Source organism: Protopterus annectens, chromosome 8.part0 (assembly GCF_019279795.1).
Source record: "Protopterus annectens isolate FY-2018-M chromosome 8.part0, PAN1.0, whole genome shotgun sequence".
In the NCBI taxonomy this organism is placed as follows: domain Eukaryota; kingdom Metazoa; phylum Chordata; order Ceratodontiformes; family Protopteridae; genus Protopterus; species Protopterus annectens.
Window position 1 is genome coordinate 1,731,942,936 of NC_056741.1, and position 144,179 is coordinate 1,732,087,114.

The following is a 144,179-nucleotide window of genomic DNA, read 5'->3' on the forward strand; positions in this document are numbered from 1 at the left end:
GCATCTGTTTCCTTGTTTTGTCACCTTCCATGAGATTTATTAACTCCTACACTAAGTGTACACCTTTCTGAGTGAACAGGCAACACAAGCATAACTCACACCTTCTTCTTCCTCATTTTAGTTTTCCTACTGATTTTCTTGCAACCATAAATATCAAGGGGGGCTCATAAAGGTAACCACATGGTGTACTGTAATCTTTCTGAGCGACTAGAAAGCACAACACATGTGTTTGGGATGTTCTTGAATACAGATTATGCACTTTTAGTGTACACTTACTGTAGGCACTAATTCCTTTTTCTTTCTCATAATTCTGTAAAATTTCTTCTTATTTTTGTAATGTTTTTATTTCTCTCCACTTCTAAACATATTTTTCATACCTCTGCTTATATACTATCTATCACTGTGCTCAATCTTTATAAAGTCATCTCATTGTCATATGATCTTTATATATTATTTCTTTAGCTCTTATCATTTCCTCTTCCTTTTTTTAAATACTGTAGTTCATCTCTGTATCCTTTTCCCTGTTTTATTATTTCTACTTTCTCTGTTATTTCTTTCATGTATTTTGAATAAAGTACATCAGCAATTTCAGTCTTAGTAGTTCCCCTGTTATATGTCCACTCTCTATTCTTTTCTACTTTTAAATCTCCACATTCTATCAATTATCTTAACATCTTAATACTTTGTGTTATTTTTTCCTTTTTGTTTCCTCGGGTTACAGTTAAAATCCCCTACAATTGCTATTGACATATTCACTAACACATTGGGACGGATTCTGTAAAGTTCGTCGAATCTGGCTTTTACACCAATATCACTGGAAAAGTTGGGGATAACAATGTAATATGTAAATATGCTTCTGTGAACTTAGAATATCTCAGCAGATAACAGAGTTTCTCATAATAAAGGTTCACTGTATATCAGTCACAGCTACTTTGTAAGACATGAAAAATCTCTGACAAAGCATAATGTACATTAACATAGTTATGGAAAGAATATCACAATCTAAGCAGCCTGACATTTGTAAATACATATCTACAACAGAATCTCCCCAGTAACCATACAGACAACTATGGAATATTTACATAACTCCATTATTATAAAAATATGCTAGCTATCACTTAGGGATTCTGATGGACTCCATAAAAAATCTAATAAAAATTAATAAAGGTAAATGGCAACGGAAAAATGAAAATATGAGGGACAGTCAGAGGGGCATGGGCATTTTTTTTTTTTTTGCATGAATAAGCCCTTTTTTAAAAAATAATAAGGAAAGGCGAAGATAGGGAAAGAGAAGAAGAAGACCATCCCGGCAGGTATACCCATTGAATAAATAGCACAACAGAAGACAGACAATGTTTGGAAATAAACAGTAAGGACAGGTAAGTTACACAGATGACACACACTGCAAAACATGGCAATGGAAAATTGTCAAACAGGGTAAGGACACATACCAGCCATAGTGAAATGCAAAAAAAAAAAAAAATACATACCTATGCACTATCATGTTATAACATGTTGCAAACTGCATGACAGTCATACCTGGATGTGTATGATCAATGATAGATGTGTGTTGTATGGTAACAAATAGGGATCACAGTACTCATTGAATAAATAAACCAATATCCATGTAGTCTGTCAGCAGAGTAAGCCAAGGAACTTCACAGATGAGCAAATGCAAATCTTGGAATGCCAGATAATACCAGTAGAGGACAGAAAGGAACCTCGAATTATGGATGTAAAAGGAAAACAACCAAGCACAGTGCCATACAGAAGTACTGGAGTAAAGCAGCTGCTATCTACACAAGTAGATGTACACAACCCAAAAAGATGTGTAATGGGAAGCATATGTCGCACACATATGCTATGTCAAAGGTAACACACAGCTGTAGGTGTATATGTATGACTTTCAGTGGCCTAACAGGAGATTAGATGATAGCAATGTTAATACACAAACACAGACCAGTGATATGTAATAATAACATATAGTCACAAATCTAATAGTATTGCTAAATAAAAAATATCAGGTTGTGCCCATAAATTTCAACAATGTACACTGGTTAATATGTAATACACAACTATAACAAGAGCAAGGATGTATTGCAAGTACTAGCCAGTGACTTGTGTGCAGATGTCCAACATCTGTATAATAGCCATTGAGTTGGCACACATTAACATTGTAACCAAATTAATACATGAAAATGGATAAGAATTCCAACAAAGGTGAACATATCTACAACACGTGCCTAAAAGGTGGTAGGGAGGTGGACAACATAGGCTCATATCAAGGAAGACATGGCATCCAATCTCCATTGGAAAATGATAAAGCAGAACAACAAAGTAAGGTCACTTATTGTAAACGTATGTGTACATCACGTAGGATGGCACTGAATACAACCCAAAATATGTTGAAGCAAATGGCCAGTATATGTCACATGGGCAAATTGCATTGCTGATGCCTGAAAAAATGGGTATGTGTAAATTTCACACACACAGCATTGTGCAATCATATAACAGCAAGAGGCATAGGCAAGCAAGCTAAGAACTGGTATCACATACACATACACATATACTGTTATGCTAATCTAAACCTACATGTGGAATAAACAACTGAATTTATATGTCACTGACCACGGTCATTACTGACCAGAGGACAGTCTTGTGAGCAACATTACAGCACATTAGCATGACGTCAGTGATTGCTCACATTTCAAAGGTACAATAGTATTTCCTTATGGATCAGAATATGTGCAGAAATATGTACATAAATCAATGAATATGTACACCATTTGCCAAAAGGTATGAATTTACGTGAATAACAAATGGAGCTGGAAATGTAACATAGACCAAAGATGGCATACTGTACTGTTATTAAATAAATGAATGATACATTGGTGGGTCTCTGCTTTCAGCAAAGGAGAACTGCCTATATGTATGAGATACATTTATATGACCCAACATGGCATCTATATTGCCAGCATATGACACACCCAATGCCATTATGTCAGTGGGACAGCATGATAACTGTCATCCAAAACACAGAGGGAAAGACATGTCCTTCTGTTGCACATTTATGATATGGAAAAAAAAAAATTATACCGATACCACTGTGGTACTGGTGAACTATGGGCAACATGTTGTTTGTGAGTTTCTGTCAGTAACACACATGTTTGCAGTGGAATTGTTGTGGCAATTGCTGCATGTTAACTGCTGAAACTCATGGAGAGATGAATGTTGAAGGAAAGTTTAGTGTGGTAATATGTCTCATGCACACACTGAAACATAATTGTAAATGCCACATGATATCTGCATTGTATGTTTGGACCTGTGGTTACTTATCATGGGAAATTTGTCAGCTACATGGTCATTTGTGTAAATGAAGTTTCAGAGTTCTCATCTTGGTCATCTGGGCTTCAGTAATGTGAGATTTTGTTCTTGCAGAGTACACCACTTTCAGATGGCTCACAGATGTAGGGGCAACAATTTCTCCAAGCTGAAGAACAGGATTATAGTAGATGCTCTGTACCACCATGGACAGAGACTCCTTGGATGGCAGTAAATATGGTGTGGAGGAAAGAAGTCTGGACCGACCTCATCAACATGATTAATGCTGTGGGAGGTCACAAGAGATCCCTTGAGGTCTGTTGCCAACAGTGCTCTGACATGATCCTCCATGCAGCCAACAAGGTACACCAGTGTGAGAGGTTGAGGGATGCCTCTGGTGGTGGCCCACATTGACACCCCTGATGAGATCACACAGTTTCTTTCATTACTGCATATGGAGAGTGGGGAGTGCCACCTATGCGGGGGTGGTATAGAAGCAGGTGTTCCAGGCCACACATGTATGTGTTACTTTGCATAATATTGATGCATATAGAGTGGTTCATAATTTCATAGGAGTTTACTAGGCTAATGGCCCTAGGGCCCTTACACACCTAGCCATGTTATACCTGGGTTCCCTAATTGACCTTGATTAGATGGTCATTATTTGCAAGCCAAGTCTATGATCAGCATCGACTGTCCCTGTCCATGAGAGACATAGGTGCCACCCCCAGGATGAATTTATGGTCTCCTATCCAATTGTCTAGGTTGGACATGGATAGATTCATTGAGGAGCTCTGCTTCATGTGAACAGGGAGTTTATTCCAGAGTAGAGGCAATCTCTGGGAGATATATATCTATTTCTCCAGCATGTTCTGTTAATGTCACAGGCTAGGCTGAGATCCATGGACCAAATGACTCTAGTCCCATTTGATTTGTGGACATACAGCATCAGGGTCAGAGACTGCTCTATAGGCCATGCCCAAGGTGCCTCTCAGCATCCTGTAGGATACAAAGCACAGTGACAGAGCTTTCAGTCTTTTCATGTAGGTCATGTTTTGGAGGCCCTGAATTTTCTTGGTGAGAAACTTCTGTGGTGTCTCCAGTTGCTGCAGGTGTTTGGTGAGGTACATGCAAAAGCAAGGATTGTACTCTATTAGTGGTCTGATGAGAGTCAAGTACAGAGGAGTTATAACATCATTATTCTTGGACTTGATGCCCTTACTTATGAGATGCACAATGTAGAAGAAGGCTTTCCTTACCACTGTGGGCACATGATGATTGAAGTTTAGATTGCTATTAACTTGTGTTACCAAATCTCACACCACTGGGTTTGAGCTTAGGGGGTGCTGTCAGTATTGTAATTTGTGGGGACTTCCTCTTTGCCAAAAGTGATAATAATGCACTTTTTTGCATATAGTTTTAGTCCAAGGCTTTGGCACCAATCATTTGTCGGTGTTAGCCCTTTTTGTTATATGTTAACATCATATGGAGACTCAATGACTGCACCCAGTTTGCAATCATCAGTGAACTTGGTAAGCTACAGGCCACCTACTTCCACCAGGACTTCTGAGAAATACATTCCAAACAGTAGAGGGCCCAGAACAGATCTTTGTGGTATGCCACTGGTAACTGGTCTACTGGTCAAGGTGGAATCCCCATAAATTCATAGCTAATTACAGGGCTAGCTTTCTTTATAGACCATTCTAAGACTAAACAATTTTCTTCCCACTGGTGAGAATCAAAGAGTGTACCTTGTGTCTGTAAGTTAAACACCTTAACCATTACATCAAGCCCCAATTAAGATGAATGCATCAGTACATATTGCTGTTGCATGCATATTCATGTATTGCCATATTTTTGTGAGGCAGCAGAATTGCATCATGCACATGGGTCCACACAAGGTGATGATGATCAGCATAAGTGTATTGTATAACAGGAATCAATCAGATGAGGTTAGAAAAGGTTGGGAAGAGATACTGGATAAGCAGTTGTCAAGGAAACAATGGGAGGACATGTGCATGACTCCCAAGTATGAAACAAAGTTTAGAAGATTTAGGAGGTAACTGGAAACATATGTTATAGGAATGGAATGAGTTGGCAGATTGTAAAAATTACCTAAAGAGTACTGTGTGAGGAATATTGGGTGAGCAAATGGGTATAACTGAGGAAATTATTTTTCTGAGCCGGGATACAAGATCTACATTATCTGGACATATTAAGGCCTTGTTAAGTTTAATTCCGTTGGCTACCAAAAAAAAGCAATTACTAGAAAATGGAAATTAAAGCCTAAACCAACTGTATTTAAAGTATTAACTATTGTGACACAGATAAAACAACTAAAAGTGGGACCTTTAGAAAATGGTACAAGCAAATTACATAGAAATAAATGAAAATTGTGGGAACAATGCATACAGAATAATGTTTAGGTAAAGGAGTGGCATATAAGGGAGGCCAGGAATTTATCAATACAAATAATATTGTATTGATATAATTATACAAAATAATATGTGATGCAAATAATGTTTGCAGCTGGGGCTGTGTTAATATGGTTTCTTTTCTAAAAATATATGTTGTCCTTCAGTGATAATTCAATAAAGGTGTCAAAAAAATGACAACTCTAGAATAACATAATTACAACTTGTGAGTGTGCAGGAATGTCAAAATGCCTTAAGAAATACCGAAATTTGGTATTCCAAGTATGTGTGTGTGTGTGTGTCTGCTCTGCATAATATTTAGGTTATGGAGAGGGTTAAAATTAGCATCTGTTGTTACTGTTGGAGATACGGTTAGGGCTAATCCCTAATGTCAGCCCAAATTATACCAATGCTAACCATATCACCAGCATTGGCACTATGTAGACAGCTTGCTTTCAACTTATACTGTATTGTGATATCTTTGTCTGGTGTTCTATATCATTTTTTCCCACATTTTCTGACCAAGATAATTGAATTCAGATAGTTGGCAGACATTCATAGGTTCATAGGTGAGTACTAGGCTAATGGCCCTAGAACCAACACAAGCCTAATGCAAGAATATTCCCAGTCGTCCTATTGCTGGACGTTAGTTTCCTGTGCCCCTATCGAGCAAGGCTGTCGAAGTGATCAGATTGCTTCTTTTTGAATCACAATGTAATGAAAAACCTTCAATGAAGCTCACCTTGGTGATCACAATTCCTCAAAAGAATTGAAAGTAGAAGTAGGACAAGATACTCTGTAGCACCCATGGTAATTCCTCTGTGCCAGGCATTTGTTGAGGTGAGTTTGCTAAAATCTTTTTGCTTCCTTGTGATACAGTGATGTCCAACAGGACAAACTGTTACATATGCATATGTGCCATAAGCATTGCAGGTTTGCTACCAGACAAAGCACATTATGGAGGGTCAAGCAGCTTTACAAGGGCAAAGAGATATACATTTTTAAAGGTAGCCAAGAGATTGATAAATATAACTACAGAGATAAGTCATTAGCAGCTTGTGTTATTAACTCTTTGTACTGAATCAATAACTACATTGAAATAGCATGTTGATTCTTAGCATCCTGCTGAAAAAAAAGAAAGAAAACTGTACATTCAGCCTACCAAGACAGTTTGTTGAGGAACCTAAGTAAGGAATCACACCTGTAGTAGCCATGAAACAGTGATAACACTCACAATGAGATGTAGTCCTAGTCTTTGTTGGAGAAGGGGTGGGGAATCTACCCTCTACATTCCTTCCCACCACATTTTAGCTATTACTCCAAAGCTGCACTTGCTGTGGCACACTTTGTATCAGAGTACAAATGTAATAACTCAGGAACATACTTAAATAAGCTGGGAGCTGTAATAAGCATACCTAAGAACTTCAGGCATACTTATCTCTGTGAAAGTGTTATCTGTTTGTGGCTTCTCATCACATAGTCCTTTACATTGCCTGACATTTTTTTCTTCATGATTGCACAAAATCTGTTTCAACAACTGCATCTGTGAACTTCTTTTACACCAATTAATTATTCCTTTCATTAAGGTGCACTTTTAAGTTAGTGTACATCAATTCTGATTCAAATGATCCAATTATGTTAAATTTAAAATTAGGTAAATGATTATCAGATTGTATTTCTTTTTATTCCCTGTGAAGAACTGTGTCTAACAGCAGTGATTTGAGGTAAAATATTGTGTGTGTGTGTGTGTGTGTGTGTGTGTGTGTGTGTGTGTGTGTGTGTGTGTGTGTGTGTGTGTGTTTGTGTGTGTGCGCACATGCGCGCGCGCATCTTTCCATATATTTACATGTGAGTGTCTGCATATGTGTGTGTGTGTGTATATGTATCTGTGCATATGTTATGTGTGTGTATCTGTGCATATGTTGTGTGTGTGCGTGTGTGTGTGTGTGTGTATGTGCGTCTGTGTGGGGGGTTGTGCGTTTTTGTGTGGGGGAGGGTGTCTGTGTGTATTTTCCCATATACATGTCTGTGTAGCTAAATATGTGCGCGTCTGAGTGTATCAGCTGGGAAGAGTAGAAATGATGCCAAGAGAGCAGGAAAAGATTCTCATCAGTCTCACCTGTACTGAATTACTAGGAGCTGAGTGAGAGGGCAGTGTCAGCAGCAAACAGACTGATGTGATGTATCTACAGGGGATAGATTGCATACCTAGAGAGGTAATGCTTCCACTCTACATGTATTGGTTAGATCTAATCTGGAGTAATTTGTGCAGCTCTGGAGACCATGCAAGGAAAGGGTCAGTAAGCAGCTGTAAGCAATCCAGACGTAAGCTAATAGAAAAACCATGAGATGGTGGGGAAGGAATAAAACCAGAAGGTTAAGGAGTCGGAGCTCCTCTTACCTGATATCAGAAGATATTATGAGGATATAGTACTAGTGAACAAGACTGTTGAGAATATATTATGAGGTCATTCTGAATGGGAAGGGCAGAAGGGCATGAGATGTTACAGACTATAGACTGCATGGTCTAATTATACCCTAGAACTCTGAAAGCTCTGCTTGATATTGAGAGTGGAAGATCATTTCAATATACTATCAATGGCTGGTGGGGATCATACCTCTTAACTGTCCAGATTTTCGTAGAATGTCCAGATTTTTGGCTCATATTTTTGGTCTGTTCCTCATAATATTTGTGGTTTTCTGGCATATCACTGGGATGATCTGAGGATTGAAGTTACTAAATAGTAAAATACATTTGAGTTTCAGACTTTAAATTCTTCTAAGTATGCTAAATCAAATCATGTTACTCTAGCAACTTTCTAGGTTTATAAGAGTAATATTTAAGATTTGTTCCAATTTTTGGGCCTTTGTCCCCCCAGTTTGTTGGGCCTTGTCAAGATTTCTTGCACTATGTGGTTGAGTGGTATGATGGGGAAGAAACTCACAGAGACACTTAAGAGGGCATGGGTCAGATGGAAAAAGTGTTATGGTGGTGTTTGGGATGGAGTGAAGGTGACATGCTAAAGTACTAAAACAGCAGACTAATTAGGCTTATTCTGTCCTTCTACTAGTAAGCAAATGTAATGTGATGCATTATACCTTTAATAGCACACTGCTGCTACTGAAAATGCATGCCCCTTACAGCAGCTTTTAGAGCAATACCCAAAATCGTGACACTGAAAGATTGCTGGCATTTTGCCAATGCAGTTTAGTCCGGAAAAAGAGTAGAAAAGGTGAGTGATGCATTTTCCTCATTGTTCTCCAAATTCATGCAATGTTTGAGTTGATATGTATTACAAGGGGTAGGGGCTTGACCCCTGGGAAAAAAGTTATTGCATTTTACTTTCTTGGGAGTGTCATTCTTTTGATTGGCAATCCCTCAAGGTTTCAGTTGTTTTGGGTTCAAATAATTATGTGTCGATTAAACAAGATGCAGTTACTTTGTAGACCAAAAAGCTGTACTCTGACCCTGCATTTTAAATTATAGGCTTCATTGACTAATCACTTAACAGCCAACCTTAGAAATGTGTACTATGCTGAAATGTTCAGCCAATCAATGTAAGCACCAGGCATTTCATTTTGCTCCTATTTCCCAGAACACCGGCATCTTCACTAAAAATAAATAACTATGTGCAACCATGATATGCAGGTATACATGAGTAATCCTCAAAAGCACCACTCACCATCATAGGTAAAGCAGACTTGGTTCATAGGATGATACTAGGCCATTGGACAAAGGCCCTTATAAGCCTAGCTAAGAATTTCACCCATGTTCCCACAAAGTCAGCAACTGTTTCCCCTTTCCAGTAGTAACACAGATTGGATCCCAGTGGTGTATTTTCTGTTTTCCATCCAGTCATCCAGGTTTCTGTTAAAAAGGGCTAGTGAGGTACTCTGCTTGACATGGAGAGGGAGTCTATTCCACAGATGGGGGAGTCTTTTGGACATAAATCTATCCCACCATGTTCTATTAATGTCATAGAACTGGTTGAGGCCTTTGGTGTGGGTTGCATGAGTGGAGTCTGATTTATGAATATGCAGCAACTCCATCAAGACTGGGTCTGAAATTCTTAAACAGAAAGGGATTAGTACTGACTAATGACTACAAACATAGCTATTCAGTGGAAACTGAATACCTCTTTCAAGATCAGCATTTAATGCATAAAAGTCCAAAATAAATGCAATTATTAACAGAGTACACAAATAAAAACTTGCAAAACCACTTCAATAAAACAATGAACACTAGTGATAAGCTGTTTTGTGCCTTTTGGTTTCAGATTTCATAAGTACTGAAAACATGAAAGCATTTATAACCTGTGTTCATTGCATTATTAAAAATGTATTGTTGTTTTTACAAGATTTTATTTGCATATATGGTTTAATAAATGCACTTACTTTGGCGATTTAAGTTGCACTTTTTATCACTATAAACAAAGCAAACTGATTCACCTACTTTAAACTCGTGTAGCCTGACTACACTTCACAACTGAGCAGTTCATGAACAATTAAAGCCCTCTGCTCAATTGCCTTTTAACTATACTCAGGGATCCATTTGCCTTTGACTGAAATGAAAGGTCTGAAAATTATGGTGTCTCAGTGGAAGATTTTTTTAGAACCAGTCACAGACAATATAATGCCTCACATGCTGAAGAACACTGCTGTTGCATTACAATAATGCAGAGTCCATTGATCTGCCTTCAAAAAAGTGAAGAGATCAGATGACCAGTGTGTTTGATGTACTCCTACAATAAATTTAAGTTTGAATCTATGCAGTAACTCATACTCCATCACTGACTTTTCACCCAACTTTTCTTTTACTATTAAACAGCATGGGAATTCAGCAATTATGTTAACTTTTACTGTTGCTGCTACTAGATACATCATTTATTTATTTTTTTAATATTAAATTAAAATGTTACAATGGATTTGCTGCCCTGAAAAATTGCCTAAGGTATTTTTTTTCAAAACTTATTTTACTGTAGAAGATCCAAACTGAAAGAATTTTCCAAATTCAGGTATAAACAGTGGTTTAAAAGAAGGGAAATCAGTGCTGTTGCTATATAGCACAGTATAATTAAAATGCCACTTTTCTTAAGCTGCTGGCTGTTACATATTCCCATTGTATAGCAAGGATTCTAAGTAATTTATTCTTCATTTACATGTACCTGGGGAACATTTAGGTTCTATAATAATGTAATTAGCAGGTGTTATGAGACTTATACAATAGCTGTATAACAATGTCATTACCTGGACAACATATGCTCTAGGCTAACATATTTTTTTTCATATATGAAATTAATAGCACTTGGTTGCAACTTGTCTTCTATACATAGCACAGTAAAGTATCTCAGATAACAAAAGTACCTTTCAATATGTAACTGAAAGATATGATTCTGAGATATTCCCTAATGGATTTCCTAAATCATCGCTGGAAGTCTACACAGCTTTCTTCAATGCCCATTGGTTTTATGTTCAGGACAGTGTTTATCCACTTCTGATTTAATAAAGATGCTAAAGAAAAATATTTTTATAAGATGCTGTAGAGAATTGTGAACCAGGAAATAGCAAAATAACATACTCATATTAGTTCTTCCAACCTCATTAGGGGATGATTGTGTGCCCCATATCACTTACTATTTAGTAAGTATTGAATACCTATTTCAAGACTGCCATTTAATGCATATGCAGAATTGTTTCACATATGATTTTAACGAAGACAACGTCACTTATTCTTAATACTGATAGCACAAACTGTCTAACACTACTTATATTTGACTACATTCACAATGAAGCACATAAATGAAAATAAACTTTAGGATTCATGAGCAACTGTGTAGGCTGTGCACAAAGCCTACACAATGTTTACATGCTAGTGCAATGAGCAGCGGTGCTAATCACTTATGTATGCTGTTCATCATGCTTACACAAATTCAAGCAAGTTTTCATGGACAGCAACAGTGTTGGTGGTCAGAAAAATATGTTGAGCAGCATGGGAATGCACAGTAACTACACAAGCCTGCCTATGGGCAAACTTGTTAAATGTGCTTGTATGGACGATGCAAAGAGCTACAAAAGGCAAATAATGCATGCTGTACTAGGCAGAGCAAGTGTAATGAGTGCAATGTGCACATAAATGAAACATATTAAGACTGTACTAAGTAAGAGGGGTTGAGAAATGACAAGAGCAAACACAATAGATGGGTTACCAGACAAGGAACGTATACTAAGGACAGTATGCACAGAAAGCAGAGATGCATACAGAAATATGTAAGAGGGGAGGATAAATGTTCAAATTTCAGTAGTTAAGTGATGTGAAGGTGTTTATGTCACAAAAACAAATTTGTAATAATAAAATGGTGCAATGCACGTGACATAATTATTAATGGTGGTCACACTACCTGAGCAAATATAGGTAAATAAAAGCATACATGATATAATAGGATATGACAGTTACACAAATTCATATTGTAACTGAAGGGGATTACATAACATATGTATGTCATTGGCTTGCTGAGTTGACTGAGATGACAGTTCACAGAAAAAGTGCATACCATATGGGGTATTTACATAGCATGTATTTGGTCAATATAACATGTTGGAAAATAGGAATGGCTCAGAAGCCACATCTCTTTTTGCAAGAATCAAACCCATTCCATCAATCTCAGTGCTGACCTGTGTATTAACTGTGTTTGTGGACAGTGTGAAAAGGGATGAGGGATTAATCTGATGATGTAAATGCTCCTCCGTGAACACAAAAGTTGACTGCTGTGAGATGCTAACCTCATACCTATCTAGCTATGCAACTTAGAGGACAAAGAACTTAACATGAGCACTACTGCAGGTCTGACTTTAATAGTGCGAGAGTGTACTTTATAGAGGATGACATCAGTGTGGTGTTGCAGAGAAGATGATGTTGGCACAAGGGTCTGACATTGATGTAGACTCATCCTACAGTATAAAGGTAATTCCAGGCTACAATTTTATTGAGACCAGCAGTAGTTAAGGTCATATTTACGCAACTACAGACACACACACACACACACACACACACACACACACACACACACACACACACATGCACACACGCGCACACACACACACACACACACACACACACACACACACACACACACACACACACACACACACACACACACACTTTGACTGTTGTGAGATTAGAATACCTTACCTATCCATTGATACAATCTAAATGGCATAGCACTTAACACAGGTGCCACCATAGAAGTCTGACTTGTACACTGTGAGAGTGCAGTATAGATAGTATTAGCTTCTCATTCTGTAAAAGAGAAGATTTCGTGATGTTGAATGCACTGGAGTAAGTGCAATGTTATAATCAAAAACACATGCATACTTACTGCTGACTTATGTTAGCTATACTGTCATTAATGTATGCTGCAGAAATGACAGTGGCATGTACCGACCTGTCTTGTGTAGATGAGACACACAAACACACACACACACACACACACACACACACACACACACACACACACTTGTGAAACACAGGATGGACAATGGATCATTCATGGATCATCAGGTTATGATGACGGTAAGTAAATCTTGATGAATGTAATTGATATTAACTATTGTATGTGCTCATGCTTGGAAAATGTGGACTGTCAATATCAAGCGATATTTAATGCTCCAATACAGGAGGGATAAAAGTGATCATTTCTCTGTGTCACAGCTGTATGTGGCTGTATATCATTTGTAAGTTCCAGTGCTGCAGTACAGACCCAACTGTCCAGAATGAAGTGGTCAGTTAAGTACACAGATCACTGCATTTCACATGAGTACATCGAACAATTTCCAGGGGCTGGGAGGCTGGGATAGTGGTTAAGGTGTTTACCTTATAAACACAAGGTGCAGGGCTTGATTCGCACATGGGATAATTGGCTAGGCTTAAAATGGTCCACAAGGGCAGTTAGCCTAGTACTAACCTATGAGCCATGTATTTAATGAAATAATATGATCCATTACCGATATTTATTTCTGTCTTCCTAAAGTGCCATGCAGAGAACTGTATTTGTGTGGATGTTGGCAAAGTGTTAGGGCATGCTTGAGTATACTTTGAGTTGTTGAACTCAGACTGTAAAGTAGCAGTGTTTAGTGGTGTTCAATGGTGCTTTCTTCCAAACTTTGCATAAATATGAATCACAGAAATATCGTGATTCCTATTATATGTACAAGAAATCTGTTTTATCTTAACATGTTGCTTAGATGTGCTCCCATGTTGTCTTATACCTTTCAATGTTAGCTCAAAAGCTGAATTCAGAACTGAAGTGTTGTGCTTTTGCTTCCCCGTTTGTGTGATGGTACACTGTGAGTAAACAGGCTTACTGCTTAAGGAAAATGTGAACAATTTACATCTGGTTTAACTTCTACAGTGTAAACATGCTTAGCAATGATACATGTGTGTCAGCACCCTGACATTACTTAGTGGAGACACTCCACCTGTCAGTACAGCTTTCTCTACAGCACAAGGTGTAAATGTTCACCAACCTAAACTAAACAGCAGAGATGAAGAAGGGTTCAACTCCAGTATATGAATCACTTTCCAAAGCGAGTCAGACTGTGATTATAATAATAACATTTTATCATGACTTTAAGAATACCTAGGAATTACTATTAAAATATGCTGTTTAGCCAAACTGCATGAGTAATAGTTACTGAAATAATTTTGTATGCCTAGTATGTATGGGACATGCTTCATGGGAAGTCACAAGTTTATTTTTGCATATGATGTTCTTCCTTTACTGCATATTCTGGTAGCACAGCATGTTTAAGCACCTTTGCCCAAAGAAAACTGGTGGGAACAGGATATGAACAGCCATTCACCATCACTTGGCATCGCTGTGCAATGCCAGAGTCCATGCAAATGCTGAGGACAGAAAGTGAAGGCTTTCTTTTGGGTGATTACTGTGTGTTGTGTGTGATTCTATTTTTTGACCAGATTAAAGTTGTGAAAATGAGGTTGATGGGGAAGTGGCGAAATGGGGGTGGTAAGCAGAGGGGAGGATATGGGGGAAAGAATACAGGAATTGCAGGAAGGTAAGGGGAGAGAACCATAGCCAACCATGTCTTCACAACATAAATATAGAAGTAAAGCCAGATTTGCTGAATTTCAAATGTCACCACACCAAGGGTAGGTGACAATAACAGAATGATGTTATACAGCCAATTGTATCAAATCAAGTGTGTGAACAAGGCACACAAGTGAAGTGGAAAGTTATGTATTGGTGGTTATTTTTTTGTTGATCAGGTGCCCATTTTTTACTTTTTTTTACTTTCAAAGAGAGGAATATTGTGGAAAGCACTTAGGAATGTGTGGGTCAGGTAGGAAGCAAACCATTTGGCACCACAGGACCCGGAAGCAGGTACACAAAGGCTTTCAAAATAAGCAGTAGAAGAAATCAATCAGCTGCTAGGTCTCTAATAAGATCCTTTAATATGACAAGGCAAAGTTAAAATCACATTCTCTTCCAAGCGCTTTCACTCGACCACTTGCGAGCTTTTTCAAGGCAAAAAACATGAACTGGAAGTTCATTCACATTAAATACTTCCACAGTCATCACATGACTTCCTGTGGATCTTTCCCAAAAGGAAAATCACCATATAAGGCAAATTCTAAAATACATTCTTATTGTCATTAAAAAATGATTCATTTTGTAAAAATGTCTTGGCAACTGGATAATCATGTTAAACATAACATTAAATCAAAATGTTACAATGTACCAAGAAAATTCTGCAGAGTGTTTTTGTAATCACAAATAATTGCAGTAACCCTTTTGAACATCGGGGGTAAAATCAAGATTCCAAATTAAAATCTAGGGCTACTTAGTAGCATTATAAAAACATTTCTTTTCTAAGTTTCAAATGGGTAACTTAACCTTCAATGTGTCTTATTCTAAAATCTTATGAATGCAAAAGTGAATAAAAAAAATAAAAAAATATAAAAATATATAGTGTAGTAATATAACAGATGTCATGTTATGCTGAATTGTATTATAAACGGGCTTGCCTCAATTTCAGAACACTAATAATGCTAAGAGTGTCGTTCAGACCTGGGTGTCTAGTAGCGTCTAAGCGGAGCTGCCAAAATAGCTCACGGTATTCTAAATTGGACTCCCAACTACCCCCTCTTATATCTGGTTGTACCTGTTCCAACACCATAAACTTTATTTCCATGTCCTTACATGTCAAAGAGTGTTTGTAGAAGGCATTACTTTCCTTCCTTGCACTGATGTCATTGAAGTATTCATAAACTCTTCTCCTAAACACCCTTTCAGTTTTCCCAATGTAAAAACCATGGCAGGTAACACAGCATCCAAGGTAGACTACCCCCTTAGATCCACAGTTAAAATGTTTGTTGAAGTGGAACCTGAATCTTCTCGAGGGGAGGTAGTAGGACCCCGAATTCAGCATAGCATGGCATTGCTTACACATCCCACAGTAATAAGTGCCTGTTTTTTTTCTATTCTGATTGTGTGGATCCTCCAACCTAATTTCTAACAGTTCTTTCAAATTCTTGCCCCTTTTCCTGACAAAAGAGGGAAAGCTGGGCATAGAATTCTTCAGATCTTCCTGTAGTCTGAAAATGGGCCAATATTTCTTGATAGTCTTCTCAATCTGATCTGAGTTGTTGGAATAGGTGTGTATAAAGCTATTTTTAGACTTTGAAGTGTCTTTTGAAGGGTTTGGGGAGATCTCGTTGACCCCCACCCCCAATAAAGGGGGATACTTATTTGATCTCTTCTCAGAAATTTCTACAACCAGTGCTTCTACCAAAGCTTCCGGATATTGTTTTTCCTTAAAAAATCCCCTTAAAATAGAAACTTCCTCTTTGAAAAGTTTGTCAGTGCTGGACATTCGTGAAGCTCTAATGAGTTGACCTTTTACTATTGCCTTTTTTTGATATAAGGGATGTCCACTGTGGTAATTTAAGTATGTGTTCGAAAAAGTGCTTTTCCTGTAAATTTTGGACTGAAAGCACATGTTCGGATAGTCCTTAACCAGTGAAATGTCTAAATAGTCAAGTTGTTGTTTGCTGATCTTGTGAGTGAATCTAAAAAATGTGGTCATCGTGTTAATGTAATCCATAAATTCCATAAGACTTCCTTCGTCTCCCATCCACATAAAGGACATATCGTCCAAAAATCTCCTATAGTGCAAGATATCCTGGTACCATGTGCTAGTAAAAATATATTTCTTTTCCCATTGGTATAATACCAGATTTGCGTAGATGGAAGCACAGGGGGCACCCATTGCCACACCTTTTTTCTGACGATAAAATTCCCCTTTAAAGTGGATGAAATTATTTTCTAAAACTAAATCCATAAATTCCAAAATTAAGTTAGTGAACTTGGCCCCCAATTGGACTTCATTCGATAAGTAAGTACCTATCCACTCAAGGCCCGTATTGTGTGGGATGCTAGGGAATAAGTCGACTACATCAACAGTGACCATAAACATCTCAGGTAAAAATAAACTCTGATCCACTCCTTTTAGGTAGTCCCATGAATCCTTACATATATGTTCAATTTTCTCTGCATATTGTTTTAAGGAGAAGTCGATGAATTTAGCTAGGGGTTTTCTTGGTACATTGTAACATTTTGAGTTAATGTTATGTTTAACATGATTATCCAGTTGCCAAGACATTTTTACAAAATGAATCATTTTTTAATGACAATAAGAATGTATTTTAGAATTTGCCTTATATGGTGATTTTCCTTTTGGGAAAGATCCACAGGAAGTCATGTGATGACTGTGGAAGTATTTAATGTGAATGAACTTCCAGTTCATGTTTTTTGCCTTGAAAAAGCTCGCAAGTGGTCATGTGAAAGCGCTTGGAAGAGACTGTGATTTTAACTTTGCCTTGTCATATTAAAGGATCTTATTGGAGACCTAGCAGCTGATTGATTTCTTCTACTGCTTATTTGAAAGCCTTTGTGTACCTGCTTCCGGGTCCTGTGGTGCCAAGTGGTTTGCATTCGTGGTTTGGTTTTGCTTCTAGTTTTGTTTTTTCTTGGTCAGGTAGGAAGGTTAGGTGAGGAAGCAGGCACACACATATAGGACAAATTAGACAAACAAGGATGGTGACTGGAACAAAAGGTGAGAGACACCATGACTGGGGGTACGTAGGGCACATTGAAGGTGCAGCCATGTCAAGCCTGAGAACAGTGAATATCTAGTCCTCACCCTCAGAGCTGTCATCACTGCTCTTGTCTCAGTTTCCTTTGTCAGTTCTCAGTGTGGCATCATTTTGGCAATGTGATGAAGCACCTTTCCTTTCTGACACATTCAGTTCGGGCACAGAAGCCCTTTTCCATTATAATCTCCACCAGCCCTGTCAGCTGTTGGTGGATGAAAAAATGACCACTTTCACTAAAACTACTCCCACAGGATACCACCAGAGCAGAGTTACCTGATACTGATGGGGCAGTTTGGGCAGGGGTTTTGGAAGCAGCACTGACAGCCTGGGACACTGAAGTTTTGGTTGTTTGTGCTGCAACCTATGGAGGGATGGCATGTTGATCTGCAGTGATCGGACTCCCTCATTGGTCTGCAAGTCAGTTTTTGTAAGCAGAGATTTATGGAAACAGAACATTTCTAAGCTATATAAAGCACCTCTCCCCGCAAAAAAAAAAAAAAAACAAGAGAGAAAGGGGTGGGGTAAGACAAAAAGAGAAAAGATTAGATCCATGGCATATCACATGACAACATGAAAACAGTTATGATTATCCAGTCTATACAACTTTGCCACATCCATGTACGATGTGAACATCTTACTCTGTTGTGTGATTAGTCAACTGCACTGCTATAATATCAGACATACAATTATTTATTCCACTGTTGATATGCTGCATACAATTGCAATACTTATTAGGGTTACAGTAAGATTTTATGCATGAGTACACTGTGCTTTTCTGAGTTGATTTAACTTCTCTTGGTGTGCCCCACTGTTCACTGCAATGTCTTCAGCAACTGTATAACAGAGAAGAAGAGATGAGATGAGAAGAAGAGACATGAACGTATATTGAATAACAGTGTTTGCTGTGTCTTGCATGCTATAACATTTAATATTGATGAGTCAGTATACTTACACAACTGAGGGGTGTCAGTAGTCCTGGACTCATCCTCTCATTGGCTAAGGAGCTCCTTCTTGTGCTGTTTCAGATCACTATAGTGGTGACGACAATTCTCTCATGTGCGTGGGATGAAATTTGAACTTAAGATAGCCTTGGCTAGGCTGTTTCAGCAGCCTACAGGTGCAGTGCTTCACAAGGAGAACCACAAAAATCCTGGACTCATCAACACTCAACATCTGTGCTCTAAATTCAGCATAATCATCTCCCACAACAGCCATTCTTGCAGAAGTCAAACAGCAACTCTAAGCCTGAACCGGCACCAAATTCCAATCTCACTTTTAATAGCTACTGCACAGACATCAACAACCCTGCCAGTTGCATTTACGAGATGGTAAGCACAAAGAAAGTTCAACTACAGAAATGTAATGTCATGGCCATCTATTTGCATCTTTGGTTCATTGTGTAATATAGCTAATCAGCATTTCAGAAACATTATAAGCAGAGGTTGGACAGTGTACTCTTAGTTAAAGGATATCAGTGTTGTTAAGGTTGTTCTCATAGATCTCAAGGTGCTTACACTTTTTTGTTGTAAGTGTACTCTGCATGATACAAATATTTCAGAGAGAACAATCACTCCATTATTGCTTGTTGTCATAGAGCAGTAACACTTGCAAGCCATTAGCTAACAATTGTCATTGCTCCTTCCTGCAGTCCGAGGGCATGTAGATGTAATTGTGTAGCTACCTACACCATGCTTACATCCTCTACACTAAGTGATTTCTTTGGTGTTCAGAAATACTAATGATGTAACACTTTATTTGCATATTCACAGTGCTCGGAGGGCTGAATCTATACTATATAAAGGTAATAGTATAGCTATGGAAGTGGAAGGAGGGCAGACTGACTCGATAGAGACGGACCATTACTGTTGGCTACTTGCAAGAGATTATTCTATAAATCAGGAGGTTGTGCTTGTGTAGCTAATGGAGATGTTAAGCTTCTCAAATGGCCTGTGGCGATCTTCACAACAGTGGAGAGATCAACGAAAATTGTCTGGGCAGATGGACTTTGAATTTTTACCTAGTTATTGATAGTCCTGCCATCAAGCAGACATTTACACTACTGCTGTTATCATTACAGATGTGTTAGCAGACTGGATGTAATGCTAATATATTAATGTTTCTTTTTTATGGGGGGCTCCCTTAGCTTGTGTGCAGTCCAAAATGAGCATTGTGTGTTCAATTGTTTTGTGTTGAGGATGGCTGCAATAATTTGGTTTGAGGAGAGTGTGTTCTGTATGAGCTACAAATGTGTTTTTTCTTTTGTTTCATGTCATACAGGACTATGGCACCCAAAACCATATTTCCAAGAAAGCCACCATTCAATGATGCAGAGAAGGAGGCCATCATTGAAGCATTATGTCACCATTGATCCTTCCTGGTTACCAAAGGCAGAGTGGATATGTCAGACAGAAAAAGAATATGTCAGTAGGTGGTCACTGGCATAAATGCAATAGATGTGCCAGAAATTATAATCAGGTGTGGCACTGTGTCACTGATATTATAACAGCAGTACACAGGAGTGCAGCTGTGGCAGCATGAGAACAGATGGCTACAGGGAAGTACTGCTGCAGAATCACCACTCACTGAAATAATAAATTGTGGTACCATGGCACTGATATTATTACAGTGGCACACATAAGGCATCTGCTGTAGCATGAGAACAGATGGCTACAGCTGGGGGTTCTGCTACTGTAGCACCACTCACTGAAATAATAAGGTGGAGCACCATGCCAGTGATATTATTACAGTGGCACAAAGCAGGGAAGTTGTGGTAGCATCAGAGCAGATGGCTATGGGGAAGTCCTGCTACAGAATCACCATTCAATGAAATAATAAGGTGCAGCAGTATGCCACTGAAATTATTACAGTGGCACAGATAAGGATGGCTGAAATAATAAAGAGCTGCACCGTGCCACTGATATTATTACAGTGGCACACAGGAGGGCAGCTGCGGTAGCATGAAAACAGATGGCTATAGGGGGGTGTTCCTGATATGGAACCATCACTCACTGAAAATGAGCATTTCCTGTCCACTGTATGTATTCTAGACAGCTCAGCAGAGGGTTTACACAGACTCCTTGATGCTGATGCTGATGTGTACAAAAGGCCAAGCGTGTCCCAAGAAGAAATCCCAGATATGACATATATAAGGCATGTAATGCTATTCTAGACATCTTTATCTGTTACTACTTCTACATCTGAAAACATCAAGACATGTTCCTTACAAGAGAGAAGAGTTCAATAGAGATTGTGATGGGGGTCAGTCTGATTGATGCTGAGATATTTCTTAAGGGGACGATAGGCAGAGCATGTTTCTCTTGTCCTTGTGTCATTTGCATTGTGATTATACTTCTCAGCTCTACAGATTTTCACAGAATGCCCAGATATTTGCCTCATAGTTTTGGTCTGTTCCTCATAAAATTTGTGATTTTCTGTATTTTTGTGGCAAATCAGTGAGGAATGAATTCATTAAATAATGACAGACATTTGAGTTTCAGGCTTAAAATCTTTCATAAAATGCATGGTAACAGAATACCTTTTATTCTAGCAACTTTCTAAGTTTATAAGAGCAATATTTAAAAGTTGTCCCTATTTTTGATGATTTGACACCCCCATTATTTTGACTTTGTCCAAATATTTGCACTAAAAGGTCAAGAGCTATGATTGTGATGCTTTTTAGCCTTCTTTGCACTGCCTTCTCCTTTCTCCAGGGACATCAGAAATACCACATAAAAGACCAAATGGAAGATAGGGTCCAAATGGCGACAGGGCTCTGAATGGAGAGATGATAAGCCAGCAAGCAAAGGCGAGTAGTATTGCTGAAATTTAATTTATCCTCAAGTCTTGGTGAGTACCTTTATTTCACAAAACTTCACCATGGCAACACTGCTATATAGACTGTATTTATATAGCACATATCATGGACAGAAGTAGGTCAAAAATTAAAAAAGATAGCTGAGTGCACAAGACCCAGGATAAAACAGTGCCCAGTCCTGATAGGTGCACTGATGCCAGGACTGGAAAAAATGGCAGTGTAGAATCCTCAAAATACAGAAACATTCCTACAATGGGACCATGCCAGGCCCAGAGAGATGGCCCCCTACTGTAAAAGGAAGTAGCAGTCCACAAAAATCACAAAAACTGATAGGCCAAAGAACAGCCATAAAGATAACAGAGTGGACTATTGAGGATAAGGAAAAAATATGTATTGCTACTATTGCATAAATAAAGTCGCAGGTACAGAAAACTTCTGAAAGAACCTCATGTTGATCAGGATCAAATGCAGGAATGGTTAAAGAGAGGTGATTTCAAACCAAGAGATGAAAGGTTAATATTGGTGTCCCAAGATAGTGGGCTAGGTACATGTTGGATTAAAAAGTCCATTGAGCATGTGGGAGAAACAGACTAATGTAGGTTTTGTAAAACCAATTGGAAACAGTTGCATACCTCGTTGCTGGTTATGACATATTAATGGCAGAAGGACTGTATACTGAAAAGCATAATAATGTGGCAAGACTGTTGCACTGGGGATTGTGCAAACATTATAGTATTGAAGTGGCATAAAAACACTGGAAACATGAGCCACAGGGCATCACAGAAAATGATGGACATCTACATTACATGGGATCACCCATTAACAGCAGTTCAAAGACAGATGCCAGAAAACCGGATTTAGTGGCCCATGAAAAGAAGACAAAAGTAGCATTGATCATTGAAATTGTCACACCTAGTGCCTACATTGTCTTGTGTACAGAGAGACACAAAGTCATAAAATATCAGGATTTCAGGCAGAAAAGAGATCAATGTGGAAGAAAGATACCCAGACAGTTCTAATAGTAGTAGGAGCAACTTCTATTATAAAAAAAGAATCTACAATTGTATGCACATATGTTACCAATACATGTAACCCCATACGAATTGCAGAAGGAGTCATTACTGGCAACACTGTGGGTGCTGCAAAGAGCATTTTTGGCTGACATCAAAGATTGAAACAGTACTAATTTCATGAACTTTAATCATACATTGACTTAGGAATGGGGTCCATTCCTGTCATGAGATTAGAAATCCAAAAGACTTGGAGAAATTAAAAAAGGGAAAGACCATCTGCAGATGGTAAGCATAAACTTTCTTGATTAGTAATAATCATTACTTAGATGCAAGTCTAAGGCGAGAGTAAAAATGATTGTATTCCTTTAACATCTGAAATTGTTTAACATGAGTGTTTAGAACACAATTTGGATCAATTCCAGTCAGTATTTCTCCATCTTGTGTTTGTTGCTTATTATCACAGCTGATCCTGACAGTGGCAATGTAGAGTTGGTAGAGTCTATGTTCGGTTATCGAAAACATAAAGCCTTGAACAGCCAAATGTCATATGGAAAACATCATTATTGAACAGTGCTGACCATCAGTAACAGAGAAAAAAAATCAGTGAATGACCATAGTTGACCAACATCACAAATGCAACCAACGACAGTGGATGGGGTATGATACCCACACCCTCTCCAACTGTATATACCAACTCAGAAATCACACTACAGGGAGAATTGGGCAAATTTAAAAAGTTTCCTTCCTGGTTGTTGGCCAACTATGTTTATAAAAACAGCACAGTGTGGTATACTGTGTTCAAATAAATCAAATCAAAAACAGAAAGTCAAATACAAAAACACTCCAAATGTTTAATAAAAAACAACTAATAGAGCAAAGCTTTCAGGTTATTCCTTTCCTCAGTGCTAACAATCAATTCATTAAAATACACATAGGGCAGGATTCATGAAGCCTCCGCTCTTACACGGAGGCTGCAGTTAAACGGAGTGATGTCAGCATGCTTTGCATATTCATGAGAGCATGCGGAATCACACCTAAGGCTAACACGGTCCGTGGAAGACAGTAGGGGGTGTGTCTGTAGGCCGAACACTGCAAGCAGACACGCCATCAGAAGAGTAAAAGTGCCCAAAGTAAACAACCATGACAGAGACCATGGAAATGTGAATAAACACAACACAACACATGCCCCCACAGACTATGAACATAAAATATATAAATGAACATGTTATATATTTTTTAAAATTGTAAAGATGTTTGCCCATGAGTGCGCTCGTTTGCACGGGCGTGCCCGTAGCTCAGCCGCAGTTAGCAGTCAGTGGAAAAGGATATAAGAACTAAATATGCAAAGTAAGCCAAGAAGCAATAGCGTAGCGGTAGAGACATCGGCTGAAGAGCAGGCATTCATGGTTCGAGCCCCCACAACATCAATTTTTTTTAGTAAAATAAGCACGAAACAAGTCCCTGACAAATATGTACACATATAAAATTATATTTTATGTTAAATGTAATGAAATAGTCCATTTATATTGAAGAAATGTGAGATAAGAAAACAATAAAAAATGCAAGATGTGACTATAGCTGAGCTATAGTTTAATAAGGTGAGTGCATCTGCCCGTAGGAGAGCAGTGGTTTAACAGGTCCAAAATGAGTGCCCATAGGTGAGCAGTGGTTTAACAGGTGCAAAATGAGTGCCCGTAGGTGAGCAGTGGTTTAACACGCTGAAACTGTGTGCCCCTTGCTGAGCTGAGCGTAATATGCGTGCGAACAGCCAAATGAAGCGTAAACCAGCGTAACCCATTTGTGAGGAGCTGCGCACTGCGCAAACAAGCTAACCGATGGGTAACATTGAGCAAGCTGCAACAAAACTGCCTTTACACAGACACACCCCCTAGCCTGTCTAGACAGTCATAAAATATAAAAAGCAGTGGCCAGGTTCGAACCCAGGATACCATGCACCATAGTCAAGGTACTGAACCACTAAGCCACAACAGCTGTACTTAGAAATGCAGTAATAGCAAATATATATGAATGAATAGAAAGTGGAGCATGACAAAGCAGGTTTTGTGAAGTTGATACAATTCCGAAATGGCCAATCACAGATATGTGTGGGAAAAACGGCATATATAAGCCCCATAGGCGGGAATACACAGCATAAACGATTGTAGAACTGACTTGCAGTCAGAATGTCAGGAGTAGGAGAGGGTAGTTGCTTTCGAGCACAGAGGTGGGGCGTTGAGGAGTCCAGATACATGGTCTGGCTCCTAGTCAACAATCATGAGGCCCAACTCATGCAGGGCCAGGTCCTGTGGGGAGCATATAGGGCTGAGGCGTGGGACCGGTTGGCTTATGATCTCACCAGTGCCACAGGGATTCCAAGGACTGGTGAGCAGGTCCATCACCACCATGCGGACCTGAAAAGACGCAAGCAGGACCAATTGAACCTTTGGATCCAGGAGGCCCGGCAAATGCCCAATGCCCCACTACTGAGTAAGTTACATTTAATTATGTATGTAAGAAATTAAATTAGCTGATATTATGGAGATGTGTATTCCAATATTACTTCATTTATATTACAGCTGCAGGTATCCGTTCTGCGAACCACAGAGCCTATGGCAATAGGCTGGTGCGGTTGCGCCACCAGGCAGGTCAGTAATCCACTCCCAGTAACTGTAAAGAAATATAAAAGTATGACAGTTAGCAAAAGAGTGCAGTGTAGTCACTAAGTAATAAAATGTGCAAGTAACAGTGTAAAAGTGTTTGCAAGTATTGCTTGATTACAAAAGTGTGTTGCAGTCTGTAATCCAAACAGAAAAATGAAAATGTCTGAAATAAAGTCTGAAATAAAGATGCCCCACCTGTAATATAATAGTGCACAACCTGCAGCAGGCTGAAAAGTACAGCTGCAGAAGATGAGCAAATCACATGTGTGAAATATATCCCTGTTGAAATACTGAAACATGACAGAAGTGAGACTGCTGGAAAGGATTGTAATAACTACAGGTAAAACATGTCAATAAAGCCTAGAAGTAAGTACCATCCTGAATAGTAAAATGAAAACAAGTGAGAGAGTGTGAGAAAGAGTTATGAATCCACCAATAAAGTAGTAATAACCCTGAATAAAGTATACTGCAGTCAGTACAGAATGAAATGAATGTGACAAGTAGAACCAAACTGCGAAATGTGTTCAAAGTGTTGCTGCAGCTGGAATGTGTATCCCAAAATCTGGATATGTTGCTCTCAGTTTGCAATATGCAGATAGTATGATTGTCTGAAATATCAAACATCCACAGTTGTCTATAGCTATATAAAGCAAATGTAGCAGGATGATGTAGCTGAACAAAGCCAGATATGAACGTGTATGAATAACAATAAAATGTATATTGATGTAGCAGTAACAGTCCTATCACCAAATTGAAGTAGTTATCATATAGGAAAATGTAGTTAGAACAGTAGTGTGTATATATCTGTAGCTATTAGAAATGTACAGCATATGTATTGGTATTCGAAGGTGTTAATATTATTTTCTTCACCCCACCCTATAACCACATATAATCCATTCCGCGTGAAATTGGTATGTGCAATCACAATTAACACCCCTGGACATTTGTCCTGTTGGGTCATAAATATTTGCATGTACGTTGATGCATCTGCCCTGTTCATACATCCAAACTTGATGACCTGTTGCCATAAATCAACCCTGCATGTTGTTGGACTGTGTATTGCTGTTCCAATTATGCATGTGTTATGCTCACTGTTCAGTGGTGTGAATATCTGGGTGTTTGGTTAATGAGAATACTAATGCATGCTGTTACAACTAATTGCGAATGGTATTGTATGTTACTAACCCAAACTGTCATGACATAATGCAAAACATAGGACGACAGGGAAGGCGGGTTCCAGCGGACCCACCTCTCCCACCTCAGCTGGCGAGTGCACCTGGCACTAATGCCCAGTCTGGACCCTCCTCTGGTGGCCCTGTGCCACCTGCGGGTGGAAGTGCTGCAGGGGATGGGGCCCGTCCCCCCTCTGCAAGCGTGGCCGGAGGAGAACCACCACTCACCCTCTGTAGCGTCCGGACTGTGGTGCGTAGGGAGATCCAGGACTCTGTTCTTGGGCCCCTATGCCAGCTTGAGGCACAGGTGCCACAACTTACGGGCATGCCTGTTGCCCGGCCTACACAGCCCCCAGCACAGCCCCATCCTGGGCAGTGAAGGAACAGTGGCAACTGCCCATGGGTGGGGATATCAGTTCCACTGTTGCCATCTGTGGGCTCATGGGCTCTGGATATCCAAACCTCCATCCTGTCAATTGTGTAACCCCCCACACGTGTCATACACCGCCCCTGTATGCATCTTGTTTGTCTTGTCTGTTGACCTACCCAACCTACCTCCCCAGCTATACCGACTTCCTTCACCTGACATACCACTCTCACCTGAAAAAAAAAAAAAAAGGGCACTCTATACCCACAAAAAAATTACACCCCATACATAGCTGCCCATTCTGCACATATGTCTGCTGGACATGGAAACTATCAATTACAATTGGCTGTACAACAAGTATTATTGTTGTCCTGACACCTCTCTCAGGGGTGGAAGGTTTCAAATGTCACACCAAATTACATACATATGCACAGCTGTTGCTGATGAAGAAATGAACAGCTATGGGCCTTACCTACATCCCTCCTGCAAAACCCGAGCTTGTTTACCTGCTGTCTTATCCTCTTTGTGACCCCTTTTTCACCACTTTCCTGTCTCCCCATTTTCATTTCTTTCAAAGAAAATAGCGCTGGTGTGCGCGTGTGCGCACGGAGCTAAACGCCAGTGCGCATGCGTGAGCTCCACGCAAACCAGCGCTAACCCGGTTACAACTGCTTAAAAGTGCCTTAGTCACTCTGATTGACAGGTCCTGTAGTCAGTTCAAAAGCAAAATAAAATCCCACTGTCAGTCCCAAACCCAGGATCTTGGAAACACTAGTCTGCATGACTTACCACTAAGCCATGACTGTTATACAAAAACATTGTGCTAAAATAAATATATCATGTAATAGTAGGAATGAATGTAAAGGGACTATAGGATGTGTAGTACACAAAGCATGTCATGTATATTTACTGTCAAATCTAGTGGATATCTATGATAGTAGTGTGTGAACAGAAACAGCCATGCTAGTTGGTAGCTAGTAGGTAATAATGTCACTGTAGCACCTTGCAAGCCACACACATACTCACAGCAGGATAATCACTGCCCATACCCCACAACCTCTAACAGGAACACATACGGACCAAGTAATAAAATATGTGGAGCAAAGGGCCAAAACCAGGGACACATTACAAATAATGTTACAACAAACTTAGACAGTTCAGAGGGTAACAGGTTCTGCATTTTGTGGGATGTTTGGAAGGGTATGAAGTCTGAAACTTAAATGTTTGTCACTATATTCTGACTTGAGCCCAGAGTGATTTGCCAGAAAAAGCTGTGCATGAGATATTGACCAAAATATGAGGCAGAAATGTGGACAACCTGCAAATATTTGTACACATGAGAGGTTTGACACCACCATATTTGAATAGTTATGAGCCTAGACATAGCAACAGTGACTGAGTTACAGGAATGCCCCACAGACTCCATGTGAAATGCACAAACAGTAGGCAGAAAGGTGTTACAACACATGCAATGGTAACTATGAAGTCCTGAAAGTATGCACCACTTGCATGGCAGCAAAAGTGTAGTAATACATATGCTCATGCTATCCCACAGTCACAACTGCAGCATACCAGACAATTTAATGGGTGTACCCCACTGATATGTACCATTCCATGAGGCAGATAACAGATGCACCTGAGAGTCTCTGGGGCCTGCTCAGCAGCATACTCAAATACCCTAATAGATGTCAAGGCCCACACCATGGCCAGACCACACTGCATGCTGTACCACCCTAGCAGATATAGCAAGCATTCCAAGGTGTGAATGTACATGGAAAATAGGAAAGCCACAGCAGCACACTACAGTCAGGACACCTAGCAGGCATACAAGTAGTGACTGTAAAGGGCAAATATTGAAGCCATAGCAACAAAGTGCAAGAGCCACTGCTATACACCAGTTACACCACATGTCCCACAGGAAAGCACACACACACACACACACACACACACACACACATTAACAGTAGTAGTAGTCGTAGGTGTCAGTGTACACACACAGTTAGTACAGGAAACTGGATAAATGAATGGAGAAATGTTAATCTACAACACAGCTGGAAATATGAGAGAGATACCAACTTTTACACTCACAGTACATTGTCCACAGCATACCAGCATGGTCCCTGCCCTTAAAATCTGAAAGGGCTAAGCCTATCTCACATACCTTTTTATAGCACTGTTCTGAAATCACAGTGAAAACTGCAATCAGTACACAACTGGCTGCATGCAATTAGCAAATGTTGGCTAACAATTGGTGCAGAGGCCATCACATGGACATATGCAGATACCTACAAAAGCATGCCGTACTCCCAGTCCACACATGCAATACTTTCATTGCACCCTGAGGAGGAAGTGAGAGACAGAGAGAGAGAGAGACAGAGACAGAGACAGAGAGAGAAAAACAAAATGAAACATACACAAACAAAACTGGTCAGCAACAGCAACCTGAAAGCAGACAACTGGCAAGTGGAGCAGCAGGACACAAAACCAGACGGCAACACAAGCAGCTGTGACAAACACAGGTAATGTAAAGTAATACTATAAAGGTCTACATACTGTGAACCCTCCATATGTGTCATTGGTCTGTATCCATATGTATATGAAGATGTGCAAAGGGCAGGGTACATACAGCAACTATCAGTGAAGGCTGTACATACATTTGTATGTAAGAGCATCTATGTGCACATATCAATGTAGGTTGAATGTAGGTTGTAGTGCAATGTACAAAGTAGGTTTCACAGTTATGTATGTTTAGCAGTATGTTAGTGTGTGTATACAGTATGGTAAACAAACATGTTGATATGTATCTATCATATGGATACGTATGTATGTCAAAATATGTATGTATATATATATATATATATATATATATATATATATATATATATATATAATATGCATATATGTATACATACATAGAGAGATATGTAGGAATACATAGACAGATGTAGATAGATAGAATATGTGCAAACATGTATATGCAATACACACATACAGATATAGATATATGTAGATACATATACATAGACAGACAGATCTGACTATCTACAGGTATGACTATATATGATGACCTCAACACCCCCTGTCCCACCCCCTCTGCCACTCTCACCCCCTCTCTGTCACACCCCCCTCTCCATATCTATAGCAATATATGTACATCAATATATAGACAGACAGATCTGACTATCTACAGGTATGAATGTATATGATGACCTCAACACCCCCTGTCCCACCCCCTCTGTCACTCTCACCCCCTCTCTGTCACACCCCCCTCTCCATATCTATAGCAATATATGTACATCAATATATATATGTGTATATGTATACAGACATATATATATATATATATATATATATATATATATATATATATATATATATATATATATATACATATAGATATATCTATATACATATATATATATATATATATAGAGAGAGAGAGAGAGATTATATATATTCTGAGTGAGGCACATGTGTACAGATGTATTGCAACAGGTGCCTGGTGACAAAGGCATGGAGTGAACACCAGTGTTAAAACTGGAGTACCATACCCCATTTCAAATCACCTACACCAGTAACCACCAGATATGTGATTGGCTGCCCACCACTGCATGTGTCAGGGGTGAACAGGGTCATAAATGTGTACAATAGTCCCCCCAATGAAATTCACAGTGGCACACTATCCTGGAATACCTGCACATGGTATGTGTCAGCAGACATGGTGTGTCAGCTATGGACATTTAGGTCAGTGTACCCCTCCACACCACATAATGGCTGCCATGGTATGTACCTCACATGACAGCTACAGATATGGAGAAGGACACAGTGACATGTACAACACTGTGACAATGCACTCAAACACATTACCAATGCACAGTGACTGACAACACCAGAGAGTACACACATACTACCCACATAGAGTTTACCACTCCTGGATTTACATACTTAAGTCACACCTATGACAGATGTCCAACAACCATAGTAACACCTCACACCATCCACAACCTAAATGACTGCTGTGTGTCATCCGTGCCACTGCAATAGAGAGCACATGTGGAGGTAAAGGTTCCTACCCACAGATAAGACATACCCTGCAATAAACCACACAGTGTTAAGAAGCAAGACTCCCCATGAGTACATGTCACACATACCCCTGCTGAATGTTAGTCAGATAGGTAATATGCCATATGAGTCACCCTGTGTAACTGTTTGACATCAGCAGGTACCATCACACCACATGGGTCACAATGGTCAGGGTAGCAGAACAGTATGCTGCTGTAGTCCCAGGGGCAATAGCATATTGTATAGTATTGTATTGTAATGTATTGTATTGTGTTGTATTGTATTGGTATGTTGAGGTGCCTCCTTTGCGGAGTGGAACCACTGCTGCTGTGCACCAGTGTACAGGTACATATCCTGTAGTCAGGCTAGTGTTACATAGCACTTCTATATGTGTGTTTAGCTCCTGTCGGAGTTCATGTAGCATGCAACCAGGGATACCATCAGGTCCCTTTCATGTTGTGTATTCTGCTTTACTGAGGGCGGCTCTCACCTGGACATCTGTGATGACAGGGAGGTTACAGTCAGCTGGGATAACTATGTCTTATTTTGGGGAAGAGGGAGGGGTGAAACCTACACTGAACCTGTCTGCCACAATGTTGTCAATATCTGTGGTTTCAGTGAATTATTTGTTGTTGTGTACTAACTATGAGCATAGTGGAGGGATTCTGACCAGGTTGCTGACATAACTGAAGAAGGCCTTGTGGTTATCTGTAGTGTCCCTCTTGATTTCCCTCTCAAAGTTGCCCATGGATGTTTGTATGAGGGAAAATAGATCCTTACTAGTGCTGCTCAGACATGCCTTCCCTTTATGGAATTATGCTCTGTCTTGCAGTAGCTTCCATCTTTTGGAATACAATCTGTCTATGGCTGGGGTCCACCAGACAGGATGCTGTCCCTTTGTGGAAAGTGTCTTGGCCATATATGGGACTGCATAATCTATGCATTCTCGGAGATGTCCGTAGAAAGCATTTGTGAAGGGGTCAGCATTGTGGGTTGTGTTTTCCACTGACCCAGTGGGCTGAAAGCACACCATGTCACTGTTACAAAGTGTAAAGTTTGCATGTGCAATGTTATTCACTATAGTCGTTTGTGCTGGTGGTGGAGGTTGGATATGTATATCCAGGGCAATTAGTTTGTAGTCAGCTTGTTGATCATGTAACCCATACATTACCTAGATACAAACCCCCAGAGTGAGGAGGTGCTCTGGACCTGAATCAGTGTTCTGACTGCTGGGGTTTGGTAGTATGTCATATGGAGTGTGCCAGGTACTGTTGCACAGTTGCTGGCTGAGCACTGATACCCGGCCATTTACATGTGTATCCACCAATAGACAGACAGATGCTATATATGTGAGATATGTCGTATCATAACAGTCGAGTAGCATGTGTAGTATGTGTGCCAAATTCTGCTGACATATATTGCTGATATCAGGTTATTTCCTTTTTCAGGAACATGGCTCACCCGTGAAATCCAGCCTACTCCACACCTGAAAATGAGGAGATGCACCAGAGCCTGGTGCGGGATTATGCAATACTCTTTTCCTGCACCAGCCAGAATCAGCAGGAGAGGGCTGCACTGTGGCAAGACCTGGTCCGTCGGGTAAATGACATAGGCACGCATAATAGAACATATGAGCAGGAACGACATCACTGCAGTGATTTAATCAGACATGTCCATCAGCGTGCGTCGGATATCCACAGGCAACAGGTCGCCACAGGTGCTGAGGTCCTACACATCCCCCACTCACCAGACTGGAGGGACTACTCATGAGTGTAGTGGCTCCAGTACGCCAACAACAACAACAGCAGCAGACATGCATTATGATGGAGGCTGGAGCCACGCAGCAGCAAGACTATGAGCGTGCAGGTAATATGCCATATGTATAGTTGACTGTTGTGTACACTGGTAGTTAATGCATGTGTGAGGTGTGTCCTTGAACTGTAGCTGTCATCATAGTATTTAATGTGCAAGTGTGATATCCTCAATATCAGCAGCTGACCTGTGAAAGGCGACTGTTGTACTACTGACCTGTATCATACTCAGTAACAATGGCACAGTTGTGCCCACTGACATTAGTTTCCTCACTTCTGCAGGTTCCTCCGGTGTAACAGCAATGCAGCCTATCCATGCTGGTGAGTGTGTATTAACAATACCTTTAATAGTCTTGATAGTAATAGTAATATTAGGCTCAGTAGTGCTCTGTGTATGCATGCAGGTGTGTCTGTGTGTTGATATCTCGCATATTGAGTAGTGTACAACTGTGTGCAACTGTGTGCAACTGTGTGCATGTGTACATGTGCACGTGTTCATGTGTGCATGTGTGCACGTGCACAAGTGGTCATGTGTGCATGTGTGCACGTGTGCACCTGTGCATGTGTGCATGTGTGCATGTGTGCACCTGTGCATGTGTGCACGTGCACACCTGTGCATGTGTGCATGTGTGCATGTGTGCATGTGTGCACCTGTGCATGTGTGCACGTGCACACCTGTGCATGTGTGCATGTGTGCATGTGCGCACATGTGCATGTGTGCATGTGTGCATCACTGGTAATATTGTGTAGACATTGTAAACTGTGTTTCCTGTTTCCCTCCCACAGGTTCTGGTGCTGCTCTGGTGTCATGCAGCAGGGAATCTGAAGCAGGTGCCATGGGTACTGATAATGATGACATCTGTGTAATGGCACAGGAAGGTATGCCAGGGTCAATCATTGGTCAGCCGATTGATAGTACACAGCTATCAACCCCATCAATGCGCACAGATATCCTGCCAATACACCCTTTGTCACCAATGTCCCTAGGTGATGGACAGCATACAGTGGGCATTGACCAGGGTAATGTGGTATCTGTGGCACATGCCTCCCCACACAGCAGCTATGGGCATGGCCCTGAGATGGTACCACACAGACAGATGTCCAGGGGTTCTCGTGGGAGCATCCGTGGGTGTACTGCCCCTGTCAGATGTGCCCACAGAGGTCTTACAACCTCAGCTATGTTTCGGGCTGTCATGCAGGCACAGTCACGTATGGAACGGTACACCAGACAGGGTCTGAGGGAGCTGACAGCATGTCGCACAGCCATGACTGACAGTATGCGTGACATTGCGGCTGCCATCCATAATTTCACCAATGTCATAGACAGACATTGTGGGGACATATTAGACCGGTTCCACAACTACATGTCCATGAGCCAGGGCGATGGTGGACGGTTGAGGCATCGATGTGGGCGTATGCCAGCAACAGCAGCAGCTGGCAGTCGTCACGGACGACAACAGGGCTGCGGCTGCCCCCAAAGTGCCAGCAGCAGCCCCAGCAAGGCTGGGTCTGTGCTGCCATCAGACCGCCCCAGGAGACCACGTGCACGTGGCTCTTGCCAGGCCCGACAGGGATCTGTGTCCAGTCAACAAACACCTGCTTCTGATGACAGTACCCAGTGTGGGTTGGTACCAAATATGGTCCGTAGCACCCCTGCAAGGCACAGGTACCATGTCTGTGGCCAGAGACACTGATCTGTATGACCTGGCAGGTACAGTCTGTGGCTGTCCACAAACACCAGTATATGGCAGCTATGAGGTGGAACTGTGTGCATCCATACACACATGCGAATTGACAACACCTAGGGCTACCGCATATACACACACACACTGTATCAACATTGCCCAACCTTGTACTGCTGTCCCTCACCAACACACATACACACACATGTCAATTGGTGGTATCGGTGGCTGACTCAGGTATACCAAGTTCACACCCTGTGCATATGATGAAACTGTGCCACCTCCTGCAATCTGTAACATCAGTGCAGGTACAGGTTAACATGTTGCTGATGCACAGGGTGACTACATAGACGTGTAGTAATAGTATCATGTTGGCAACAGTACTGTGTGCTGAAATAATTGTGGGTATATCACAGCATGCCTGATGCAGTAAGGGTATGATTGTCATGTACTGTTGTCTACACCCATGGTAAGTACCATAGTGTATCATCTGCACATGTTGGCATACTGGTGGTAAGGATGTCAACAGAATGCTACATACATAGGTAGCACAAAGGATAAGGTAATGAAAGTATTAATATGCAATGATGTACATGTAAACTGCAAGTGGCATGTTGCCCACACTGGACTCTGCAATGCGGATGTTTGAGGATGTTGATATGTGTGCAGTACTACACAACTGGTACAGGACACACAGGAGCACCCTAGCACTGCAAGCTCACATCTCATACCATGCTAGACAGCCCCAACACACAAAACTAACTGTCACAGGAGGGAGAGTCCCCATACATGTCAAGGATACTGTGGTGGCAGGCCAGGTAGCATACATCCTACTAAGTATGGAACCACTGAGTGAAGGCTCAGTGTCGGTTATTTGACATGTGTATTACTGCAGGTATGAGCACATGGGTTTCCATCCAGTTATTGTACATCCTGAAGGTACATGGTCACTTGTGTGTGCTGAGACTGGACCCTAGCCATCTGACCTGTGTATTTCCATGTACATGTGCATAGTGCCTGCATATTTGCAGTGTTACCTACTGGAAGTGGTACAGCTTGTTTGTTGTACAATGGACTACATGCAGCCCTGCTTACTGTAGCTTTGTTTGCATGCATGTTTGCTTGCAATTACCCTGGCATACTGATCCCACCTGCAATGCATAGTTACAGAGCTTCTGTGGACTCCAAGTGACATCTGCATAGCTTACTATATGTATGTCCATGTCTCACTTGACAGAACATCACTGTTTGTCCTGTTCACATGTACATTGCCAGTGACACATTGCATATGACTTACCTGGCATTTGTCCACGTGAGCAGTCATATATGCCACTGCTAACTAATCACAGGCACTACACCCTCACATACTCATCTTCTGTTGAACCACCTGCTTCGCTAGGGACGGCTTGCACTTGTCACCCCTGGGCTTTTGGATATTGGCAAAGGATCTTGCTAGCCCCATAGTGCCTTTGTTAGGCAAGGCTCAAATGACAAACCCACCTTCATAGGTATCACAAGGGATAAGAAACTAAGAGTAATGCTACTAAACGCCAGAAGTCTAAACCTCAAGATGCATGCACTCGAAACTCTCCTTAGCATGGAGAACATCGATATCTGTGCAGTAACAGATACCTGGTTCAGGGCTACTGAGAGCACCCCAGCACTACCAGGTTATACCTCATACCATGCTTTTCAGCCCCAAAACTTGGACTGAACCACAAAAGGAGGGGGAGTATTGATATTCATCAAAGATACCCACACCTCCAGGTTGGTGGCAAAGAATCAAGCATCAGAGACTATCCATGTGCAACTAACAATGGGTAAAACTGCCTTCCCTGTTATAGCCTGCTACAGACCACCCTCCCAAACCCAAAAACTGCACTCGGCCTTCCTGAGAACAGTGGAAAATATGAAGGTCTCTCCAAACATCATTATATTGGGCGACTTCAACTACCCAAACATAGACTGGGAGCATGATTCTAGCTCCAACACCCTAACCCAAAGATTCCTAGAATATATGAACTCAAATGCTATGGAACAACTTGTTACCACTCCCACAAGAAGGGAAAACATACTAGACCTGATCATCACCAACATGGGGACTCTATGCTCCAGACCAGAAGTGTATCCCTCACTGGTAAGATCAGACCATAAACTAATCCCACTGGATATTCACATCCCGACCCCACCCCCTGCCCAGAAAACCACAGTGAACAACTTCTCTAAAGCAAATTCACACTCCTCAAAACTGAGGTGGAAACCTTCAAAGCCCCTGGGCCTGTGGAAAATATGGACCAGACCGCAGATTTCTCTATAAACGCATTCTATGGACACCTTCAGGAATGCATGGATCATGCGATCCCGAATAAAACCAAGACCCAATCCTCCAAAGGCAGACGCCCTGTCTGGTGGACCCCAGCCATAAACAAACTATACAATAGAAGGAGGAAGCTACTAAATGATACAGCAAAATCCCAAAAAGGGAAGGCATCACTGATCAGTATTAGCAAAAACCTACGGGTACTCATAACATTGTCTAAGGCCAGCTTCGAGAGAAAATTGCACAGGACACTAAGCATCATCACAAGTCTTTCTTTAGTTATGTTCGGAACCTGGGTGGTAATTCCCATATATGCTCAGAGGTAGTCCAAAATGTCAATAGAAACACCAAACCCACAGACATTGCCAACATCCTAGCTGACAGGTTCAGCGCAAACTTCTCCCCCCCCCTCCACACCGAAAGGGCAAATATTTATCCCAGCAGAGTGCTGCCCCCCTGACATCTCAGATGTTCAGGTAAGAGCCACCTCCTCCAAAGCAATAAACACTGCATCAATAGGACCAGACAGTGTCCCGGGCTGTGTCCTACATGAACTCCAAGAAGAGCTACACCCAAACATAAAACTACTGTTCAGTCCTAGCCTTACTACAGGATATGTGGCCAAAGAGTGGCGTACAGCAACAGTGGTCCCTCTACAGAAAGGTGGTGCCTCAACGGATCCTGGACACTATTGCCCCATAAGCCTGACTAGCTTGGTCTGCAAAGCTATGGAAAGGATCATCATGGACCTCACAAATAAAGATATTGGGGACCTACAGACACTGGATCATACCCAGTTTGGCTTTGTTAAGGGCAGATCCTGCCTCTCAAACCTGGTTGATTTCTTTGAAACAGTCACCAAAGCCATTGACGAGGGGAAGGTGGTCCACACAGCCTACCTGGACCTCGCAAAAGCCTTCGATACAATACCCCACTCGGGCATTCTAGAGAAGCTCACCAGCTTAAATATAAACCCCTATGTCATTATATGGATTGCACACTGGCTCAAGGACAGAACCCACATGGTTAGAATTGCTGGAGCCATGCCAGACTCCAAACCAGTTACAAGTGGTGTCCCACAAGGCTCAGTCCTGGGACCTCTCTTGTTCGGTATATATTTATCGGAGGTACAGGCCAACATGGAAGGACTGTGGCTGACCAAATTCACAGATGACTGCAAACTGGCCGCCATAATCGACTCTCCAGCCAACACAAGCATCCTCCAAAAGGGCCTCATAGAAACAGACAACTTGTGCCAGAGCCATGGCCTCAAGCTGAATGCCAAAAAGTGTATAGTCATCCCCTTTGGCAAAAACAATGTGCCCACAAAGTACCACATAGGTGGCAATCCATTAAGTACAGAAGAAGTAATTAGGGACCTGGGGACCCAAGTTGATAGCAATCTCTCATTTGACAACCACGTGGCCAAAGTGGTTAGAAAAACATTTTATATAGCCCACCTCATCATGAAGAGATTCACATCTAGATCAGGGGAGGACATCGTGCCTCTTTACTCATCACTCATCAGGCCCATAATTGAGTACAATGCCCCTGTTGGGATGTACCTTACCAGACACCTGCAGCAACTGGAAAGACCCCAAAAGTACCTCACCAAGAGGATCAAAGTGCTCAAACAGATGCCATATGCTGACCGGTTAAAGAAACACCAGCTCTACTCAGTGGCATACTGCCTGTTCAGAGGCGATATGTGCCTGATGTATAAAGCCACGTCAAACCCGGAATTAATGGGCATGCTGCACCTCAGAATATCCAAATCCCATCGAGCTACACGCTCGAGAGACTTGAACCTCAGCACTGAAATAAATAGGACATGCTGGAGGGACAGATTCATAACCCAGAGGCTCCCTTCACTCTGGAATAAAATCCCTGTCCAGGTTAGGCAGAGTCCCTCATTGACTCTCTTCAAGAGGAATTTTGATGAGTGGATGGGACATCATAGGTTTACCCCGGGTATCACTTCTGTGTCACTGTTAGACAGAGGCACAGTATACTAACCTCGAAAAAGGGCATAGCAAGATAAATTTACAATGGATAGCGACAGCCAAACATATTTTGGCTATGTTTATAAATGCCCAAGGGCAGATAGCCTAGTATGAACTTATGAACCTATGAACCTATGTACCTTGTTCCCCATTGGCCCTATGTGCTGTTAATCACCATGGCAATCACAATACTATGGTAGCATGTGCAAAGGTCAGTTGTCAGTCACCTCTATGGTACAGTTGTGGAATATGTGGGTCATGTGGCAATGTCACAGCTGCCACATGTACACAGTCAACCCTCTCCCCTACACATGGACGTACAACACATGTATGAGATGGAACCACATAGCCAAACTGGGGAATAAGCACTCTGAACCCAGTACTGGCATAACCTGTCAGGTGGCATGAAATACTACAGTGACTACAATACCAGTCTGATGTAGACCTACACTGACAGCAATACAAGCACGTGAACACACTGGGCCATTCGTGGAGCCTAACAATAGCATCCTGCCTGAGCGGCAGACACCTCTGCAGCTGACATACAGGCATACGTTATACCAGAACACATCACGCATAACACATAGCACACAAATCCTGTGTGCCAAACAGTCACAGCCTGTATGCCTAGACAACACACCTGTGTTAGGTCCCTTTATTGTCCGGTACAGTGAGGTCATGCTCACCAGGCTGGACAAGGTGAAGGTCACAGTGATATGCCCATGGGGCACTATGGTCCACCACATAACACAAGCATACAGGTCAGTCAGAGGCATGGACACATATGACTCAGTTATTGTCCATGCCACTATGGCTGACCTGTGATGTACCTCCCTGGACTACATGATAGGGAACATGGAAGGGCTCTCTGAGCATGTGGCACAGGCTGGTATGATCCTGACCTTGGTTGGCATCATACCCTCACCAGGAATGCTGACGTATTACTGAATGCTGATGAATTACTGTAGCTACAACACCCTAGCTGAAAGGTTCCTAGCATGTAGTCACTGCATTGCTATGGAACAACTTGTTACCACTCCCACAACAGGTGAAAATATGCAGCACCTGTTCATCAACAACATGCAGACTATTTGCCCCAGACCAGATGTGTATCCCTTGCTGCTAGGTTGATACCATCTACATATTACACTGTATATACACATACCACATGCAGCACCCGCACAGAAGACCACAGTCATAATGTTATCCAATGCAAATACCATGTATTCACATGTGGCAGGCATCAGACATGGTAACTATTGAAGGTCACAGGTACATATGTATATTTGGCACACACATACATCATCTGTGTCCATTGCCATTACTGGTTTAATCGATGTCATGCATTATTGTGAACAACAACCCACACACATGGGCATTCTGTGTGACAAAAACACACGTGGCATGTCTGGAATCCAATGCCATAACTAACTGTGCTATGACAGTAGTGAGAGACGCAGTAGCAGAGCGTGCTATTTGCATTACTGGGAGATTTTCCCTCTTCCGCTGTACTTGTAGGGTGCTGACACCATCTCTGTGTAGAGATTGGAGTATGCAGCAGCTGGTGTGTTGTACTGGTTGGAAAAAGGGTCAATTCTCTCACACATATACTTTCACCCTCTCCCACACACACTTGTTATTTGCAGGATTCAAAGCCCTACTTAACTATGTTATGACACTCAAGATGGACACATTAGCAGAGCACGTTATTCGCATTACTGGGATGTTTTTCTTCTCCTGCTGTACTTATAGGGTGCTGACATCATCAGTGTTTAGAAAGGGGAATGTGCATCCTGTAGTGTGTTCTCCTAGTTGCCAAAAGGGAAACTTTTTTTCATTCAGACTTGCACGTACCCTAACCCCTTCCACACATATTGAGCATTTGTAGGATTCAAACCCTTACCTAACTATGTCAGGACATTCAAGAGGGACACATTAGCAGTGCGCGCTATTTGCATTACTGGAAGTTTTTTTTTCTCCTGCTTTACTTATAGGGTGCTGACATCATCAGTGTTTAAAAAGGGGAATGTGCATCCTGTAGTGTGTTCTCCTAGTTGCCAAAAGGGACATTTTTTTCATACAGACTTGCACACACACGAACCCCCTCCACACACACCTAGCATTTGCAAGATTCAAACCCCTACTTAACTATGTTATGGCACTTGAGACGGACACATTAGCGGAGCACGCTATTCGCACTCCTGGGAGGTTTCCCTTCTCCTGCTTTACTTATAGTGTGCTGACATCATCAATGTTTAGAAAGGGCAATGTGCATCCTGTAATGTGTTCTCCTAGTTGCCAAAAGGGACATTTTTTTCATACAGACGTGCACACACACTAATCCCCTCCACACACACTTAAAATGTGCAGGATTCAAACCCCTACCTAATTATGTTATGACACTTGAGACGGACGCATTAGCAGAGCGCGCTATTTGCATTACTGGGAGGTTTCCCTTCTCCTGCTGTACTTATACGGTGCTGACATCATCAGTGTTTAGAAAGGGGAATGTGCATCCTGTAGTGTGTTCTCCTAGTTGCCAAAAGGGAAATTTCTTTCATACAGACTTGCACACACACTAACCCCCTCTACACACACTGAGCATTTGCAGGATTCAAACCCCTATCTAACTATATTATGACACTTGAGGGAGATGCATTAGCAGAGCGCGCTATCTGAATTACTGGGCATCTGTTCTGCACATGCAGTATTTATAGGGTGCTGACATCATTATTTCTACAGAGGTATGTACATCTAGTACTACCTGTCAGGTGGGGGATAGCATATATATGCATTTGCAGCCACCTACGTCAGGGTCAGATATGCACATCGGACTGGCAGGTTATGTTTTATACCATGCTTCGTGACCACAGGACCTGTAACACACAACACAACCAGTCCTGACCACCCCTCCCACATCCAGGACACACACTTTGCTTCCCTGGGAACGGTGCCAAGATATGCAGGTGTTCACATACACCATTCCAGTTGTTAACGTCAGGTACAGGCATATTGTGTGTGGGAGCTACTCAGGCCTCTACAACATTACCCTACAGCCACTACAATTTGTGAGTCCATGTGCTATGGCAGAACCAGTCACCACAGCTACAAGGGGGAATACATATTGCACCTGACCATCTACAACATGGGTACTCACTGTTCCACACCAGAGGTAGACCACCATTGTTGATATCTGACTATACCCACCTTTCCCTGGCCATCCATATCCCATCCACACCCCCAGGCAAGGTTGTCACTGCAAACAAACTGTATTTATCAAAAGCAGACTTTACACTTGTGAAGACTGGGGTTGAAGACTTCAAAGGACCCATGCTGGGGGAGTATACAGGCCACTCTGCATAATCCTTGACAATTGCATTCAATGAGCATGTGGAAGGTTTGCATTGATCATGCTATCCCAAATATACCCATGACTGCTCCACAACAGGACACCTGTCAGATGTACACCAGCCATATATGAGCTGTCCAACAGACAGAGTGAGCTAATACATTGCAGAGCAGTAGCCCACAGAGGGAGGACAACTCTGAACAGTACAGGCACGACACTTCAATCCCTCATAATCATCACGACACAGTGTTGACAGTGAAATTGTCCAGACAATGCAGATAAGGCTCCCCTCAGTCTGTTATTGATGCCCATTTACTGTTAGAGGTCCTCAGCAACCCTCTTCCAGCACACACCAACAACATGGCTGTGGCTTAGCAAATTCAAACCCTGGGATCTCCACTGTGTCCCTGCTTGACAGAGGCACAGCACACTAGCCTCACACGGTGCCTTATGTGACCTACTTTACAGTGGCACAGTAGCCTACTGTACTGGGGAGGCAGACGCCAAGCACACTCTGGCTAAGCTGTCATTCCCTAGGGCAAACAGCCTAGTGTTGACCTCTACACCCATATGTTTAATTGTCAGATGCACATTATTTGTTGCTGATAGACTGTTTGCAGGTCTTTATTGCCATAGCATTCCCTGTTTGTATGAACAACTTGTGTATCTGTGGAAGATTTTTGCATATGGGAGGGATCCACTATATCACGTATGTCTCTGTAGTCATTTAACTGTGTGCACTGGGCAGATTGCTGTAATGTGGTTGGTTCATGGAATAACACGTACAAATACCAGATATGTGTGGCCAACTGCTAAACTGAGATTTGGCCTAAGTGTGTGAGCATGCCCAGTTCAGCCTTCCCATGGCATGTTGTCTGACATATGTCTCATTTATCAAAGTGTGCGAGCATGCCCAGTGTGAGCTTTCCATATGTTGAACTCTGCAGCCCACCACATTTGTGGATGAGTATGAACTTCAACAAATATCTCCCGTTTATGTTTGTGTGTTGTGTGTCATGTTGTGTAGTTACTGTCCAACTGCTTTGTGTATGAACACAACAGGGATTATACTGTGCCTGCAGGGTTTGCATGGGATACTTTGCATACAGTTGTCAACATCCTTTCATACTGACCTAACACTGTAGTACCGTATAGTGTACTGGTTCAGTACTTTCACTGTGGTGGACAGTATCCTGGGCTTTAGTCCTATCACTGCTTTACAGTTCCATAGTGAGCACAACAGCCTGGTTAGGGGCCAGTTGTGCACATCTGACCATGTTGCATTATGTTCAGATATGAACTACTTAAACCAGGCTTGTCCAACATTGGTAGTGTATTCCACAACATAGGTGTACATTTGCAAACACTAGCGATGTGCCTTAGGGCATTTCTAATGCTAGTCGGAGAGTGTGTTTGTCCTTCGACACACATTGTAAGTGAAGTTTGCCATGACATATGTCATGGTTAGTATACTGTGCCTCCGTCTACCTGTGACATAACAGTGATACCCAGGGTAAACCTACCATCTCCCATCCACTCATCAAGATTCCTCTTGAGGAGAATCGATGAGTGACTGTATGGATAACCTGTACTGGGAGTTTACTCATGAGTGGGGGTGGCTTCTGTGTTATGGATCATGCAGTACAGCTTGTCCTATGTATGTCAGTGCTGGGGTTCAGGTCTCTCATATGCATAGCTCACTGCCATTCAGATTGTACAAGGTGCAGCATGTTTATTGATTCCAGCTTGGACATGGCTTTATACATCAGGCACAGCTTGCCTCTGGGTGGGCAGTATGGCAGTGTGTGTAGCTGCAGTTTGTTTATTCAGGCAACACATGGCATTTGTTCAAGCTCTTTGATACTCCTGTATCTGTTGGGGACTTTACAGTTGATGGAGGTGTCTGCTGAGGTACATCCCACAGGGGCTATTGTAGTCAATTGTAACACTGATGAAGGATGAAAGCAGAGCCACAATGACCTCCCCTTATCTAGATCTGACAACCTTCATGATTAGGTGGGTATATGGTATGTTTCTGTAAACAATACAGCCACATGTTTGTCCAATGCAGGTTATCTATCACCTTGTGTCCCCAGGTCTCTCATTACATGTTAAGTATGTAATGGGTTAACACCTATGTGGTAATTGGTGGGCACTTACTGTATATCCACGGGGGTTGACTATACACTTTTCTGCAATTAGCTTGCTGACATGGCTATGGCACCAGTTGTCTGTTTCTATGTGGCCCTTTTGTGGGATGCTTGTGTCAGCTGGAGGGTCAGATATGGTGGGCAGTTTGTAGTCCTCTGCAAACATGTTCAGACACAGTCCTTCCATGTTGGCCTGTACCTATGGGACATATATACCAAACGAGGGAGGTCCCAGGACCAAGCCTTGTGGGATGCCAGTTATATCTGGTTTGTAGTCTAACATGGCTGCAGCATGTCTGACCATGTCAGTTCTGTCCTTGGTCTGGTTTGCAACCCTCTATTGACATAGGGGTTTATATTTAAGCTGGTGAGCATATCTATAATGAACACATAGGGTATTGTATGGAAGCCTTTGCAAGGTCCAACTATGCTGTGTGGACCACATTGCCCTCATCAATGACCTTAATGACTGTTTCAAATGAGTCAAACATGTTTAGGGGCAGGATCTGCACTTAAGAAAGCCACACTGGGTAGGGTCCAGTGTCACTAGGTCCCCAATATCTTTATGTCTGCGGTACATGCTGATCCTTTCCATAGCTGTGCAGACCAAGCTTCTCAGGATTCTGGGGTGGTAATTTTCAGTATCCATTCAGGCAACACCTTTGTTAAGAACGACCACTGTTGTTGTACACTGCTCTTTGGGTACATATCCTGTGGTAAGGCTGACATTGAGCAGTAGTGTGATTTGGCATTCCATTCTTCTTGGAGTCCATGTTGGACTCAGCCCAGGACACCATCTCATACCATTGCTGCTGTGTGTTTTGCTTTGTAGATGCTGGCTGTTACCTCAGCATCTGCAATGTCAGGGGGCCAGCAGTCTGCTGGGATAGATATTTTGCATTCTGGGGGGGGGGGGTTGCACTGCACCTGTCAGGATGTATGTTGGCAATATGTGTGTGTGTTTGGTATGCTGTTTGTAATATTTGTGTGATTCAGAGCATATCTGTGAATTCCCAACACAGTTCCTACCATCAGTTGAGGAAGCCTTGGGATTATCCTTAGTGTCCTGTACAATTTGTATCTTCATAGGTTCATAGGATCATACTAGGCTATCCACCCTAGGGCATTTGTAAGCCTAGCCAGAGTGTGTGTGGCTTTCACCACCCCTTGCTATGTGAATATTATGGCCATTTATGATTTGCTTTGCTGTGCCTCTGTCTGGACATGACACAATGAAGACCCCCAGTGTAAATCTATGATCATCCATCCACTTGGCAAGATTCCTGTTGAAGAGTGTCAGTGAGGGGCTCTGCCTAACATGGAGTGGGATTCTGTTCCAGGGTGTGGGGAGCTTCTGGGTTATGTATCTGTCCCTCCATCACATCCTATTTCATTATGTGTTGAGGTTGACATCTCTCACTCTCACAGCTCTGATGGCTTTGAGTTTTCTAGGGTGGAGCATGTCCATTACTCCTGTGTTGGACATGGCCTTGTACAACAGACATACAATGCCTCTGTGTAGGCAGTATGTGACTGCATTCAGCTGGGGTGTCTACAGCCAGGCAGCATATGACATATATTTGAGACCCTTTATCCTCTTGGTGAGGTAACTTTGAGGTCTTTCGAACCGCTGCAGGTGTCAGGTAAGGTACATCCCAAATGAGGCATTGTACTAGATTATGGGTCTGATAAGAGAACAGTATAGGGGCACAATGACCTCTGTTGACGTCGATGTGAATCCTTTCATTATACGGTGTCCAATATAGACAGTCTTCCTAGCCACATTGGCAATGTGAGTGTCACATAACAGGTTACTGTCCACTTGTGTCCCTAGGTCCCTGATTACTCCTTCCATACATAATGGTTTACCACCTATGTGGTAATTTGTGAGTACCTTGTTTGGTATTTGGTGGGACATTCATACTGTCCAGTGTCTTCAGGATGCCTGGGTGGGGTTCCTGTGTGTGAGCGTGTGGTCTGTGGCATGCTACAGACTGTACAGCAGTCTTGCCTATGGTTAGTTGCACATGGGTGGACTCCAATGCCTTGTGCATTGTCAGTTACCTGGACGTATGGGTGTCTGTGCTGAATATGGATACTCACCCTCCTTTTATGTTTTGTTCCAAGTTTTGGGGCCATAAGGGATGATATGTGGTATAACCTGGTAGTGCTGGTGTGCTGTCAGGAGGCTTGTAGCAGGTTTCTGTCACTGCACAGACATCGATGTTCTCCATACTGGGGAGGGCCTCGGGAGCATGCATATTGAGGTTTACACATCTGGCATTGGTCAGCATTACCCTTATGTTTCTTTCCACTTATGTTTTCTAGGGTGGTGGGTTAGTCTTTTCAGCCTTGCCTATGAAAGGCTCTATGGAGGTGGCAAAAGCCTTATCCAATATCCAGATGCCCAGGGGTAACAGGTACAAGCCATCCCTGGAACAGCTGCGTGGCTTGTCAAGCATGACATCCCAAGCAGACAGACATTGGATCCCCTTGGAATGACACCAGTAATTGTGCCACTTGTTATAACTGATCATTCTGTGTTTGTACTGTGGCATCATTCTTGGTGAGGGTAGGATGCTGCAAACGGTCAGTGTCATACCAGCCTGGACTACATAATCGGAGAGCTCATTTATGTCTCTTTTCATGTAGCCCGGGAAGGTACATCTCAGGTCATTCACACCAGCATGGACTATGACTGCATCATATTTCTACTTGCTTTGGGGTGACCTGCATACTTGTGTTATGTGGCGTATTGTAGCAGCCTACAGGCAGCTTACTGTACCCTTTCCCTTGTTCAGTCTGATGTGCGGGACAGCAGTGTGTCTCACTATGGAGTCACCTATTACAACTGTATCAGGCATGTTGTTTCTCCTTCTGGCCTGTGACTGTTTGGCACACCAGCTTTGTGTACTATGTGTTGCATGTGCTATGTTTGGAGGTTGTTTGATTGGGTGTCTGCTTTGGAGGCCTCTGTTGGTGTGGTGTGTTTGTAATTCGGGCCTCCGGGAATGTTTTTCTGTGTTTATGTCTTTGGTTTGCAGTTGTCATAGGTCTATGTGGGACAGGGTTTGTGGTGTGTGTGGTTACCTTCTCCTCCTGACTAGTTTTGGGAGTACTGAGTTGAGGGAGCTCAGCCTCCAGTTTGGATAAATGGTTGCATCTCTCACATATATTTGTATTTCTTGGGGGGAGTTGAGGGTTGTCTGTGTACTTGGGGCAGGTGTAACATTGCCTCAAGATTCACAGATTCAACTTGTTGTAGCTGGCCTTAGTGGATTGTATGTGTGGACATATTTTATTGCCATACTACTGATCAGTGATTACTTCTATTTTTATGTTTGCTCTATCATGTAGTAGCTTCCTCATTCTCTTGCATGGTTTGGTAATGGCTTGAGTCCACCATGCCAGATGCCTGCGTGTATGGCATTGTGTCTTGTTTTAATTTAGGATTGCATAATCCAAGCATTCCTGGCAGTGTTCATGGAATGCCTGTATAACAGGTTCTGAGGTGTGGCCCATATTTTGCACCTGCACAGGGCCTTTAATGGATTCCACATCAGTTTGGAGGAGTGCAACTTTTGCTTTACATATGTTTTTCACTGTGGTTTTCTGGCCAGGGACTGTGGTCAGGATGTGTATATCCAGTGTGATTACTCTATGGTCTGGTCTTACCAGTGAGCAATACACTTCTCATCTTGCCATCCAGTACCCATGTTGCTGATTATCACATCCAGTATGCTTACCCCTCTTGTGGGAGTGGTATGTTGTTCCTGGGCATTTTGGTTTATGGATTCTATGAACTTTTGTCCTACAGTGTTGGAGCTAGTATAATGCTCCCAGTCTATGTCTGGGTATTTTCAGTCACCCAATATAATGTGGTTTGGAGGACTTGATATATTCATGTATTCCAACATAGGCCAGGTGCATTTCCTGGTGTTGTGATGGTAGTCTGTAGCAGGCTATAAACTGGGAGGCAGTTTTAGCCACTGTTACTTGACCATGGCTAGTCCATGCTGCTTATTGTTGTGGTACTAACATGGGGGTGTGGTTATCCTTGACAATTATTGCTAGTCACCCTCCTTTTGTAGCTTGTTCCATGTTTTGAGGCTGTACAGCACAGTATGAGGTGTAACCTGGTAGTGTTAGGGTGCTGTTGTGAGCCTTGACCCAGTTTTCTGTTACAGCACAGATATCAACATTCTCCATACTGGGTGAGTTTAGGCTGCATGCATCTTGCTGTTTAGACTCCTGGCATTAGGTAGCATAACATCTAGGTTCTTATCCCTTCTGATACCTATGGAGGTAGGTTTGTGTTTTGAGCCTTACCTATTCAGGGCACGCTGTGGGTAACAACAGCCTTTGCCAGTATCCATATGGCCTGCACTGATGGGTGCATGCCAGTCCTAGCAGGTGGAGCATCATGTCATGCTCAGCATGTCATCCCAGGCTGGCACACATTGGATCCCCTTTGACTAACTGCAATACTTCAGCCAATTATTGCAATTGATCATCTCATTGTCATATTGTGGCATGATGCTTGGTGAGGGTAGGATGGTAGTCACGGTCCTCAGGTGTGCATATAGTACATGGTGTTACATTACTTAACACATGGCATTCATGCCGCAGGTGGTGCTGCAGGGCTGCCTCTGTCGGATGCACATATTACACTCCCTGTACATGTTTGTGAGAAGGTCATGTCATTTTAGGCATCCTTGTTATTATTTGAGTGAGTCAGAGGGGGTATCATTCCCAGGGTTCCTACTGAGCCAGTGTATGTGCGCTATGCGTTGCCTCTTTGCCAAGGCCAGGGCATACTGGGCACGCCTCCTTCTGCCTACTGGGGCAGGCTCAGGTTGTTCCTCATCCAAGTCACGCTCTGCCTGCGATGGCCTTGGCAATGGTGGGGGGCTGTTTGGCCCAACCCTGTGCTGGTCCTGCTGCGGCTGTTTTTGCAAGATCATATTATGTAGCATAGCACATACCATGACAATTTGGGTACATGCAGTTGGTGTGTACTGCAAGGCTCCACCAGATGTGTCCAGACACCGGATCCGTGACTTGAGCAGCCCAAACACATGCTCTATTATATTACGTGTTTGTGCATGTGCCTCATTATGGCGTTCCTGTTCAGGTGTGTGTGCATTTCTGATGGGTGTCATCAGCCACGGCTCCAGTGCATAACCTGCATCCCCCACTAGGTGTCCGTGTGGGATGTCCCCATTGGCAAATGTCTGGTACAGCTGCGTCAAATGCCAGATGTGAGAATCATGGTAGCTCCCAGGGCAGCCAGCACACACATTCATTATTATGCCCTGGGCATCACACACGACCTGGCAGTTAATGGAGGGGAAGCCCTTGTGGTTAATGTAGGCCCTACCCCGCTCACCGGCTGGTGCTTTGATGCATATGTGCGTGCAGTCTATTGCACCCACTACCTCAGAATATTCTGCTATTTGCTGGAAGAGACGCATATTGCTGGCCAATACCTCACGGGCATTGGGGAAATATACATGATCACCGACATGTGCTGACATGGCATCCAGGAACTGGTGCAGTACCCTGGAGGCTGATGCCTGTGATATCCCCATCATATCACCAGTTGGTCTTTGGAAGGTACCTGTTGCTAGTATTCTTAGGCCAACAAATACCTTGGTTTCCACTGGGATGGGTTCCCCTCTATTGGTTCTGTGTGTGAGGCGTTGCCTGCACAGCTTAACTATTTGCTGCAGGAGGTCTCTGTCCACTCTATAGTGCTCTACTATCTCCAGCTCATGTAACCCGTGGTAGGTGACCCTGGGCCTGTACACTCTTCTCCGTCTCCTCACTGTGGATTGTCTGGCACCATCTGCATTGTCACCACCCTCAGCAAGTCGCCTATGTCTCATTATGACAGCTATGGCAGCCCCTAACATTTCTGCTCTGAGTTCAGCTTTTTCAGTTTTCACTTCTAATAGCTTACTCCTGTCTTGCAGTGTCTCTTGATAGAAACATCCTGCACTGCTGTTTGCAGAGTTGTAAGTGCTGGGCTGGGCTACTATTCTGCCTGTGTAATTGCCTACTTCTAATTGTTTTCACCTGCTAGCTCCAGCAGTATTCCCTGCTAGCTTCCTACGGATTCTGTTGCTTCCTTTTTCCTTTCTGTTTCCTCAGGGGGGAGCAGCGTGCATACCAGCAGAAACACGCTCACAGTGGCTTACACGCACGCACACATGCTTACACGGTTCAGAATCTGCTTATTCGAGTTAAAACGCGTGCACACCCGCGCAAACAGTGTTAAACATCTACCAACACGCTCCCACATGCTCAGTCTGCCTTACACGCGCGCATACTGTCCTACTCGCGCTTCATGGCACGCACACGTGCGCATGCATGCCCAGCAAGAAACTTTGGTGTAGGCAACAGTGTACACCTTCCATTTCTTGACTTTGCCATGCTTATGTTGTGGCACTCCTCTTTCCATGATATGTGTCTGACATCTGTCATGTAACACTGACCTCCAATGAACTGCATTTCTTTCTGCCATTCCCCCCTGTGATGTCACCTATCTCCTACTCTGTTCCTCCCCCTTATGTAACTCTTACACTACTCAGAATGTGCTCATTTGCTATGTGACAGTGGAATTCAGTATCCTAACACTCATTTGCATCAGATTGCCTACTAATGCTTAGTTACATGTCTTAGACTCAGCTTCCCCCCTTAGCAACCACTAAACGGTGGCCATGTTGTTTTTGGTCTGCTGGTCCCTGCATTGTAAACCCATGTATTGCATAAAACCCACATTTGTGGGTTTATAACCTTCATTTTTATGTTTTATACATCGCAGCCCGTTTGTGCCGGGCTGCGCTGGATATATATATTTTTTTTAATATTTGCATCGGGGTACCTTGCCAATGGCCACATATTTGGCCATTGGCATGCTGCCTGACACATATGCACCCTTTATTTGGAGCTGACATGGCTCCATTGTGGTTTGAGAAATGTACTCAGTTGTCAACTGAGTACATTTCTGCAGCTAAAACGGCTCTTACACGGGCTGCTTTGGGCTTCCTGGATCGCTAATCTACCTCATTTGCATGCTATTCGGCTGCAAGTGAGGTGATTAGCATATCCACGCCCATTCCATGTAAGAGACATTTTAGCTGGGCTCTTACACGGACTTTAGGGCTGTTCCTGGATCGTGAAGGCTGCATGGAGTCTTACACTACTCTTAGACTCCGTGCAAGCCTTCGTGAATCCTGCCCATTATTTATATAAAATAATTAAAACCGCATGACACAGCCATCCAGTCAAAAAAAAAAATTCAGAATACATATTATTAGAAACTGCTACTATTACAAGTGCATTTGCTTTCTAACTAAAATAGGTTTTAAGCTAATTACATTATACAGACCTGGAGAATTATCAGTTAGTCTCAAAATCCAGTTGTATTCCTCATTCTCCAGAATGTTATAATATCACCCCTCTAATACTTTTATGAATAACACTAATAGCTCTAAATGTAAAAACATGTGTAATATCATTATCCACAATATGTTTTGCCAAAGGACTTGTCATCATACTTCTTCTTATATCTGATTTATGCTCAATAATGCATTCTTCAAATTTTTGACCACATTTACAAAATAAAAAAATGAACATTTCAAACATGTTGCAAGGTAAATGACATAAGGGGTATTACAAGTAGCATAGCAACAGAATTCAAATATTGTCTCTGTCAAAGGATGAGTAAATGTAGCAGATATAATAATATCCTTACACTAACTACAAGTATAACATGGAAATGTGCCTTGTTTATTAACAGCCGTTCTTGTCATCCTAAATTTCTTATAACATAACATTTTTTCAATTTTTCTTTGTTCTATAAGTGAAGCATGGTTCAGTGCATATAAGTGATTTTAGCTCAGGCATGGTGATTAAAATCTTCCATTTTTTCTGTATCACTTGCTTAACTCCCTCATTCTACTATTAAAAGTAGTAACATATCTAACCCTATCATTATTAGTTGTTAAATTGCCATCCGTTTGTAAGGTAGTGCTTCCTATTGCACTGAAAAATGGTCTAGTTGTCCCTTTTCTGTCATTGATAACTTCATTAATATCATATAACATCTCACTACTGTGGCATCTCTCACAAAATTCAGTAAACATCTCTCCCATTTGTTCCCTACACACACTGTCATCAATTTTAAGTCTACTAATCCTAATAAATTTTCCCTTGACAATTCCTTTAAAGACATGTGGAGCATGCATGCTAGTCCAATGGTTATATCTATTAGCATGTACTTGTTTTTCATACACACTAGTATTTAATATTCCTAGATTTTTCCAAATATGTATATCTAAGAACATGATCTACTTATTAAAATAATTTAATTTGAATTTCAAAAGTTCTGTTGTCTTATTTAGGTAATCTACAAAGATTGTTTAGGGTTTCCTCATCCCCCTTCCAAATTGTAAAACAATCATCCACAAGCAGTTTATATAATAGAACATTTGCATTTAAAGGGTTCTTGTTCTTATCACTAAACACATACTCATTTTCCCACTGATTAAGAATCAAAATACATGTTTGCCATGGGAGGACCCATGGACACACCAGCTCCTTGTAGATAGGGCAGTCCTTCAAATATAAATATGTTTTTTTGTAAGTACTACTTCAGTTAGTTGGCGTGCATTCTCAATGAGTCTGCTCCGCAAATTCATGTTGGAACATAAAAATCATGTATAGCATCTATCCCATATCGATTAGGGATTACAGTAAATACGGAATCAATGTCAAGTGTTACAAATAGGAAATTGTCAACTTCATTATTATTATTAGTTTTATTATTATATTGATTATTATTATTATTATACCAGTAATATTTAATATATATAATTTAGGGTCTACTGCTTTTGGCCAAATTACATTTGGTCGAAAATGATTTCAGGCAGCCCACTTTACCAAAAATTCATTTGATTGAAAGCTTATTTGGTCTAATTCCATTTGGTCGAAAAAGGAATATAGCCCCTGCCCCTCTGCAGTGCAACCCTGGAGTGAGAATATAAATTAATTTTGCAACTAGTTTTTACTGACGTTATATGTTTCAATGTATTTTTAATAGATACACATGTATATAATATGCCCCCTACACCCCCAATGAAAAGTGCTGTGCCCCCCACACCCCCTTACTTTATATTCTCACTCCAGGGTCGCACTGTAGTGGGGCAGGGGTTATATTCCATTTTTGACCAAATGGAATTCGACCAAATGTGTTTTCAGTAAAATGTATTTTCGGTGATGTGGGCTGCCTGAAATCATTTTCGACCAAATGTTATTCGACCAAAAGCAGTAGACCCATAATTTAATACCAATTATTATTATTATTATTATTATTATTATTATTATTATTATTATTATTATTATATTATTTATTATTATATACCAATTATTATTATACCAATTAAATAATTTAGTTAAAAAATCACCAGAGTCCTTGATATAACCTCAACAGCAAGTGAGGTATTTACTGAAGCAATTTTGTATATAAAAAGACAGAGGATCAGTGATCCAGCCTCTTCCTGAGACAATAGGTCTCATAGGAGGGCAGTTCACAGATTTATGTATTTTAGGTAATCCATAGATCAGAGGTACAACCAGACATGGAACAGTCATCATCACTTTCTTTCGGCTGTTCCCATTAGGGGTCGCCACAGCAGATCACCTGTTTCAATTTCTTCCTGTCCTCTGCATCTTGCTCTGTCACACCAATCACCTGCATGTCCTCTCTCACCACATCCATAAACCTTATCTTAGGCTTTCCTCTGTTCCTGTTTTCTGGTAGCTTCATCCTTAGCATCTTTTTCCCAATATACTCAGCATCCCTCCTCAGCACATGTCCAAACCAACGTAATCGTGCCTCTCTGGCTTTGTCTCCAAACCTTCCAACCTGGGCTGACCCTCTAATATACTTATTCCTAATCCTGTCCACCCTCGTCACACCCAGTGCAAATCTTAACATCTTTAATTCTGCCACATCCAGCTCAAACTCCTGCCTTTTTGTCAATGCCACTGTCTCCAACCCATATAACATAACTGGTCTCACTACCCTCTTGTAGACCTTCCCTTTCATTCTTACAGGTACTCGTCTGCCACAAATCATTCCTGACACTCTTCTCCACCCATTCCATCCCACCTGTACTCTCTTCTTCACCTCTCTTCCACACTCACCGTTACTCTGAACTACTGACCCCAAGTATTTAAACTCATCCACCTTCGCCACCTCTACTCCTTGCATCCTCACCATTCCTCTATCCTCCCTCTCATTCACACACATATATTCTTTCTTATTCCTGCTGACCTTCATTCCTCTTCTCTCTAGAGCATATCTCCATCTCTCCAGGGTCTCCTCCACCTTTTCCCTACTCTCACTACAGATCACAATGTCATCTGCAAACATCATAGTCCACAGGGACTCCTGCCTGATCTTGTCTGTCAACCTGTCCATCACCATTGCAAATAAGAAAGGGCTCAGAGCTGATCCTTGATGTAACCCCACCTCCACCTTAAATGCATCCATCAATCCCACCGCAGACCTCACCACTGTCACACTACCCTCGTACATATCCTGTACTACTCTTACATACTTCTCTGACACTCCTGACTTCCTCATACAATACCACAACTCCTCTCTAGGCACCCTGTCATATGCTTTCTCTAAGTCTACAAAAACACAATGCAACTCCTTCTGACATTCTCTGTACTTTTCCATCAACACTCTCAGAGCAAACATCACATCTGTAGTGCTCTTTCCCAGCAAGAAACCATACTGCTGATCACTAATCATCACCTCCCTTCTTAAGCTTGCTTCCACTACTCTTTTCCACAACTTCATGCTGTGACTGATCAATTTAATCCCTCTGTAGTTACTACAGCTCTGCACATCACCCTTATTCTTAAAAATCGGTACCAGAACACTTTTTCTCCATTCCTCAGGCATCCTCTCACCTTACAAGATTTCATTAAACAATCTGGTTAAAAACTCCACTGCCATTTCTCCTAAACACCTCCATGCTTCCACAGGTATGTCATCTGGGCCAACAGCCTTTCCATTCTTCATTCTCTTCATAGCTATACTTACTTCCTCCTTGCTAATCCATTGTACTTCATGATTCACTATCCCTACATCATCCAACCTTCTCTCCCTCTCATTCTCTTCATTCATCAACCCCTCAAAGTACTCTTTCCATCTTCTCAACACACTCTCCTCACTTGTGAGTATGTTTCCCTCATTATCCTTTATCACCTTTACCTGCTGCACATCTTTCCTAGCTCGGTCCCTCTGTCTAGCCAATCAGTACAGGTCCTTTTCTCCCTCCTTAGTGTCCAACCTTTCATACAACTCTTCATATGCCCTATCCTTAGCCTTTGCCACCTCTCTCTTTGCCATGCACCTCATCTCCTTATACTCCTGTCTACTTTCTTCATCTCTCTGACAATCCCACCTCTTCCTTGCCAACCTCTTTCTCTGTATACAGTAAAAACATTAAATAATTCTAGTGAAATATCACCCATTAACTGCATCTCATATGAGCATATTCACTTCTGCTATGCATTTTTGAATATAAGTATAATCAATTTGCTTAAAAGTGCTATTATCTGATAGAAATTCACACATATACTGAATATAATCATTGCGATTTAGAATAGCAATAGCTCAACCCTTATCTGCTTCTTTAAAAGTTATATCATAATTAGACTGCAGTGAGCAAAAGGGCCGGCCATGGTGGTGCAGTGGTTAGTGTTGTCACCTCACAGCAAGAGGTTCTCCAGTTCAATCCGCAGCTGGGGTGCCTTCTGTGTGGAGTCTGCATGCTCTCTCTGTGGTCATGTGGGTTTCCTCCAGGTGCTCCAGTTTCCTCCCAGAGACATGCTGTAGGTGAATTGGACACTCTAAATTGGCCCTAGGTGTGAGTGTGTGTGTGCCTTCTGTGGAAGGTTGGGCACCAGGCTGGCAACTCGACGCTGTAAAACTCCACTGCCAATCAGGAGCAGACAGATGATCTGCTGTGGCAACCCCTAACCAGGAAAAGCTGAAAGAAGAAGAAGACTGCAGTGAGCACAAAGCTAAATACTGCTGATAAGTAAGATTATACAACTTTGTCTTTTCTTTTGTTTCATAAAGATTTCTCAGTTCACATTCATACAAATCATGGAAGGTGGTAATGACGGCAGCTGTTAGGTGCAAAAGCACTGGACCTTCTGCAAAAGTTCCAGTGCATAACCTGCATCACTGAGTAGATGGCCTTGTGAACATCACCCCTACCAAACCATATGTAAAGCTGTGAAGTGTGCTATATGTGAGTCATAACTGCCTAGGTTGCCTGCACAGATATTCAGGATGATACCTTGTGCATTGCAGACAGCCTAACAGTTCATAGATTAGTACTAGGCTTACTGCCCTTGCGAGCCATTTTAAGCCTAGCCAGTTATCACTTGTGAGACTCAAACCCTGCACCTTGTGTTTCTAAGGCAAACACCTTAATCATTAGGCCACTGTCCCAACCCAAAACAAACAACCTTTGCAGGTCTTTAACCAAGGACCCTGTACACTTTAGCCACAGTAGTTAACCACTAACCCATCACAACAGTTGATTGAGTGGAACCCCTTCCTCTTGATGTATGTCCTTCCCTGTTTACCTGTTGAGGCTTTTATTTATATGTGAGTGTAGTCTAAGGCCCCAAGACTTCAAAGAAGTATGCAACAGCACAGGATTCCTGCATTGTTCTTTCTATCTCCTCTGGGGTGCATGGAAAATATGTACTCCCTTGTATTTTCTAGCATAGCATTGAGACATTGATGAAATATTCTGGAGGCTGAAGCCTTTGACACCCTTAGTATATCCCCTGCATATATCTGTAATGTACTAGTAGGTAATATCCTTCATGCTACACATATCTTAGTTCCACTGGTATTGGTTCTCCTCCATTTCCCCTGGCTATGAGATGGGGGTTTCAGAGGTTGCAGAGTTCCTGTAGTGTTTCCCTTTCAACCCTATATTGCTCTAATATTTCAATATCATGTCGACCATGATATATTAAATGGGGACTAAACACCCTTCTTCTCCTTGGACAAGATCTATTTGCAACATCAGCAGCATAGTTTTGGTACTGTTGCACATTCACATGCAAAAGAGCAGCAGCAGCAGCCCTAACATTCTTCCAAGTGTGATGGTGGCTGTATTCCAATAGGTTTTGGATTTATGGCTAAGGGCTGCACCACCTCTACACTGTTACATTATAGCTTCCTGAATGACTACACCATATTGGATTGGCTCATTAACATGTAAATCTGATGATTATGCTTTCATTTGCATACTCTGCTGTTTACCTTTGGTGGCTCTACAAAATGCGTAGAGCCAGTTAATGAATACAAAATTGCCACTATTGTATATGCATTATGTTATGACGTGTACACAGTAGTAGCACGGAAATTAGCTGATTATTAGACTGGCCCAAAGTTTATTCTTTAATTTGAATGTATTGAACCATCTTAAAAATAAATCAAAGAAGAGGTTAATCCAAGAAAGAAAAGCACTTGCACTGGTTAATCACAAATAGATGAAAAATCAGAAAGTACATTCATTTACAATGTTACTTACAATGTATGGTAATGTTAGCTCTTTTCTTTACATGTGTGCATGTGTGTGTGTACGTTAGCCCTTTTCCTCATTTTGTGTAACTGTGCACATGAATGAGTGTATGTGTGTTTATCATGTATGTGTGTATATGGTTCTTGTACACAAACACAAACAGTGTTTGTGCATGAGTATGTGTGTTTGTGTATGTGTGTGTGTGTGTGTGTGTGTGTGTGTGTGTGTGTGTGTGTGTGTGTGTGTGTGTGTGTGTGTGTGTGTCTCAAAGTGCACATATGGATGCGTGTGTCTATTTGTGTATCAAGACTATATATAGATTACATACTGAAGTGGACTGGAGTGCAATACTGAGAATTTTTTTAACTATATTGGGTTGTATTTTATTTGGATTGATGAACTAGAAAGTTTGCAGGCCTGTCAACTATCTATGGTAATGACCAAAGGAATTTAAATTTATAATTCATGCTGGAAATATAGTTTTGCCCACAGACCTGCTGACTCTTGAAAATAAGGAAACAAGCAGTGTGTGTGTGTGTGTGTGTGTGTGTGTGTGTGTGTGTGTGTGTGTGTGTGTGTGTGTGTGTGTGTGTGTGTGTGTCTGTGTGTGTGTGTGTGTGTGTGTGTATTTATATGTTGTACTGAAGAAGAAAAATAAGTGTAACAAAGAGCAGCTTGTGCCACATAGAAGAATTATTTTACACTGGGTCAACTCTTAGTGGAGTGTTATAAATGTTGCACTTTGCAGGGATGGTCATCTTCCCAAAGGGTAAAATTTCTGTATTTTTTGCATTGAGTTTTAGGACATAGCGTTGACATTAATTATTTGTCTGTGTTAGACCATCCTGGAAGATTCCTACAGCTTTCAGATATTCACTGATTGTACTCAACTTCAGTCATAAGCAAATTTGGTCAGCCAAAGCCCCTCTGTATTTGTCTTGACTTCAAAAAAGTATGTTCTGAAAAGGAGAAGTCCCTGTATCAAGTCCTGTGGGTCACCACTAGTATCAGGACTCTTAGTGGTGGTGGAGTCCCTCTTTCTAACTTCATATACCCTATCTGTGAGCCATTTAGCTATCCAACAGGTGACACAGGGAATTATGATTAAATTTGTGAGTTTGTTTATAATACCTTTGCCAGGTCAGGTAGGCAGTGTGCACCCTTTTGCCCTCATCTATAGCTCTAGTGACCTTCTTGAAGAAGTCCTCCAGGCTTAGTAGGCATAACCTGCCCTTAACAAAACTGAACGTGGATGGGTATGGTGTCTGAAGATTTCCTATGTCTTTCTTTATCAGGTCCATTATAATTTTTTCCATGGTCTTGCATATAAAATCAGTCAAACTCATGGGTCTGTAGGTCCCTGACTCAGTTGATGGAACTCCTTTGTTTAGACGGATGACAGTTGCAATCCTGCACTCCACCGGGATGAAGTCTGTCTGGAGTCTGTGGTTGAACAGAGATTATTGTGGGCCTGGCAGGCTATGATTCAAGCAATTAAGGAAGAATCCTGGGATATTATCAAGATCCATTGATGCAGTTTTTTAGCTTTGGAGAATGCAGTGAGGACTTGTCCTTTAGTGATAGTTGGGGGAGAAATGGTACAAGACATTTCCTGGGTGGTGGGGTGGTGTTAACTGTGACTGATGGGAGTAAAGTTGGAACTAAATTCATTAGCCAGCAAATTTGCTATATCCTCCAGTTTAGTATAGTACGTTCAATTTACTATTAGTTCACACACTGTTGGTTATTCCCCTTAAGGTTGTGTGCATAACTGCAAAATGCCTTATGGTTATCTTTGGCCTATAAGGCTATTTTTGTCTTAGTGTTGGCTTTGGTGACTTCATTAGTTCTCTGAGTAACTAGCTGGGTCTATTGACTGTTTGGCATAGCCCTTCCAATTTTTGGAAAGGATTTGAATTATTTTGTTTTACAATATGTTCATGCTTGGGGTCCACCAGACCCACATGACTAGGTATACTCTGGCCTTGATTCCTCAGGCTTGTCAGGTTATGCCTGACCTCCCTGATTCTGAAGGAAAATCCGCTGCCTTATCTGTTTTAGTTTCTGCATCTCAAGTTGCCTGCCACTCTATTAAGTGTAGCTATGATGCTGCTGATGTGTCTTCTGGGGCTGTGGCTTTTGGGTCTGTCATGAGGCATTATTCCTCCCAGTCTCCAGTCTCTGCCTAAGGACATTAAGGCCAAGTTGTTGGATGGTCCTTTCGATAGTAAACATGTTCTTGGGACTGTTGCTGCTGGCCTGTTTAAATCTCTTGTAGAGAAAGACGAAGCACTGCAGGACCTTAAACATATTTTTGAGTCTCCTATGCCTAAGTTCCAGATGAATTATCCTTCTAGATCTAGTAGGTGGGCCCCTATGCTAAGATTTATCAGATTTCTGGAGTCCAGATGTGTCCTTTATCTGATAAGCCTGCTTCTTTTGGACAATTTGGGTCCCCCCTTAGACCAGGTTTCTTTGTCCCTTCAGCTTTCCCGTTGTCTTCCAAACTGATGTGTCATCACTTCAGACTCTTGGGTTCTTTCTATCATCCATCAGGTTTACTTCATGGTATGGAAGTCTCTCCCTCCTTTTACAGGGATTCCTCAACATCCTTGAGAGCAACTTCTTCATTTTCCAGAGGCTCTCAAGGTCCCTGGTGAACCAAGGAGCCATTCAACCTGTCCTCCCTTCACAAGTGTGAAAGGGTTTTTATTACAGGATGTTCCTGGCTCCTCAAAAGGAGGGCACTTTGAGACCTATTCTGGATCTCTCCCTGCTCAACACCTTTCCCAAATTCCCTTCTTTTCAGATACTTACTCTTCAAACCTTGTTTTCTCTTTTACTACTCCAGGCTTTTCTGGTGTTTTTGGATCTGAAAGATGCTTAATTTCATATCCCCATTCAACCTCCTTTCAGGAAGTTATGTTTCTCTGTGTCTTCCTTTCATTTTCATTTCTCTGCTTTGCCCTTTAGCCTCTCTACTGCCCCAAGGGTATTCACAAAATTCCTAGCTCCTGTGATTGCTTTCTACAAGCTCCAAGGCATTCAAATTTTTTTCATCTGTATGACCTGCTACTTCAGGTTCCTTCTCCCAGTCACCTGTTACAGGTTTGGAGTTCACCATCTCTTTTCTTCAAAGTCCGGGGTTCACTATCAACTTCCAAAATTCCATCCTATCTTCCTCTCAGGATCATGTGTTTCTGGGATGCAGGATTCAGACAGTGCCAATGTTGGCCTCTCTTCCACCTCCAAAAGTTTTCTCACTAATGGCCTTCTTTAAGTCCCTTCTTTCTCTGACTGACATTACAGCCTGCAAGTTTCTTTATGTCCTTAGATTCATGGCTTCTTCTATTCCAAAACTCCCTCTTGCCAGACTGCATATGCAAAAGCTTTAGTGATACCTCAAGTCAGTTTGGCTGCAGCATTATCACCCTCTGGATTTCAGTGTACCTCTCCTTCCCTGTCTAAAGAAGGAATTTGAGTGGTGGAGTCAACAGTTTGCTCTCAGACCAAGTCTGCCCTTTCAGCATCCAGTCCCTTCTCAAGAACTATTCACAAATGCCTCAGACATGTGGTGAGGGGCTTTCGTTTGGCCACCTAAGTAGACATGGTGGTGGGGATTTATTTTGGTCACCTAAGAGTTCAGGGTCTCTGGCCCTCCAATCAGGAGTTAGACCATATCAAAATCAAAGAGATGAGAGCTCTGATTCTGGTCCCTTGAAGGTGTACACAAGCAACACTACAGTAATGTGGTTTGTAAACAAGCAAGGAGACACAAAAATCTTACTTCCTCTGATAGAGGGCTCTTCAGGCTTTGACAATGGCTCTCAGTTATCAGTTAACTCTTCAGGCACTATACATTCCTTCAGAGCACAATCTCATGACAGACTCTCTTATCAGGTCAAAAAAACTGGCTCACAAATGGATGCTTCACAGAGATATGTTTCTGGACATTTTCCATCAGTGCAGTACTCCTCAGGTAAATCTTTTTACCTTCCCTCTGAACAGGAAGCTTCCTCTCTTCTGTTCCAGAGTGCCATGCCATCAGGCATGGAAGGTGGATGCCCTTTCTTTTCCTTAGATGGGGATGTTTCTTTATGCTCTCCTTCCTCTACCTCTATTTCCAAAAGTCTTGTAGAAGATTCATCTGGGTTCCCCAAAAATCTTGCTAGTGACTCTGTTTTTGCCAAAACAACAATGGTCCCCCGTCTTAATGCATCTGGCCAGGGGCAATCACCACAAGTTACTTCACTGGATGGATCTCCTTGTTCACTCTTTAACTGATAACTGTAGGTGATAAGGTTTTGATCCCTTTTAGGCACTGATTTTTGTGAGGACATGCTCAGGGTTTCGCAGGAGTCAAGAAAATTCTCAGCCAGAAAATATTATATGCCCAAATGGAAAAGATTTTCTGTCTGGTGCCAGGCTCATAACCAGGAACCTTTTTCAGTGGGGGTACCTCTGGGCCTCTGTTATTTGTGTGAGTTATTCCAGTCTGGCCTGGATGAATCCTCTGTGAAGACCCATTTGTCAGCCATTTCTACTTGCCTCCCTTGAATTCTCCTTTGGCTTCTTGTTTTGAGGTCAAACAATTTCTTGAATGTGTTCTGCATATTAGGCCTCCAAGGAAACCTATGCCTCCTCCTCCTTAGGACCTTAATTTTGTTTTGGAAAAATTGACTCAGGCTCCTGTTGAGCCTAAAGATTCTGCTTCTTTGCAACATTATACCTGAAAGACTGTTTTGTTGCTTGCTGAGGGTTTCTGAGCTCCAGGCCATTATGGTCATTCCTCCTTTTTTGTTTTTTTTTTCACAGGGACAGGGTGTCCCTTTGTACTAATCCTTCTATTATGCCCAAGGTGGTAAACAAGTTATCCTTGAATCATTTGGCACAACACCCTTTCTTTTTCCCTTCTCCTTAGTCCACTAGTGAGAGCGCCCTGCATACTTTGGATTTGCACAGACAGCTCAGGTACTATTTGGATAAAACTAAGGCCTTTTATAAGTTTGATCAACTTTTTGTTTCCTTTCATCCCAGGACATTAGATTTAGCTGTTTCTAAGCAAACCATCTCTTCCTGGATATCTAAGGCCATTTCCTTTTGTTATACTTTTCATGGCAAATCCTTGTCTACTTCTGTTAGAACTCATGCCGCTAGACCTGTTGCCTCTTCTAGTGTCTTCTCCTAGGGTTTGACACCAATTCCATCCCTGAAGCTGCTACTTGGCCTTCAGTGCACACCTTTACTAAGCATTATAAGCTGAATATGGCTTCTAGGGCCAGAGTAGGTTTTGCTGAAACCAATTTGTTGAGGGCTCTTCTCAGCCTTCTACCTCCCATTCTGTTTCTTGAGATTTTTCACTGTCCCTTCTGTTTAGAATACTACAACAATGATATAGAAGGACATAGTACAGTTGTGTAACATCTTACCATAACAGTAGATGCGCTTCTTTACTGTTGCAGTATTTGCTCCATCCTTCTAACACCCATTTGTTTGTTCTTGTTTTTGTTTTAGATTCCCTGCTGGCTGAGGATTTCCCTTTTTTCTTCTGCATCTTTTCCTTCCGGATGTGCATGGACTCCTTTGTCATATGGCGACTGTTCTCTTCTGGGGCAATTCATTTCTGGTTAGTTGCATCTGTACACCCCTTTTATGCCTCATGTTCTGTGTGGGGAGCATAACTGTGATGTACAGCACATACAAGATCATTAGGCTTTTGTATACTGGCTTAGTGTTGGGCTGCCCTTGGTGAGAGATCAATTCTGTTTAGAATACTGCAGCAGGGAAGGGAAGGACATCTGCTGTTATGGTAAGATTTTACACAACTGTACTATCAATCTACTAGCTTGGTAAACACACAGACTTATTTTTGCATATATTTTAATTTCCAGAGGCAGTTGCTGTCGGAAGGGAGGGAGTTATGAAGTCAAAAACGCTGGAAAAGTTCATCTCCACAAAATGTTAATATAGGTGGATGCATATTTTCTTTATATAAATAGGACATGCTGGAGGGATAGATTTGTCACCCAGAGACTCCCTATGTTGTGGAATAAAATCCCGGTCCATGTGAGGCAGAGCGCCTCGCTGGCTCTGTTCAAGAGAAATCTTGACCAGTGGATGGGAGATCGTAGGTTTACCCCGGGAATCATCTCTGTGTCACTGCTGGACAGAGGCACAACACACTAATGGGCACAGTATTTTTTAACATAAGGGGTGGCGTAAGCCACAAAAACTCTGGGCTAGGCTTATAAATGCCTTAGGGCAGATAGCCTAGTATAAACCTATGAACCTATGAACCTATTGCATAAATACTAAAGTACTTCTATTCCTCAGTCCGGATCTGAGCTTCCCAATGTTTCCCACTATTCTCAAATGCAGTGGCATTTATTTTCCTATACCATGGCTGTCCCATCACATAAAGGTTCTGCCCAATAAGGGAATTTAAACAGTGGTATAGAGCATTTGGAAGCATTTATTTTTTATTATATTCATTCTTTGTGGATGAACATTGTCTTCTTAGTCTCTGTTCAGATGAGATTCATCCTAGATGGACCAATATAAGAGCAGTAAATGTGACTATATTAATAGAGTAGCTGATCAAGTAGCATGTTTTGGGAAGACAGAAAGAAAATGGAGTGCCCTGAGAAAACCTTCATTGACACTGAAGGGATATGCACTCTCCACACAGAATAACAAAATATTAGGATTGATTCATGGGCTCAGGAGCCATAAAGTAGAAACTTCAGTCAGTGGGCTGTCATGCTAAGAAGTTATTTTTAGGAAGGGGCCTCTTTTGCTGCTATGTTCAGAAAAATCAGAAAATGAACTCATTCTGGGTATTTAGAGTAGCATGACCATGGCAGACTTTATTTTTTGGTTGATTATTAAACTTTGTTACTTAGTGACCCATATCTCCTAGTTGAAACAGCTTTGCTGAAAAGTCATGCATGTTTATACCTTATTTTATGTGCTGTTATACATGTGGTATAGAATAACATAGCTAAACTATTCAAAAGTCTCACCTGGTAAATCCTTTCCTATTTTCCATATGCTTCTTGACCTCATCTCTTGCTGTGACCTTTATTTCAGTGTATTTTCATACTGTATACTATGGAACAGATTAATCTGCATACCTTTTAAATGTCTTCATTGGAGAGGCTTATGTACTTTGACAGAGTCTTTCTTGTTTGGCCATGTGTTTATCTGATATGGGACTTTTTCTGCTTTATAAACTGATTTAAACATACTTCATGCCACTGAAGACACTGACTACACCAGAAGAGCAGGGGTTGATGCTGTCTGATCTTTGACTTTGTTCCACCTATCATAAAAACTATTCTGCTCATAATTGACACACAGCATTGTGCTTTGATGGATCCTTTCTCAAGGTCACTTTGTCTTTCCCTTGCCATGTCGTTCATGATTCACAGCCTGAGTTTACTTACCTGCCCATCTGCTTAACTTATTTTGTATACATAATTAAATAAACTACCACTACCTTTTGGTTGAAGATATGGCTAATTAGCATGAACAGCACAGTTTTTACAAAGATTAAGGAGGTTAAATATATATATATATATATATATATATATATATATATATATATATATATATACATTCTGGTTTATTGCTGACAAAGATATATAATCTTACAGCGTTAATGCTTTTGATAAATGGTATAGAGCTGTGTACAGTCCATTTTTACAACATGAAATACCAGGTAAAAATTTTGCTGACATCATCCAAAAATAAATCATAGCTTATTGTGAGGTAAAAAAATAAATCATATCATTCTTAGTGGTATCTAGACTATTTTACATTTCACCTTCCTCTACACATACACACATATATCAGTGTTCAGTTATTGGCTTTGGAACATGTCTGTAACCCTTGCTTCCAAATATAAAGTAGCATGGCTGATAGTCAAGTACCTTCAAGGTTGTGGGATTTATTTGTGAAATGCATAAAACGGATGGATGGTCTGCTCAATATTTTAACTGGAGAAAGATTTTTTTTTTTATTTTCTTATACCAGCATTTATAAATCTTTTCTTTTTAATAGCAGATTAGAATCACAGACTGAACTAATGAAAATACACTCTCCCAGTATGTTTGTATTGATTTCGTTTTTCTGAAATTATTTGTTTGAATTTCATATTCTTATATTTATTAAAATGTTACACAATCACTGTTGTTTTAGAAGTATTTACAAGTCACACAGAGCTTTTTCCATAAATTTCAGAAGTTGCTGCACTTCCATAACAATTTTTATTCCAGTAGATGACGTCTTGAGTACTGCTTCTCATTTCACTATAAGAAAGCCTTTCGAAGTTATATAATATCTCATGCAGATTTATTGGCAAGAATGTTGGAATAAAGCCACATTCCTGAGTATTTGTCTTAATTAATTTTTATTGACATCATTTATTGACCTTTTATATATATTACTGAATGATGTAATTCTCACAGACTGTGTTTTTTAGTTGACCTGGTTTCAGGAGGGTCTCTGAAAATAGGGCAATATGGCTAATTCTGTATGAAATGCAAAATGTACAAAACTATGGGCCTGATTCTGTAAAGTTCACAGAAGCTATTTGAGGAGAGAGAGAGCAGCATGCTGAAGAAAGACTTCAGTGCACTTGCTGTGAATGTGATTTCAGAAGACATGCTGAAGGCAGTTCGAGTACTTAGTTATTCAGCGTAGGATAATTACAGATTCTGTACATGCCTGTCTGATTCCAAAACACATCATGTGAACACAATGCAATTTAAATGTGACAAACTGCCATGCCTTCTGTTTCATTAATCCTTGGTGTATGCTTTACGGACCCCAAGGAATAAAAACTAATACTAGAGAGTTTGCCAAATTCCAAAAGAACAAAAAAATACATAAAAATACAACCTGCTGTTAAAGCATTGCAACAGGCTGTAGTGATACAAGTCATAAAGGAAGCCACTGCTGTGTGTCCTAGAAGGCTGTAACTAAACCAGTTGTCAGACCAGCAAATAATGAACAGGTACAGGGTAGACAGGCAACTGGTGCAGGATGTCTGCAACATGTGTGCCCCACACATGTCTGTGCAGACCCTATGAGAAACCCCACCCCCCTTGAAACCAAGGGCCTGGGTGTACTTGCATCTGAGACATGCTAGAGACACATGGGGGATGCTAAGTGATTGTCTCAGACAGCTGCCAGCTGTATCCTGACAAAACTCCTGGAAGCAATGTGTAGTACAGTGGATGACTACATACACTTTCCATCCACCCCATGGAGTGGACAACTGTAATGCACCTATTCTATAACACTGCAAACTTCCCACGTGTACTTGGTGCAATAGACTGTGTACACATACCTATCAAGACACCAGTACATCCTGAAGTAGACCGATACATAAACAGAAAGGGCTGGTCATCCATCAGCTGCCACAATGTGTGTTTAACAGATGGCAGCATAAAAAACATCATGCAACACATCCTGGAAGTGTCCATGATACTGCCATGTAAGGCTGCCTTCCTGAGAGACTACTACTGGGTAAGTACAGGAGCACAGCTAGGGTGTAAGTCAAGGATTCCCCTCTCAACAATATCCATTCTGACCAAATGTGTTTTCATTCCCCATAACAACTGACTGTGGTTTACCACTTGAGCCATAGCTAATGACACCATACTGTGAACTATTTAACCCTACACAGGAAGCCTACAAAAGAGGGCATGCAATGGCCAGATACACTGTAGAGCATGTGCCTGGCGAACTGAAAGCTAGCTTCAGATGTCTGGACACATCCAGGGGTGCACTACAATGCACTCCTGATGAGGCAGCACAGATGATAGCGTGTGGCACGCTACAAAATCTGCTTACTAGAGCACATGTCAGTTTTCCAACTGCAGGTGTGGGTGAACTTCCCCAAGAACTCCAGATGTCTGAAGAGGGCATCCCATAAGTACCAGAGGAAGAGCAGAAGGATCAAGAGAGCAGAAAACACAGGCATAGCCAACGTAGGATGCAAGTGTAGGCCCAGGCAACATGGCAGCCTGTGACCCACACCTTTGACTGATGAGAATACATGTGCATGCGCACACAGATTAAACATTGATGTTCAGATGTTGTCCCACTACAGCAGCACAGCTTGCATTTAATGGCAATTACTCACTAGATATACACACACTGAGCATCAGACATAACACCATCATCATAATATATTACAATATGCACACATGCAAATGTTTCACAACAGGTATCATCAAATGGGGGCAAAACTGACATAGGTATGTGTACAGACCGATTGTTGTATCACTGTATGGAAAAAAAAGGGACACACATCAGTGCTAACTATTCTTATCTCTACAATATAAAAACATGAAAAAAGAGAAACCACACAGGACATAATGCAGAACATTTAATAGCCACATAAAAATATATCACGGTAAAGTGGTAATTCAACAATATGAGCCAGCTATGTTTATGACACTGTTGGACACATTCTAATGTAGTCTAGAGTGACCTGTCTGGCATCTCTCACCATGATCTGCTCTTCGTCAACCAGGGGAGATTGATGGGGTAACAATGCCATGCTGAGGTGAAGTACAATGATTGTGAGTTGAAAGGCTTCTTCTGACTGGTGGGACTACAGCAGCTGAACCAGCTGTTGAACTCTGTGGAGGGTGGACCATAGACACTGATGGTCAATATCCAATGATGGTTCTGTGGACAGGTGACATGACTCTCCTATGTTGCAATCTGCTGAGCACAGTCAAGGCACACAGAACCCTGCTGGTACTATGGCACTACTGTAATACCGTAGAGGCCAGAGTTTCTACTGACTGTGCCACAGCTAGCAGATTCTCATTTTGAATAGCCAATTCCACCATTATCTTACTATGTCTGTACTCTTGTCCTTCATGCATCACAGGCTTTCTATTAACTGTTTTAGCTAATCACAATTTTAAAAAGCCATTTTTACTATGGTTTTCTGCATTCTGCTGCACTATACTGTTAAATCATTTTATTATGTGCACTTGATTTATCTGTTTAAAAGTTAAAATGTAAACTGCTTTTAATACTGTAGGCATCACACTCAAGTGCGACCGCCTTTCCTGTGTATTTCTACTCTTTTAAATTGCTTTTTGCTGCCTAATTTCTTAAAAAACAACAACAACAAAAAATACTGTCTGTTCTGCTCATTCCCCACCCTTCCCTATACTAGAAAAGTCTGGATCCCAGGTCTGCTGGTTTCAGAACATTAGTCTGTGTTTCTGAGGGGTTCAGACCTTGTTGTGGCAGTGGGAGGCTTTTCTGCTTATCAGTGAGAGTGGTAAGCATTAGAGCAGCCTATCTGTCACAAGATGAGTGGTTTCTAGCTCTGAAATCTACCTTATTGGCCACTTTGGGTTAATTTCTATCCCTTTCAAGTTTTTGAGTTAAAAAAACGTGTTTGCATGGGTTTGCGCGAGTTTGCACATTGCTCAGCGCCACTTAGCTAGGGTTTAACTATTCCTGGTGCCATAAAGTCTGCTCTTCAGTTTTTCCCTTAGAACTAGCCAGTTTCTTAATATTAGCACTTGAATCTGCTTTTCCATGCTCAGCACTGGTTCAGAACTATTGTAAGTAGTAAATAAACTACAAATTACTGAAGCACTCAACCTTTCTCATTACTTAGTGGTTAACAGTTTTTGTACTTATCTTCCTCAAGTTACTTCGAGGAAACAGCTCTCGTACTTATTTCCCTCACTTGTCTAGAGGAAATAAGTGATTACCCAGGCATGTCAAACGGACAGCTCCCGGTGTTCTCTCCTGTCTACCTGATGAATCTGGGCATCTTGGGGCAATGTAGCAATTGACTCATGTACACAGACAACCCCCTCCTCCTACCACCCAACACTACAACCTGTAAGAGATGCATTTATTTAGCCAAACTGGAGATAAAGCTCTCTCAACTCAAGACTGAACTTGTCAGTCAGGAGGAGAAGGTAAACACTTGCTCCACACCACACTCATCACATAATCCCACTATACCTACACCACCAAAACCCACACATAGATAAACAAAAACATTCTTGGAGGCTCGCAATAAGAATCTGTCTAAGCAACAGAGACCTCCAAAGCAGAAATGCAAGCAACCTCCACCCCTCATCACAACCGAAAAAACAGATAACACACAGACTCTGTGCCACTCAACCACAGCCCATAAGGCAAAACAACCTACTTAACACATGGGTCATAGGTGACTCTATAGTCAGGCACACTGATGTTCCACTCACCAGAATAGACAAGGAGAAGGTTACTGCTAGCTGCCTTTTGGGTGCCAGGATCTGCCACATAACCCACAAACTCAGGTCACTCCACAATAAGTACAAATATTACTCAGTCATTGTCCATGTTTGCGTGAACAATCTGAGACGTACCTCCCTGGACTACATGAAAAGAGACATGGAGGAGCTCTCCAATCTTGTAATCAAGGCAGGTATGACCCTAGCCCTGAGTAGCATCCTACCTTTGCCCAGAATTATACCGCAGTACAAGGGCAAAATAATTGACTTTAACAATTGTCTAAGCTTCTGGTGTCATTCTAAGAGGATCCAGTATCTGTTTGCCTGGGATGACATGATCAACAGGCCACGATGCTTTGCCAGAGATGGCCTGCACCTGTCACTCCTGGCATTCTGGATAATGGCTAAGGCCCTTGCTGCCCCTATAGTGCCTTTTTTAGGCATGGTTCAAATGACAAACCCACCACCATTACAGATACAGGCAAGCAAAAACTAAACATAATGCTACTCAATGCTAGAAGTCTAAACCTCAAAATGCACTCACTTGAGGCACTGCTTAAAATGGAGACCATCGATATTTGTGCAGTAACTGAATCCTGGTTCAAGGCTCCAGAGAGCACCCCTGCATTACCAGGATATAACTCATACCATGCCTTTTGGCCATCTAACCAGGACCAGAATGCCAAGGGCAGAAATGTGTCCATATTCATTATGGATAACCACACCTCCAGGCTAGTTGCCCAACATAATGCATCCAAAATTATCCAAGTGCAACTAACTCTGGGCAAAACTGCAATACATATTGTAGCTAGCTACAGACCCCCCACCATGCCTCAGGATTCCCACTCCTCTTTTCTTGATATACTAGAAAAATATTAGGGTTGAACCAAACACCCTAATAGTGGGCAATTTCAACTACCCTACCAATGACTGGGAAAACTACTCATGTACCTACTCCTTCGCATAACGCTTTCTAGAATTGACAAACTCCAATGCCCTGGATCAATTTATCCATGCCCGCACCAGGGACAATAATATCCTAGACCTAGTCATTACTAACATGAGTGACCGATGTTCCACACATGAAGTCAACTCCTCGTTGATCAGATCTGACCATAAGCTAATCACCGTAGACATCCACATCCCGTCCCCACCCCCCATTAAGGAAACCACTATAAAAAAAATTTCCAACGTCAACTTCATGCTTCTTAAGACAGAAGTGGCCAACTTCACAACATCCATGCAGATGGACAATACAATTACAACTGCCGAATCTTATACAAATGCACTCTATAAGCACTTACTCAAGTGCATGGATTGTGTTTTCCCAAACAGAACCAAGATGCTATCCTCCAAAAAAAGGAAGCCAGTGTGGTGGTTCCCTGCTATAAACAAACTCTACAAAAGAAGGAAGAAACTGTTGCAAAAGAGAGTAAAATCCCATGAGTGGAGGAGCTCCCTGGTCAGCCTCAGTAAAGAGCTGAGATCCCTCATAAAATCGTCCAAAGCCAGCTATGAAAACAAGATTGCCACTGACTCTAAGGACAACCAGAAAGCATTCTATAGCTATGTCAAGAATCTCAATGGCAACACACAGATCTGCTCTGAGTTACAGCACAATGGCACAAAACCTACAGAACCAACTGATATCGCCAACATCCTGGCTGATAAGTTCAGTGCTAACTTTACCCCCCCTCACCCCGTAAAGGGCCCAAATCCATATCAAAAGAATGCAGTGCCCCTGCAATGTCAACTGAGCAGATAAAAACTGCCGTCTCCAAAGCCAAGAACACAGCATTCATGGGACCAGACAACATCCCAGGCTGTGTTCTACGCGAACTTCAGAATGAACTGGCCCCCCACCTAAGAACCAATGTAAGGTTTCATTAGAGTAGAAGTAAGAAATAAACATGTCTTAATGCTTTAGTAGGGTTCATGTGAAGTCAATCAAAATCTAAAGCATTAGAACATTAGCAAAACTATTTAGTAGTGTTGTTCATAAGATATGGGAGGGTAATTGTTAAGGAAGCAGGAGAAAAAGAAACAGGGGAGGGGAGAGAAGAAAAGTAGATTCAATCAGGCTTTGAGCAGGGGCAAAGCCAATGTATTTTAAGGTGGTCTCTAAGATGTTTTTTAAAGATTAGAGAGGATGAGAGTGAGGTGAGTGTATTAGGAAGTTTGTTCCAGATTCTACCCACAACATTGGAGAAGAGGGAATCGCCTGCTTTGTTATTAGAAGGGTTGCCGGCAATAAGTAGCTTATTAGCTGAGCGTAGTGTTGAAAGATTTTTATAAGGGGAGATCAGATTAGTGAGGATGGGAGTATTAGTAGGATGGTGCAGGATTTTTTGCGCAATCACAAGTTGATTGTATTGTAGTTGATTTTGTAGTTCTAACCATTTGAGTTGTTTAAGGTTGAGGCAGTGATGGGTTCTGTACGGACAGCCAGTGGCAAATCTGCTTATGTTATTGTAGCTAGTTTCAAGTTTGGTGAGATTATGCTTTGATAAATTGGTGTAAATGGCAGATGCATAGAATAGGGTGGAAGTAAGATGAGTCTGGGCAATGGATTTCTTAGCTAGTGGTGTAAGGAAGGGTTTTATTCTATACAGGGAGCCTAATTTTTTATTAACAGTTTTTATAATATTATTAACATGGGCATCGAAGCTGAGGTTATGGTCAATAGTTATACCAAGTAGTTGAGCAGTTGAATCAAGGGAAATGTAGGTTCCATTGTCAGAGGTAATAGTGAAGTGGAACTGAGGAGATTTTATGGTGGGAGTAAAGAGTAGTAGCTTAGTTTTCTTGGGGTTAAGAAGAAGGCAGCGTTGGGTGAACCATTTTTCAACTGTGTTAAATACATTTTGTGTAAGGGCGTGGAGAGAAGAAGAAGACTTGGCAGTACAGATAAGAGTAGAGTCATCAGCATTTTGTATACAGGTGGATTGTGGAAAAACAGTATGGAGATCATTAATAAAGATGGAGAAAAGAAGAGGGCCATCATCCTCTGCAAGTTCCCCTCCACATCTGAGGTTACAGCTGCAGCAAAATCATTGTCAACATCTTGGACGGACTCTCACAACATGTCAAGGTTCTATATGTTAGATGCCATAATACCATGCTGAGAGACATCTAAAACCACATCATGATCGCTAGATGGGCTAATGAACAATGCAGTTAGCTGATGTGCTACAAGATACAAAGGCACAGATCAGGATAATGTGCTTACATCATATGATGGATAGCATAAAAGACATATGACATAGATATCTCACTGCAATGTTATTAATAATAATGACTTTACATGAGGTCTACTGTACATTGGTTCATACATTCAAAGGTGTTTAATAGGCTAACAACCACAAGTGCCTTTTTAAGTCTAGCCATGCATCTCGACTCTCTGAGTAGTTCCGGTACCCTTGATAAGGGTAAGCAGGAGCTTGGGAGGTGAAATATTTACAGGCTGCTTGTGTCCATTAGAGACATAGGTGCCAAACCAGGGAATGAATTTCCAGTTCTCCATGCAATTGTCCACATTGTGCTTGAATTGGGTTAGGGAGGACCTCTGCTTCACATGAATGGAGACACTGTTCCAGAGAAGGAGTAGTCTCTGGGATACATACCTGTCTCTCCAGCAGATCCTATTGATATACAGGCAAGGCTTAAGTCTTTAGAATGGGTATCTCTGGTGCAGTTTGTTTTTTGGACATGCAGGAGGTCCATCAGAGTGGGGTCTGACAATGCCTTGTATGCTAGGCATACATCTCCCATCAGCAGCCTGTAGGAGACACAATACAGGGATAGCCTTGAGGTGGTCTGCACAGGACATGTTATTTACACCCTGTAGTTTCTTAATGAAAAGCCTCTGTGGACATTCCAGTTGTTGGCTATGCCTGTTTAGGTAAATAGCAAAGAGGACATTGTACTCGGTTATAGGTCTGATGAATGCTGAATAGAGTGGAACAATGACTTCCTTAGTCCTAGATGCCATACGTTTATATTGGGATCTATTTTACATGATCAAATGATCACTTCGGTAAACTACACATTGATGGGATTAAGGCATTGAAGACTTGATACGTTAAATGTTAGCCTAGTTGAATCTGAACTCATAATATTACATTAGATGGCCAACATCTCAGACAGCATGGTAACCCAGTCAACAACAGAAAGCAAATGTTCCATTCTCCTGATGAATGTGTACTTCTTTGACAAGTTGGCCAACTAATGCAATTTGATGTGTTTAGATTCAACAAAGTTAACATTTGCTGTTTCAGGTCTTCAATGCTTTTGTCTCAATGATGTGTGGTTTGCTAAAGTGGTCATTCAGTCATGTAAAATACATCCAGTTTACTGATACTTGCGCAACTTATAAAGAAAGGTATTGCATCTAAGTCTAAGGAAGTCATTGTTCCACTGTATTCAGCATTCATCAGACCTATCATTGAGTACAATGCTGCCTTTGGGATGCACTTAACCAGGTATATCCAACAACTGGAACGTTTGTAGAGGTTCCTCACTAAAAGAACACAGGGCATAAGTAATATGTCCTGTGCAGACTGCCTCAAGGCCCTATTCTTGTATTCTGTCTCCTACAGGCTTTTGAGGGGAAATCTATACCTGGCATACAGGGCATTGTCAGATCCCACTCTGTTGGACCTCTTGCATATCCACAAAACAAACAGTACCAGAATTACCTGTCCTGAAGACTTAACCTTGCCTGTGATATAAATAGGACTTGTTGGAGAGATAAGTATGTCTCCCAGAGACTATCCTGTCTATGGAACAGGCTCCCCATCCATGTGAAGCAGAGTTCTCCCTAATCTAATTCAAGTGCAACTTGGACATTTGGATGGGAAAATGGAAATTCATCCCTGGTTAGGCACCTATATCTCTAATGCAAACAGGTAACCTGTAAATGGTTCATCTCCCAGGCTTACATTTATCAAGGGTATCAGAACTTGTCAGAGATTTGGGATGCGTGGCTAGGCTTAAAAAGGCCTTTGTGGTCATCAGCCTAGTAAACACCTATGAACCTTTGAATTATATAGGCATTTCTTTGCATCAGTTTATAATCAGCACACCCTGCAGTTCAACATTGGCATTGCATCTGCCTACAACACCTTGGGTGGTTCTGTAGTTAAAGCCTAGGTGTACTGACACTTGTGCAGATAGATATTTCTAGGCAACAGTTCATAATAAGCACACTTTACAGTTCAACATTGGCATTGCATCTGCCTACAACACCTTGGGTGTTTCTGTAGTTAAAGCTTATGTGTACTGACACTTGTTCAGATAGCCATTTCTTGGCAGGAGTTCATAATCAGCACACCTTGTAGTTAATAGGGCAAATGGCACACAACATATGTTGTCCATAGCCCATTACTACCACTGTGGTATGACTTGGAAATGTGTATTGCCATATCATGTCATTCTCCATGTGCTTTGGATAACAGTTATCATGCTGTCCCATTGGCATGATGTTGTGTTGTGTGCCATGAGCTGACAATGCAGATCAGCAACCAAAACGGAAAGCAGACCAATGACCAAGAATCAAAAATCCAAGGCAAACAGGACTGTGGACTCAAAACAAGTTTAATAAAATCCAATCATAAAACATGGTAAAACAGTTGAAAATACATATTATAATGGGCAAGAAGTATTATTATATGCATTTGTGTCTTCTATATTTTTTACATTTCATATTTATAGTATTTCTATATGGCATTTGCTTGCACTTCATGAATAAGATTTTACTGGTTTATTACATATGATAGGGTAATCATTTTGTTTTAAGTTATTGGGGAGCACAGGGTTAATTACTTTTTAATTTTATGTGAATTATTGATGTTAAGTGGTTTTAATTAACTATTTAAGGAACAAAATTGATTTGATTCATTGTTCTGAGGAAGCCTGGTATTTTACTAGGTGAAAGTGCACTTAACTAAACTTTTGTATATATTTTCAACTGTTTTACCATGTTTTATGACTGGATTTTATTAAACTTGTTTTGAGTCCACAGTCCTGCTTGCCTTGGATTTTTGCTTTTTGACAATGCTGATACCATATGGGATCATATACATGTATATCCTGTCTATGTGCAGTCCTCCTTTTCTGACTACATCAAACAGCAATGTAGCATTTAGGGTCTTAATTTGTTTTAGGCAACAATTTCCGCAGGGAAAAGAAGAGTATGGCCAACAATCACAAGAAACCACACAGAAGTACTGTGAAACCACACACCCCCCAATGTGGGGGCCTGTGCCCCCACAAACACCCCTAACTAATTATACCAACTCTGAGATCGCACTATAGTGGGGAAAAGAGCAAACCTCCAAATGTTGGCCGATCACTTCCTTTCCTTGGGTAAATTGTCAATTATGTGAGGAGTCATTTAAATGATGATTCGGTGAGGTCATCTCAGTCTTTTCATCTTCGGGTGAGCCGAAAGATATTGCATAGGTTCATAGGTACATAGGTTCATAGGTAGGTACTCGGCTATCGGTCCAAGGGCCTAACTAAGCTTAGCCAACAAGGTTCCCTGGCTTATGCCACCCAAGAAAGTTATTTTCCTGTGCCTCTTTCAAGCAGAGCCACAGAAGTGATCCCCGGGGTGTATTTCCTATTTCCCATCCACTCATCAAGATTTTTCTTGAAGAGTGCTAATGAGGAAATTTGCTTGACATAGATGGGTAGCTTGTTCCAGAGTATGGGAAGTCTCTGGGACAGGAATCTATCCCTCCAGCATGTCCTGTTTATTGTGGTGACAGGGTTTAGGTCCCTAGAGCATGTAGCTTAGGGGGATTGGGATTTCTTTAGGTGCTGCATGTCCAACAACTGGAACCAGTGAAAAACCTTCACCGCAACTGGTAAAATCCAAAAAGCTTTATTGTACCACACACCAGTTGAGCACTTTCTTCCCTACTGAAGGGACTTCATCAGAACAGTTTCAGTTTTACAACCCAGGCCTTTTATGTAAAGAAGCACCCAATTAATCAATTAATTATACTAAACACTTACATAAAAAAACTACAGAAACATAAAAACAAGATGCATATAACCATTATGTGTATGCAACAGTTCAAAATATTACATGGCAATTACATATCAAATAAATTAATGTTCACTATAAAAACTTTAAAAATGTTCACTCAAATGTCTAAAACTATTTATGTTACCCTAAAATATTTTTTAACTTCAAAAGACATGCCATATTCACATTTTCATTAATAGCAGGTGTCTGGGTGGCATTCAGCCTTAACTGCCACCTTAACTCACATATATCTAAATGTACATCCAGTATTCTACCCTGAGGGTCCTTAACCAACTGTTGCAGTGCAGAAAACTTGAAAATGTGGTTTTTATTCTCAGATATATGCCTACTCAAGGCTTTAGTCATTTTGTTCTTTCTTATATCCAATAAATGTTCCTTAAACCTGTCCTTAAATCATTTACAGGTTTTGCCCACATAAAAAGCAGGGCATGACTGGCATCTAGCCACATATACCACATTCTTACTGCAACAGTTAAAGTGCCCTGCAATGTGTATATACAGTCTGGGGGACCCCAGAGTATTTGAGGCTAAATGGACAGGTTTAAGGAACATTTATTGGATATAAGAAACAACAAAATGACTAGTTTTACCTCGAGTTTGGCTAGATAAATGCATCTCACTGGTTGTAGTGTTGGGTGGTAGGAGGAGAGGGTTGTCTGTGTACATGAGGCAATTGCTACATTGCCCCAAAATGCCCAAATTCATCAGATAGACAGGAGAGAACACCTGGAGCTGACCCTTGGACATGCCTGAATAAAAAAATATTTTCCTCTAGACAAGTGAGGAAAGTGAGTACAAGAGCTGTTTTCTCTAAGCAAGTGAGGAAAGTACAAAAACTGTTTTCATCTAGGTAATGAGGAAAGTTGAGTGCTGTAGTAATTTGTAGCTTATTTAGTGCTTACAACAAGTTCTGAACAAGTGCTGAGCATGAATAAGTAAATTCAAGTGCTAAAACTAAGAATCTGTATCTGATCTAGACTAGTTACAGGAAAGAAACAAGTGCAAATGAAGGCTTTTAAATCAGAAAGTTGAGGTAGATGGAAAAACTGCCTAAACAGCCAATAACTACGATTTTTGGGCCAGAACCACTCCTTAGGTGGCTACCTAGTACTTACCACTCCCACTGATAAGATAGAAGGCTTACCTCCAACACAGAAAGGCTTGGGGGCCTCAGGAGCTTACAAACAGTCCTAGATACAGCAAATCTGTATCTGGACTAGACTAGTTACAGGAAGGGGGGGGGGACAAGTGCAAATGCGGGCTTTTAAATCAGGAAGTTTAGAGAGATGGAAAAGTGCCCAAATGGCCAATAACTATAATTTCTGGGCCAGAAACCACTCCTTATGAGGTAGATAGGTTACCTAGTGCTTACCACTCCCACTAATAAGCTTAGGGTTAGCACCTGTCCCACTTTGCGAGGGACAGTCCCTCTTTGGGCAGTTGTGTTCTGCAAAAAATTGTGAGAAAATGGCAAATGTCCTGAGATTTTAGGACAAAATTATTTTCTATATTGTATGTATAAGTTGCATAAAACAGTTATTCTGTATCTGAAACACCTAAATGTTATAAGAAACAGAATAAGGAACAAAAATGCTACAATAATAAACTTTTATTCAGGCAAACAACTGAAGTTCTGTCCTTTGTACTGGCCGTGGGTATGTTTTGTCCTACAAAATCTAATGTTTGTAGCACAAATGTCCCACTTTGGCCATTTGGAAAGGTGGCAACCCTAAATAAGCTAGCAGACTTCCCTCCAACACAGACAGACTTGAGGGGCCTCAGAAGCTTACAAACAGTCCTGGATACAGCAAATTTGTATCTAGACTAGACTAGTTACAGGAAGGGGGAGGAACAAGTGCAAATGCGGGCTTTTAAATGAGGAAGTTTAGAGAGATGGAAAAACTGCCCAAACGGCCAATAACTATAAGTTTTGGGCCAGAAACCACTCCTTATGAGGTAGATAGGTTACCTAGTGCTTACCACTCCCACTAATAAGCTAGCAGGCTTCCCTCCAACACAGACAGACTTGAGGGGCTCAGAAGCTTACAAACAGTCCTGGATATAGCAAATCTGTATCTGGACTAGACTAGTTACAGGAAAGGCAGGAAACAAGCGTACATTTTTTTTTGTTGCAGTTAAGTAGAACACAAGGAGAGTCTAGCAAAATTATTTTTTTCTGAGTCAGACTCCTAAGTATTATCACAATGACACTACTTTCCTTCCCTACAAGTGAATGCCCCTGTTAGAGAGGTGGGCTTGCCTTGATTATGGGAAAATCATGTTTTCTTTTTTTCAAACTGACACTAAGACCTGAATAGAGCTTGATACATCTAAATAGTTCATGTACAATTTTATCATTTTTCATCAGGTCATTTACCCATAGCAAGCAATCATCTGCAAATTCTGATTATGCAAGCTTTATATCTTCTGGAAGTGTGATACCTAAGGATGTACAATGTAACCTAATAAGGGTTATTAAGGATTTGGTTAAAGTGGTAAATGCGGGGTGGGGGGGGGGGCAGCCTTGCTGCTTTCCTCACTTGAGGTCTATTGGTGCTGAGCGGTATCTTTGGGTAGCAATATGGCCTGTCAGATTATTGTATAGCAACTGGCATTTTGAGATAAATTCCACTGGGAAATTATGTTCCTTCATTATGCTCTATATAAACTACAATTCAAAGAAGTCAAATGCTTTCTGAAAGTCAATGAATAGCTCCCGTGTTGGCTACAAATTAACACATTCAGTCAAAATTTAATAAAATCAGGTGCCTCTGTTCCATATTTAATGAAGCACTGCTGCTCCCTGTAAATTAGATCTGGGAGTAAAGGAATCACTAGTCATTTAGCATGACTCTTTAATATAAGCTGCAGGAAAGAAGTTTCAAATAATTAATGGGATATAAGTTACCTTTATTTGGTTCAGGAAGCATTAGCACCTTGGCCTATAGAAACTCTTTATAAAATTCTCCATTAACTTCTATCTAATTAATATAATAGTACTAGCAGTTGTGGGCTTAATTCATGTTTAAACTATTTAAAGAAATCAGAAAGCGACAATCTAATCCCAGAGCTTTATCAGCCATGAGACTATAATTGTCAAAATCTGCTCCTCTATAGCTCCACGATTTTATTTAATGGCAGTCTTGTCAAGATGTTACTTAAACCTGTAGGCTTGATGCTATGCTCTTTACTAGTATATCTATAGTATTACCTTGTCATGCCCTGTGGTGCTAATGCTATGCTAGTGCTAGTGCTAATGCTATGCTCTTTACTAGTATATCTAGAGTATTACCCTGTCATACCCTGTGGTGCTAATGCTTCCTGAACCAAATAAAGGTAACTTATGTCCCATTAATTATTTGAAACTTCTTTCCTACACATTATCCTATGACTGAAATGAAAGTACAGTTGCGTAATTTGAACTTACCATAACAATAGGTGTTCTCATGATCACTGCTGCTGTAGCCTTAGCTATATGGGTTATATCCTACTAAGGATACAACAGTCACCAGCTTCCAAAGCTTCAGAACACCTTTCCCATACCCAGACTGTCAAGCAGCTTGAGATGAGCAGACTAAAAGTCAGATTTGGAAGAGAAAACCTTCAGAGCTTTCCTGCTAGCTGAGAGAGAGATATGGAGACTGAGCCATGAAAGGACAACGATAGGAATAACAAAAAATAACTGTTCACATTTTGGAATAAAAAAAAAAAAAACACAACAAAAAACATGGAAGATGGAGGGTGGGAGTGGCTTCTGCAGAAGTGATCATTCGAACATCTATTGTTATGGTAGAGTCACCTTACACAACTGTACTATGTTCTTCATATTGATCACTGCTGCAGTAGCCTGATAGCCTTAACTATATGGGTAATTTACCTTAGCTAACTATATTTGGGTGAAAGAAGGAAAAAGGGTCTAGGAGCCACTGGAGCATAGTTCTAGCAAAACTTGATCTAGACATAGACAATGAATCAAGCATATAGTGCTTTGTAAAAGTATGTACAGAGGACCAAGCAGCAGCTTCTAGAATACCAGAATCTGACCCTTTCCAAAATGCCATAGATGAAGCTAAGGCCCTGGTAGAGTGTGCCTTGAACCTGCCTGGAATAGATTTGTCATGGTGAATATTACAAAAGATAATAGCATTAGACAGCCATTAGGTATAAAAGATGGATTCGTTCTCATAGAAACCCCGTCCCTATGGAAAATAAGGTAAAGATGTCTGGCCATAAAAGCTTTTCAAGCCAAATACCTGTCTTGCAGAAGTAAGAGCAATCTGTCAATCTGTTTTCCATATTAAGAACCTCAAGTCAGAGAGATTAGCTGCTTCAAATGTAGCAAATGTTAGCTTCTTTAACACAAAACTAAAATCCTAAGGAGGGCCACCAGTTTGCTTGTAGGCCTCTTATGTAAAATCCCTTTCAGCATTTTGACATGAGACTGTCTTGTAAAGGAGGTTCCATGGGCAGACATGCTTAAATGGATATTATGTAAACCTTGACAGAGGAATAAGAAAGGCCATAGGATAGCAACTCACACAAATAATGTAAAACCAGAGAACAACTAGCCCTGAATGGGTGCTGGTTATGTTGTTGGCACCAACTGGAGAACCTCTTCCATTTGCTAATATATGATTTTCTAGTAGCAGGCAGGCTTTCTTGCCTCAATTACTATCTGCTGCATGTCCCCAGAAACAGGTGTCTAAAACAAATTAAGACCCTATCATCTAGGCAGTCAACTGAAGATGACTGATGCTGGGGTATATCAAATACCCCTGTCCTTGTGTGAGTAATTTTATTCTGTGAGGAAGCTTGTGGTGATTTCTTCGGCCAAGTCCAAAAGATGGAAGAAGCAGAGTTACCTGGACAGAAAGGTCTCAACACAATGATATTGTGGATATTTTCTGAATCTTCAGAACTACCCTGGATATTAGTGGAAAGGTTGGTAAGGCATACAGGAACATTCTTGCCAAAAGGGAAAAAAAAAAAAAAAAAAGAAAAGGTTTATGTCCTTCAGACCTTCTTGAATGAGGTCCTGGAATAGAATTTTGCCAGTTGGTTGTTCAGAGTGATGGCAAAGAGGTATGCTTGAGGAACTCCCCACAGATGGATCAAATCTTGGAAGACCCCCTAATCTAGGTTTCCTTTCATGGTGATCTGTACAGGTCTGGCCCAACTTGTCTGCTGCACAATTTTGCTCGATGGAATCTAGGATGCCTGTAGAATGAGTCTGTGCTGTGAAGCTATATCCCAAGCAACCAAGGCTAGTCTGCAAGGGGGGTGGGGTATGACATGGTTACTACTTGCTTACTAATTTGCCACATGACTGTGGTATTATCTGTAACTACTTGAAGATGTCCTGGGTACCAAATATGGTTCAGAGCATTGAGTGCCTTGATCAGGTAAGCATCCCCTTGATATTTATATGCTTGCCTCTGCCCTTGGTGTTCCACACCCCCTCCACTTTTTCCCTGCTGAATATGTTCCACAAGCAAAGTCTGAAGTGTCTGTGGTGACTGACGTCTTTGGAGTAGGGAGGGGAAAGGAAGACCTGAATTTAAGGACATCTGTTGTCTTCAACAAAAAAAAAATTTGCTCTGACAAACAGCAATTCTGAGATGTGAAAAGGTAAAGAAGGGTGTAATACTAGGACCAAAGAGATTTCAGATACTGTTGTATCTTTCTCATATGGAGTCTGCCTGGGGTATCATGATAATAATAGATGGCATGAAATCCAAAATCCTGAGGTATTCCCTCACTGTGACTGAAGTCTGAGCAGAAAAATGTAGAAACAGATCTAGATAAAGATCTGTTTTTCCTGTGGAAGAAAAGCTCCTTGAACTGAGGTGTCTAGTTGACATCCCAGAAACACAATCATGTGAGGGAGTCAAGAAAGAGTTTTGAAAGTTCTTTTGGAAATCTAGCTTGTGTAAGAGATCACTCACCCTAGACAGAGACTCCTAACATTTTGAAAAAGACTGTAAAGAAAGCAAGTTATCTAAATTTGGAAAAAATGTGGATTCCCTGTATCCTGTAATGAGCTATAATTGGAGCTACACACTTTGTGAACATTCTTGATGCAGTGGATACTCCAAAATGTAAGGCAGAGAACTGATAATGTGATCCAGACACATGAAAGTTTAAGAAATGCCTGAAGTTTGGATAAAATGGGATTTGATGATAAACATCTTTTAAGTCTACTGTTACCAAGCAACTGGAAAGAGCAAAAATTAAAAAAAAATCTAGCCAAACTAGAGCTTCCATTATGTGATTCCTTAAACCTCTTGTATTAGAGGCACGTGGGATATATGCAGATGACCCTTTAAGGACATCAGGTGTTCAAGCAATATGGCAGTTCTGAATTCACATGACTATTTTTCTTTTTAAGTCTGTTATGGACAAATTCAGGCCAATAATGCCAAACCCCACTTTATTGGCCTGAAGTTGTCAACAACAGACTTAAATAGAAAAAAAAAAGTCATGGACATTCAGAACTGCCATATATCTGAAACACCTGATATCCTTAAAGAGTCATTTGCATATATCCCATTTGCCATCTAATACAAGAGGTTTAAAGAATCACACAGTGGAAACACTAGCTTGGCTAAATTGTTCATTTAGTTTTTAAGCAACTAGAAAAAGAAAGAAGAGATAGGTTGTCGAGTGACATTATTTTGAAATTGGGCACTATCACAAACAGGTTTTAGCAAGAAAGAACCAGAGCTAGTCTCCAAGCATTTTCTTTCTTTGGCGCTAGGAACATCCTTGAATAAAATCCCTTCCCCAGCTCGGAAGGAGAAACTGGTTCTGCCACCCCTTGTGACACCATGTGATGAAGGTGGAAACAAAAGAGTCAGACCAGCAGGATGAAGAAAACCCTCTGCCCTGAAACTCAGAATTTCCTCCTAATGCCATTTGAAATCTTGTTGAATGATTATCAGAAACCATTTGTCTGAAATAATCTGTTGCCAAAGAGAAGAATGGAGATTCAGACTTTCTGGAAGAGAAAAGGAGCCAGAGTGGGACGGGGTCACAAGGTCTCTTGAATAGTTATTCAGACTCATTGGACTGTCCTTGGTTTTCGGAGGTATGAGACTTCATTTTGGAACCTCCTTGCCACTTCTTCCTAAATGCCTGTTTACCTGAACTCTCTTGAAACTGTTTTTTTTTTTTTTGCCAAAATTGAATGAGAAGAAAGTAAATCCATTGGGCAATTTGGAAAAGGAGGGTTACAAAATCTTACAGATTCCCTAGATCAGCTTGCCCCTTTCATCACACTTTCTGATCATTACCACTACAGCAAAGGAGCCAAGCACTGAATTTCTATTTAAGGGATCATTTAAAATCTCATTTTTTAAATTATCTGGGAGGTTGTGAGAATATGTCTAAGCAAACCTCCTTAAAGCAGTACCATTAGCCATAACTCTAGAAGAAGTAAAAAGACTCAAACACACACAGCAAACAATGAGTAGTAACTTGTGCAATGGAAAAAAATAAGTTGTTTAAACAGTTTTTTTCTTCACAAGAAGAAAGTGTAGATAAAACATTCCTCATACTTTCACAATATGTCTGAACAAACTTTTACATATGAGCCTGACAATTTAAAATTCTGAAAATCAAAGTTTCAGAAGTGCACACTTTTTTGCCATACCTACCAATAATGTTCCCATCCTTAGAACTTGAATTAACTAAGTCCTTAGCAAAAGTAGAGTCAACTAAAGTTATAGCTGCTGGGTCAGATTTTGGAATACTGTAAAAAAAATTAAAAGACTGAAGAACTTTATGCATCCTATCTGCCTTTTCAGGTACTGCTGGCTGACTATCAGGAAAATTGCAGCCAGTAAGACACACATCTTAGCAAAGAGGACAGGATGAATAGATGTAGGTTCTGAAAATTCCTTCTGTAACAACTTACAGTGTTTTCTGAGAGACTGAGAAACCTCACTCTTCTGTCACTTAATACCTAGGGATGTTCTAGCAATAATTTCAGAGAAAGAGAAACCCCTACATGAAAAATCAGAAACTGATCTCTCCTCGGTCAGAAATTTGAGGACAAAACCCTGAATCTATACCTGCATCTTCCTGGTCAGATTCAGAATCTTGAATCTCTTCAGGAAAACATGAATCCATCTTTCTTTTACCAGAAACTACTTTAGAAGAAAGATCAATGGCCTGAATTAAACCCTGAGCAAGTACCAGTAAATTACTCCTATCTAAACAAATTTAAAGAGGAGTAGATACATGTTTGGTTTTCTGTTTATTTTTGATAGGAAAAGCAGGGCCAACCATGTTACTAATAACAGCCTCTGCTTCTCCAGGGAAGGACACAGCAGTCTGACACAACAGGGAAACTTTCCCTCTTCCCTCTCCCAGGAGGACTAACAAGAGTGGCTCTACCTTAACTATTGAGGGGACTGAAACAGCTGCAGAGAATGTGGCTAATTGCTGGATCCAGGGTAAAAGATGAATGGTCAGAGGTACACAAATGGCCACAGCAGAATCACCTGCCTGCAGCTGAGGCAAATTTTCTTTTTTTTTTGGAGAAGAACCAACTGTGGGACTGACAACCTGTTCTATGTCAAGATGAAAATGATGCCTCTTTCCCAAGGAAGACAAGCAGCAAGTGCTGGTAAAACTGCCAGTCCAAAAAAAATTACTTTTTTGACAGAAAAACAGTAAAATGCACTTTCAAACACTATGGCAGCCCCACAATGAAAAATTAAACACAATTTATCTACAGAAAATATGTTATCAGATAGTTTACACTACTTTAAAACTGACAGAAAAAAACAAGTACTCCATTTAAAAGCACATTACAGTTTCAAAAGTCAGTTAAAGTCCAACACTACTAGCTTTAAAATAACTGCTATGAAGAGAAAAATAATAAAGCATCAGTGGAGGTATTTTCCCCAAAGCAAACTTATCTGCCCAGCAAAGAAAAGCACAAGCTGACAGTCGATTCTTGAAAGCTTCAGAGGAGTGTACTCTTCTGCGGAAGGAAAGCACTGAAGGGATTTGGGCCCAAACTTAACTTTTAGTCAACTCATCTTAAGCTGCTTGACAGTTTGGGCGTGTGGATTGTGCCCTGAAACTATGGAAGCTGGCCTGTTGTTATATCCTTCACAGGATATAACCTATATAGTTAAGAATACTGGAGCAATGATCAAAATGAAGAACATTTATTATTATTATTATCTAACACCACCAAAATTGAAATATTTCTGAACTATTCTTGAAGTCTGTCTACAATCTGTTTTGGAGAAATAATGTATTTATCCCAGTAGAATGTTTAGTTTCTTTTTAAGTTTTCATTTATTAGAATATGGTGCATTTTGCAAATTGTACCCTTGTGGTCATTAATTATTTTAAGAAAGGATTTGCCTATATTCTTGCTGGCTTTGTATTGTATTTTCAAACTATATACAATCCCTTCCAATTCTGCTGTATTTCATTGTAGTGTTTGATTATGCTTTGTTAATAGTGTTAGCCCATTTTCTAGTTTTGGTCCTTTTGGAATATTGTTCCATTGCTATGAAGCTCCAGCAGTCATTAATCCCTAGACTAAGGCCACTTTTACAATCATCCTGTTTTAGGATCACAGGGTCAAATTTACATTGAAGTGATTCTTGCATGCCTATATTATAACTGATTTTAAACTTTTCCAATTTAGGATTGAAGCAGACTACTGAGACATGTCCCACTGATTTTTTTTATATTGGCACAATTCCCAAGACAAAAAAAAAAAAAAAAAAAAAAACAACAGTCTACACTAGTCTGCTTGCTGTCTGACTTTTGGGAGTATGAAAGGCGTTTTTGCAACTCGATGAAAAAACATTCAGTGGTCATCCAATTCAAAGGAGTCTACCATGCTATTTAGGACCTTGACTGCAACCTGACTAAACCTATAGAAAGTCTGTCCAATGCTGGATTCAAAGCTACAATGAAGTTAACTCCATCATCCCATACAATGAAATGCATTTTAGGATGCATGTTTACCTTTAGAATATTATGGAAAGCAAAAAGGGCATTGTTTCATCTATGTTCAGCCCATAGTAGTTACCTATGAGTGATTTCCCTCCTGTGTTTTGTACCGAGACAATGGCCCAACTACCTTCCTTGTCTGTCAAGTCCTGTAGCTTTGTCCAGTCTGGATTTTGATAGATCAATATACATATTCATTTTTTTGATTACTTACATCATTGGCTACAGTCCAACCCCACCATTATCTTGTTTGAATATTAGCATGTTTCTTTTGAATTTTCTTTCTTGTAAGCAAATTATATTTGATTTGCATTTCTTTTAATTTAATACCACTTTTCTTTTGTTTGGTAATGAAATTCCTTTCACATTTAATGAGACACAGTCTAGGACTCTCCTCATCCCTGTTGCTACAAGTATTTGCTTCCCATCTGGGGAACATTATCTTCTCTCAAGTTGCGTGAGTGTGCAAAATAACATTATCTAATTAAGTTCGGAACATACAGCAAAGTTAGATTTAACCGGAGTATTAGTTGATTATAAAGTATACAGCAAGTCAATGACAGTTTCTAAATAAAGAGTAGCACCTGTCGTCGGGTTCAAACTTGTCAAAGGCCTGAAACACCCTTAGAAACCTTAGGGTATTGTGGTTTAATTCCACTAGCCTAAACCTGTAGGAAATTCCATACAAGGTGTACTAGAGATGAAACTGTGATACAAATGCATTTCCACTGTTGCTCTCTAATGTTTAGTAGGAGTTGGAAAGACAAACATACTAAGAGATAGTATATATTGGAATCCCAGTTTCAAAAAAATACATTTCCTTTCAATTATGCAGCAGTAATTTTGCGCACACAAAATGTTACAAACGAATGGTTTTATTTTACTCTCTCTGCCAATTAATCATAACAACAGTTCAAAAGCTCTTCTCTACACAATATATATATAATACATATATATATATATATATATATATATATATATATATATATATATATGCGTGTGTGTGTGTGTGTGTGTGTGTGTGTGTGTGTGTGTGTGTGTGTGTGTGTGTGTGTTAAAACTAAATAAAGGACTGTAGGAGGTTATATGGACGTGGTGAGAGAGGACATGCAGGCAGTTGGTATGACAGAGCAAGATGCAGAGGATAGGAAGAAATGGAAAGAGATGATCTGCTGTGGCGACCCCTAACGGGAAAAGCCGAAAGATGATGATGATGAGGAGGTTATATGAGTACCCCACCTCACCTTTCACAGGCAAAGCGAGTAGCTGGGCTGCTGTATCAAAGGAAAAAAAATAGTTCTACACATTTGTGACTCTGAAGTTAAAGTACTTAATAGGTCCTTTTGTATATCTTGATCCCTCAGAGAAGATTTGCTTTAATTCACAGCTAACCTAAGGTAAATCATAATAAATAGAAGCTGAAATAAGTTTCCCAAATATAGCTAACTATTTTCAAAAACAAATAATTAAAGGAAATAAAGTTCATAAATTTATAAATTCATATATGGTGGTCAAACAAAATGGCCATCAAAGAACACTGATTCCACAAGAAATGACACATAAACTTTATCACCAGCCCATTTGTTTGCATTTCTTTTAAAATTGTCAAGAATATTAGACTATTGTATCCTTATTGGTATACTATTCCAGAGTTTTGTGATTTTAATAATTATACACGAATGCTGAGTCATATATTTTCTCAGACAAATTACGACCAAAAAAAAAAATAGAAGGGGGATGGGTAACATTAGGGAACATACAGAATAATTCTAGTCCAGAATCAACATGAAGAGTGTCATCCATCATGAGCCAGAACAGGGCCTGTAACATATAGCCATTCATCTTCCAAAGATGACAGACACTGATTCAGTTGAAGGATGGGGGAGGGGGCCCAATCATTATGGCTTTTGAAGGGGGAGTTTGTACTATTGGCCATGTTGTTTCCAATGATTCTGTTTCTCAGTTTCAATTTCTGGTTCCAAGAATTCTATATCTGTCCCTTCCTGCAGGGGTTGAGGCAGTGTAGTGCACAGTGGATCAAAACTGTTATGACTGCGTATTAAGAACTCTTCTGATGTGTATCCTTGAGAGATAGTATCATCTTGTTGTTTCCCTCGTGGAAATACTTTCCTGTTATATATATATTTTTTCTGAGGAGGTACTCTAGTTGGGGGCTATGTATTTAGTCCGTCCCATTTACTATTGCCAACTGTTATTATGTTGTCTTTGTTGTTGCCAAGATTAAGTGTATCAGGCGGAAAGTTTTTTTTTACTATAGTCCTTTTTTGTGCTTATAACTTTTAAGTTTCTTTCACAGTATGTATGATGTTTGTGGAACTGTCTCTTGAAATAAAGAATTGTGTGGGAAAATGTAGTTATACAACAAATTCTTTCATCTTAAACAGCTGGAGGTACAGTGCAAGGGCCTTCATTTTCAAAATCAAAGCTGTGCTGCAGTCTGGAACAAACTTTACTGAGTGCCTATTTGTAGCTGACACCATTGGTCTTGCTTTAAACATTATCCGCTTTTTATCCACTAAACCCAAACAATTTAAGATGAGCTGCTTTGGGTATTTTTTATTGCGTATCTGAGATCTTATCCGGGGCATCCTTTCTGACTCTCTTGGGCTGTTGCCTTCAATGCTTTCAGGAAGCCCTTAAACACAGTTATTATTCCATCTAAACCTGTTTTCAGTATCATCTAATCTCAAGAACATCAGCTCCAGAGATCTGTGCAGACTTTTCCTTGTTGTTTCTATGTTTTGATGTTCTTATTGTTCATACAACTTCTTAGCTTTCTGCATTAGATGCATTAATGCATCAAGTAATTCACAGATGGCCTTAATATCAACCAATAATTCCAGACTCTGACATTAGTAGTGGGATGGGGGAAAAGAAAGAAGCTTCAAACTGACCCTTACTATTCAATCACTGTCAGAAAAAGTGAAACAAATGTGCCACTAGACTTCACGCAAACATTCGCTTAATGAAATTAACTCTGGTTTCGAACCTCCCTTATTAAATATACCTATCTCCCTGAGGAAACAACCCACAAATTATAGAACCCATCTCTGCATGCCTGTGCATGTCCCAGATCTGCAGAAACTTTTAAAAATGTTATATTCATCATAGGTGATTGGAATGCTAAAGCTGGTAATCAAAGTACAACTGGAATAATGGTCAGGTTTGGCCTTCAAGTACAAAATGAAATAGGAGATAGATTAGCTTATTTTAACAGCTCAAGAGACAGCTTTATAGATATTTATCACCACCTGGTCAATATTGAAAGCAGACCGACTATTTACTTTGAGTCAGAGATGAAAGAGCTCTATACAGTCAGCGTAGGCTATGGTCCAACTATTAGCTTCTTATTCCAAAATTTAGAATCAGATGAGAAACAATATTCTAAAGAAATATGTAGTAGAGGTGAAAATAGATTTAAGAGATAAGACTGTGTCGAACAAGACCACCTGAAAGACTATGGACAGAAGTTTGTGATATTATCCAGGAGGTAGCATCAAAAATATTCCAAATATAAAGATGGTTAAGAAGAACAAAATTGCTGTCTGTGAAGGCCTTCAATGTGGCCAAAATAAAGGCAATGAAAAGGCAATGGAAATAGGAAAAAAAATGTTAAACTAGGTATTAACCAGTTATGAAAATGATTATGGAACTAGATTGCTGATATAATGCTAATCCAGAGGTTCCAATTTGTTTAAGATCTTATGTGCTGTCTTGCACTATCAAAATTTTGAGCATTGCAGCAATGCCATAGGATGAAGATACATTTATTTATTTATTTATTCTTACCGGGGTAGTGCACTGATTAGTACAGACCAATTTCAGGCTCAGCCCATCAGAAATACAAAACATAATAATAGATTAAGGTCACATTTGCAGGTTTTCTCAGGTGTACAGCTTAATAGGCAGTTGCTACAATATGATATTTGTGAATATCAAATAATTACTAGCTAAGTAATTTTACAACAGCAGTTGAAATGCATTCTGGGAATTAAGGATGCTTTAGTGTGGAATGGGAAGATAAAAGTGGAGTTCTGATGAATGATGTTGTGGTGTCTATAAACAGTGTAGAACATCTCATGAATGGGGCTATTTCCTGTGATAAGTGTACTGACAGGAAGAAGTGTAGATGTAGCTAGAATTGTCTGGAATACAAAGTGAGGGAATAAGACCATCCAGAAATATGAAACCTAGCCACTGTTTACATTCAAGATGAAAACTGTGGGTTTGTGGAAACGTGGTTAAAGAGACTGCTCAGCCATTCCTTTATAATGAAAATGTTTTGGCAGAGTGGAGTATGTGCATTATATTCAGTGGATGAAGTATGCCAGAGAGGTATTCTGGACACTTTGACAACAAATCCGTTCAAAACCAGTGAGAATTGAATTAGCAAAACCAAAAACAAAGAAATCTGGAACCAAAGTGAATACAAAAGGTCATCTTAGCATACCAAAAACTTTATTTCTTGCTTTCATCCTAAGACTTCTCTATCTATCTTCTATCTAGATCTACTTAATCTCTATGATAATGCAATATAATTTAATTTTATTTAAATAAAAACTGTTTACTGGATTTTGTAATGTATCATTGAAGTTTATAATTCTTATGATGTTGATAATACTTATCCTCTTACGATGTACATCATTCTTAAGATGTTTATAACTTTTTTTCTTCTCTAACATTGTAAAAGTGTCTGTGGAACTTTTTTTCCCCAAGCCTCCACTGAAAATGGGCTTTTCACCCGGTAGGACCATCCTGGTTAACAAATGTTAAATACAATAAAATAAATAAATTTTACTGCATTACATACCAACTGAGCTCATACCTCACAACCTCTTACAGCCAAAAATGTGGACCAGGCAATAAATAATGCAGGTACAAAGACACACAAATAGCAACGCATTTTACATATTCTTCTACAAACCTAGAAAAGTGATGCAATAATAAGCTTTGCATTAACACAGATGTTCTGAAAGGTATGACCTATGAGACATAAATGCCATTTTCTGACTGCAGTCCTCAATGTTTTGGTTAAGATTTGTGAAACGCAATTTATAAGAAACAAACCAAAATTATGAGGCAACAATCTGAACATTCTGCAAAACCCATACAGTTGTAAGGTATTATAAAGCAGTGTTTAACTTTTAATGCTACAATAAATGCACTGTTGTGATGCATACATACCACATGTTGCTTGCATCCATGCCAATCTTCTAACATTCAGATCATGATCTGCCTCTGCTGTGAAAAAACAGAACAGAAGGGAATACCATGATGAATACCAAGCCTGACTATATGCAGCTTTAAATTATTACAAGTGATGTCTAAAAGTCATATTTACACATCTGTGGGGTGCCACCAGTCCAACATTCCTCAATCCAATGGCCAAGGGTATCCATCCTCCTCATCCTGAGGATGGGTAGTGGTTCCTACACTGTTCATCTGTTCACCAGGAAACCGGTAGCACTGGTCAGAGCCTGAGCCAGACTATTCCATGCCTTTGTCCTTGATTGTGAGCCATGATAGTGCCTCTGCAGGAGCCAGGGCCTATGTTCATTCAATAGGAGACCAACAAACAATTTGGACTCCTGGACACCCAACCTTTGAGCCCTAAATCTCACACCCTCTCCAGAAATGCCTTCCATGTCTGTCACAGAGCAAGACCAATGTAAAATGATATTTTCCAGCCAATTACACATACAGTATCATGGTTACTTAGAGGACATACTTTTTGATTTGGCAATACTTGAAAAAGCTGCACATTGTTTACCGTTGCATAAAAAGGGTACAAGGGGTGCACTGTGTTTGCGCGATGGTAAGTGATACAGACGTTCATTAACTAATACAATTTCTATGTTATGTGAGATAACAGGCAATTCTGTAACTGTGTCCAATGGGAAGTGCATGCCAAGCCACATAGCAGGAATATATTCACATTTCTCAAAACTGAGGTGGAATCCTTCAAAGCCCCCGGGCCAGTGGAAAATACGTCCCAAACCGCATAATCCTTTACAAACGCTTTCTATGGACACCTACAAGAATGCATGGATCATGCTATCCCAAATAAAACCAAGACTCATTCTTCCAAAGGCAGGAGACCTGTCTGGTGGACCCTAGCCATAAATAAGCTATACAACAGAAGGAGGAAGCTACTACATGATAGAGCAAAATCCCAAAAAGGGAAGGCATCTCTGATCAGTACTAGCAAGAAACTACGATCTCTCATAAAATCATGTAAGGCCAGCTTCGAAAGAAAAATTGCACAAGATGCTAAAGATAATCACACGGCCTTCTTAGTTATGTCAGGAACCTGGATGGCAACCCCCAGATATGCTCTGAGTTAGTTCAAAATGACAGAAAATACACTGAACCCACAGACATTGCCAACATCCTGGCAGACAGGTTCAGTGCAAACTTCTCCCCCCTTCCCCCCAAAAGAGCAAATGTCTATCCCAACAGAGTGTAGCCTCCCTGACATCACAGATGCACAGGTGAGAGTTGCCCTCTCCAAAGCAAAAAACACAGCATCAATGGGACCGGACGGTGTCCTGGGCTGCATCTTACATGAACTCCAAGAAGAACTGAACCCTCACATACAGTGACTGTTCAATCTCAGCCTTACTGCAGGTTATGTACCGAAGGAATGGCGTACAGCAACAGTGGTCCCACTCCACAAAGGTGGTGCCACAACGGGCCCCAGAAACTATTGCCCTATAAGCCTGACTAGCCTGGTCTGCAAAGCTATGGAGCGTATCATCATGAAACTCATAAACAAAGACATTGGGAACCTCCAAACACTGGATCCTACCCAATTCGGCTTTGTTAAGGGCTGATCTTGCCTCTTGAACCTGGTCGACTTCTTTGAAACAGTCACCAAGGTCATAGATGAAGGGAAGGTAGTCCACACAGCCTACTTAGACCTCGCAAAAGCTTTTGACACAATACCCCACTCTGGCATCATAAATAAGCTCACCAGCTTAAATATCAACCCCTATGTCACAAGATGGGTTGCAAACTGGCTCAGGGATAGAACCCACATGGTCAGAATTGCAGGTGCCATGTCAGACTCTAAACCAGTTACAAGTGGTGTCCCACAAGGCTCAGTCCTGGTACCTCTCTTGTTTGGTATATATTTCTCTGAGGTACAGGCTAACATGGGAGGACTATGGCTGACCAAGTTCGCAGATGACTGCAAACTGGGTGCCATAATCGACTCGGTGACTGACACAAGCATCATCCAAAAGGGTCTCACAGAGACGGATAACTGGTGCCAGAGCCATGGCCTAAAGCTAAATGCCAAAAAGTGCATAGTCATCCCCTTTGGGAAAAACAAAGTGCAAACAAATTACCACATAGGTGGTAATCCATTAAGTATGGAAGAAGTAATTAGGGATTTGGGGACCCAAGTAGATAGCAATCTCTCCTTTGACAATCATGTTGCCAAAGTGGTTAGAAAGACCTTCTATATAGCCCACCTTATCACGAAAGGGTTCACATCTAGATCAAGAGAGGTCATTGTGCCCCTCTACTCATCACTCATCAGGCCCATAATTGAATACAATGCCCCATTTGGGATATACCTTACCCGACACCTGCAGCAACTGGAAAGACCCCAAACGTACCTCACCAAGAGGATCAAGGGACTCAAACAGATGCCCTACGCTGTTAGGCTAAAGAAACTTCAGCTCTACTCAGTTGCTTACCGCCTACTCAGAGGCGATCTGTGCCTGACGTATAAAGCCATATCCAACCCAGAATTAATGGACTTGCTCCACCTCAGGAAATCCAAATCCCTTAGAGCTACATGCTCCAGGGACTTAAACTTCAGCACAGAAATAAATAGGACATGCTGGAGGGACAGATTCATATCCCAGAGGCTCCCCTCACTCTGGAACAAAATCCCAATCCATGTTAGGCAGAGTCCCTCAATGACCCTCTTCAAGAAAAATCTTGACGAGTGGAAGGGAGATTGTAGGTTTACCCCTGGGATCTCTTCTGTGTCCCTACTAGACAGAGGCACAGTAAACTAACCTCAAAAGGGCTATCTTCTGTGACCTACTATACAGAGGCACAGTCAACTAATCTAAAAGGGTGGCGAAAGCCAAACACACTCTGGCTAGGCTTATAAATGCCCTAGGGCAGATAGCCTAGTATCAACCTATGAACCTATGAACCTATACTTGTCTGAAAATAGTACACATTATACCCATAGTCATACCTTTGATATTAACTAGGCAATACAAACATTAATAAATAATTATATAATTGACACAGTATTACTGTGTCAGTCCTAAGTCATATAAATGTTATAAGAGCTACACTAGGTAAACTGCTATAAGTGAGAGTGACTATAATGTGAAATGGAACAACATTACAATTGAATGCAACCACACGCGGTGGTGGTGCTGCGGTACCATTGTTGCCTCACAGTAAGATGCTATCTGGTTCGATACTCAGCTAGAGCGTCTTCTGCGTGGTGACATGCGTACCTTCATTGAAGGTTGTGCATCAGGGCTGGTAACTCGGCATGTAAAAATCAACTACCAATCATTAGCGGACCGGTTTTCTGCTGTGGCGACCCCTAACAGGGAAATGCCGAAAGACACAACAACAACAACATGCTGTATTAAAACCACAGACTATAAGGATGTTAATCCTGCACTGGCAGCTATTGCCACAGGCTAGTTGGGAAATCCCTTCTCTATGTCTTAGTTCCTTGCTAAATACTGCAATGTCACAACAGTAAAACAAAGACTGCATACTGTGTACTCGAACCCAGGACCATCTAGACTTCAGACCTAGACTTAAAACCTGCTGCCACAGTAAGGTACATAACATCACCTAAGTTAGTATTCATTGTTAAGTTCTTGCTGTTAACAGCAGTGCAATGTCATTTAGCAGATTTGCATGATGCACAGTTACATTAATAGAAAACATCCGGTTTCTATTTTTGGCTGTCTGGGTCTTGTCTGCTACCTTGGTGGTCCAGTCGCCCATTTTGTGCAATAACACTCTACATGTAAAACTGATTAGCAAATCCAGACCTGTTTGTGCTAAGCAGTGCATCTAGCAAACAATGCCCCCCCCCCCCTCATCACCCACTAAAGTGATACAGAAGGAGAAACAAAGAGAAAATCCAGTTTGTGTTTACACATGAGTTATTTCTGCAGAGGTCTGGATTTCAAATCTCACTCCAATGCACCTTCTGAAAACAGGATGGGTGCCTTATCCCTGTTTGCCACACAAACAGCTTGGCAAACAACTTTAAGTTATCCATCACAGAACAATCTTCCACAATGTATTTTAACAGATATCAAGTCATAACCTGTTATGTATACATATGGTAAACAAGTCCTACTGACTGTAAAGTTGTGCTCAACCACAATCCAAGTAGTAGGAACAAAAATGTAGAACACAGCACCACAGCAAACCAATAAAAAGCAGATGACAAAGAACAGTGTAATATCCAAATAGACTTATTTGAACACAGATGAGCGCTTTTGTGATAAAAATGTTTCTTCAGACCATATGGTTCTTCAGACCACAATATGGTCTGAAGAAGCGTTTTTATCACAAAAGCAATCTGTGTTCAAATAAAAGTCTATTTGGATTTTACACTGCTCTTTGCCATCTGCTTTTTATATGGTCTGAAGAAGCGTTTTTATCACAAAAGCACTCATCTGTGTTCAAATAAAGGTCTCTTTGGATTTTACACTGCTTTTTGCCTTCTACTTCTTATTGGTTTGCGACCATATGGTCTGAAGAAGTGTTTTTTATCACAGAAGCACTCATCTGTGTTCGAATAAGTCTATTTGGATTTTACACTGTTCTTTGCCATCTGCTTTTTATTGGTTTGCTGTGGTGCTGTGTTCTTCATTTTTGATCATGTTGTTTATACATGCATTATATGAAATAGATTTGTATGTACTGCACTTAGTGATCACACAACATGTTAGAACTATTGCTTCAAATTATACCAAACTGTGTTGCCATTCAGCAGTTATCTGACCAGTATTCAGAGATATGCAGTGTAAAAAACAGTCTACCTCATCTAACTTACATTGTGTGTGCATATTAACTGGGAATAGTATAATATGCAGTTGTCAGCAAATGAAGGCCAGGTTGGACAGCACAAAAAAAGGATGCACTGCTCTTTTGCCGGTGGGAACAAAAGTGAATTCCTGTTATGGCACTCCTGTCTATCTGATGAATCTAGGCATCTTGAAGCATTGTAGAAATTGCCTCATGTACACAGACAACCCTCTCCTCCTACCACCCAACACTGCAACCTGTGAGAGATGCACTTATCTAGCCAAACTGTATGTTAAGCTCTCTCCAACCAAGACTGAACTTGACAGTCATGAGGAGAAGGTAAACATATGCACCACACCGCACTCATCACATAGTTTCACTAAATCTACACCACCAAAATCCACACATAGAAGCACAAAAACATTCGCGGAGGCTCTCAATAATAATCTGTCTAAGCAACAGAGACCTCCAAATCAGAAACGCAAGCAACCTCCATCCCCCAACACAACCCAAATGACACACAGCCCACAGACTCAATGTGCCACTCAACCACAGCCAATAAGGTAAAACAACGTACCCAACACTAGTCATAGGTGACTTTATAGTCAGGCACACTGATGTCCCACTCACCAGGCTAAACAAGGAGAAGGTTACTGTCAGCTGCCTGTCGGGTGCCATGATCCGCCACATAACCCACGCACTCAGGTCACTCCACAACAAGTACAAATATGACACTGTCATTGTCGATGTTGGTGTGAATGATCTGAGACGTACCTCCCTGGACTACATGAAAAGAGACATGGAAGAGCTCACCGATCTTGTAGCCCAGGCAGGTATGACCCTATCCCTGAGTAGCATTCTGCCATCGCCCAGAATGATACCGCAGTACAAGAACAAAATGATTGAATTCAACAATTGACTAAGCTTCTGGTGTCATTCTAAGGGGATCCAGTATCTGTCTGCTTGGGATGACATGTTCGACAGACCATGATGCTTTGCTACAGATGGTCAGCACCTGTCACCCCTGGGATTCCGGATACTGGCTAAGGCTCTTGCTGCCCTTATAGTGCCTTTTTTAGGCAAGGTTGAAATAACAAATTCACCACCATAACAGGAACAGGCAAGCAAAAACTGAGGGTAATGCTACTCAATGCTAGAAGTCTAAATCTCAAAATGCACTCACTCGAGGCACTCCTTAAAATGGAGAACATTGATATCTGTGCAGTGACTGAGACCTGGTTCAAGGCTCCAGAGAGCACCCCTGCATTACCAGGCTGTAACTCATACCACACTTTTCGGCCATGTAACCAGGACCAAAACACCAAAAGTGGAGGTGTGTCCATATTCATTAAGGATATCCACATCTCCAGGCTAGTTGCTCGGCACAATGCATCTGAGGTTATCCAAGTGCAACTAACTCTGGGCAAAACTGCAATCCAAATTGTAGCTTGCTACAGATCCCCCACCATGCCCGAGGATTCCCACTCCTCTTTTCTTGATGTACTGGAAAATATTAGGGTTCAGCCAAACACCCTAATAATGGGCGACTTCAACTACTCCACCATTAACTGGGAAAACTACTCATGTACCAGCTCCTTAGCTCAATGCTTTCTGGAATTCACAAACTCCAATGCCTTGGATCAACTTATCCTCAACCCCAGCAGGGGCAACAATATCCTAGACCTAGTCATTATCAACATGAGTGACCGGTGTTCTACATCTGAAGTCAACTCCTCATTGGTCCAATCCGACCATAAGCTAATCACCCTTGATATCCACATCCCGCCCCCATCCCCCACTAAGGAAACCACAGTAAAAAAATTTCTCCAAAGCCAACTTCATGCTTTTTAAGACAGAAGTGGTGAACTTCATGACACCCATGCAGATGGACAATACAGTTACAACTGCTGAATCCTACACAAATGCACTCTATAAATACTTACATGAGTGCATGGATAGTGCTATCCCAAACAGAACCAAGATGCTATCCTCCAAAAAAAGGAAGCCAATCTGGTGGTCCCCTGCCATAAACAAACTGTACAACAGAAGGAAGAAACTGTTGCAAAAGAGAGTAAAATCCCATGAGTGGGGGAGCTCCCTGGTCAGCCTCAGTAAGAAGCTGAGATCCCTTATAAGATCCTCCAAAGCTAGCTATGAAAAAAAAAATTGCCACTAATTCCAAGGACAACCAGAAAGCATTCTACAGCTATGACAAGAATCTCAATGTCAACTCCCAGTTCTGCTCTGAGTTATAGGACAAAGGCACAAAAATTACAGAACCAACTGATATTGCCAACATCCTGGCAAATAGGTTCAGTGCTAACTTTACCCCCCTCTCACCCCCTAAAGGGCCCATATCTATACAGGAAAAATGCAGAGTCCCTGTAATCACAACTACGCGGGTAAAAGCTGCACTCTCTAAACCCAAAAACACAGCATCCATGGGACTGGACAACATCCCAGGCTGCGTTTTACATGAACTTCAGAACGAACTGGCTCCCCACTTAAGCACCATGTTCAATAATAGCCTTGCATCAGACTTTGTGTCCACTGAATGGTGCACAGCAACAGTTATCCCACTCCAGAAAGGGGGAGCCACCACTGATCCTGGGAACTATCGACCTATTAGCCTGGCGAGCCTGGTCTGCAAGGCCATGAAACAAATCATCATGAAACTTATAAACAAAGACATTGGTAACCTCCAAACTCTGGATCCCACCCAGTTAGGGTTTATGAAAGGCAGATCATGCCTCCTGAACCTAATCGACTTCTTTGAGGCAGTCACCAAAGCCTTAGATGAGGGTAAGGTGGTTCACACAGCCTATCTTGACCTCGCCAAGGCTTTTGACACCATCCCCCATTCTGGAATTATAGCTAAACTCACTAAACTAGGTATAAATCCCTACGTCACAAGATGGGTTGCCAACTGTCTCACTGACAGAACCCACACTGTAAAAGTTGCAGACTCCAAATCTGACCTCAAAGCAGTGACAAGTGGAGTATCACATGGTTCCGTCCTGGGACCTCTCCTGTTTGGTATCTATTTCTCTGAAGTACAGGCTAACACAGAAGGCCTCTGGCTAACTAAGTTCGCAGATGACTGCAAACTAGTAGCCATAGTCAAGTCCCCAAATGATGTGGACATCCTACAGAAGGGCCTCGCTGAGACAGATGCCTGGTGTCACAGCCATGGCCTCAAGCTCAATGCCAAAAAGTGCAGTGTCATCCCCTTTGGTAAAAACTCTGTACCCATGAACTACCACATAGGCATCAATCTACTTAACACCGAATGTGTGATAAGAGACCTTGGGACCCAGGTGGACAGTAGTCTCTCCTTTGATAGTCACATCGCCACAGTAGTCAGGAAGTCCTTCTATGTGGCACACCTCATCATAAAAGGGTTCTCATCCAGGAAAAAAGATGACATTGTTCCCCTCTACTCGACACTCATTAGACCCATTATAGAGTACAACGCCCCTTTTGGAATGCACCTCACAAGACATCTGCAGCAGCTGGAAAGGCCACAGAAGTACCTCACAAAGAGGATTACCAGCCTCAAACAAATGCCCTACACTGACCGCCTCAAAAAACTCCAGCTTTACTCCATAGCATATCACCTACTCTGCGGTGATCTCTTCCTAACATATAAAGCTATATCAAACCCAGAGCTGTTGGACATGCTACACCTAAAGAAATCCCAATCCCTCCGAGCTACATGCTCTAGGGACCTAAACCTTGTCACCACAATAAACAGGACATGCTGGAGGGATATACTCCAGTCCCAGAGACTTCCCATACTCTGGAACAGGCTATCCTGTTATGTCAAGTAAAGTTCTTCATTAGCACTCTTCAAGAAAAATCTTGATGAGTGGATGGGAAATAGGAAATACACCCCGAGGATCACTTCTGTGTCTCTGCTTGACAGTGGTACAGGAAAATAACTTTCTTGGGTGGCATAAGCCAGGGAACCTTGTTAGCTAGGCTTACGTAGGCCCTTAGGCCGATAACCTAGTACCTACCTTTGAACCTATGAACCTATGAAAGGGTACACTGTTCTTTTGAGGGGGTGGGCCAAGTTGACGTCATGCTATGGCACAACTTCTCTATGTAAAGATATTCCATTACAAACATATGTTACTAAACTGAGGCCATGCATTCATCACCAGTACTTTGTAGAGTTATGAATATGTGAATCTTACATGGCTGAAGGCTACTACTTTCTAATGGATGCGTACAAGTGAAATAACTACCCGCTGTCAGATGTTACTTGACTTTCTGTACATATCTCCCACTGTTTACCTGTTTACTGTACCATGTGATGAAATACAAGTACATGCCATATGATCAGTCCAGGGACCTCTACTGTCTGGAATCTATTTCTCCAAAGAGATAGCAAAAACTAAATGTCTGTGGCTGACAAAGTTTTCTGCTGACTGCCAACTGGGAGCAGTCATATAATCTCCAAATGATGTCAATATGCTACAAGAGGGTCTTGCACAAATAAATGACTGGTGCCAAAGTCATGGCCTTAAACTCAATGCAAAAAAATGCATTATCATCCCTTTCAGTAAGAGCAATGTTCCTGCTAACTACCACATCAATAGCAACACCCTACGTAAGCACTCAGTGGTGAGAGACCTGGGTACACAGGTTGACAGCAATCTTACCTTTGATCACCATGTCTCCACAGTAGTAAGAAAGGCATTCTATACTGCTCATCTCATAAGTAACGGCATTGCTTCCTGAAAAAAAAATTATAACCTCCCTGTATTCTTCCCTCATCAGGTCAATAATTGAGTACAATGCCACTTTTGGTATGTACCTTTCCAAACACCTGCAACAAGTGGAAAAACCACAAGCATTCCTCACAAGGAAAATTCAAGGTCTTCAGAATCTTTCCTATGTGGATCATCTGAAAACACTGTCACTTTATTCTGTTTCATACAGACTACTCAGAGGTGATCTCTGCCTTGCATATAAGACAATCTCTGAAGAACTGGAAATGCTGCATATCTGCTGCATATCCGCAAGTGAAATGGTACATGAGTTACTCGTTCTTAAGACTTTAACATGGTATGTGACATTAATAGAACCTGCTGGAGAGACAGATTTGTCTTCCAGAGGTTACCACACCTTTGTAACTGACTTCCACTTCATATCAAACAGAGCACCTCATTGGCCCTCTTCAAATTCAGTCTGGACGATTGGATGGGTAACCATAAATTAACCCCAAGGGTTCCATTTCTGTCCGTCTTGGACATGAGCATTAGGTGATGACTGTGGAAATAAGGGTAGAACTTGGCTAGGCTTGTAAGGGTCCTAGGGCCATTAGCCTAGTAACTTCCTATGATCCTATGATTCTATGATACATTACATTACATGTTCAGGACTTACCTTTTAAATGCTGTGTCAGTACTCCAAACATTTTGAAATCCCTAGGAAAAACAGCATGGAGTCTGCATGGATGCTTTATATCTTGTTAGTAGCTTCACAAGATTGTTTGATTAGCATGCAGTTCTCCTACTAATTCAGTAATTAGCACATCCGGAGCACAGACTAAGACAGATTCAATCCATTAATTATGTACTCCATTATAAAAAGGCAAATGTTTAGCTAGCCAAACTGATGTTGAGGAGAGTTAGCACATTGTCAAACTGACTAAGACAACCATATTTCTTCACAGTATATCTCTGCAGAGGAGTATTGCACTTCAGCAGGCATGTTCCCATTTTGTTACCTGCATAATGCATATGCTAGAATGTGGTTAAGAATAAATGAATTAATGGCTTTCACACTTTACTCTGTATGCATTACTTAGTAGGGTAATGATACTGCATGTACACGTTACATGGACAGGTCCTTTGATAGCACTTTTACCATTTCAAAGATGCTTTGTTAGCACAATGGGTCCTTAGCCTGTCATTCTGTATGTGAGTAGGGGGGGCAGAGATGAGTTAGTGCTAGGGCACTGATTGGACTGTTATTTTGGGTGGGTGAGCATATTTTACTTACTGCTATGCACAAACAAGGATATGTTTCTCTTATTACTCTCCTTGTTTTGTATCCTCTGTCTTGGTATTTTTTGAAATATGCAGACTCTTTCATGTTTATCCAAGGGGGATACTGACATCTTTGCTTTACTGCTTTATCTGTAAACAGTTAATTTGTAGTTATGTGATCCTCATGTATTATCATTCTTTTGTCTTGTAGGACACAGTATGTCTGTTCATCATAGCCCCCCATTTACAGATGCAGATAATAAGCTGATAATTGATGCCTTAAGACAACATGCTGCTGTACTGCTGTCTAGGGGTCGGCCAATATGGCTGAGCATACAGAACCTCTGGGATGATTTAGTGGCCAACATTAACACAGTCCACATATGAGTAGGTGCTACAAAGAGCAACATATGGTAACTGCCACACATAGGCATGCAGCTGCAGTGGCACACAATCATCAAGTCACAGGTGTAGGGCCTGCTGCAAAACCCCCTCTCACTGCCACTGAGGAATTCCTTGCAAGCAGTGCTACCCAGGACAGCTCCCAGCAATCCATGGCACAATATGTTTTGGATGTGGGCGCAACTGCTGCATCCCAAAAGCAGCTTCCAGTTATGTTTTGTTAGATGATAACTAGATTACTGTGACATAGGGCAATAATTTCAGTAATGTATATGCCTGTGTCAGTTGTTTGCTTGATGGGTGTCTTTAGGATGGCTACAGTTATAAGCTTAATTTGAAATTGTCAGCCACATTTTTGTTGACATTTAAGGTACTGCAGACACAAAGGTGTAAATGTATTATCCCCTGTTTTACTGTTAAATGTCATGATGTTGCCATTACCTCTTGCTTTACTTATTTCAGAACCATTAGGAATACAGTGATGCAAGCCTCCTGCAGATGGTAAGCCTAATACATTTATCTCAGTACTGTAGATAAATTTCACGATATCTTATAATGTGTCCTCTCAGGTCTGTTGTATGTGTTGTTGTACTGTCTGTAATAGTGACAGCAGTGTACTTTTTAGCATATATTGCAGCATAGTAGTGCAGGTATTAATGTATTCTTGTGTTTCTCCTTGTTTTCTCAGGTGAGTGTGACAGTGGGAGTGTGGGCACTCTGACATCTGATGTCAGTGTTTCAACAGATAATGACGATGGTGGCGGCCAAACTGAGACACATTTGGGGAGTGCAGAGGTTGAATCTAGCACAGAGGTTGACATCCAGCGACCCCCTTCATTTCTACCAGACACAGCCAGTAGGCCTACGCCTATTCAGTCCACTGAGGCCACAGATATTGGACAGGTTTAGGATGAGGAAATCCATTAGGGGAGTGTGGCTACTGCAGCATCAGTGTCTGTTGAATCTGTCCATAGTCAAAGTGTTGGTGAAGTGTCATGCAGGAGGGTTGATGGGGTCCTCAGAGGAGGCCTGCAATCCCTCCTCCAACTTACAAAGAGATGAGTCTGTAGCATTTCTCCCCAGGCCTCCACTGAAAATTGGCTTTGTTCCAAGTCGGACTTTCCTAGTAAACAAATGTTAAATAAATAAATAAAACAAATAAATAAAACTGGTGCAGGTGTCTCTTCCCATGTCACTCAATAGATGTTTAGAGCCATCATGGAGGCACAGGCATGTTCTGAAAGGGACTCCAGACAAATCTTCAGGGTTCTAGATGTGGCACAGTCAGAAATCTGTGACTGTCTCCACCATGTAGCCAATTCAATGGATCAGTTGAATGACACATTGGAACATGGAATGTCTGAGATGGAATGAGGTGTTTATATCATGGACAGTGCAGTGTCTGTGATGGCATGTCTGCTGGGAGGGGGACATCATCCACACAGGTGTAGGTCAGCCACACCATCTGCTTCTAGCCAGTATGGAAGTGCCCAATCACACTCCCATAGTCACAGTACTTCCTCTGCTCCAAAAGCGAGTGTGCTGTCCTCACCCAGATGTGGCAGGCCATGTGGTCATGGTCCTGGGCATTCCTGTGAAAGGAGCACATCCAACAGACAACAGTCACATTCACATGTAGTAGCACTGCATCTGCCCTTGAGTGTAGAGGTACAAGTGCATCTCCTGGCAGAACCAGGTCTCATGGTTCGGGGTGACAATGGTGAACTGGCAACTCTGCCATACACAGCTCACACCTGTCCAACATACAAAGACATAGAGCTACCACTAAGCTTGGCTGTGTTCATGCACACTGTCGCACACCACTTTCATATGGAAGATCCTTACAGACACACACACACAACAGTTGCATGGTTCAGTCTGCTTGCTTTCCTGTTCTTACACATACACACACTCAACAAACTTTGCTGATAGCCTAGGCCTCCTGCCACCCCCCAACAGCACCCTGTGCAAGTTAAGACAACTGTGCCATACCCTGACTTCTGTCTCTTGGATTCAGGAAAACTAAAACTTTGTCTCTGATGCACAGGGTGTTTAGCCACATTATTACTTAGTATATCTACATTTCTGTTGTTTAAATGATAATTGCACCTGTGAATTATATTTGCCTTTCCAAGTTGTACAGTGGATATCATCATCATTTCACTACTTTATAGTGTATTCTACTGTAAGGGTTGTGAAGTCAACAACTGCAATGTGTCTCATTACTTTATAACTGTTCTCTTTAATGATTATCCAATACAAATGTATGGTGAGCATCATAAGTCAGGCCATCACATTCAGATCTCTGCATTGCATGACAGCACTGTAGTATAGTCCCACAGTATAGTTTCACTCTCTCTGTTACCTGTAGCTCACCAGAAACATGCATCTGCAAGACACCCCACAGGGCTTTCTCATCGAGCTAACACAGAGCCAAAAAAACATGCCAGGATGTATGTGTTCAGATTAAAACACATGTTAATCTGTCTTGTATTGCATGATGTGATGTCTACCTGACATCCAGGCCACTGTCTAATCATGTCCAGGTGAGCCACATGCACATACAATACTCTGATATAACCAATGGCATCAGCATTGTCTGTTGAGTATATGGAAATAACACTGCCTCACCTGTGGGTGTAAAATGCTGTCTGTAATATCAAGTTACAGTTGACTCATGTACAGAGAGAAACACACACAGTTGACTGCAGTGGGAATAGAACGCCTACCTATCTAAGCACAAAGGCACAAGTCATGGCACAAGTCTGACTTGCATTGTGTCAGCTAACCCTTTATACCTGATGACATCAGAGGTGTCTGTTGAGGACAAGATATGTGTCACACCTGCTGGTGTAAAATGCTCTCTGTAATAGCAAGTTACAGCTAACCCACACACACAGACACATACTGTTGACTGCAGAGAGATTAGAACCCCTACCTCTCTAAGTAAGCAGACTACAGAACACAGTACCTAACACATGCACCATGGTACAATTCTGACTTACAAAGGTCTGCAGGTGAACTTATAGTAGATGTTATCAGCAGGCCCTGTGAGAGACAACAACTTGGGAGGCTGGTATGGACTGAATCTGTAGGGATGAGCAGCTATCAAAAAATGTGCAGACCTGCCATTGGAGAGGTAACGGTAGGATAGCACTCCTCTTCTGCTGACTAGAAACAGACGCACACATGCACAGATGTATACACACACACACACACACACACACACACACACACACACACACACACACACACACACACACACACACTCACACCTGAAGTGAGAAAAGAGCCCCTACCTATCTCAGTGCACAGACTACAGAACACAGTACTTAACACATGCACCATGGCACAAGTCTGACTTATATACGAGTGCACATGAACAAATAATAGATGACATCAGCAGGACCTGTGAGAGACAAAAGCTTAGGAGGCCGGTATGGAATGAATGTGTAGGGATGAACACCTATCAAAAAATGGCCAGCCATGCCACTGGAGAATTAACTGCATCATAGTACTTCTATTCTGCTGACTAGAGACACACACACAGGCAACTGAAGTGAGAACAGAACCCCTGATTACCTAAGTACACAGACTACAGAACACAGTATTTCATGCATGCACTATGGAACAAGTCTGACTTATACAGGAGTGCAGGTGAAATTATGGTAGATGACATCAGCAGGCCATGTGAGGAGCAACAACTTAGGAGGCCTGCATAGGCACATGGGGTCATAGTGTCATATGAGGCTAATAGCTTAATAGCATTAGGCTGCTGAAAAGCTTAGCTATATAATAATACAAGTACCCTTATTGAGCATATTTGAATGTTTGAGTTTAGCAGAACAAGGTTGGGAGCACCACCAACTGGCACTGTCCATGAAGGAGCACACAACATTTTAAATCACACTTTGTAGTGTGGTTGATATATGTGTGGAAAAAAATAAACTGCGAACACAGGGTTGTAATGCTTGTGTGTGTGTGGCCAGCACATGTACTGAAATCAGAGATCATCTTATATACATTTTCATAGCACATCGGACCATATCTCTCAACCTTTTATAGCACAAAATATGGACAAAGGCATACATATTGGGTTGAAAAAGGACAAAACATAGGGATACGTTTTACATACTGCTCTTACAAACTTATACAGTTGATCAAATAACATGTTTTGCATTAATGTGAATTGTCTGAAGGGTAGACGTTTTGAAATTCAAATCTCTGTCATTGTTTTCTGTTATCAATACTCAAGTATCTACAAATTATTTGCCATAAACCAACTTTTTATGAGGAGCAGGGCAAATGCAAAAATCAGGGAATTCTACAAAAAATTAAACAATTGACAGGTATGTACTGGACAGCAGATCTGCACTATGGTTAATTAAGTGTATGCACATGTGAGATACAGCTGTTTGCACGTAGGCAAGCAGTGAGCAAATGCAAGCTGGATTGCTAATGTGTGTCAGTTACTCCACACTGGGTTTTCGCAATGGCAAAAAGCATTTATTGAATGAATGTGGATTCTATGTCTGCCTGTCTCCTTCCTAGGTGGTCCAGTTTCAGCAATGCCATGCTTCACATAACCCACATAAGCACAGCCCAACCTGCAGTTATTTGTTTGCACTATGAGGTGCATCACAAAACCAGTAGAATAAAAAAAAAGAAGAAGAAAGGTAGGAAATGGAAAGGGAGGCATATGTGAACTGAGCAAGAGCAAGGTATGACATACACACTAAAAAAATGATGCTACACATCAGATATTTCTACATAGTTCAGAATTTAAACTCTCATACCACTGCAGATTCAGAAAACAGGATGGATGCCTTAGCCCTGTTTGCCACACAAACAGTTTTGCAGCAAAGAACTGAAGTCATTGTTCACACAAACAAATGCATCAGAATGTACACTGCTATGAGATCTTCAGCGGTGACTTGTACTTTCAACCCTGTTTATTACATTTGGACATAGAGCACTTACTGATCACACAGCCTGTTAGGATTCTGCTTGCAAATATACAGCTTTGTCTTACTTGTCTGTGTTTCATAGTACTTCATCAGTTACCCGACCAGTACTGTGAGACATTAAATTGTGTAAGGCATTCAATATCCTTGGTCTTAAAATGTGTGCGGATATTAACTGCAAGTTATATGATATGGATTTGTTAGCAAGTGAAGGCCATATTGCATGGCACAAACAGCCATCTACTGTTCTTTTGGGTGGACCATTGCTGAGTTACTGTTATGGCACAAGCAATGCTACACAGCTCTTGGGGGGGAGCTCATGTACTGTTATGTCACAAACAAGTAGAGCCTGTTCTTTTATGGGCAAGCAAAGCTGTTACGGCTATATCACAAGCAAAGATATGATGTTGTTATTACTCTCCTTGTCCTGCTTACTGCCTGTTGTTTGATCTTGGAAAGGTTTGTGAAGTCAGAAACTGCAATGTGTATCAGTACCGTCTAACTTCTGTCTTTATGGATTTTCCAGTACAAAGGCAAGGTGCAAAAATAAGGCCATGTAGTGAATATTAGTATACTTTACAGGTAGGACTGTGTGAATCTTTGAAACCTGAGGCCTAGTACTTACTAATGGACACATATGAGTAAACTAAAGGTCCCTCTGCTGTCATGTGTTAAAGTACTTTTTGCACAAATCCAGAGCACTGATTACATAATTACTGTTCCAACCTACTAAATACAAGGTTATACCATAATATCATTCAAAAACTACACTCTAGCTTCAGGACTTACCTTGCAAATGCAGCAGTGAACACATTTCGAGTTCAGGGTTGACTCTGTCTGATGCAAGCAGTACACAGTCAGTACATGGGGAAGTGCAGGTTGTGTGAGTTGCCTGGAATCAATTTTACTATGTGTGGAAGTAGGAGAAAGGTATTAGGAACTTAAGTGGTCATGCCATGTGTTGTCTTTTAGCCAAAGCAAGGGCATACTGAGTGCGCCTATGTCTGCCTGCAGGCACAGCAGCTGGTGGCTCTCTCTCTGAGCCCCCTTCTGACTGTGGCTGTGGTGACCTAGGCATTAGTAGGTAGATGTGTGTCCCTTCCCTTAGCTGATGCTGCTGCAGCTGTATCAGCAAGATCAGATGGTGTAACATAACACTTAATGTGAGGACTTCTGCACATGTGTCTGGATTATATTGCAGGGCTCCACCAGATGTATCTAAGCACTAGAAGCATGACTTGAACAGCCCAAACACACACTCTGTGATGTTTCTGGCTTGAGTGCGTGCCTCATTATGGTGTTCTTTCATGGGTGTGTATGCACTTCTGATGGGTGTCATTATCCACGGTTCCAGTGCATAGCCAGCATCCTCCAGTAAATGGCCCTGTGGGATGTCCCCCCAGCAAGCATCTGATACAGCTGTGAGGTGTGCCAGATATGGGAGTCATGATAACTGCCAGGGTTGCCAGCACACACATTCAAGATTATTTCTTCAGCATTGCACATGACTTGGCAGTTGATGGAGTGGTATTCCTTGCAGTTCATGTAGATTCTACCCTGCTCACCAGCTGGTGCCTTGATGTGGACATGAGTGCAATCTATGGCACCCAGTGCTTCAGGGTAGTGTGCTACAGATTGCATATGTTTCTATTTTTATTAACTGTGTACTGTATGTTTTATTAATCTTGTACTGTAATGAGTATGTTCTTGTTTTATTAATTGTGTGTCTGTATGGAGCTTTTCTCTCCAGGCCTCTGCTGAAAATCAGCAGTTTGCCCATTTGAACTCTCCCTGTAAACAAATTTAAAATAAATAAAAATAAATAAAATAAATATTGGTAACCTTCTCCTCAAAACTATGGGGAAAACATATGTACTCACTGACATGTATGAGCATAGCATCCAGGAACTGGTGAAGGATCCTGGATGTTGATGCCTGTGACACACCCATCATGTCCCCAGTTAGTCTTTGAAAAGTAGAAACACAGATGAATTCTGTGTGGTAAAGCCAATAGGACAACAGATAACAACAAAGAGAATAAAGCTATGCTCAACCAAATTTTTAACTGAAATTTAGATAACAAAATTAGCTGAGCACTTTTGTTCCTGACATCAGAACACATAATATAAAATGCATATATAATACTATATATTTAAAGGTAAAACTACACCTCCAAAAATGTTAAAAACCAATAAGATAATGTTACTTATTCAATACAATTTTAAGGCTTAGAATTTTTAAAGAGACCAACCACCTTTTTTTTTGGATGATTATACTTCCAGTCTCTTAAAGGAGTACAACAGGTTTCTCTAATGTATTCCTCAACTTCACAACCCTTTTCCTCCCTATTTACATTGTCCTCTGTAAAGCAACAACAATAAAGGATTTACAATTTTTATAATTCCCCTTACTTCTGTAACAGAAGCCTACCTTCTCATACTATGATGGTTTCACTTACAAAATGATTCTCTCACGTTTGAATAAAGCTTGCTGGAGTTGCCCAATTACTGACATCATTGAGGCCAGGCAGTACAGGTACTTTTTTTTTTTTTTTTTTTTAAATCAGTTCCCTCCCCCAAAGTGACATCACCACAGCCGTCATCTGATTCTAACTAAAATAATAAGACCCACCCATTCTGTGATGTCATGGCTCCCTTGTCCTTCCCCCAGCCTGAGTGCTGTTCATTTTATTCAGTAGTAGTGTAGTAACACTGATGTTTGGAAACACAGAAATTTGGTATGCATACTTGTACATTCTGCACGGCAAATGATGCTTAGGTGGTGTATTGCTTGCATACTTCTCTGTTGTATTTGCACCAGATACTGCTAGTGTGCAGTGCGGGAATAGAAAGATTAAAATATTACCCTGGTATCAGAGGTGGCAGTGCAACATATTCATAGTGGCTTAACATGAGAGTAGCTTTAAGCAAGCACCATGTGAAACCAGAACAAGCACCTAGAATTATTCAGTGCAGCTTCCACACCTTAAGTCTGAAAATGAATTCACATACTCACATGAACAGGAGTAGCTGCATACTGATGGCTAAAGGTGTATGGGCATGTCGGGTGGTTACTACACTGCAAAAGTGGTATGTAATGGTGGAGATATTTGGAAGGCATGAGCAAACACACCAGTATATTAAAGCCATAGCACCAATTGAACTGGAGGCTGGCAAATAGATTTAGTAAGGGATTTTGTCCATGCACAAATATTTCAACAGTGATTCATTGCAGTGGCATCCATAATCTGATTCAAGGTAAGTTAACCTTGATGTCCTTTATTTTAAAAAAAATCAATAAAAAATTTACTTTGTTATAAGTGACTTTTGGACACAAGAAAAAGGAAGGGGAAAATATAGCAATGTGGTTTGTATGTATAAAGACAAATCCAGGGACACTGCAAAAGTTTTTTTTGCAAACCATCCAGTGGAGTAAAAACATATGAAGGCAAACACTGCATACCAACACACTTTGCACATGTAAATCTCAATTTTTAACAAGGTGGAAGCATGAAGTGATACCTTAACACTTAAATTAATAAAGATCTAAACTGGTTAATAGTATAAATGTTTTATTCTTTAGCTCCTTGGTGCAAGACCTTACTGGATGTGATTGCAGTCAAGTAAGGCCATGGCTATAGTGCAGCAAAAAAATGTCCCCTCTAACAAAGGAAATGCTAGAGCAAAGATTAAATTACATGAGTCAAGCACCTTGCTGAGATCTGCCCATCAATGGAATTACCAGGTCAAATTGCCCTCAGGACTTTGACAGCTAGGGAAGCTAAGTGTTATGGGGGAGGGGAGAAGTAAATGGACTGGAATTCATTGTCTCACAAATTAGTGCCATTTAAACTAAATTAGGAAAAAAAGCAGCAGTAAACGGCACTTTCAGTGTGTTCTGTGGCATTTGCACTGTTTTTGTTTTAAGTAGTCATCCAGCAGCAGAGAATGTTACTTATACTGTTCTATTTTACTCAGTACTTTGTACGCATGCAACATCTATGAAATGACAGGAACTTTAGGCAAACAGAGGCCTGCATGATGTAACATTTTTGAGCCAAACAATGCCTTCTGGGATACTGGATGGCAACCTGATTTATCCAAACCACGTCAATATGCCAGCCTCCAGGTGGTCTGAGTCTGGAATTACATATAAAAATATTTAAAATTCTGTAAATAATCCCAGAGTGCTGTTAAAGTGTAGGAAACATCATGCTATGATGTTTTAAACATGTTTTTTGAGTTTGTAGGTGCGGTACTCCTTTAAGATTGAAAAGTACCTGTCGCTAATATTCTAAGTGGCACACATACCTTATTATCCACTCGGATGTGTTTCCTCTTAATTAGATCTTGCTGTGAGTTGATGGTGGCAGAGCTCACAGAGTTCTTGTAAAGTGTCCCTGCCCAGCCTGTAGCTCTCTACAATCTCCAGGTCAAGTAGCATCTGATAAGTTACCCTGGGCCTGTACACTCTTCTCCATCTCGCCCTAGGACTATCATCATCAGCACCAGCAGCACTGACTTCAGCCTGTAGCACATAAATATGTAGCAAAGCTGTAGCAGTCCCTAACAATTGTGCTAAAATTTCCTTTTGTGTACTCCAATGGTATTGAAGTATTTAGGAAAAACAAGAATGGAGGTTACATGGATACTTTATAGCATGTTTAATTGCTGCACCATGTTGTATTGGTTCATGAAAATGGAATTTACCTGCTTATACTATAATTTGCATATATTACACACATCTGCTGGTTGTTCATCAGTGCCCTAGAAGCACATCCATGCACCCCTGCACAACTATGCATAAATAAAGTAAGCATGGCAAAATTGTAATTACTTTCCTCCGTTCCCATGATATCGCCCAAATATTGGGTATAAAATGGAAAGGCTGAGATCCATTGAAAAGTGCCTAAATGAAGAGACCATCTCTAATGGGTTACTCTTTTATGGGATTCAGCAGTTGTAATGAGTTTTTACCTAATTTGCATCTTCACCATGCTGACAGCCTGGAATCTACATGGTTAGTAACTGTGTCATTGGAGGAACTGCACAGGAGCACAAGGGAGGCTTTTAGTTTGCCCATATATCTGCTACATACCACATATGTTTACAGTTCAATATAATACTCTGTTTCAGGATGTTTAAACATTTTTGCAGCCTGCATTATGTATAATTACATTTTCTTTTGGGGTAGGAGAGCAAAGCTGCATTTGTGTCATGACCCTTAAAATATATTTTTTCTTTTGTAACTCTGGTATTCCAGCATCCACAGTGTGTAATTAGGTCATAATATGTGTGGGGTTACATTATGACATCAGTTCTGTACAAATTTTAAGAGCTTTAACTTGCTCTTGTTTCTATGTAGACTCCTTTCTGTGACTGTATTCAAAATGTTTCAAATACATGGGCAACGGGAACATGGATGCTACATGGTTTGCTTACAGCTTGTTGCATTGCTCCATCATGTTAGTTGGCTTCATTAGCATAAAATTCAGCTACTTATGCTGAAATGTGCATCCCACAAAAGTTTCCCTGTTTGTTTGAGTGCACATCACTACACGGAGTTTAATAAATCTAAAACTTGCCGCAGGCATGTGAGCATCATGCCACGACACACACATGGTTAAAATTGTCATGTAGGCTTTCACAAATCCCCCCATAATCTAAATGCAATTCTTTTGTAATGTTCTTCTCACTCTGTTAATGGCTTTTAAGTATTTTTCAATTTCAGACTGACATGTCTGAGTTGCTTTTTATTAATCTTATGTTTCACCGGATGCCATTTTGTTATTTTTTTGGTATCCCATAATTTTATATTTATGCATACTTATATAATAGTCATGCATCTGCATTTGTGCAGAAATGGTTTTCTGCTAATTAGCCGATGGAATTACCCTATTATTCACATTTTTGTTTTACTTTTTTGTTTTTTGCAAATAGTAGAATTTCATAAAAGTAGGAATGAATTGCAGAAAACTTAAGGTAAACAAAAGTTGTGTATGTCCTTTCTTAATTGTGCATGACCCAGTCTCATCCCATGGAGGATGGTGCAGAAGTGAAAACAAGACAAAGTATTCTCCTTCCTTCAAATTATTCACCTCTAGATCAGTACTGTCGCTGTAGGTGTTTATTTCTATTGCACACTGCTTGTGTGCACAAGCTACTTTAAAAAAAATGCATTCTAGAGATCTTATGCATCTTATCTTTGTAAAATGACTGCATGGTTTGTAAGAATTTAATGATTTGCTTTTGAAAATGATGTGTATCTGTACTTCATTGATTCACAGTACACAGACTGACATCTGAAAACAATGCCTCTGAGCTCCTTGTCTTGAGCCACAGTTTCTTTTCCTGCTTATTTGCACATCAGCAGCACAGCCTGGACTGCTCGGTGTGCTACCCACATGTGTAAATATAGTTATGGACAAGAGGGTCAAAGCAAAAGTGGACAACCTTCAGTACTACACTAGAGATAAGAAACCTACTTTGAGCTGTTGCTGCCTTGTTGTGAAGTCTCTTGTGATGACCTGTTATACAAGATCCTTGTGAAATTTGTCTTTCTAAAAAATAAGATCCATATCAGTTAATTTAAGTTGTGCAGAATAACATTGCTGTACTGAAACAGGAAAAAAAGGATAGGTGGAAATAAGTTGAAAAATACATGTAAAAATGTTTTGTTTAAGGATGCTGTTAATCTCTTCCATTCTTTTTTTTTTGTTTCGTCAATGTCACAGGCAAATATGCCCTAAAAGCAATTTAGACTATAGTTTCAATGCTGTTAAATATTACTTGATGAGTTATGTTTAAAGAACAAAATAGTCATAAGTCAATAAGTAAATTATATTTCATGTTAAGCACCTCTGTAATGGAAAAAAACAGCCTTTGGTAAAAATTATATGTACTGAATGTACCAATAAGTCATCACCTTTCAAAATATATTTGTGTGTTAGTAGTATAGGCTAATCACCGGTGTGTCTACCATCATTGGTGCTACTTATCCAGAAAAGCATTTTATTTTTTTTTCTTGGCAAGCTCTCTTATCTTAAACAACTCCATCTCTCAGGTAAAATGATATACTGCAATACCTTTACCACTAATTTAACTTGCATGCCTTACTCTAGGCAGAAGGTTTAAGAATTATACAATTCTTGTTACTAAACTATCTACTGATAATAACTTCTAGATTATGCTTCACATATCATAAGTCTCGGCTTGGATTCATCAAGGTCAGTTCATGCTTACTCAAGCTGCTGGACCTTTTTGAAGCAACCATAGGAGCGACCCTCTGTCATATCCTTGCTAGCTACAGATCCCTTAACACGAGTCTGGAAAACCATACTCCCTACCTAAACCTACTAGAATCTCTTAACATTCAGCCTAACACCTTACTTATGGGTGACTTCAACTACTCCTCCATAAACTGGGGAGACCTATATGCCCCATAATTCACTTGCTCAGAGGATTTTGACCTTTGTCAATGCAAACACCCTGGAGCAACTAGTTAGCTCCCCAAATAGAGTTTCAAATATCCTAGACCTAGTACTCATGAACTTAGGGGGATGCTGCTCCCTCCCATACATTAACTCCTGCCTGATATGAGCTGACCACAAAATGATCTCTTTTAGTATTAAAACTAACCTAGAACCCCAATCAAACTCCAAACTTAAGAACTTTGCTAAGCCCAATTAACTTAAACTAACGGACCACTTATTAAACTTCCATGCCCCTCCAAAACCGGATGTCACTGAGGCCTACTCTAAGCTGCACACAAAAGCACTGTGCAACCACATTCATACCTCTATAGAGGAGGCAATACCTGTCCAAATCAAACTTATGATTACTGGCAAAAATAGACCTCCCTGGTAGACCCCTAGCATAAATAGGCTATTCAACAAAAGGCAAAAGGTCCTCTCCAAAGCCAAAACAGAACAGACAAAACAGTACAAGAAGACACTTACCAGTCTAAACAAACAAATTAAAGTCATGGGCAAATCTGTCAAAACAAACTATGTGGTAAAGATAGCCTTCCAGGTGAAAGATATGCATAAGGCTTTTTTAAATTATGTTTGCAATCTCATGGGAATTGCTTAGCAATGTGCTGAGTTAATCATGAACAGCAACACTTACACCCAGCCTGAAACTAGAGCAAACCTGCTAGCTGGCAAATTCAGTTCAAACTTTTCCCTCCATCACCTCCTACCACACCCAAAGAAATACCTACAACCATCCCCCTACCAATCAATACAGGAGAACAGGTCCATACTGCACTTGCTAAAGCTAATAAACACAGTCTCCATGGTTCCTGACAACATTCTAGGAAGCTTATAAAATAGCTTAAAACAGAAGCTATCTGGGCTACTAGAAAACCCTCTTTAACCACAGCTGCCTGACTGGCTTTGTCTCAGAGTAATGGACGACTGCAACAGTCATTCCTCTGCACAAGAAGGGCCCATCAACTAACCAAGGAAACTACAGATCCATAAGCTTTACCAGACTTATCTGCAAGGCCATGGAGAGAATTATCATAGACCTAATCAATAAAGACATAGGAATTCTCTAAACACTGGACCAAACCCAATTTGATTTTGTTAAAGTGAAGTCTTGCTTGCTCCATCTGGTGGACTTCTAGAAAATCACCAGGGCCATGAATGAGGGTAAAATGGTACACACCACTTATCTTGACCTGACCAAAGCTTTTGACAAAATCCTCCACTTGGAGATCATAGACAAACTTACTGAGTTAGGCATAACCCCCTACATTCAAAGATGGGTAGCCAGCTGTGTCATTGACAGGACACATGTTGCCTAGATAGGTGAATCCACTTCTGATAAGAAACTTATTACTAGTAGTGTCCCACAGAACTCAGTGTTGGAACCCCTCCTGTTTGGTAAATACTTCTCTGAAGTGAAGCCAGTGTTGAGGGTCTCTGGCTCACCAGGTTTGCTGACGACTGTAAGCTGGGAGCAATCACTGATTCCCCAAACAATTTTGACATCCTACAAACAGGCATAAAATTGACAAACGACTGTTGACAAACCTTGATCTGAGACAAAATACTAAAAAATGTGTAATTGTACCCTTCGATAAATCAGGTATCCATGCAAATTATAATACTGATAGCACACACCAAAATGTAGAACCAGTGATGAGGGACCTAGGAACACAGATAGATAGCAGTCTAAACTCTGACCACCACAGTAGATACAGTAGTGAAGAAATCCTTTTGTGTGGATCAACTTATAAGTAATGGCGTGGAATCAAGATCAAAAGAAGTCATAGTGTCATTGTACTAGGCCCTTATGGGACCATAATCGAGTACAATGCTCCCTTCTGCATTACCTAACCAGGCACTTACATCAATTGGAATGGTTTTCTCATTGAAAAAATAGAAAGAGTAAGACACATGTCTTATGCAGACTGACTAAAGGCCTTATCCCTTTACTCTGTCTCCAACCGTTTATTGATAAGGGGCTTATGCCTGACCTACAAAGCATTCTCTGATCCAGCCCTGATGAAAATGTTACATATTCTCAAGAAAAATAAATAAATAGATAGGGAACTTAAATTCACTCCCGAAAACTGCCCATGCCCCTTATGGATAGAGGCAGTCTGTAAAATGACTCAGGGCTCCAACACCCAAAGACCCACTACATTGATACTACCCCATACCATACCTGGGGAAGTAAGGAATAATGCTGTCATATCCTGGGTATTTTTGACTAGGCTTGTAAAGTCTCTTGTGCCATTAGCCTAGTAATCACCTATGAAGCTAATTTATGTATTTTACTTTTTGTATTATTTACGATCAACATAGCATTCTGTATGTTCATTAAATTGTTGAAATGTCTACAACTGTTACTCTATGAATGCTAGTATATGTTAATATTATATTTGTAACTGGAGCTTTTCTCCCCGCGCCTCCGCTGAAAAAAGACCTGTGTCCAGTCGGACTTTCATAGTAAACAAATGTAAAATAAATAAATAAAACAGAAAGAAAAGAATGAAGAGACACACACATCCCCAAGTAGTAATTCCAATATTTACAACAAACTAAAACAATGACCGAGAAGGTCATTGAAAAACCAATCAGTAAAAACAAAATGAAAACTCCAGCAAAGCTAGAACTTCCACTGAGTGACTGCCCAAACCTCTTGTATCAGTAATAAATAATCAATAAAGCGTTATTGGCCTGAAATTGTCTGGTAAAATGATGAAACAAGTCATGGGCATTCAGAATCGCCAATGAGCTGAAACACCTGATGTTCATAAGGATCATTTGCATATATCCCATGTGCCTCTGATACAAGAGGTTTGGGTGGTCACTCAGTGGATGTTCCAGCTTTGCTGGAGTTTTCATTTTGTTTTTACCAATATGTACAACAAATGAATATGAATACACACTCACTTTCATATGGGGGTGTGTCCTTTTGCAGCAACCAAGATACCACAATAAAGGGAAGAAAAACATTTAACTGTAAACATCTCATACAGGCTATATATTTTATAGAACTAGAGCTTTTGTAAAGAAGGGTCTATTTCCAAAACCTAGGTAGTAATAATAATAATAATAAATTGTAAAAAGGTCTCACCCTACATGTGAAAAACAGGTGATTGGAAATGATCTGGCCTTTAAAAAAAGAGAAAAAAAGAAAAAGCAGTTAAGTATAGCAGTATACAAATGCCTTCCAAACGTATATATCCTTTATCAGCAGCAAAAAGCAATTTTACATAACAAAAAATACATTCTGTAAGTAAAAAGAATGAAACATCAAAAAAAAAAAGTCAGACTCAAAAAGTCATGTTATGCAGTCCCCAGCCTTATTATTGTTCATAGTTCATAGTTTAGTACTAAGCTAACTGCCCTTGCGAACCATTTTAAGCTTAGCCAATTATCCCTTGTGAGACTCAAACCCTGCACCTTGTGTTTGTAAGGCAAACACCTTAGCCATTAAGGCACTCCCTGTCCAATTTATTCAATCCTCCGGCATTCCAGCACTGTTCGTATGCAGAATCTGATGAGCATGACAAAATGTTGGACAAAGACTTCTCACCTGCCTTCCTATAGCCAACAATTCCATTATCATTTTCCACCAGATCCTTGTGTCCTTGCTGCTCCTGAAGCCCAGTATATCCTTAATTTTGGAGACTGCTGCTATACTAGATCCCTCATTTAGGGTCACTTCTGATCCAAATATTTCCTTGCGGCCCACTGACTGTTTAGCATTAGTGTAACTATGTGGCATCCTCCAGTTAACAGAAGTTTACCAAGCTAATTTCCCTCCTGGAGAGCCTCCCTTCATTTGCTTTGATTTTGCTAAAGACCATGATGTTCAGTGAGCAGGGACAGTGACTCTTCTTCTACTTTCCAAACTCCCATTCTATTTTCTTTTCAAAGCAGTAGTCTGACCTTTCATTCTCTTACAGTCATTGCATGTAAGATTCTACCTTCTGTAAGAAGTCCAGAGCTTTACCAAATTCATGTTATAATACTATCCCCCATCTCTTACGCAGACAAAATGACTGCATACATAAACATTGTGGAAAAGTCAAAAGCCATGAAATCCTTCTTCATTCAGAAGCAGAGTCTAACGAATACCGCAAAGCCTTTGTAAGAAATCTGCCAAAAAAAAAATATATATATATATATATATATATATATATATATATATATATATATATATATATATATATATATATATATATATATATATATATAATATTTGATTTTTATTTTACCACTCTGTTCTTGAGACTGTACTGCAAGAGCCAGTCTCTAGTATGTGAGGAGTGAAAAGCCATAAGAATACTGATGGGGCCAAAGCCATTCTTGTATTGAGTACCCACCTAGTCCACCTTCTTAATCACTGTCTCCAAATATAGAGGTGCCAGAATCACCTTTTCTAATAAGTACTCCATGAATGACTTTAGCTTTCAGTCTGTAATGCTGTTGACACCTCTCACACTCTGAGGACCTATTCTCCAGGTCATTGGTTTTAATTACTTGTTCCTGAAAGCTTCATGTTTCAGATAACATGCTCAGGTATTTGAAAGCTCCTCCTGCATCTTTTTTCACTGTATCTTTTAAGTCTGCCATCTCTTTCTCTAATCTGTGTATCTCAGAATGGTTCATACTTTGGAAAACCTTGAGCTATGTCCTAATGATCGCAAGATTTTCAAACAGCAAAGTCAAATGATCCTCCATCAGAACCTGTTAAAAGCATTCCAAGTGGCTGTCATATCTTTATGTGTTTTCTCAGCCATTAGATCCTGCTGCAAAGGATTTCACTAGCATATATGTTAAGGAAATGATTGGGACAGATGAGAGAAAAATGGAATAAGAGCCAATCTTGTTGAAGGGTCAGCCATGCCCCACACATAGACAAATACTGAAAAGTCCAAAATATTTGGTTTATCTTATACGACTTAAAGAAACAAAAAACAAAAATAATAAAATACCACCAAGACCTTCAATCCAAGAAGTAAGTGAATTTAATGAAACACTTAGTGTCTCGGCTTACACAGCCTTCAAAGAGTAAAAGCATTACAAAATACTGTTTACTTATATACAGCATATTGCACAAAACAATTACTCAATTAAGCATATAATTCAAATCACATACTTCTAATTACATTCTTTGTTGAGTCCCTGAGGCTCCAAAGTACCATACTTTAAAATCAGCAGAGTTTATTTTTTTAAGAGTTTGTTTTTTAAAGACACACATTCACCTATGCCAACTTGCAATTTCTCCAAGACACAACCCCTAAGAAAATCAGGGTTAGAGTTATGTGCTGTCAAAAAATGAGGAGACTCTCTCATTTTTTATTTTTTTATGTCCCTAATATGTTCCTGCAACCGGACCCAAAAACTCCTGTAAGTTTCCCCTATGTAGAACTTCTTACATTCACATCTCAACACATACACTAACCCCTCCATATTACAAATGTATTCATGCCTGGCTGTAAACTTGATGCCATTAATATAGGGAAAACAGCTTATTACATATTGACAGATGGAACAACCATCACATGGAACAGTGCATTTATAAGCTCTGAATGACATTAACATCTGGTAAACAAAACTGGTTATGTACCAGAATGTCAGACACATTCCTAGCTCTTTTATATGCAATGCTCACAAAATCTGTTAGTATGTAGTTCAAAATGTTATCCCTTAGGAGCATAGGCCACAAGCTACATGTTTTTTTTAACTATTTCCCTCAGTTATAACATTATAAGTTGTCAATCAGAAAACTTTCTTCTGCTCTCCATTGTTCACAGCTGCATTGGTAGACTTATTTCCACCAAAACAAAGATTATATTTTCCACTAGCACGGACATAATGAAAATCTCCCTGAGAGTTAACAGAATATCTCATGTCTATAATTTTTTGTTTAGCTTCCCTGACCAGCTGGACATCATAACCTCATCTAATAAATATTTTTTCTGCTTCAGCTATGTCTAAATCAACACTCATATCAAGGCTATATAGCCTATGAATTTGTAAGAATTTATTGTAGGGCAGTACCTGGACCAAATGTTTGGGGTGGCAACTATTCCCATATAAAAATACATTTCTATGTTCAAATTTCCTATGGAGACTAGTAGTAAATCCATCTAGACTTATATCCAAAAAATTCACTTGTGGGCCAAGCTGCATACCATCAAAGCTTAAGCCCATAGTATTAGCTTATAAGTCATTAACAAACCCAAGGGCCTCTGTCTGGCTTCCTTGACATAAAACAATAATCATCAATAAAGCAAAAATACAAAATAAGCTTAGATCTGAAAAATTCATGTCTCTAAATGAAATCATCTTCAAGTTTAGCCATGACAAAATTGGCATACATGGGGGCGAAAGCCACCCCTATGGCAGTGCCCTGCAACTAATGGAAAAATTTCTCCATTAAACATAAAAAAATTGTTTTTTAAACAAAACAAAACTCAATCTATCAAAAAATGAGACATAGGAGAGTCCCCCAAAAATGGAACAAGGCCTGTGTCCCTATTTCATGCTTAATATTAGTATATAGACTTTTGACATCCAAACAGAGCCAAAACATGTCCATATTCCAAACTTTACCCTTTATTTTGTTCAAAAAGTCCTGGCTGTCCCTGATGTAGGAGGCTGTCATATTCCTTAAGACATTCATGTAACAACACACTTATATTCTTCAAAAAATACCTCTGTGCAGATACTATAGGTCCACCACTAAGGTTAGTTAAACCTTTGTGTGTTTTAGGTAAGCAGTAAAAAACTGCCATAGAACAGTTTTCCACTCCAAACTTCTTTTCCAAATCCTTAGATTTAAACACGTCAGCCTTAGGCCTTTGTCTAACAAAAGTTGATACTGCTTAATAGCTTCAAAGTAATCAGAAACATCACATTTTCTATAAATTTCCACATTATTCAAATGTTTATAACACATCTCTAAGTATTGTGTGAAGTGCATGATTACAGTCTGGTTGCCCTTGTCAGATGGTTTAACCACCCATCTTCTATCATTACCAAATTCCAATAGGGCTGCCATTGCTGCTTAGTTAAGTTAAGGCATATGTTAGACTTATTCTCTATACAAGACCAGTACATTTTTTCAACCTCAAAATTAAGAGTAGCAAAAAATCCTTGCAAGGTATTATTTAGAAAAGGTGGAATAAAAGACCTTTTAACAGATATAGCATCAGTATTCAGTTGGCAATAGGCATTAAAATCATTCTCAAACAAATCTTCCTGAGATGACAGGCATGAATAAAACAAATCCTCATCACTACTTTCATAACAGTCATTAAACACAACCCCTCCCTCTTGTTTAAAGTAGTACATTAAATGCAGTTTTCTGCTAAAAGAAAATATTTCCCTTTTAAGTACATGTAATCACGGTAAGGCAATTGGTATAAATTTGAGACTAAGACATAATACAGACATAACCACATCAGACGTTTCATGTTTGGACAAATTTAACATGTAAATTATCACTAACTACATCAGTGCCAATGTTTTTTCTTGTTGTACTGTCCCTTCTTGTTATGGTTCTTTTGCTGGCCCCATTCACTGCGGCCCCGTTTTCTGCTATTAAAGTCTGTTTTAACAGAACTGGAACTCCGAAAACAGTTCTGCATGTCTTTCAGATATGTGCTTTAGGCAAAGCTGGAAACTGTTCCACACTCCCCTGAGCTCCAGCACTCAAATCTCCCTCTTCAGAAGCAACAAAAGAAACTGAGGAAGAAGCAGAAACATGTTTGCTCCAACTGACACCATCACTGCCACTATTACTTCTGCTTCTAGAAGAAAAAGATCGGTTATTTTTTCTTATCCAAAAAAATGCTTTATCAAGACTGTAATCTTTAATGTCTGTTAATTTTATGGCTTTTATGCTCTACTAGTAATTCTTCAAAGTCCACAAGTCTGCCAATCATTTCTTCCAGCATACTAGTCAGTTTAACAGATGTTAAAAGTTTATCAAGTTCAACACTCACCATTCTGATTTCTTCATTAAGCCTCCGCTTCTTTAACTCATCCCTCTCAATTAAGATGCGTATCCATTCAGTGGAGCACTGGTGAGCTGCCTGTAGCCATCTTGTTCGAAAGGCCATATCCTCAGCATTTCCTCCTCAAAGGGGGTTGTAGGTGCTTTGTATGCTCGCAGACCTCTTGGGGTAATATTCAGCTGTACATACCGCTGAAGGCAAAGAATATTATGTGTACTAGCCTCCTTCTGCAACAGATTCTCCAGCTTCTCCCTCAGATTTGCAGCATCTGCCGATAAAGCAGTCACAGCAGAGGAGCCCAAAGTTTGAAAAGGGTTCACAAAACAATGTTCTTGTTTCCCCATAAAGCGCTCCCAAACAGTAGCCATGGCTGGACCCTGAACAGCCGCTTCAAGAGTAGCTAAATTACCAGTCAAAGGCACATTAAAAGTACCAACTGCTTCTAAATTTCTAGAGCCTCTCTCATTTAGTTGTAAATCAAACTGCTGAATAGTCCTTTGACTGCCATCAATAGTATCATCGCTAAAGGGATGTGGAACATTATTTGCAAGATCAGTGGCCCTACAAATACCATCAAGACCACCAATACAAGAAATAAACAAATTTAATGAAACAGCACCTCTGTTTACACAACCTTCCAAGAGTAAAAACACTACAAAATACTGTTTGCTTATATACAGCATATTGCATAAAACAATTAATCAGTTAAGCATACAATTCAAATCAAATACTTCCAATTACATTCTTTGTTGAGTCCCTCCGGCTCCAAAGTACCATACTTTAAAATCAGCAGAGTTTCTTTTTTTTAAGAGTTTGTTTTTTAAAGACACACATTCACCTATGTCAGCTTGCATTTTTTCCAAGATACAACCCCTAAGAGAATCAGGGTTAGAGTTGTGTGCTGTCAAAAAATAATTTCCAAGGGGACTCTCTAATTTTTTTTTTTTTTTATGTCCCTAATATGTTCCTGCAACTGGACCCTAAAACTCCTGTAAGTTTCCTCTATGTAAAACTTCTTTCATCCACATCTCAACACATACACTAACCCCTCTGTATTACAACTTTATTCATGGCTAGTTGTAAATGTGATGCCATTAATAAAGGGAAAAGAGCTTACTACATACTGACAGATGGAACAACCATCACATGGAACAGTGCCTTTATTTATGCTTAAGCTCTGACTGACATTAACATCTGGTAAAGAAAATTGGTTATGTACCAGAATGTCACACATTCCTAGCTCTTTTATATGCAATAGTGGTGGTGCTGCGGTAGCGTTGCCGCCTCACAGTAAGACATTGTCCTGTTCGATTCTCAGCTAAAGCGTCTTCTGTGTGGAGACATGCGTGAATGGGCATACCTTCGTTGAAGGTTGTATGTCAGGGCTGGCAACTTGGTATGTAAAAATTTACTGCCAATCATTAGCGGACCGGAGTTTCGCTGTGACGACCCCTAACCGGGAAAAGCTGAAAGATACAACAACAACTCACAAAATCAGGTAGTATAGAGTTCAAAATTGTATCCCTTAGGAGCATAGGCCACAAGCTATGTGTTTTTTTTAAATATTTCCTCAGTTATAACATTATAAGTTGTCACTAAGAAAACTTTTTTCTGCTCTCCATTGTTTACAGCTGCATTTGTAGACTGATTTCCTCCAATACAAACATTATATTTTCCACTAGCACGGACATAATGAGAATCTCCCTAACAGTTAACAGAATACCTCATGTCTATAATTTTTTGATTAGCTTCCCTGACCAGCTGAGCATCATATCCTCTTCTAATAAACATTTTTTTCTGCTTTAGCTATCTGTAAATCAAAGCTCATATCAAGAGTACATAGCCTATGAATTCGTAAGAATTAATTATAGGGTAGTACCTTGTCCAAATGTTTGGGGTGACAACTATTCCCATATAAAAATACATTTCTATGTTCAAATTTCCTATGGACACTAGTAGTAAATCCATCTAGGCTTATATCTAAAAAAAATAGCTTGTGGGCCAAGCTGCATACCATCAAAGCTTAAGCCCATAGTATTAGTTTGTAAGTCAATAACAAACCCAAGGGCCTCTGTCTGGCTTCCTTGACATAAAAAATAAGATCATCAATAAATCTAAAATCTAAAAAACCTTAGATCTGAAAAAATTATGTCTGTAAATAAAATCATCTTCAAGTTTAGCCATGACTAAATTGGTATACATGGGGGCAAATCCCCCCCCCCCCCATGGCAGTGCCCTGCAACTGCTAGAAAATGTCTCTATTAAACATAAAAAATGTTTTTTAAACAAAACAGAACTAAATCTATCAAAAAATGAGACATAGGAGAGTCCCCCAAAAAATGGAACAAGGCCTGTATGCCTATTTCATGCTTAATATTAGTATATATACTTTTGACATCCATACAGAGCCAAAACATGTCCATATTCCAAACTTTATCCTTTATTTTGTTCAAAAAGTCCTGGCTGTCCCTGATATAGGAGGCTGTACTCATGAAATATTTCTTAAGATGTTCATGTAACAACATACATATTCTTCAAAAAATACCTTTGTGCAGATACTATAGGTCGACCACTAAGGTTAGTTAAACCTTTGTGTGTTTTAGGTAAGCAGTAAAAAACTGCCATAGAGCAGTTTTCCACTCCAAATTTGGTTTATCTTGTTTGGTGGAGCACCCCCCATTCCATGAGTAAACTTTTTACATGAACGCATGTAATAGTAGTCTTGACCCATAAGTCTTTTCAATAGCATGCCACACATAGTTTAATAACTGAGTTGTTAATTTTTCGGAAAGTGGAAAAGGAATGTTTCCTCTCTGACACTCCTGATAGAAAACTGCAATGAAGCTTCTCTTTAAATTTTACAAGGCCGGTTTTCATAAAGCCAAATACACACACACACACACACACACACACACACACACACACACACACACACACACACACACACACACGCATGCACGCACGCACGCACACACACACACACACACACACACACACACACACACACACACACGGCCAGATTGAGGGGACCTATAAACACTGAACAAAAAAGAAACTATCCCATTACCACCCCAATTATCTGCATGGAAGGATCTGCAACATCCACTGGAAATTGAGTCGGCTTGGCTAAATTGTTTTGCTCCAGTCATTCATTGCCTCAAATATATAAATTTTGAGCCAATGAAAAATGTCTTAAAGCTAAAACTGAGTTACAGATGAAAGTAGTCTTTCTTAAAAAAAGAAAGATGATATCAAGCTGTGTAAGCTGCTGCTGCTATTGTTGTAGCTGTTTGCCTGGAAATGAATTAGATGAGAATCGGACAAGGAACTTATAGAATTTTGTAATGCCTGCTATTATTGATGATGTGTGTGTGTCTGTGTTTGTGTGTGCGCGTGCACGTGTGTGTGTGTGTGTGTGTGTGTGTGTGTGTGTGTGTGTGTGTGTGTCCCAGGACAGTTTATGTCAGTCACTGGAGTCTCATATCACTCATCAAAATGCATACAATATTTTTTCACCCTCATCCTATATGTTAATAAGAAGCAGTATCTGTTTAAGTAACATACTCAGTCATACAGTACGTAGGTGGAGGTAGAAAGAATCAAGCTCTGCAACTTTCATTACAATGAGCAGCTCTTTAAGGGAGAGGCATAATTCTCTGCACTACTTGCCAGGCCTTCATAAAAATAGCTATTTTTTGATAACATTTTAAGGATTAAAATCATTGAGGTTTAAGTCCGTTAATAATGCCACTCATTACAGCTGTATAGTTCTTGATCAGAAAATGCTTGCTGTGGCAGGACAGGTAGCTTACATCCTTCTAAGTTGGGAATTGCTGATTGAAGGCTCAGTGTCTGTTATTCTAAAAGTACATTAGTTCTGGTTTAAGCACTTGGGCTTCAGGCCAATTATTTTACATTAAGAAGGTTTGTAGTCTGCACTCTTGTGGGAGGAGAGGCTAGATTCATCCCTTCTGAGCTGGGAATTTCTGGTTAATGGCTTATTGTGCCTGCTTATTTGATCTGTTTCTTTCTGAAATTTGTTCACCTTGTTTGCTGTAGGCCAGATGTTAGCAGTTTATTGGCCATTTTTGGGCTAATTTCTATCTCTTTCATTTCCCCGCTATAAAAAACGCATTTGCGCAGTTTTGCACGGCGGGCAGAGCCGGTTAGCTAGGGTTAAAGTATTCCCGGCTCCATGAAGTCTGCTCTTCAATTTTTCTCTTGGAACTAGACAAACTTTCAACTTAAGCACTCAAACCATTCATTTCACAGCCCAGCACTTGCTCAAAACTCATAGCAAGCACTAATAAACCCTAGCAATAGACCTCCTATACTGTCCAGAAGGACAAGGCTCTCTATACGTCCATACCAGCTAATCAGTAAAACAGCTCACTTTACCTATTCAGGCATGTCCCAAGGGCAGTTTTAGGTGTACTCTCCAGTCCAAATGGTGAATCTGGGCATTTTGAGGCAATGTTACAACTGCCTTATGTACACAGAAAACCCTTTCTTCCTACCACCAAACACTAATATATGCGAGAGACGCAATTATACAGCCAAACTGGAGACAAAGTTCTCTCAACCCAAGACTGGAACTGAAAGTCAAGAGGAGAAGGAAAATACACAACACACCACCAGTCTCACATAGACCTACTAAACCAACACCGGCAAATAACATACATAAATACACGAAAACATACTCAAAGGCTCTAAATAAAAATCTGCAAAAGCAACAGAGACCGCCAAAGCATACACCCAAGCAACCTCCACACCCCATCACAAACCATGAAACACATACTTCACATAATCAGTGTGCCATGCAATCACAGCCCTTAAGGCAAAATAACATACCCAGCACACTAGTAATAGGCGACTCTATAGTCAGGCACACTGATGTCCCACTAACTAGGCTGGACAAGGAGAAGGTTACAGTTAGCTGCCTGTCAGGCACCAGGATCTGCCACATAACACAAGCACTCAGGTCACTCCAGAACAAGTACAAATACGACTCTGTCATTGTTCATGTTGGTGTGAATGACCTGAGACGTACCTCCCTAGATTACATGAAAAGAGACATGGAAGAGCTCTCTGATCAAGTAGCTCAGGCTGGTATGACCCTGACCCTGAGTAGCATCCTGCGCTAACCAAGAATGATGCCACAGTATAAAGAAAAAAATATCAATTTCAACAATTGGCTAAGTTTCTGGTGTCATTCAAAGGGGATCCAGTATCTGTCCACCTGGGATGACATGCTCGATAAGCCACGTTGCTTCACAAGAGATGGCTTGCACCTGTCACCCTTAGGCTTTTGAATACTGGCCAAGGCTTTTGCTGCCCCCATAATGCCTTTTTTAGGCAAGGATCAAAAGACAAACCTACCACCATAAATAGCACAAGTAACCAAAAACTGAGGGCAATGCTACTCAATGCCAGAAGTCTAAACCTCAAAATGCATGCAGTCAAGGCACTCCTCAGTATGGAGAACATCGATATCTGTGCAGTAACAGAAACCTGGTTTAAGGCTCCAGAGTGCACCCCAGCACTAGCAGGCTATAACTCATACCATACTTTTCGGCCACAGAACCCGGACCGAAACACAAAAGGTTGGGGTGTATCCATATTAATCAAGGATACCCACACCTCCAGGTTAGTGGCACAGCACGATGCCTCAGAGATCATCCATGTGCAACTAACAATGGGCAAAACTGCAATTCAAATTGTAGCTTGCTACAGATCACCCGCCATGACCCAGGACCCCTATTCCGAATTTCTGGAGACACTAGAAAATATGAAGGTCCTACCAAACACCCTAATATTGGGTGGTTTCAATTACCTAAACATTAACTGGGAGAACTACTCAAGTACTAACTCCCTTGCCCAATGCTTCCTAGAATTTATAAACTCGAACGCCCTGGATCAACTGGTCAGCACCCCCCACAAGAGGTGATAACATATTGGACCTGGTCATCACCAACATGGGTGACCGGTGTTCTACACTGGAGGTCAAACCCTCGCTGGTTATATCAGACCATAGACTAATCACTCTGGATATCCACATTCCACCCCCACCTCCAATCAAGGAAACCATCGTGAAAAACTTTTCAAAAGCAAACTTCACATTACTTAAGACTGAGGTGGAAAGGTTCACAGCCCCCTTGCTAAAGGACAATGCTGTCCAAGCTGCTGAATCCTTTACAAAGGCACTCTATGAGCACCTGCAAGAATGCATGGATCGTGCTTTCCCAAGCAAAACCAAGACTCACTCCCCAAGAAAAGGAAACCAATCTGGTGGACCTCTGCCATAAACAAGCTATACAATAGAAGGAGGAAACTAGTGCAGAAAAGAGTAAAATCCCAAGAAGGAAAGACATCACTGATCAGTATCAGCAAGAAACTACAATCCCTCATAAAATCATCCAAGGCTAGCTTCGAAAGAAAAATTGCCAAGGACTCCAAAGATAACCACAAAGCATTCTTTAGCTATGTCAAGAACCTAAGTGGAAACTCTCAGATATGCTCTGAGTTAGTGCAGTATGGCACAAAATACACTGAACCAACTGATATTGCCAACATTCTGGCAGACAGGTTTAGTGCAAACTTCACCCCCCTCTCACCCCTAAAGGGCCCATAAGCATACCAGAAGAATGTAATGCCCCAGTAATCACTGACACACAGGTTAAAACAGCCCTATCCAAAGCCACAAATACAGCTTCAATGGGAACAGACAGTGTCCCAGGCTGTGTCTTACATGAGCTCCAAAATGAACTAACCCCTCACCTAAACACACTGGTCAAACTCAGCCTCTGAACAGGCTACGTACCCATAGAGTGGTGCACAGCAACAGTTACCCAGCTCCATAAAGGTGGAGCCACAACAGACCCCGGGAGCTATCGCCCTATAAGCCTGACTAGCCTCATCTGCATGGCTATGGAACACATCATCATGGAATTCATTAACAGAGACATTGGGAACCTTCCAACACTGCACCCTACCCAGTTTGGCTTTGTTAGGGGTGGACCATGCCTTCTAAAACTGGCTGACTTATTTGAGGCAGTTACCAAGGCTTTAGATGAGGGAAAGGATGTCCACACAGCCTACCTAGACCTCACAAAGGCTTTCAACACCATTCCCCATTCTGGTATTATAGACAAGCTCACCATCCTGAACATAAACCCCTACGTCACGAGATGGGTTGCCAATTAGTTCATGGATACAACCCACATGGTGAGAGATGCAGGCTCTAGGTCCGACTTTAAACTAGTTACAAGTGGAGTCTCCCAGGGCTCAGTCCTGGGACCCCCTCCTGTTTGGTATATACTTCTCAGAGGTACAGGCAAGCACAGGAGGACTGTGGCTGACCAAGTTCACAGACAACTGCAAACTAGGGGCCATAATTGAATCTCCAGCTGATACAGACATCCTCCAGAAGGGTCTCACTGAGATGGATACCTGGTGTCAAAATCATGGCCTCAAGCCAAATGCCAAAAAGTGCATAGTTATCCCTTTTGGAAAAAAACAAAGTACCCATGAACTACCATATACATGGTAGTCCCCTAAATACAGAAAATGTAATAAGGGATCTGGGGACCCAAGTAGATAGTAATCTCTCCTTTGATAATCATATTGCCAAGGTTGTTAGAAAATCCTTCTATGTGGCCCACCTAATCACAAAAGGGTTCGCATCTAGAACAAAAGAGGTTATTGTGCCCCTCTACTCATCACTCATCAGACCCATCATAGAGTACAACTCCCCATTTGGGATGTACCTTACAAGACACCTGCAACAACTGGAAAGACCACAGAAGTACCTCACCAAGAGGATTACTGGCCTCAAACATATGCCCTATGCAGCCCGACTGAAGAAACTCCAGCTGTACTCGGTTGCATACCGCTTACTCAGAGGTGATCTCTGCCTGACATAGAAGGCCATGTCCAACCCAGTATTGATGGACATGCTCCACCTAAAAAAAAAACCTAATCCCCAAGAGCCACACACTCTAGGGATCTAAACCTCATCACAACAATAAATAGGACATGCTGGAGGGATAGATTCCTGTCCCAGAGACTCCCTATGCTTTGGAACAGGATTTCAATCTACATTAGGCAAGAGCCCCTCACCAACACTCTTCAAGAGAAACCTTGACGAGTGGATGGGAAACAGAAAATTTACCCTAGGGATCACTGCAGTGGCTCGGCTGGACAGAGGCACAGGGAACTAATGGCTCTGCTGGACTGAGGCACAGGAAATTAATCTAAAGGGGCGGCGAAAGCCAACACATTCTGGCTAGGCTTATGGATGCCCTCATGCAGATAGCCTAATACTTACCTATGAACCTATGAACCTATGAACATATGCAAAACCTGTTCTGTTAATGTTTTAAAGTGAATAAGAGTAGTTTGCCCTTTATCTGTCCCCAACTTTTGCAGAACATTTCTGTTGTTGCCCTCAGATTTAGGCCCTGTCCCTTCTTAATTTTTTTTTGTGAACTAGTAGGGATTGCAGTCAATAATGCCAGTAATTATGATGTCATACTTATTATTCAGAAAATGCATGTCCACACAACACCTATTGCTCCATTCATTTTTTAAATTAACTAAAATTGTCTAGCACATAATGCTCGGAGATGTTAACATACTGCTTCTTGTAGTCAAAGTTCATGATTTGAATCCTTCCACCTTCATTTGACTACTGATTGACTTTATGCAAGTCATTAACCAGATAGTCCAGTGAAAAGGAACACTTTGTGCTGTGGGTTTACCTGGTTAACAAACAGGTAAAATAAAATAAAATATTTAAAATTTGTCCTTCCCTCATTATTTTTCATCTAGTCCAGAATTCTTGAGCAAAGAAAATCGGGAAGAATTTTTGAATGTGTTTGTTAGAAGTTATGTCTTCCTGGCAAATTGTTGTAGATTGTTGTGATTAAATAATGACTAGAATGTGAGTTAAAGAATTTGTATCTTTTAGAAAATGTTTGCTAACACAAAGGTTGTTATTCTAGAAACTTTAAGTACATGAGAGAAATATTTAAAATCTGTTCCTAAATTTTGGTGTTAGTTTCTGATTCTTGAGTTAGGAGTTTGAGAGAGCATGGATGGTTGTGGTTTGTACTGAATGGTTCTCAGAGCAGCAAGCTGAAATAAAATTCTTGATTATTTATGTGTTCATTCATTTGATCACGAGAAAACATCTAATGTTTACGCAGTCATACAAGGAACTGTAACTGACCATCACTTGCACACGCATGTGTGTGTGTGTGTGTGTGTGGGTGCGTGTGCATTCATGTTTATTTCTGTGTGCATGCGTGTGCGTGTGTGTGTGTGTGTGTGTGTGTGTGTGTGTGTGTGTGTGTGTGTGTGTGTGTGTGTGGGTGTGTGTGTGTGTGTGTGAGAGTATATTTGTGTGCAAACTCAGTTCATTCATGTTAGAGTAGTGTAAAAGGAAGGAATTAATTGTAGTACAGAAGCATCATCATATAAGCCATCTTCTTTGGTATGGTTATTGGTTTCCTCATTTTTGTTGAATGCTGACAGTGTGCTTATTATTTAGCTGTGAATAATCGAGACAGCATGAAGTAAATACTTTATCTATGAAAACATTTTTATCTATGAAAATATTTTTAATTTACCTTTTTTTTGCAGGAATGTGGGTGCAAAATGTACTGTGTGTGGGTTGTAATAGTCTGTTTGGTATTTATTGCAGATGAGTAAGGCAATCAGCTGTTGCTTTCTTCAATGCAAGGTTTAATGATGACAACCTTATGTTGCCTTTTGTGTGACGATGAGGATGTAACTTCACCAGACAGTGCTCCTGGGTTGCCCTGAAAAGGGACATTTGAAACCAATCATCTAAATGCATTATGAATTTGTCTTTTAAATTCCTGTGCCATTCACATGTGCCACTAATGCTTTGCTAGATGCTATTTGACTATAAATCCCAGCTCAGCCTTTTGTATTTGAGTGGTCTGCCAGATGCATTTTCAATAAATGTGAGCTTCAAAGGGAAGAGAGGTTTACTCCTGCTCATATTAAGTTTGTTTTCAATGTGAGAAGGTTTCGTTTGGTTTCCAAATAGCTATCAGCATTTTTGGTCTAAAATTTGATGCAGAAGCTTTAAATTAAATCCGCATCATGTAGACTAGGTAATAAGGATATGTATCAATGGATATTCACTTTATTACTATCTATGTAGTCTTAAACAACGTGATAAGTTATGGAAGAGATGTAGTTTAGCAGTGTCATTCCAGGCAAGGCTCTTGCACAGAAGCACTTATAATAACAAACTTGTATTACACATAAAATGGACAAGACACATAGACCACATATACTGAGACTCTTGAATGTAACATTCTGAACCACAAAGACTTCCCAATGTTCCAATCACAAAGACTATCCTCAGCAGCCACAAAAGCATTCTACCAAAACAACACCCACCATGACGTCACAGCCACATAAGCTTCTAAGCATGAGACACACAGATGTCCCATTCACCAGGCTGAGTAAAGACAGAGTCATAGTCAGGATTTGCCAGGAAACTCACAGACTAAGGAACCTGAACCAAGAGTAGCAGCATGACTCAGTCATAGTCAGTGTGGGTGCAGACAGAATACATCTCCAAGCTCTTTGAAGAGAGACATGGTAGAGCTCTTTGACTATGTGTCCCAGGCTGATGTGAGCCTAGGACTGAATAGCATTTTACCTTCTTTAAGGATGATGCCACAATATGAAAAGAAAATAGCTAACTTTAATTGTTGCTTTAGATTTTGTGTCATTCAAAGGGCATACAATTTGAGACCATATTGCTTTGCTAAGGATGATCTGCACTTACTGCCTCTGGGCTTTCAAATGTTTGCTAAAACCTTGTCCACTCCATAGCATCTTTTGCAGGCATTGACAAGCTGTTAAACCTTCTAACATAGAAAATCCAACACAAGAAAATCTGTACGTGTTACTCCTCAATGCCAGTAATCTAAACAAGAAATTCCACTCCCTGCAAACTCTCCTCACCCCAACGAATATAAATGTCTGTAAAGTTACTCAGACATAGCATAGTACCTTTCACATATTCAGATCAGTTACTGCACAAGAAGGAGCAAAAGGTGGAAGGGTCTCAATATTCATTAAAAACAAACACAGCTCAAGACATGTCAAACAGTTTGATGTGCTTGAGCTTTTCCATATCCAAATTATAAGTACAGGCCTATATCATATCCTTGCAAGCTATAGATCATCTTCTATGGCCCAGGAAACCTACAGCTCTTACTTCCCATTCCCCCAGCACTATAATCATGAGTGTCCTTAATTACCCCAGTATAAAATTTGAATCATATGCAATCACAGACATGCAGGCCCAGAGATTCCTGGATTTTGCTAATGCAAACAGCATAGACCAAATACTCTGTATGCCCACTAGGGGTATAAATAAGGAAGAACATCGCCCCCCAGTGTAATGACATCACTGGTCAGATCAACCATAATGCCGCCTCCTTTAACATAAAAACAAAATCTGGGACCTCAAGAAACCCTGGTACTTGTAGGAATTATTCTAAGTGATTACCTGACAAAATTCCAAACTATTCAAACCCTGAGAACACTGATGCCTATGTGGAGTAGATCACAGAATCATGATACAATCATGTTAGTAGTTGCATTGAGGCAGCTATACCTACCCAGAAAAAAATCACGACAAGCACAAAAAACAAGCCACCCTGGTGGAATCCAAGCCCTAAATGTGCTGTGTAACAAAATAAAGAAAATCACAGTAAAAAGTAGGAAGTGCAATGCCCTACTAGGTAAAAACTCCTTCTTCAACCTTAACAAGCAATTTAAGGGACTAGTCAAGTCTACCAAAGTTAATAGGCTCCTAGGCCAAGGACAATCACAAGGCTTTCTTCCGCTATGTCTGCAACCTCAAACACAATAAACAGCAATGTGTCAAAATAATTGTAAATGTAGCCATCTATAGTGAGCCGTAAGATACAGCAAATCTACTAGCCAATAAATTTTTCTCCAATTTTACCCCCTCTTCCCCACAGACACCACTTAGGAAATACCCTCAACCATAACCACTCAGCTATCACTAAGAAACAGGTCCTCAGTACGTTTTCCAAGACCAACAGCACTGCATCAATGGACCCAGATAATATCCTAGGATACCTCCTTAATAGTACAAAGTATGACCTATCAGGACACCTGGAATCATTAACTGTAACCCACAGCCAGGTTTTCTGCCAAGGGAATGGAGCACTCCACCCGCTAATCTTCTGCTCAATGGCATGCCATCTACAGACTTGTGTGACTATAGACCCATTAATCTGACTAGTCTCATATGCAAGGCCATGGAAAGAAATATCAGGTTAATAATAAACAATGTACAGTGGGTTACTTGTGTTACATCCTGATCTGAATCCAAAGTGCTCAGCTCCCATCTTACTTTCTACTGCTCTGCATATCCATTTATCAATCTCCCTCTTCAGAACTTTCATGCAATGTGACAGGAGTTTGATACCTCCGTACTGCCCACAGTTGTTATTGTACAGTGGCATGAGTATGCTTATTCTCCAGTCAGTACATTCAGGTGCCATTTCTCTCCTATCTCCCCCAGCATCTTTATCATTTCTGCTGTGACCTCTTCTGAGCCTGCTGCTTTCTCTGACTTCATTTTCCATTGTTCTTACTTCTTCTAGGGTGGGCTTCTCGTTTTCTCTCACTGTAGGCTATGTCTGAGGCAGTACAGCTTATGTGGGGTTTTCTTCATTCAAAAGCTACTGGAAGTACTCCATCTGTCTTTGATGTACTGTGGACTGGTGTGTAGGTTGTTTCTGGCATCCCTTATAAAGGGTGTCTGGCTATCTTCATCTGTCTGTGTTTGCCTTGCAACCTAATATAGTTTCTTTGTGCAACCTACTGCATCACTTTTGTTTGATGACCTGTTCTGTGCTATTGCAACTCCTGTCTTAGCATCTTTGTTTGCCAACCAGTATTCCTTCCTAGCCTGGTCAGTCTTTTCTATCTCCCACTTCTTCCTCCACTCTTTCTTTTTTCTTTTGATGATTTCCTGGACTTCTGCAATTTAGTACCAGCTTTCCTTCTGTACCTTATTTCCATACCTGTCTCAACCACCTATCTGTTCTGTAGTCCTCACACATGTTGTTTTGAGGCACTGCCATTCTTCTTCAACTTGACTTATTTCCTCTTTTTGTGGGTGTTAGAGCCATGAATAATTCCCTGAATTGTTGTGCTTCCTCTACAGTCAACATCCAAGTCTTCAGCCTGGTCTCTGCTGACCTTAGAGCTTTCTCTAACCACAGCTTGTAACTGATTTTGGCAAGTAGTGGGACAAATTTGAAATCACTGATTCTACTCCAATACCCTTTCATTACTATGATGAAGTCTACTTGAGTTCCATGTTGGCCACTTCTTTATGCGATCTTGTGACAGTCTTTCTCTCTGAACCATATGTTGACTATTATCAAGCCAGTCACCAGACAGAAGTCTAGAATGGCCTCTCCTTCTTTATTCCCATTGCCCCACCCATATGGACCCATGCAGTCCCTCATATCCTATTCTGTCTGTCCCAATATGTGCATTTATATCCCACATTATCAACACCAGCTGATATTGTCCTGCTATATCTAGTAGGTCCTGCAACTGCTGTCTGAATGAACTTTTCTCTTCACTATTACCACCTTGCTGTGGGGAATAGGCTAAGATTATGAGTACTGTCTTGTCATTAGGCTAAAGTCTGATTGCCATGAGTCTGTCCCTAATTTGGATGACATCCCTCACAGCCGTCTGAAGCCTATCTCTCACCACAATTCCCACTCCATTTCTAGCCTGTCCTCCTCATAGGTTCATAGGTCATAGGTTCATAGGTTCATACTAGGCTATCTGCCCTGGGGCAATTATAAGCCTAGCCCAATTCTGTATGGCTTACGCCACCCCTTGATTTGAGTATACTGTGCCCTTTTTAAGGTTTAGTTTACTGTGCCTCTGTCTAATAGTGACACGGGAGTAATCCCTGTGACAAACCTACGATCCCCCATCCACTTATCGAGATTCTTCTTGAAAAGATTCAGTGAGGTACTCTGCCTCACATGAACTGGAATTCTATTCCAAAGTGAAGGGAGCCTCTGGGTTATGAACCTGTCCCTCCAGCAAGTTCTATTTATTTCTGTGCTGAGGTTCAAGTTTCTCGAGCGTGTGGCTCTAAGGGATTTAGATTTACTGAGGTGGAGCATGTCCATTAATTCTGGATTTGACATAGCTTTGTATGTCAGGCATAGATCACCTCGAATTAGGTGGTATGCAACTGAGTAGAGCTGGAGTTTTTTTAACCGAGCAGCATATGGCATCTGTTTGAGACCCTTGATCCTCTTGGTGAGATACTTTTGGGGTCTTTCTAATTGCTGCAGGTGTCGGGTAAGGTACATCCCAAAAGGGGCATTGTATTCTATGATGGGCCTGATGAGGGATGAATAAAGGGGCACGATTACCTCTCTTGATCTAGATGTGAAACCCTTCTTGATGAGGTGGGCTATGTAGAAGGCCTTTCTAACCACTTTGGCAATGTGGTTTTCAAAGGAGAGATTGCTATCAACTTGGGTCCCCAGGTCCCTAATAACTTTCTCTGTACTTAATGGGTTTCCGCCTATGTGGTAATTTGTGGGCACATTGTTTTTGCCAAAGGGTATGACTATACATTTTTTGGCATTTAGCTTTAAACCATGGTGCTGGCACTAGTTATCTGTCTCTGTGAGACCTTTTTGAAGGATGTTTGTGTCAGCTGGAGAGTTGATTATGGCGCCCAGTTTGCAGTCGTCTACGAACTTGGTGAGCCATAGTCCTCCCACATTTGCCTGTACCTCGGAAAAGTATATACCGAACAAGAGTGGTCCCAGGACAGAACCCTGTGGGATGCCACTTGTGACCGGTTTAGAGTCTGACATTGCTCCAGCAACTCTCACTCTGTGGGTTCTGTCTATGAGCCAGTTTGCGACCCATCTTGTGACATAGGGGTTTATATTTAAGCTGGATAGTTTATCTATGATGCCCGAGTGGGGTATTGTGTCAAATGCCTTTGCAAGGTCCAGATAGGCTGTGTGGACTACCTTCCCTTCATCTATGGCTTTGGTGACTGTTTCAAAGAAGTCAACCAGGTTCAAAAGGCAGGATCTGCCCTTGACAAAGCCGAACTGGGTAAGATGTAGTGTCTGTAGGTCCCCAATGTCTTTGTTTATGAACTCCATGATGATCCTCTCCATAGCCTTGCAGACTAAGCTAGTCAGGCTTATGGGGCAATAGTTTCCAGGGTCCGTAGAGGCTCCACCTTTGTGGAGTGGGACCACTGTTGCTGTACGCCATTCTGTGGGCACATATCCTGTAGTGAGGCTGAGATTGTATAACCGTTTATTTGAGGGATTAGTTCCTCTTGTAGTTCATGTAGGACGCAGTGTGTTTTGCTTTGGAGAGGGCAGCCTTCACCTGAGCATCTGAGATGTTTGGGAGGCAGCCCTCTGCCGGGATAGATACTTGCTCTTTTGGGGGGGGAGGGGGGGGAGAAGTTTGCACTAAACCTGTCTGCCAGAATATTGGCGATGTCTGTGGGTTCAGTGTATTTTTTGTTGTTTAGAATCAACTCAGAACAAGTCTGGGAGTTGCATCCCAGGTTTCTAACATAACTGAAAAAAGCCTTATGATTGTCTTTGGTGTCCTGTGCAATTTTTCTCTCGAAGCTGGCCTTGGAGGATTTTATGAGGGATTGTAATTTTTTGCTAGTACTGATCACAGATGCCTTCCCTATTAGGGATTTTGCTCTGTCATGTAGTAGCTCCTCCTTCTGTTGTACAGTTTATTTATGGCAGGGGGTCCACCAGACTGGATGCCTGCCTTTGGATGATTGGGTCTTGGTTTTGTTTGGGATGGCATGATCCATGCATTCCTGGAGATGTCCGTAGAATGCATTTATATAGGATTCTGAAGTTTGGGCTGTAGTTTCCACTGGCCCTGGGGCCTTGAAGGATTCCACTTTGGTTTTGAGAAGTGAGAAGTTTGCTTTTGAGAAGTTTTTCACTGTGGTTTTCTGGGCTGGGGGTGGGGTCGGGATGTGGACATCCAGTGAAATTAATTTATGGTCTGATCTTACCAATGAGGGATATACTTCTGGTGTGGAGCATAGAGTCCCCATGTTGGTAATGATCAGGTCTAGTATGTTGTCCCCTCTTGTGGGAGTGGTGACTAGTTGTTCCATAGCATTTGAGTTTATAATTTCCAAGAATCTTTGGGCTAAGGTGCTAGGGCTTGAGTAGTGCTCCCAGTCAATGTTTGGGTAGTTGAAGTCACCCAATATAATGGTGTTCAGAGAGATCTTCATGTTCTCCAATGTTTTCAATAAGGCCGAATGGGATTCCTGACTTTGAGAGGGTGGTCTCTAGGATGCTATAAACTGAAAAGCAGTCTTGCCCACTGTTAGTTGCACATGGATGGTCTCCGATACTTCGTGCAATGCCACTAACCTGGAGGTGTGGATATCCTTGATAAATATGGAAACTCCCCCTCCTTTTGTGGTTCGGTCCAAGTTTTGGGGCCACAAAGCATGATACGAGGTATAGCCTGGTAGTGCTGGGGTGCTCTCTGGAATCTTGAACCAGGTTTCTGTCACTGCACAGATATCGATGTTCTCCATACTGAGGAGAGCTTCGAGTGCGTGCATCTTGAGGTTAAGAAATCTGGCGTTTAGCAGCATTACCCTTAGTTTCTTGTTCCTTGTGCTGTCTATGGGGGTGGGTTTGACTTTTGAGCCTTGCCTAAAAAAGGCACTATGGGGGTGGCAAGAGCCTTTGCCAATATCCGAAAGCTAAGTGGTGACAGATGCAAGCCGTCCCTAGCGAAGCAACATGGTTTGTCGAGCATGTCAACCCAGGCTGACAGACACTGGATCCCCTTTGAATGACACCAAAATTTTAGCCAATTGTTAAAATTGATCATTTTGTCTTTGTACTGTGGCGTCATTCTGGGTGAGGGTAAGATGCTGCTCAAGGTCAGGGTCATACCAGCCTGGGCTACATGATCAGAGAGCTCCTCTATGTCTCTTTTCATGTAGTCCAGGGAGGTACGTCTCAGGTCATTCACACCAGCATGTACAATGACTGAGTCATATTTGTATTTGCTTTGGAGTGACCTGAGTGCTTGCGTTATGTGTCGGATCCTAGCACCCGACAGGCAGCTCACCGTGACCTTCTCTTTATTCAGCCTGGTGAGCGGGACGTCAGTGTGTCTGACAATAGAGTCACCTATAACAAGAGTATCAGGTGTGTTATTCAGCCTTAAGGGCTGTGGCTGCTTGGCACACTGACTTTGTGGGTTATGTGTTGTGTGTGTTTTGTTTTGAGGTAGCGTTTTCTTGGATGTCTGCTTTGGAGGTCTCTGTTGCTTAGGCAGATTTTTATTTAGAGCCTCCGAGTATGTTTTTGTGTATTTATGTGTTTGGTTCGCTGATGTGGTGGGACTATGTGATACTGGAATTGTGTTGTGTGAGGTTACCTTCTTCTCCTGACTGGTTACACCAGTTTTGAGATGAGAGAGCTCAGCCTCCAGTTTGGCTAAATAGTTGCATCTCTCACATATATTTGAACCTGTTTGGAGGAGGAGAGGGTTGTCCCTGTACATGAGACAGTTGTAACATTGCCTCAAATTTCCCAGATTCACCAGCTGGACTGGAGAGGAAACCATTGACTGACCTTTGGACATGCTAGAGTAACAGGTAAACTGAATTTAAGACGGACCAATAGAGGACAGGGTAATCGTAGGGAGTATAAGAGTAAGTAGTGCTTATGGTTTAATAGTGCTAACTTGTAGGATTACTTAATTGGACCAGTGAAGGGCCTTAGAATGAGAATATGGTGTTTAAATTGAGAGATAGAGCAGTTCTAAGGGAAAAAGTGAAGAGCAGACTTTGTGGAGCCAGGAATAGTTTAAACCCAATTAGGCGGCGCTGCCCGTTATTGCGCTATGCTCAAAAACGCGCAAAACCACGCAAAAGAAGGTTTTAAGAGAGGAAGATGAAGGAGTTTTGGAATTGACCCAAAATGGCCAATAAAACTACAGTTTCAAGTCAGTAACCACTCCCACAGGGGCAGGCAGGCTGCTCAATGTTTTTCACTGCCACTGATCAACAGAGAGACTTTCCTTTAGCCCAAGTAAAAAATGGCCTCACAGAAACTAACAAACAGTTCAATAACAGCAAGCCTGTAACTGAACTTTTTTAAATCTCAGAAAAGTGGGAAAAAAGCAAGATTTTTTTGTTTTTTTGTTTTTTCAGAGATAGCTGAGGTTAACAAGTATCAACAAGTTATAACAGTGCAGTAAATGACCGCACACTAGAGTGCTAGGCCAAAGACAGATAAAATGCAAGTTTTGAGAAAAAAACGATTTTAAAAATAAGTGCAAACAGGAAATTCAGTAAACAGCTCTAGGTTGTGCTCTAAATACAGTTACTAATGCAGAAACCAAATTTAACAAGCCAGAAAATGCTCAAAATAGGTGGCTATGCAGAAAAACTTAGCAAATAAATAGAGGAAAAATACTTAAAGTCTCAAAAGTGGCTCCTTTCTTCTCTCAGCATTTTCTCCTCTTGGTGGGTGCTTCACCAACAGCTAACAAGCCTGAAAAGACACCAAAACCACGAGGTAACCAGGTTTTAAGAGAGGAAGATGAAGGAGTTTTGGAATTGACCCAAAATGGCCAATAAAACTACAGTTTCAAGTCAGTAACCACTCCCACAGGGGCAGGTAGGCTGCTCAATGTTTTTCACTGCCACTGATCAACAGAGACTTTCCTTTAGCCCAAGCAAAAAATGGCCTCACAGAAACTTACAAACAGTTCAAGAACAGCAAGCATGTAACTGAACTTTTTTAAATCTCAGAAAAGTGGGAAAAAAGCAAGATTTTTTTTGTATTTTTGTTTTTTCAGAGATAGCAGAGGTTAACAAGTATCAACAAGTTATAACAGTGCAGTAAATGACCCCACACAAGAGTGCTAGGCCAAAGACAGATAAAATGCAAGTTTTGAGAAAAAAAAAACTATTTTAAAAATAAGTGCAAACAGGAAATTCAGTAAACAGCTCTAAGTTGTGCTCTAAATACAGTTACTAATGCAGAAATCAAATTTGACAAGCCAGAAAATGCTCAAAATAGGTGGCTATGCAGAAAAACGTAGCAAATAAACAGAGGAAAAATACTTAAAGTCTCAAAAGTGGCTCCTTTCTTCTCTCATAGGTTCATAGGTTCATACTAGGCTATCTGCCCGAGGGCATTTATAAGCCTAGCCCATTGTTTTGTGGCTTACGCCACCCCTTTAGTATGGGGAACTATACCCATTATTTTGCTGTGCCTCTGTCGAGCAGTGACACTGAGGTAATTCCTGGGGTATATCTGCGATCTCCCATCCATTGGTCAAGATTTCTCTTGAACAAGGCCAGCGAGGTGCTCTGCCTCACATGTACCGGGATTTTGTTCCACAGCATAGGGAGTCTTTGGGTGATGAATCTATCCCTCCAGCACGTCCTATTAATAGCCGTGTCGAGGTTTAAGTCTCCCGCCCTTGTGGCTCTGATGGATCTAGATTTTTTGAGGTGAAGCATATTCATCAAATCTGGGTTTGACATGGCCTTGTATGTTAGGCAAAAGTCACCTCTGAGCAAGCGGTAAGCGACTGAATAGAGCTGGAGTTCTTTCAGTCGGGCAGCATAGGACAGATTTTTGAGACCCTTTATCCTTTTGGTGAGGAACTTTTGTGGCCTCTCCAGCTGCTGCAAGTGTCGGGTCAGATACATTCCGAATGGGGCATTGTACTCAATCATTGGTCTGATGAGTGATGAGTAAAGGGAGACTATGACCTCCCTTGATCTAGATGAGAATCCCTTCATGATAAGGTGGGCAATGTAGAAGGACTTCCTAACTACTTTAGCTACATGGGTGTCGAATGACAGACTACTATCAACCTGGGTCCCCAGGTCCCTGATAACTTCTTCT